Consider the following 141,303-nt stretch of genomic DNA (forward strand, 5'->3'; position numbering starts at 1 on the left):
GTGAGCAATTGTTAGGAGAAAACCATGCATATTGACATGTATATTCACTTCCACCCAAGTGAAACAATTCAGAGGGGAATATTTTTCTCATATCTGTAAATTTTGAAAAGGACAATGAAAAAACAAAATTAATTTATGAGGTCAGTGTACGTATTGGCCAGGTTTTAATAAACACCGACATAATATATATCCATAGTTTTGTATGTTAGAGAAAAAGACGAGGAAGAGCAAAAGAAGCAGAAGCAACTCTCAACAGGCCCCTGCTAAGGACCGAACAGAATAGCCAAAACTATTTTTGAAACATATCTCAATCTCAGTCATCTTGCTTTGGTGAGAGAAGGCTGCATACATATTGCATTTCAGCCAGCCAACTTATGGGTTAGCCAACTTCTCATCCTCCACGGGCTCGTGCGTCCCCACGCCCTTGCCCGCAGATCAAGCTATTTTCCATTTCCCATCAACAGAATTGACCGATTAGAGTCTTATTCCAAAGTCCAAACTCTAGTTCCTGCTATGAAAATGTTGTGTACCCTGAGATTATCAAAACAAGACATAAGTGGACCTATGAGCCTCATAACTAGACCTTTTCAATTTTCATGTCCAATTCTCTTCCGAAATTGAGAACTTCAAATGTTCCTTCATAAATAATTTGGATTGTGACCCAAAGGTATATCCAAGAATGATCCCTTAACAAAATATTTGGCTTTGAGAACACGAGAAACCGAAGCTTTAACGTTGGCTAACAACTTCTAACCTTGCTTCCACCATGGCTAAGTTATAGGCATCAAGGTGTCTGGATTCTGAATCTCATTGCCGCATTTTAAATTATGTAGATTTATCAAACATTAAATAGTTTTCAATTTTCATTCAAAAGTAAAACTTAATCTTTTTCCTTTTCAGCACAAGCAAAAGAAGTAGTTTATTTAGACAGTATATATCAAGGTCCTTGTTAGCATAAGGAGAGCCAAAAAAAGAAGTATGAACAACAACAACATCTGTGACCACCAAAATACTAGTTCTCCCCCACTGATATAGAGTTCCAGTAGCTACACTTGTTGCAAATATTATAAGGAGAGCAGCTTTTACTCCCCCACTGTTTTTTTTTTTTTTTTAAATCACACTCCTCCAGATTTATCAATCTAGATGAGATAAAAAAAACACATTTTTCTTGCATCTGAATGGGTTAATCCGAAAAAAACTGATACATCTTCGTGATCCAGATGGATAAATCCTGGCAGGATCAATTTTTAAGAATCGTGAAGGGATGAAAAACAAGCACTTTATTATGAGATATACCTGGGGTCATGGGTTACAATGCAGATATAATATGCTAGAGCATTATAACATAAAGAGCAAAGCATTCTTTCATAAAAAAACAGAGAAAAGCATTCTAGTCTACATGAATAGCCCCATGCATTCCCAGAAGCACCCTGCAAACAAAACAAAGACGAAGTTTTCCTACCGCTATATTCCAAGTTCAGTGATAATTATTTATGATTTGGAATCACAGTAGACCAAATACTTACAATATATTGGGGGACAGTTCATCAAAATTTCATTCAAAACATGGCAGAAATCACCACAAACAAATTAGGTAGCCAAAACAAAAACAAAATGTTAGACATCTTCACATTTTGTAGCTAAAAACATAAAAGATTCGTCAATTGGTCGCATATATATCTCTCAACATTCCTTCTTGATGAAAACACTAGTTAAAACCATCTTTGTCTGCAGAGAAGCCTTCAGCATCTTGATACCCTATTAGAAAGAAAAAAAAAAAGCATGTCAATCTAACAAATTAAATACATCCAATAATATTTATAAAATTAAAATGCAAAGCAGAATTTTGAAGAAAAACACTGAAATTCTTATTGTGGTATCTAGTATTTGTTCAAAAGGTTTTGTAATAAAATATTGACATGTTAGATGAAAAAATAGGTAGAAGTTTCAAGAGACCGGATTGGATTTTTTTGATTTGTTATTTAATATAGGGCTCACTTCATTAGATGACTCCTATTGTACTAGTTTGATTGATCCATTCTTAGTCTGATATATTTTATTTTATTTTAAACAGAGAAAAGAATATATTAACTGGACTTGCGACAGACGAATACAACCAGAACAGTTCCGTATATAAGCAGAAATTTGCAACCTACACCACCAGAGGCTAAGAACAATATCAATACCTAAAAGCTAAAACTCTACCAAATTCCAATGAGTGAAACAAAACAAACACAAAACAGCATAAAAAAACAAGAATCGGCCAACTACAGAACCCACGCCAGACTCTCTACGGCATAAAAACAAGGCATTGATAACTCCAAACTACACCAGGCAGCAGCTTGAAAGAACACCCCTGCAGAAACACACCAACCTGCCAACCCAACACCAGCCTCCCTTAAACACTCAAAAACCGCGACCCAAATAGTTGAATGCCAAATTAGTATAAAAAACCCTTCAAAGCTTCTTATTTCTACCTTCCCCATGCAACCAAACCAAATAAATTTACAAATTTGGTGGAGTCAATAAATTAAGCCCAGGCCAACGAAACACAACCAAACTCTTGAAGCAACCTCACAATGCAAGATACATGACACACAGTTTCCTCCCTATCTTCACAAAGAACACAAACTGTAGAACTTTCCGGATCTATTACTTTGCGCCAAGCTAAATTTCTTCCTGTTGGTATACGGTCTAGAAGTGGTTTCCAAGAGAAAGCAAGCGTCAGACTCTTCCACAAGAAACTAAACACTTGTTCTGCCACTATGTCCAAATTCTCTTCCAACACCACCAACCCCTCTAACAATCTATATTTTGATTTCACCGTAAACTCTCCACCATCTTCCGCCCTCCACCCCCAAGAATCCTCCTCTTCCAACCACCAACTCCATAAGATTTTTAAGAAGCTCCACCTCCCAATCAAACAACACTCACCACCAAGAGAACAACCAATTCACCTCTAGTCTAGACCTCCCACCCTCCTAATATCTGACACTTTTATATCTTTTGATCAGAAATGAAAGAAAAGATGAGGACATTAATCACAAAGTGGGGTCTTTCCAACCCAACAGTCCTTCCAAAATTTAATCCTCTGACTATTTCCAACCTTCCTAATCACCTCCCCTTTTAACTAATTTGAGCCCACCGCCACTTCCAACGAGTCTAAGTCCTTTCACCATGTCTAAGCGTAATTAGGCCAAGAGACACTACCCCAATCCACCAAGCTTCCAATATTCTCCCCATATTCCCCCTAATAGTCTAATTGACGAGGAGATTTATGTATCATATCCGATTAACAAATCTTTTTAAAAAGATTTAAGATTTTTGCATATACCAAGTTAAATGTTACTCCATTAAACTTTGAAAACAACATGTAATTATGAACACAAAATTTCTACAAAAATAACAACTAAAAAGGAACAGACGAACACAATTAGAATTCAACGGCATACAAGATATACTAAAAATTAGATATAAAACACATGAAAATACAAGTGGCAATACTTACCTCATCCAGCCCCAATTCAACCACCATTTCTTGCAAGACACCAATCTCGTTGATATTAAACTTGTTTCTAAGTAAAGAAACCATTGATATAGCTGAACTCAAGGGTTGAATAACTAAATCATCCATCACCAAGAAAGTTACATCATCTTTCACGAACCCATTCTTAATCAAGATGTTTTCTTCAACATCCTTTGTCTTAAGCTCAAAATGTGAACGGCGGTTCATAGCTATGTTGCACCGAGAACAAATAGTTTTTTCATCACATGTGACCTCTACACCACATCTATTTGGGCAGGCATAGTACAAAGTAGATCCTATGTATTCCTCCTCCTCTTCGTCCTCATAATCATCCTCGTCCTCATCATCTTCCTCATCCTTGTCCTCCTCCTCCTCTTCGTCCTCATCATCATCCTCGTCCTCATCATCTTCCTCATCCTCGTCCTTCTCCTCCTCCTCATAGTCCTCATCATCTTCATCATCCTCTTTGTCCAACTCGGCCACAAGAAGAAATTCAGATAAAGATGATATGGAAGATTCATCATTGCCATCGATTGTGGGCAAAAGATTACAGAATTCATTTGAAGAGATGGAAGCGGTTGGATTTAAGAGAAGATTCTTGGATTGTTCTTGATGCATGAATTTCTCATCAAGATCTTCAACACTTTGATAAATGTTTCCTATGCTACCAACCATGTCATTGTTGCCCAGGAGTTTAACTACAGTAGCAAGAGGCAAGCCTAGCATGTGGAGAAGAAAATCTACTACGGATTTTGATGCTTCAGCAAAAACAACTTTCTCATTCTCTGTGTCTATCAGAAGTTTCAGCGTGAATTTGGAGTTGGAAGCCATTTTGAAATATTAGGTCAAAAACAGAAGATTGAAGTTTCTTTGTGGCTATTCATTCATCTCAATGCAGTTATATACGCATATTTCAAAAACGTTGCATAGGAAAAGCTATACTGACCTTTTTTTTTTTTTTTTTTTTTGGAGATAGACGCAAAGCCATTATAAACTCACACACACAAGTGGAGGTACTGGGGTTCGAACCCCGGTCATGGCATCCAGCCTAACAATATCGGTTATACTCACCTTTTTAATCACTCTGTTATGTCATTTTACATTGATATTTTAATCACTCTATTCAAATCAATTTATTATTGTATTTAAATATAAAGATATATAATTTATTTCAAAATTTTAATTTATCTCTATTTTTTTGTGGACAAATTTATCTCTATTTTTCTATTATAATATTAATAAAAAATACACATTTTGATAAGCTTATGTTGCATTTTTTTTTTGAAAGATTATGTTGTATATACTTTTTTTTTAGGAAATGTTGTATATACTTGTCATACTATAATTGACAACCGTGTTCAAAATTAAACTTGAAATTTTGGACTAAATTATGTCATTTTACGTTAATATTTTAATCACTATTTTTAATTCAAAATTAAATTAAGATCCAAATTTGATTTGTTAAAACCGATTTAAGAATTAACTAGATTTGTACTAAAATTTAATTAGGATTAGATCAAATTTGTTATTGAAATTTGAAAGTATGATTGAATTCAATTATTTGATTAGGTACAACAACATAAACAACCAAACTTTATCTCACTATGTCAAACGACGTCACAATGCTCTATCAAAAACCATGTCTTTCTCCGGTATTTGTTGATCAGGTAAAGAATGATAAAATCCTAAATAGAAAAGTTTAAATGAAGAGTAAAATTGGAAAGAAAAAAAGTCTTGAAAACCAATATTTGGTTCCAATTAAATGATGTTACCAATAGCTTTCTACATAGAATGATAGAGTACTATAAGCTTAAGCATCACAAAGTCCATTAAATTTGCAATTAGTTAGAGACAAATGAAGAAATCTTATTATTGAATACAATAACTTATATTATAACATGATTACAGTCCATTCACCAGAGCACTAACATTAGACGGCCATGCTTAGTAGAGATATTTTCAACAACTGTCTAGAATTATTAGACAGCAGAAGCATTCTAAAGTCATTGCTCAAAGCATGAACCTGGACCATCAGGAGCAGTTCTAGCATAAAAATTTGTGACAGGAGCAGCTGGAACCCCTCTTCTATTCAACAGACATCTGAAGTATTGCAACCGTGATAATGCAGTTGAGTTACTATTCCTACCTGAAGTATATTGTCTCTCACTCCACAAACGTTCTGTTGGAAATAATTCATTGTTAATTTTTCATAAACAAATCAAACTAAGACAAGATTGACAGATATACATATATAACAAAAGAAAATGATAAAGTGAAGAGGCACCTCTACATAAGACAAGATTGACAGATATACAAGCATACACACACGTGTACTCTATTCTAAATCCACAAATATTGAACTATACATAGACAAACGAGCTATATAGCGCAGACACTTCAGATTTAAGTTGTGTCCAAGTGTCAGACTAACACAAGTTGGACTCCGACATCAACACAACACCGACACATGTGGGTTACGTATAATCACTTCCATTTTCTCAAGTTATTATTAGCGTCTATGTGTCGGTGTCGGTACCGTGTCTGGTGTTCATGTCTATGTCAGTGTTTCATGGCACAAGGTATGAGCCTTTCACGTGACCTTTGCTTTTATACTATTTAATTTAACTATAAAGGGAATGAGACTCAATTTTACAGGACTAATTGTAATTACATATAATGCCACAATGACGAACAACTTTGGATTAGTAAGATAACTAACCTGCTGCTGCTGCAGCGCGAGGCCATATTGTTTGCTGAACATCTGATGTATCAGCTCTCTCAGCCCACATGCAAACTTCTCCTCCAAGCACAAGTTTTTGTTCAGAAGCTTCATGTATTCCTTCTAGTGGCTCAGCATTATAGACAACATCCCAAGGTACATCCACATGGTCAAGATACCATACACCTTGGTTACTGAAAATACACCTCAAGCCTTTTGCAACAACCTTCGGGCAAACACCGGGGCCCAACCTACGGTAATTACATAAAATACTGAAGAATGAGAATGAGTCATTTGAGATTCGTGCCAAAATGAACTACATGGATGAGAATTCACCAGTTATGCACAACGGTCCGCGGATGGAGTTTTGTTGGAAACGTATTGAAGGTTTCTTCCCTGATAAGTTACATTAAAAAGTTGGATTTAAAAAATATGGCTATGATTTAAGAACATGAAATAGTATGCTGAAGTAGTAAAGACGATATATAATATTGACATCGATACAAATAAAGATCATACCAGTTCACAGGACTCCAGTTTTTCGAAATAGCCATGTTTTGGGCCTTCAGTACAAAGTATTGGTAAGCATCATTAGCAGCCATCTTGTGATTCTGAAGCCTGCATTGGAGATATAATCACGTCTAAATATTGTGCTTGATGTACGACAATAATCAAATTCATGGACTGTGATGGTTAATTTTCTGTAACTTTGACCACCGGATAGAGGCACAAAAAAAAACCACTTTCTATGTTGAGGTTTACATTTTCAATTTAATTTGAGTTTCCTTTGCTTGAGGGATTTAACGAATTTACAGTTCTAAGAAACAAAAATCATCATATAATGAAATGAACGAGTATCGAAGGTTAACATTTGTACCATTTGTTCACCTGAGTAGTATTGGTCCAGCAATCTGTCAAAATAAAAAGTGATCTCTTATAAATTAGCATCGATTTGACACAAAGTGGAGTATAGCTTGCACTAAACCAATTTCTATTTTTTTATTATGATTGTAATCATTTCGATTGTTATGAAGTGGCAGGCACTGTCACACATTTTAGCACTATAGACTATATTACCAACTTAAGTTGTACTAATAATAAAAATGATTCTTAGGACTTAGGTTGACGGCTTAAAGATTTCATGTCAAGTGGTTCTTTAGCAAGCTGCAAAAAGAAAGCAATGCATACTGACCTGTATTCACTTCATCACCACCCAAGTGAAATAGTTCAAAGGGGAATATTTTTCTAATATCTGTAAATTTAGAAACAGACAATGAGAAAGAAAAATAAATTAATGATAATTTTGTAAGTTACAGAAAAAGACAAGGAAGTGCAGAAGATGAAGCAAGGTAAGTATGCACATTAGTACAATGATGCATGTTTCATAGGAACTTAACCTGTCATAATGCCAGAAAGGACATCAAAGGTAAACTTCTTTGAAACATCTAGCGGGCTTTTACACGTGGGTGATGGCCAAAGATCAGGATATCCAACACCCCTAAACAGAAACAAAAAATAACAACCTTAAAATATTTCCGGTGTACAATACTAGCTGTCAGTAGAAATAATAAATTGGAAGACTCAACTTTTCTATGGTAAACTAAGCCTTTATTGAAAGAACTATTTACCCTCACAAAGAGGAGTGCTAAGAACACTCTTTTCAACGCTCTCTCTAACACCCACTCTCTTGTTGGATGAAATCAATGCGGGTCTTACCACTTTACGTGGGACCCATTTACAAAGTGTGGGACCTGCATAGATTTCACCCAACAAAGATCGGGTGTTAGAGAGAGTGTTCCTAGCCCTCCTCTTACAACAAATTGTAAAAGAAAAATAAATTTTGTTGTTTTCCAGGTATAACTATTTTCAATTTCAGCATTAGTATAAAATCGATAAGACTGTCATATAATCCTATCAGGTTAAGAGAAAGTTGACCATGATACAAGCTTTACCATGATTCTGCATGACCAGGGACATCCACTTCTGCCATCACATTTATGCCTGTGATAAACCACAACAATAGAAACTTTCATTATCTTGTATGATCAAAACTGCAAAATACTGTGAATAATATGAAATAGAAGCTTCAAAAGGATTTTAAAGATACCTCACCTCTCATTTTGGAAAAGCTTTATATCATGATAAAGTATAAAACATGAAAAGACAACAGTGTTAGGCAACCTTAGATTGATAAAGCCAACTCAAAGATGTAACACGGCGAATCTTACTTGACAATTTCATATGCATCCTCTATTGTGTAACGTTCCCACTTTGTATATGAACCTTTCCACAAATTTGGATATGTAGGTACTTCAAGTGGAAATGACTGTGTGTCTACCATGTGCCAATGTAAAACATTCTACCATGTAAAATATTGCGTATCAGAGCTGCATTAAAATAGCAGTGTGCAAGTTTTGGAGACAGTATAGTTTCAAATTGACACAAACAACCAAGAGAGACGTAAAAAGAAAGGCATGATGTTTATCTTACAAGTTTGGTGTAGGACATAGATTCAATTATCTGCTTAATTACATCAACTGGTAAATAGTGCCTAGATGTATCTGCAAAATAAAAGAAACCAAAGATATGTGTCAATAGCCTTTGATCACTGCATATGAACACTCACCAAATATAGAGTTGCCTCTTTTACAAAATATATTGGCTCACCCAACATAAGTCCACGAAATGGAAATCTCGGTTTATCTCGGATGGACCATGGTGCCTTGTATATTTGTACTGTTTTAGTTGAATAATCAAAAGAACACAATTGGCTGAACGTCTGGGAAATCATCATAAAAAAGGAGATGGAGGAAATAAGTCAAATATAACTCAAAAGGAATTACAAGTCTGTGAATACTCATTGAAAAACACAACAACAACAACAGTTCAGTTTTCATTTTCATGGAAAACAATTTTTTTTACAGACTCGAGCAAAACAGGTATATAATACAAATGACTTAAAGCAACTTATAGGTAATGAGGTATAAGAGAAAAAAAAACAAAACTTCAAACTGATGCAATCATAATCTTAATCGGTATACATGAACATAGCTGTGGATTTTGTCGACCATATGGACAAAATGCAAACTTTATATATGAAGATTGCACCCAAAAAAAAAAAGTTACTTATTTTGAAGAGTAAAATTGGAACATTGACCAGAAATATGTAGTAGTATCTAAACCCCATTTCGATTATTTATGAAATAATGTCATCAAAGCATCACGAGTACAACAACAACCACGTTTTATCCCACTAAATGAGGTCGGCTATATGCATCAAATGTCACCATAATATTCTATCATATATCATATTTCTATCAAACTCGTTAATTTCTAGATCTTAGTTTCTCTTATAGTTTTTCTCTGTCTTCATATGCCTCTAGTGATTTGACTACCCTCCATCTAGTCTACTCTTGTTACTACAAAATTTACAAATTTTCTATCTACATGTCCAAACCACCTAAGCCGGGTTTCCACCATTTTTCTATGCTAGGTGCTACCACTACTCTCTCTCTCTCTCTCTCTCTCTAATGTTCTCCTTGTTAACCTTATCACATATAGTCTAGTTACCACACATCCAATGCAACATCTTGTCATCTTCATCTCTATTACGCTTAATTTATTCTCGTGTTGGTTCTTTCCCGCCCAACACAACACTATGTCCCATACAACATCAAGTTTGCTATAAACAAGAAAATAGGAAGAAAAAAAAAAATTAGATGAATCACATCTCATTTTTAGAATATAAGAAAAAAAATGAGATGAATTTGAGTTGCAAATTTTACACATACCTCTAATCCCCGCAACGCACCAAAAACAGTATTTGCCTGCGTTAAAAAATTCACAAAATTACTAACGATCATGCCATATTATTTGTTTCAGTCATTCCAAAAAAAAAAAAAAAAGAATATAAAACAAAAAAAAAATCCAATTTATTTGTTTCGGTCATTCCAATTTCCACCAATAAGAAATGAAACACAACGCAAAAGAAAACAAGTCAATTTCAAGAAATTTGGTTGACCCCAAAACAGAACACATCAATCAACAATTTCTTGATTGACTTGTTCTTGATACTTACACATCAAAAGTATGCTATTGAATAAAACATAAATAATTATAAAAAAGAAATTACAACAACAAAAGGGGACCGTAAACACTTGAAATTCACACAACAACATATAAAAACATCATCGGATATTAGAATTCAACAACAAATGATTGTCACAAAAACAAAACAAAACCAAACCTCAATTGTGACTTTCCCAGAACCTGTAGCTTTTGAAATAAACAAATTATAGCTTTCATCCACTCCAAGTTGAAGCTGCAACACAAACCAATTTCCTAATCTCAAAATCAAAACTTTCTAAAAAAACACAATATAAAAAACAAAACAAAAAGTAACCCACCTCTTCATTTTTGGAATGAACAACAATATTCAATTTTGTAACATCATAAGCAACTTTTCCTGTTCTAAGAAAACCAAAGCTGTAACTGTTCTTGAACACTATCCCTCTATATCTATCAAAAGCAGCTCGAACAATTGATGAAGAAGCACCATTGCCGGTGAGGGAAAGTGATGGATCAATGGAAAGAGAATCATTGCCGAATGTGAATTTTGCAGGAAGAGGCCAAATGAATGGAAGAGAATGATGTGGTTGTGAGATTTTGACTGCAAAAGATTGAGAAATGAAGAATGTGAAAACAATGATGAATAATGTGGGTTTGTAACAGTAGCACAAAGCCATGGTTTTTAGAGAGAGAGAGAGAGAGAGTAATGGGTTTGGTTGAAGTTGAACTAACGTTGAAGTGAGTGAAGAAGTTACAACACAACACACGTGAATATTGGAATTGTTTTTTTGTGGAATCAGAAACTGTAAGAAACGTTAATTTTAAATTAATATACAGCAAAGCATTTTCTTATTTTAAATTTTTCTTTTTTTTTTTTATATTTATTTTTGTGTGTTTTTTATTTAACGGACTTTTAAGTCTTCGTAATCTTAACTTAGTTGTACATAATATATGCAAGATTTCGGTTTGAACTTCGACCACCACAAAAAAAAAAATAATAAAATTTTAAATAATGCGGAAATTGTCATGCAAAAAAAATAAGGAAATGGTTTGAAATAGGGAATTTTTTTTATAAATATCTATCAATCTACTTACTATTGTTCCTTTTTTACCTGATTATTTTTGTTATTAATATTATTGGATTTTTTTGACAAATTATGACTTATTATTAATGGACTTTAAAACATTTGTGAACATTCTTTTTGATGTATGCTAATTTTAAAACGTTTTTTAAGAAGTAAAATTAAAATCATTCAAGAAAAATGATACGGAAACGACTGACTTTCAAGCACAGGAAAGAATAAGACGTGCTTAAAATTGTAAAAAAAAAAACAATGTAATAGTTCATATTCATAAACAAAAGTAAACATTTCAAACAATGGAATAACAAGGATTTAAAACAAAGAACCTAATTTCAGCAATTTATCTAACAAATGTATATGAAACAATTCATTATCGCAAAAAATACCAGAATTATGTTCTTTCCTACGAACCCCAAAGCAAGCTAACCATATTATCATGAAAATAATGATGAATAATGTGAATACGAAGCTTGCAGATTTGTAGCGGTGCCACCAAGCCATGATGTTTTGATTGAAGAAGTTACAACATGTGTGTAGAATTGTGAAATGTTTTTTTTTAATATTATATCAAGGTTGTAAATTACAATGTTGAAATTTAACTTGTTTAAATAGAGATAAATCTAGTTTTAATGGGTTTGTTTAATGGGCCTCATATACAATACTAATATTTATAATTATAATACTCCCCCTAAAATTCGTGAATGTATTTCAAAAATTTCAAGCTTACAAGTAAATTGGTTGAAACGTTCCATTGATAAACTTTTTGTTAATACATATATCAAGTGATGCCTATATATATATATATATAACGAATGTAGGTTGTAGTTATAAATCCACTATCCGATTTCTTTTTTATGAAATGCCGATCAACTTCAATGATTTGTCATATCATAATTTTAAAAATATCATAATATTAACTTTAGATCAACGGGCACAGTTCTAAGATTTTCAGAAGCACAGTGTAGTGATGTGTTTTCTCGCTAACAACGTTAGCAATGTTAACTCTAGGGAGTGTTTTTTTGTCAAAAGGATGTTAACTTGAAGGGAGGTGAGTTATTTTATTAAACTAAAATGAATGTTTGTGTTGTATACTAAAACATTGCGGAAGGTTAATGTAATATTTCCATTAATTTAAGACTTTTTAAACCATTGTAAATTGACGATATAATTTGTTTTCCATTAAAAAAATTAATAAGTTTCTTATTTTAAGGAGAATATATAATTAATATATGGAAAATGTTTAGTGTCCCCGATGCACTACTTAAAAAGATTGGAAAACGTTAACTTGTACTCTTAAAACATACTTCCTCTATCCCATATTAACTGATATAGTTGATTTTGTCACACATGTCAATACATATTTTTTATCTTTAATTATCTATTAGAAAAAAATTATGAAAATTTAATATTTTAAAAACATTCATCGAGACGAATCCAACATCTTAATATTATTTATATTTATATATTAGTAAAAAAATATGATCAAAGTATGTCATGTCAACAATGCACATTGTCAACTATGTCATCTAACAAATTTATTTTTTTGTTGAAAGAAGGGTACTGCCAAAAATGTAAATGTTAAAATAATTATTAAATATGCAGCACGATAAGAAATAAGAATGGACAACCACGTCAATAGAATATATTTTTGGTACGACATCAACACAATTTTATATGACCCTCGTGTTGAAAATGTTTATTAGTTAGTCCAATATATACCACTTGTTCAAAGAAAAAGGAAGATAATAAATTTTGTAGACAAACCACATCCAAATATTAAAACATCACAAATGACTCACACAACACTTAAAAAAACCATTATTAAAAATAAGGTATATATTGGACTAAATAGACAATAAACAATGGATTCGCAAGTAGGTAATCTACACTCCAACCATTTATTAACAAGATTCAAGGATCTAATAATTTAGTGCTGTGTGATTCAAGTATATTTAACCCAAATTTTTCAATACGAGGGTCATGTTCATATAAAATGTTGTAGGGGTGGGAAAAAGTAAACATCCGATGCTAACCAACCGACCCTGCCCAAGTTTTTCACATTTGGGAGGGTTAGCAGGTTCATGGGTGGAAAATTATCGTTATAATCCTATATTATAAGAGTTAAATAAGATTCTTTAAAAAAACAGATGAAATAAGTTTTTCATCTCTAACTTTATAGTGATTTTTTTTGTCAAGTAGTTAGAGAAATTCACCTTAAAAATTAATAAGTGGGGTGTCCGGAATTCGAACCCCGATCCCTGCACATATTGTGCATTATCTCTTACCAAATGAGTTAAGCTCGTGGGAATTAATGAAATTTGATTTTATAGTCCATAAAACTAGAACAAGATATTTTTGTCCTTCCAAAAATATATCTCGGACAATTTGCTAAAAAAAATGTAACTCGAACAAAGCCGAAAAAAATACACTAATATGTATATACGCATATCTTTCTTTCTAAAGCTTGTCTGGTCAAGCAATCCCTAACCCCAATTCATAACCTAGCTTTTTCCCTCCCATTCCAACGCAATTAATTCACACCGTTGACTTCCTCATCCCTTTAACACGCAATAACTTCATTTCATTTCATGTTGTTTGTCATTCATTAAATTGTTTAAGGCAATTCATTTTAAATTTGAATGGTAGTTCAGCACCAACAAACAAAGTTAATACATACAAGCTTGATTTAGAAAGATTGAGTGCATTTCCTAATCAGCCTGAATTTCTTCTATTGCATTTAATTCACACATTTGACGTCCTCATCCTTTTAACACGCAATTGATTCACTCTTGCGCATGATTAAAGCTCCCGACGTAGATCAAAGCTTCAATGCCATTGATTCACTCCTACGCCATTAGTTATCAGAATCATTTGACTTTTTTCCAAACAAAATCCTCACAAAGCATAAAACTCTATCTCTTCTTACCATAAATATGCGATGTAGGCTTAAAATCATTTCAAATTCAATTGTTTGACCTTATCATTTGAATGTTCTTAAAGCATTTCAATTTATCAAATTTGAACTTCTCACTCATTTGCCATTCATTTCAAAATTGAAAATTCTCTCCTCATTTAAATGCAATTGTTTGACCTTCTCATTTAAGATCAATCTCTTAAATGCTCCTTTGTCAGACATGAAACGTTCATTCATTTCAAATTGTTTGACGGTATCATTTAAATGTCGTTAAAGCATTTCAAATTCTCACATTTGACATTCTCACTCCTTTGCCATTTATTATGCTCCTTTGCCATTCATTTCAAATTTGAAAATTTCATCCTCATTTAAATGCAATTGTTTGACCTTCTCATTTAAGATGAATCTCTTAAATGTTCCTTTGCCACACATTAAATGTTCATTTTCCATTCACACAGTATATGCTCCTTTCACTTATAAATGCAAATCTCTGATTGCTTGCCTTTCACCTTCACACGGTAGTCGCATACCTGTCATTTGATTCAACCATGTCCAAATATAATTTGAAGGTTTGTTAATTTGTAAACATTATATGAGTGTGTCATGCGTGTTAGCACTATATTGATTTAATGGTATGGATGCTAATTAGTTTTTTTTTTTTTTTTTTTGTATTTTGGAACGTCAACAATCAGAAATCCAATGAATATTTTGTTGCTGATTGTGATGTTGGTGATGTTGAGGCGATAGTTGATAATGCCACCGTGTAATAATTACCATATGTTACAATCTTTGATGCACAAAAAGAGGGATGTGGATCCCCTCCTGCATTATATATCCTGCCATCTCTCCAGCTTACAATCCAACGGCTGATAATTATAAAGAAAAAATTAATAAAAATAATGTTACTATTGAAGAGAGAGAAAACAAAACATGGGTAAAAATGAGGAAACTGATAGTAAACACCACCCGTTTGCAGCAACAATGAAACATTTTTTCATTGATTCAATTTGATATTATCAGTGGTTCAAATAAACTCATAAACCCCTTTTACAAATACAACCATTGACCCAATTTTACAATAATAATGTGAGTTGTGTTATATATGGTTCAGAACAAGTTCTAACAATCATTCCTTTATTACAATATTCACTTGAAAAGAACATCATCCTTCTTCAAGAACGAGTTCTGCAGGCTGCAGCATTCATTGCATTTGGAAGATCTTGTTTGTTAGCAAAAACTAGCAACACAACATCTCTAAATTATCATCTCCTTCTTCACGAATAACCTGAACAGCTTCGTGAACGTTAACCTTATCTACACCTAGACAAATTGCTCTTTTTTTATTCGATTTGAGAGAGAAAGAAATCCCTTCCCTCAGCCTCTTGCTGCCTCTTCGTGAACGTTAATCTTGTGTCAGCAACAAGTTTGAAGATGGTGTGTTATCTGCTTTCATTGGGTTGTTTATTTTGAATTTGATATTTGGGAGGCAGAGAAATGGCGGTGATGGTGGAGCGGTGTAAAGGCTTGCGAAGATGGTGCGTGACTGGCTGATCAATGAGTTGATCTGTCTTTTTTATTTATTTATTTATTAATATTTCACTTTTGGGATCTCAACGATTGATTGATCCAACAGCTGATATTAGCGCAGGACAAAGGCAGGAGAGATAAAACTGAAGAGGATCCGGATCCCAAAAAGAGTGATGGTATTTTGTCAAAAAAAAAAAAAAAGAGTGATGGTATTCTCGATCAATCACTAATTATATATTTGTCATCCATGGTTGCATGTGGCTGCAGAGTGCAGGGACTCATACAGCGACACAAACATGGTTGAAACTCCGGTTAGCAAATCTGCTTTGAAGAGATCATCTGGTAGTGTAGACTCTATTGGGGTTGGTGACGTGGAAACTGGACAAGCATCTGTTACGAAGCCACCAAAGATGGTTTGTGTGAAGATTAAACCAAAGGACAAGTAATCATTTGCGGCAAAGGAAAATGATTTCAGATGTCTTTTTGTTTCTTGGTCTGATGTTTGGGAATTGATTTGATGTCTACTTTTGCACTCTCTTGCTATTAATTTTTTTTTTTTTTCCTACTTTCAATAACAAATCGTTCACATTAACCTCTTATTATTCTGAATGCAATAAAAAACCAGTATTTATTGTTGTGTTGTTTTAACAGTCACAATTGTGTTGCGTCTTATAAGAAATATGAGAAAATAGTAAACATGTATGTCTTAACTTAAGGAAAATATATGTAATATCCATGGAACACTACCTTTTAATTCATCAAAAAAACGTCTTCATAAAAATTAGTTACTACTAAAAAACACTATTTTGCTCCTATTTATGGATTTATGCGAAATTCTAAAATAATGATGGAAGAGTATTTTAGAAGATGCTTGGAGATTTATATCAAATGCTAGTATTATAATGTGTTTGAAAGAATCCTAAAAAAGTTTGTTAAATTTCAAACTATTTATATAATGTTCTTGAAAAATAGCTGTCAAATTACCAAGTTAAATTTAATTTGATCAATAAGAAGTTTCTTCGTGATAGCTAATTCAATGATGAAGTCCCAGAAGTATCCATTCATTGCAAGCTTTACCACACAAAGTGTAATGAATGTAGTGACTAACTTCTTCACATTCACTATTTCTATTCTTAATGACTATTTTGGGTCTTGCAGATTTTTGAAGGGATAAATTGGTCTTCACGTTATATTTAAATGAGATAGTAAGATATGTATCTATAAGACGAAACAGGCAACTAGCCATGACAATCATACCACATAATTTACATATTTAACGCGGTTCAGGCCACAAATCCATAATGATTTAACAGAATCATAATATATTTAATACGCTCTTTATTCTTGTTTTAATAGTCACAATTGTTTTTATGATTAGGACCAAAAAGGAATGTAATAGACCATATATTAAATTATATGATCATCTAATAATAATATCTCAGACTAGAAATGAATGATTTTTGCTTTTATAATCTGAGTAATTGCGATGGATTTCCCCTATCACTCATTGGTGGACGCCTGTATTCCACATGATTTGACAATTTTTATATGAGTCGACTAATTTGTTAAATTGTCATAATGACATTTCCCCCTATCACTCCTTGGTTCACGCATGTCTTCCATATTCTTTGGGAATGTATTCTCATAAGGAACACGATTTGCCATAAACAACTTTGAAGCTATTGAGTTTTTTTCGTTGAATTGCTCAACTGTGTTTGTCTTCTACATATTTCGATCTAGGTTGCCTTTTTGAGAATGGATACATTGTCTGCTTTGAATGTTGTTTCATTTGCGTGCAAGTATTATATCTGTTATTATAGTACATGTTTAGTAATTTATGTGCTTCACTATTACAGATCAATCAGTCACTTTGGGAATACCATCCGGACGATCCAGATTATGTTGATCTGCTTAAGCTTAAATGGAGAACGTTTCATGTCGAGTTTCATCCAGAGGAGGTGCCTAAACAAATATCATTTGGCTTATGTTGAATTTGTTTTTTACAAGTTCTTTGCCAAAGTGTGGAATTAGGTTGATGAGTCAATAATTAGTAGTTTTAATATAATATTTAAGTTCTTTTTAATTAGATTTAAGTTTATTTTATTTTAATATTATTTTCTTTTAGAGTTATTTTACTTCAGTTGCATATTATTATATATTTCATGAATGAATATTTGATGGATTGAGTATTGGAGCAAAAGAAAGGGGTTTGGAGCTGATTCCGAACGAAAATACGAAGATTTGGAGACAAAAATATGTCTCCCCCAAGTCAGAAGTTTGGCACGGCCCGTGCTCCCACTGGCACGGCCGTGCCACCTCCCAGAACTTCCTTTTGTTGCTTTTGCTTAGATTTTAAGCTACTCTATTTTGTTTTGACCGAAAAGCTTGCAGTTTCGTGTGGAACATTCCAGTGATGTATTGCTTAGGTTTTAAGTCGAATGTAAACTATAAATAGAGTAGATACAAATCATCTTTTGTTCTATTTCTTCTTCTCCATGTCTACGATGAACATGATTGAGTAAACTCTTCTTGTCTTGGGATTGTTGCATAAGTCTAATGACATAATCCTAATCAAACCAAACCATAAACCCTAGTTTTATATAAATCTACTTTCTAATCTAATTTCACCGTTTTTATAATAAATTAGCAATTATTAAGCTAAGAAGCGAACGCGGAGGGTTTTTCGAAGGCACTGTACACAGAGATTGCTGGTGTTCATCGATAACAGTGGACATGCTTGGACTATGACAGCTCACATTGAAGCTGACCGTGAACATATTAGATTTGGCGGACGTTGGAAAAGTTTTCGTAATGCACGAAATTTGTATGTTGGGCAGGCCATTACGTTTGGTACAAGTGTGTTGGGTCGTAGCAGAAATCTTTATGCTAAAATGTCGCAGTGAATGTGTATTACACTTGAAGTTAAGCTCTTTTTCTATTTTCAATGTTTTCCTACAAGTGTTTAAGTGTTGCCATTTTATACTATTTGTACATACCCATTCAATGATGTACTATTCGTAATGTTTTTGCATCAAACCAGCCAATTCCTTTCCCTCTGGCATTTTAATATACATGTGTGATATATGTTTACAAATGTACGAAATCCACCGATAAAAATACCTCTTACAATTAAGATTAGGGTCATCTGAATTAAAATCCTTCCCATGGTATGATTTACGTAGTGAAGACTTATTTCATTGCCATCTTATAAAAGCTTTTAAATTGTTCTTAGTGTTTACTTGCAATATGACCCGTGCGTCATCACGGGTCGGCGTTCTAGTTCAATATATAATTATGGGTTTGATTCCCTTTTTATGTATTGTTCCTAATCTAATGGATTGGCAAATCCAATGGCTGCTGACATTGCCAGTGTCTTAAATCCAAATCCGACTAAATTGGATCCAAAATAAATATTCACTCTTAATTTTGTATATTCTGATGATTCATCAAACGCTCAATTGAGACTATAAGATATGATACATTTATTAAATTGATTGCCTTCTCTATTTGTAGTAACCATATATTCACATTGCTCTTTTGAAGCGAAAACTTCTCTATACCGTGTTAGTCAAGGACCAAAATTTCCCTTTTTAGCATCTCCTTGACTTGGTGTATCACTGTCTATTTCTCACCAAAACAAACCCTATTATTCACACTTCTTTGTTCTAGGGCAAGAATGAACTTGTTTGTTCTAGCACTTTTGATGATCTCAATCACCAATTTTCCATCATGTCTCTGTGAGAATGATGATATCCAACACACGAACTGCAACGACGCTTTTATCTGCGAAAGTAGCAACATCACAAATCTCAAGTATCCGTTCAGGGGAGGAAATAGAGGAAAGTATTGCGGTGTGAATGATGATCCTAATATGGAACTCACATGTGAGGACAGTGTCCCCAAGTTAACAACGGATGATTCTTTCTTGAAATACAGTATTCTTGAATGGGACAATTCAACACAGAAGCTCAGAGTTACTAGGGAAGATTACTCGAGAGATGATGTTTGTGTTCCTGTCGACAACATCACATTCAATAGCACTTTGTTTAAACTTTATGATGATGTCGCTAACGTGACTTTGTTTTACTATTGCCTTCTTACAACTGAAACTCTACCGAATACGTTTCACAGTGTTGAATGTAGTGATAATTCATCAGTTTTATACACCCTTGTTGATCCTTCTACAGCTACTTACTCGGACCTCTGTGATCCGATGGTTATTACTATCATGATTCCGATTTTGGAAACCCGAGCTGCACAACTTGGATCTGGCAATGGGACAATCAGTGATGTAATAAAAGATGGTTTTGATTTGAAATGGACAGGAGATTATGGAGAGTGTCAAAGGTGTGTTGTTTCTGGTGGTGCATGTGGGAATGATGGAGGAAGTGAATTCCAATGTTTCTGTAAGGATGGACCTCATACAACATCATGCATATCAGAAATTTCTCCAGCCTCAGAAAATTCTCCAGCCTCGGAAAATTATCCAGCCTCAGAAAATTCTCCAGCCTCAAGTATGTAAATAATATCACTTACTCAAACCCGATTTATGCTTGTTTCTAAATCTAGGTTTTAACTAGAAGTAGAAAGTGACCGGTGTGTTGCGCGGTTGCAATGAGATTTTTGTTTATTAGTTTTTTAAGGTATAATAAGTGTTGTAAATAATATGGTATCAGAACTTCTTAAGTACATAATTTAAGGACAACATATAATTTAGTTGATCCAATTTAAATTTCAAAAGGAATGAGTGTAAGCAAAAGTAGCACTACTACTCTAGACAATTATACTATTGAAAGAGCTATGCTAAATGTTACGATGGAGTTTGCATACGAAACGCAAGAATAGGACCACGTCAGCTTTCCGTAAATCCTTGAAACAGTTCAGTATGTGTGTGACGGAAATCATGGATGCAGTTAATCAAAGCTTGCCAAGATTCATTCTTGGCTTCATTATTCGTAATGTTAAGCATTTCCCCTATTAAAAAGGGAAATTATGGTTTATTTTTATCTTAAAGGAAACATTTAATGAAAACATGGAGTGGTAGCACACCCCACAAGTGGAAAATTAAAATGAGTGTAGTAAAAATGGGTGTTTCTCTGTGACTATCATGTTACTTTAGAGACATTGTCCATTCTAACTAATTACAATATACAATCACATGAAATATGGTAAGATAAAGGGAGATTTCTAATGTAGAAGCTTCACAGGTCAATGAGATATCTAGATGTTAGAAAATATTAAGAGAGCATGAAAAAGTAGAAAGGAAAAAACATCCCAGAGGAACAAAAAAAAAATCAATTATTGTGATGAATAGCTCAAATTTAGCTAAAAATGAGAAAACACTAAGAAAGATGAGAAATATAAACAAATCATATACCTTAGGCTAAGTAACTGTAGAGCCAAGATGAGAAGACAATGTGATCCTTCAAGCTTCAACTCATTGGCATGCTCCTTCAAGGCATAAAACACATAGGTGAATTACCATGTCTTGCAGGAAAGCTAACCTCCCAAAATTAGAAGAATAAAAGAAAGAAACCATAGAAGGTGAAGGTGAAGGTGATATCTTTCATGAGAGCTTAATCGAGACTAGTGAATTATCGTGTCTGCAAAACTATTAGTTAAGGTGAAGGTGAAGGATTACAGAGGATGTCATTTTCTTGATATGTCTCGTTTGTAGAGAGACGCACATTAGTTAGCCCTATTTTGTTGCTGATTAAATGCATAAGGGTCAGATTAGGACAAGTAGTGCATAGGTGTGCCAGTGTTGTACTTGTTTTAGTTTCTCAATTTTTGTTTCAGTGGAGGACCAATTGTCATTTTTTTTATAATAGTTTATATCTTTTCCTAATTTTGAAATTCATCCAAAAAACTCTTACATGAGTATCAGCTTGAACAATATCAGTGAAACGATTCATCGTATTTGAGAAACTGCACAACTCTCTTAGTTTTATTAGATAAAGAAGTAGATTTGAACTGAAGAGGAAATAGTTAGATATGATTACCACAAGTTATGAAGTTGATGTTAAATATAGGAAACACATTCGCATAGTCAGACACGACATTGACTGTCTAACACATCGGCACCAACAAGTATTTGAAAAAATGAATTAATCAAATGTAATGTGTCGGCGTCGCACACATGTAGAATACACCTTTTATCAGAAACAGAAATGTAGGAGTTACACTGAAGTATGGTGTATTGAGAGACAGCTAGATCTATAGTTGCTCTAAATCTAATGGCGACTGCAATGTCTCCATACACAATAGATTTAGTATAACCATAGCTGCTATAGGTTGTGGATTGTTCAAAGTCTGCAGCCACTCTTCTCTGTTTTCTCCATCAAAACCAACATGAATGCGTTGCTCAACATTGCATAGTCATTTTGGTATTAGGAGAAAATAGATTGCAACATAAAGCTTCTTGCTCACATTTGACATTTCAATACTAGCATAAGAGTTCCACAATTTATCATTGAAAGTGAATGAATATATATATTTTTTTAAATATATAGATCAATGTTTCTTCTTCATTGCATACTAAATGTGCTTAAAGGTGTCTTGAAAAATATAAGTCTCCAAGTCAAATAGATCAATACTTTGAAAACATATTGGCCTTAATTAAGATCGTGAAACTTCAATGCATCTGATTTCAACAATTTGTGCCACGGTCAATGTCACTCCAATAGCTAGTTCTGCTAAACCTGATTCAACAATATGCCAATATTTCTAAATTATATCAGGAAATTTTCTATCAACATGCTCCAATGATCTATAGTGACCATCAAAGTGTGCAATATATAGCCGCACATATTTCTCTGACATCATTTCACTTTCATAACTTCTGCAAAATACTAAGTAATGAGAAAATAAATGTCCATTAATTTCTCTTCAAGAGACAATGCATAAGTTCTATCTAATTTGAATTTTTGAATTGTAGGTTCAAAACGGAAGAGGAAGCTTATTGTGATAGGTAAGAATAACTAACAATATCACTTTTTATGATATTAGTGTTTCTCATCCCACTTTATGATGGCATTATTTATTTTAAACAATAAATGGATGAAAATCACTTTTCTTTTCTTTACATAAATTCAGGTGTTTCAGGATCTGGAGCAACAGTATTCTTCATTATTCTTATTATTATGGTTATTTGTCACCTTAAAAGGAGTACATCTGGACAACAAAGTATTTTCAGAAAGAAACGAAAACTTGTTGACCACAATGTCGAGGTTTTCATGCAAAGTTATGAATCATCTATGCCAAGAAGATATAGTTATAGAGAAATAAAAAGGATCACAAAATCTTTCCGAGATAAATTAGGCCAAGGAGGATATGGTGTTGTATACAAAGCAAGTTTACCTGATGGTCGTCAAGTGGCTGTTAAAGTAATAAACGAGTTAAAGGGGGATGGAGAAGAATTCATAAATGAAGTTGCTAGCATTAGTAGAACATCACACGTGAACATTGTGTCACTTTTAGGCTATTGTTATGAGGTGAACAAAAGAGCACTAATATATGAATTCATGCGCCAAGGATCATTGGATCAGTTCATCTATAAAAGTGGATTTTCTGAAGCTGTTTGTGATTTTAATTGGAACACTTTGTTCCAAATTGCAATTGGCATTGCTAAAGGACTAGAGTACTTGCATCAAGGATGTAGTTCAAGGATTTTGCATCTTGATATCAAACCTCAAAACATTATTTTGGATGAAGACTTTTGCCCAAAAATATCTGATTTCGGACTAGCAAAAATATGCCAAAGGAAGGATAGTGTTGTGTCAATACTTGGCACAAGAGGAACTATAGGATATATGGCGCCAGAAGTATATAGTAGAGCATTTGGTGGTGTTTCTTACAAATCTGATATATACAGTTATGGCATGTTGATTCTTGAAATGATTGGAGGAAGAAAGAACTATGACACTGGAGGGTCATGTACTTCAGAAATGTACTTTCCAGACTGGATTTATAAGGATCTTGAGCAAGGAAATACTCTTTCAAATTGTTTGACAATCTCAGAGGAAGAAAATGATATGGTTATAAAGATTACTTTGGTGAGTCTATGGTGCATTCAAACGAAACCATCGGATAGACCACAGATGAATAAAGTAATAGAAATGTTGGAAGGGCCACTTTCATCAGTGCCATATCCTCCAAAGCCCGTCTTATGTTATCCTGAAACGCCACCACTAGAAATGTCAGACATGTCTTCATCCAATTTGGATGAGACGAATTCCATTACAATGTCAAAATAATCGTTCTTTCTATAAAATGTTAATGCCCTCAAGGTGGCGGAGGTGGTTGATTCTGTCAAGAACCTATCTTGGAAATTGTTTTTAAGAAAAACAGTGGGTCTACCTTGTCTTTTCTATGAAAAGTTTTATCACCCTCTAGATTGTATGTTAAGATAGATTCGTTGATTTGTTGGTTTCAGTCGAATTCTTTAATCTTTATTCTTGGGGAGGGTTGAGTAGTACTTGTATTTTATCTCATTCAGTGGGTTTAGTTGCACCTCTATTTATTTCTGACTTTTTCATATCGATCTTATTATTTCTGTTGTGAATTCAATTCAGGCACCATACTAGTTTAAATACAATTTAGAAGAAAATACCTACATGTTTCATGACCACTGAAACTTGCACTTAAGATGCTTTTTCCAAGCTTCTAATTTATTTCACACAGAAGGAATCAATTGAAAGTAAATCATTCTGACTAACATTTTAATGCAACTAATACTCAGTCTCTACTGTAGGTTTCTTGATTAATTCCTTTTCACATTTCATTATCATTGATTATGAGATATACATGTTTAGGACATAATTCCACAGTTTTAAGAATGTCAAGTTGCTATCGTAGAGGTAATGAGGTATAAGAGAAGAAAACAAATACTAGTACTGTTAGTAATCATAGTTTTATTAGTACTCTAACTAACTTAATATTTTTAATAAGTACATTATTTCAAACTGCTGAAATCATAATCATAACCAGAACTGATTATGGTTTTGCCAATCATAGGAGAAAATAGAAACTTAAAATACTAGAAATGAGACTGCGCCCCGAAACAAGTAATAATGGCATCAAAGCTTCACAAGTTTGCTATAATCAAGAAAAATTATTCTCTATTCAACAAATAACCATCTCTTGTGCTTGTGCCACTCCCCCTCCCCTTCAAAGTCCCTAATTAATTATGTAAAAAAGTATGTGGCTGCAAGATAGGGGAGTGTCGTGTGCGGACAGCTGTCCCAATTGCGAGACTAATTATGAAAATGATTGGCACGTGTTTATTGGTTGCGAGGCTGCAATACAAGTTTGGCAAGCAGCTGGGCTATGGGATATAATAATGGATGCTGCTGCTGCTGTATCTAACTTTGCTGAATGCATTTTTTAGTTATTATGCAGGTGTTCTAAACAAATGTGCCAGGACATTGTAATAATGTTATGGTGCTTGTGGCGTCGACAAAACGATAAGGTGTGGGAGGGAGACATGAAAGATGTGCGGCTGGCTGTGCATTTAGCGCGCGAGGTTCTGAAACAATGGCAGACTGTTCGGGAGAAAACGGTTCAGCAGCAACAGGCTATGACAGATGCGGAAATACATTGGCAGCCACCAGAGGAAGATTGCGTCAAATGCAATATTGATGCAGCAATTTTCGGTGAACAACGGTGTTTTGGTTTTGGTATGTGTATTAGGAATTCTCAAGGTCATTTTATAAAAGTGTTAACTAAGTGGTATGAAGGCACTCCTCCACCATATTTGAAGCAAAGGTGTTGGGTTTATGAGATGCTATTTTACGGCTTGGTTAAATAGGTCTATCAAAAGTGCATATTGAGTTAGATTGCAAGTTAGTGGTTGACAGCATTGTTGAGAGTTCTATTAACCGGTCCGAGTTTGGCAATATTATGGCTACTTGCAGAGCTTTGTCATATCATTTTCCAAACTTTAAGGTAAGTTTTGTAAAGAGTCAAGCAAATTGTGTCACCCATAGTTTAAGAAGAGCGACAAAGTTGTATGCTCGTCACCGGATTTTTGATTTGAATTTATCTTATATTGTATTGAGACTATTGTGATGCAGCAATAATATAAGTTACTTTGGGTAAAAAAAAAAAAAAAAAAAACTACATTCAATTTGGTAACATCTCATAAGCATATTGTGTTACTATTTTTGTTGGAACAAACACTGTGGTACTAATATCAATTTTGTTTTATTGTTGTAAAGTACAAAATCCGTTTTGTTTTTCACTTAAAAAAAAAAAATCCATGTTTTATTCCTTGCAATTGAAAAAATCCATTTTTTTTCATTTATAAAATTTATAATATTATAAGAATTTCTCTCAAAAAAATTATAATTTTTAACAAAACATGAATTAAATATAATTTTTGACATTAAAAAATTCATATTTAATTTTTTAAACTATGATGAATTATATCGTCTCTAACTTCTCTTTGGCAGATGAAAATTATTGCAAATATAGAACGGAGGGAAATTACTGGTACAGATGCTGATCTACGTAGATTAAGCATGGAGGATTTACGACAGGTTTGTTGTATTTTAGTGGTCTGGTTTGAACTGTATGTGTTTAGCTATTAACTATCTATGTGTTCAACTTTTATCCTAGGAGTTGTTATTTAAGTGGTGTATTAGATTGAAATTTTAAATGATTTTAAAAGACTTTTGTAGAATTAGAATAAAAAAGTTTGGAGCTATTCAACCAAGACTTTTATAAAATGTTAATAAATCTTAATCTTGTGGTATTCAACTAAGTCAATTATGACGACTTTTTTGTTGGGGCAACAAAATCTGTTGATATTCAAATGACTTGAATTGTCTATTGGTATTTAAAAATCTATAGATTTTGATAAATTTTTGGATGGAGTGCATTTTATGAGACTTTTTAATGAAAAATATAAATACTACTCTCATCCAACAATCTCACACAAACATATGAGATTTTGTTATTTTCTCTCAAACCCTTGTCTGTTTTAATTGTTTTAATTTTAATTTTTTTTCTTTCCAATTTTTTGGTTTTTTGTTTGGATCAATTATTTTTTTTTAAGGAAAGAATCCATTGTTCTTTTTTTTTCCTCCGTACGATTTGTTAGTTTTTTATTTTTAAACACTTTACGATCTTTTGTTATTTTTTCATTTATTTTATTTGCTTATATTGGTTAATTTTACTCCCTCCGTCCCAAATTGTATGTCATTTTGAAGAAAAAAATTGTCTCAAATTGTATGTCTCTTTACAATACCAATGAATCATTAATATTACTTTTCCTATTATATCATTCACTATTTATTTCATTTTCTACTTCCAAGTCATTTATTTATCTTTCTCATATCATTTATTAAGAACAATTTTGCAAAACGACTCATAATATCTCTTTCCCACACAAAATTAATTACATTTCTTAATACGTTTAAAATGTCCAAAACGTCATACAATTTGGGACGGAGAAAGTATTTGCTTATATTGGTTAATTAGGGAAAATAATAAAGGAAGGGGAAAAACAAAGATAGTTATGTAGTTTGAACCATTGAAGAAATTATTTGAGTTGTTACACCTCTTGGTTGAGCTATAAATAATGGGGTTAAAGGGTTTACACGATGCCAATGAGTCATTTAATCCTAAAAGTTTGAGTTATAAATCCAATAAAATTCATTGAAATCTTAAATGTCTATTTTATAAATCCAATGAAATTCTCTAGTATAACAAGTCTTTTAAAATACTATTAATGAAAAAAAAACTTTAAGATTTTATAAGATTTTGCAAGATTCTACTCCTAGACGTTTTCTTGCATGCTACCCATGACCCACCAACGAACTCACTTCCTCCTTTTACGTTACCTGTAATTCCTCACTAACCCATGACATCGACCACAGATTCACAACAACAAAGAGTTGATTATGGTAGTCACATACTAGATGCCAGTTGCAGCATATAGAAGTAGTGAGATGTTGGTGGCGACAGCAACCAAAACCCACAATGCTTGATGGGAGGTTTCCATTATTTTATCTTATTTTGAAGAAGAAGAACTAAGAGGTATCCATTATTAAAGAGATGTTGCAGGCCGTGATATCCATTCCAGACTTTCTCTTCCTTTTATTTTGTTTTTTATTTTGTTTTTTTTATTAACTTAACAATTAGAAAATAAAGTGCTCTAAAGAATACAACTGGAAAATGAAGTTGTATAGCACTGCTCATCGTACAGAGAAAATAAAAAGACCAATGGATTCTTTCATTAAAAAAATGCTTAAATGCTTTTTTGATCTTTTAACTATTTAATTTGTATCGTTTTGGTCCTATAACTAAAAAAAAGATTGTTTGAGGATTTTAAGTTTTTTTTTAATCTCGTTTTGGTCCCTTCTGTTAGGTTTCCGTTAAGGTTTTAAAAAAAAAAGTTAACTCCTGCACACGTGTCACCTTGTCATTGGCTCTGAGTTTTTTTTTTACAAAAAAAAATATTATTTTTTTTAAATATATTTTTTTTTTAAAAAAAAATCCCAAAGTCAATGACAAAGTGACACATGTCCCAGAGTTAACACGTGTCACCTTGTCATTGGTTCTGGGAATTTTTTACAAATAAATAAAATATATATATTTAAAAAAAATTCATTTTTTTTGTAAAAAAAAAATCTCAGAGCCAATGACAAGGTGACACGTGTCAACACTTAAAGTTTTTTATTAAAACTAACGGAAACCTAACAGAAGGGACCAAAACGAGACTAAAAAAAAACTTAAAATCCTCATACAATCTTTTTTTAGTTAAAGGACCAAAGCGATACCAATTAAATAGTTAAGGGACCAAAAAAGCATTTAAACCTTAAAAAAAATAAAGAATTGTAAAAATTAAACCAAACCGACAAAAGAAAAGGAAGCTGATCCAAACAAAAAATTGGAAAGAAAAAAAAAATCAATTAAAGCTGGCAAGGGTTTGAGAGAAAATGACAAAATCTCAAGGGTTTGTGTGAAATTGTTGGATGAGAGTGGTATTTATATTTTTCACTATAAAGTCTCACAAAATTTGCCATGACAAAAAATTATGATTGTCTTAATTGAATACCACAAGATTTATTTATATTTTATAAAAGTCTTTATTGAATACCTCTAGACTTTTTTATTCTAAAAAGCTATTTTAAAATCCTTTGAAATCTCGATCCAATACATCCCTCCTAAGTGTGCCTACTATTTGGCTATAACGCTTGACTTTTTTTGGCAAACATGATGCAACAAATACTTTGTTTCATTAGTTCTTCTCTGACACTCCTTGTATTTGAGAGACTAAACGTTTGCTTATTTAATCCATTTTAAATTCTTAATAAAAATAAAAAATAAAAACTATAACTATCTATGAGCCATCCTCTTCCTCTATACATACATCTTAACATAATCAAAATGACTCATCCACATGGCAATCTAAAATTTTCTAACAAATCTCAGGTGTCCTATTATTATCAACCCACTCAAACGCTAAATTTTTGTTGGATGAAACCGTTCAAATTAATTTTTTAATTATAGTAAGCCATTTTATATATAGCTAATAAATTCACATTAATATATAATGAATTTTTTTAGTAAGATGAAACCGTTCAGATGAAGTTTTTCGTATAGTAAGCCATTCAAATAGGGCAAATTTTATGGTACATCTAATATATTTGAGTGTACCGGTACACCCACTATTTAAATTAATAGTTAAATAAGTTGTTTTTTGAAGAAAAATATTATTTTTTATCATTTATAATTATAATAACTAAATCTTATTCATCAAAAATGTCAACAAAATAATTTTTTTTTTTTTAATTTTTATCACTCATAATCGACAAAATTCATTATTTTTTATGATAATATGTAAAAAAAATTACTATAATTCTTATAAACAATGAAATGATGTTTTTTCTTATGAGATGATGTTCTATAAAATATAAATTTTGACAAATAGCTATTTATTACATAAAAAATTATCGTTAATTTATAAAATTATGAAGCAGGAGTACCGGTACACCTCACTTTGTGAGTATACCATAGAAGTTCTCTTCAAATAGAGTTGACTACAATTTATCAATTCACGTTAAAATTGTTTTGATATTGGCATTTAGAAGACAATAAAATAAAATAACATTTGCCTACCCGTGATCTTATGAATAGGTTTTTCATTCTCTACCATTTTGTACCACTCACTAAATCATTCTTATCTAATTTCATTTTTGAAAAATGGCTACCAACTATGATTCCCTGGTTGAAATTAACGACAACAAAAACCAATGGCGTTTTTTTTGTTGAAATTGTCAGGCTATGGGAACAACTGATTTGAAAAACTTTGAGAAATCATTGACCATCCATTTGATTTTAATGGATAATTATGTGAGCTTTTTAGATTTTATATAATGATACTATTAAATTGTCGTAATTTATAAAAGTTTGGTATGTTATATGAATATTTTGTAATTATACGACGATTGTTTTGATTATTTTTAATTAAAAATGCATTCTATTACACCGTTGAGGAATGTTCAAAAGAGAGTGTTGCTAGCGTTACTCTCACATGAAATCCCAAAAAACACAACCGTCATATAATTAAAAAAATATTTAATTATATGTTGTGAGTTCACGGTATGTCATGTGTGCTTTTTAAATCCAACCGTTGATCACCAATCTTAAATGACATGTGACAAAGAGTTAACAGATTTTGCAAAATATTAACGGAGATGACCAAAATAGTAAACAACATAAGATTTATGAGACTAAATTGAGACACTTTATAGTTAGAGGACCAAATTGAAAATAAAAAATAAGTTAAAGGACCAAATTATCTATTAAGCCTTTGAAAATTATTGTTTCTAATATTCTTATTTTTTTAATTTGCCTATAATTTTTTTTACGGAGTCTGTAATATTTGTTTAGTTGATATTATATTGACAAAATTACTTCTTACATTATGAAAAAACTATTTGAATTTTAAAATATATATATTTTAGTCTTTGTGTTGTAAAAGTTTAGTTTAGGGGACAATGAAATAACAAAATTAATATGATTACATGATTGGGTCTTGTTATGTCTCTATTTTTTTTGCCTTAATTAGGAGTCAAGTTATCTACACGATGTTGCCTTACTTATTTATTGATAGATTGCTGCTAGCAATGAAGGTAGCCAAATATAAATTAAAGAAATAAGATAAAAAAAATATAGAGAGTACGGTCTTGATAATTTTTAGTGTTTGTTAAGTTCTCTTTGTAGTTATTTAAGAGATTAAATAAACTTATCAGTGGTAGCTAAATATATATTATTGAGGTAACTAATTATTAAATATATTAACATAGTCAAATAAAAATAATATTTTTGAGTAGCTTCACACAACTTTGCCCCTTATTGTGCCGCCTTATCATGACTCTTGCAGTTTTTACTACCACGAAGTCTGAGATATCTTTTCCAACAATGGAAATTATGAAGACTAGGTTGAGAAACACGATGAAAGTTGAATTTCTGACAAATATCATGATAATTAATATTGAAAGAAAAGTCAATACAAATAAAATATTAATTATGAGTATGTTATTGATTGCATCAAATCACTCGATGATTATAGTAGAGTTTATATTGAAAGAAAAATTAATACAAGTAAAGAATTTTGTTCTAATTTTGTGTCCTAATTTCCAAGTCCAACACATGATTTGGTGGAAATTCCCCAACCCTTTCACTGGAAGCACTGTTTCACAAATCGAGTGTTAACTCGCCGAGTTTATCGAGTTTACGTTTTTAGGTACTGAAATCGTGTCAATTCGGAGGTAAATTCGATTTCTGGTAAAATCGAAATGTTTGACGAGTTCGACTCGAGTTAACTAGGGTAAACTCGAGTAAAATAGGAATGTAAGTCTAATTCTTTTTGATAGTTTTATTAACAACTTTAGGAACTTGTGAAGCTTACTTTTTTGGATGGTTAAGACCGAAGAGACTTATGATTTTGCAAGTTTATTTTGTATTTTGATGTTTAATTGAATATAATGTTTTATTATGATGGTTGAAAACCTTTATAATTTAATCATATTTGCACTATTAGACTATTTACAATATTATATTAGTTTACATATGTCATGTAAATAATAAATTTTATTTAATTTTAATTTTAAATAAACTCGTACAAGTTCTCGAATCGAGTTTACCTGGACAAAACGAGTTGAGATAAACTCTCGAGTCGTAAAATCTTGATTGGAAGGCACATAAAATGTTCCTGCTATTATATTGTGTTTGGACCACTTTTATAAGTTGTACGGATTGGAGTTAAAAACAAAAGCCGTTCGAAGGGGGGTGTGAAAAAGTAGTAGAATTTGTTTGTGGCCACTTCTATAAGATGAACGGTCATTTACAATCTTCTCTAGATCTAATCCTTTTCCAGCCAATCAAATACCATTTATCACCCACGTGGAACACTGGGCCCCACCCAACCACACCCCATCACACTTTATAACATTCTTCTCAGTTTTCTTTCTACATATAGCATTTGCGCTAGTTAGTTAGTTAGTTCTATCAAATATATTTATCAAGAACTAAGAATATATATTGTTACATTTAGTTGCAGACTACGTGCAATACCAAGACTCCAAGAGCTAGTTTAGGTCATGGGGGACTCGTCTTCTTCGGCTTCATACATTCACTTGGTATAGTTTCACACTATATATATTATATATATCTACTGTTATCATGTTATCTTCCATGCATTTTGACAAAAATTATTAATTTCTGCAACAAATTGCAAATATATAATTAGGTGCAGCACCTGATCGAAAAGTGTTTGATCTTTCACATGACTAAGGAAGAATGCATGGAAGCGCTCTCTAAACATGCAAATATAAATCCAATTATAACATCCACTGGTATCATTTTTAATTACTCTTCTTTCCATAACATTATTAACAACAAATACGTAATTATGGAAGCTTCTAGAAAACATGCACACATGCAATATCACATATACCCTCCGGTCACTAATATAAGCAAAAAAATTACATTTTAGGTTCATTCATTTAATGATGTATGTGGTCTATAATAAAGATCATCACTACTAAAAAAACAAAAATTAGTGAGGGAAATTTTGTGAGGGAAAACGTGAAATCCCTCTCTAATTCCGTCACTAAATTTTGCGACCATGAAATTTGTGAGGAATTTTATTTTTTCCGTCATTAATTTCCCTCGTTAATTTTGCTTTTTCTAGTAGTGCATGTGCATCATTAAATGAATGAACCTAAAATATAGTTTTTTGCTTATATTAGTGACCAGAGGGTGTATACAGCACTTCTCGTGGCTTGAAAAACTCAAGTGATATTACAAATTATACACATGCAATACATAGGCATATATATCTAGCTTTTGATTGATGTACACAATATTTACAAAGCTCTAAAATCTACTATTTTACTAAAAATGGATCTTCAGACTTTTTCTGAATGTACATCTTAGAAGAATGTCACTTGATTGTTAACTATTACCAATTGGTGTCATGGCATGCATGCTTAAGAAGGTAGAAGAGCCAGTGATTTTCTTATATAGACAGTGTTTGTGATTACTTATACTAGTTTGTTAGATTGCGCGATCTAGGTTTTATAAGGTTGAAATTTGGTCTGGTAAAAAAACTCAAATCTTAGGTCTTACCTGTTGTCTGCAATAGATTTATTTTTAGGTTTGAGTCTAATATTTTTTATATTCTGGTACTTAAATGTCTTCATAACGTCTTTAAATAAATAATTTAACATATCATTAAATACACTAACGAGTTAATAGCTTTATTATGATACTTAACCTCATATATTTTTACAAATGATCTATAACATTATGTTTTATAGTGAGTTTATGTGATATTGAATTTTTAATTTTAGTTTATAATGATATGTAGTTTACATATTGAAGAAAAAAATGTAAGGTAATAAAAAAATTAGCAAATTTATAATTCAATACAAAGTGTGAAATTTAATATAATAATAACAGTAATAAAAAAATTATTTGTATTTTACTTAATTAAGTAGGTCCGTCTAATATGTCTAAAAGATTTTTTTTATGATTTGTAATCTTTTTTTAGTTAAATAGACTTCTAAAAATAAAAGCTTTTACGTACCCTCCATTGTTTTCTTAGAAACCACACCTTTTCATATGGACAAATCCGAAAAATTTGTGTTTTTCAGTGTCTAGATGGATAAATCTAGGCGGTAGCAGTTTTTTAAAATCATTCATTACTTATAACAATTTTCTATTGAAATGAAAGTATGATTTTCATCTAATGTAAACTAGGTCATAGGCCTCTGTCGATCAATTTCTCTCTGTTTTATTTTTATTTTTAAAAGAATTGGTCGGTTTCTCTACTCTCATAGGTCTAATGTAGACTGGTTGTTTGATAAGACAAACAACCAAACACTAGCATGCGTGTGTGTGTGTTTTGAAATGAAATTACGTTGGAATATGAATATATCTATGAAACATGACGATCAATTAATGGAATAATGGATGAATGCAGTGTGGAATGAGCTAGAGAAGGTGAACAAGGAATTTTTTGAGCCATATAACATGAAGCCAAAGAATAGTAAAGAGATGATGATGATGATGTCCCAGGAAGAGACAACTCAGATGTTACAGAAGATGATCTCAGCTTCGGATTCCTCTAAAGGTGTCCCATAATCAATCAACTCTTGAAAATTATATTATATATGACCAATTTAGGAACTTCCCATGCAACCAGCCAAAAAATTCAGAGAAAGGATCGTCCCTACTTTATTATTATCAAAACCTAGTGCTAGTAGTCTATGCGCAATTATCGTATGTGTTGTCATGTTGCTTCTCTACATTATTATGGTATTGTAGTTATCATGAATATAACAGAATGCCTTGCCAACCTTTGTAGTATAAATATTAAATAATATTCATGTCATGTCTATGTCTATATGATTTTTCGGAACAAATCAAATCATGCTATGCTCCTTCTATCTTTAGTGTGTGTGACTTAGAATTAGATTCATCTTTAATCCAAATTCTCAAGTGAGATTTTTAACACGTGTTTCGTCAAAGAAGAAGATATTAAGTGTATTAAACATTGTTTGGTATAATCCAGGAGTGATAAGGTGACTCGGTTGTTTGAGAGGAAATACAAAAGTTAGAATAATAATGTCATAAATTCAATTTCCCTCACTAATACTAATAGCAACGTGTCTTGAATTTATTATAAGTAGATCGGTAAATGTATATGTTTTTAGAAAATTAAATTAATTATACGTAAATGAATATTTTTATAATTTTATTCTAAATTAATATGGTATCGTTTACTTTTTCATGTATATAATCTTGAATAAATTGTAAACAATTGGGTAACTTAAGTCTTGAAAGTTTCAGCAAAAAAGAAATTAACTCTTAGAAAGTCGATAGTTGCAATATGGGAGATGTATTCGACACAGAAGAAACTTAAATGTGTTTGTTTCAAGTTATATTTGTTGATTTCTTATAATAAAATGATAGAAATATATATGTCTATATTTGTTACAAGTTTACTAAATTTTATTCCCGACGATAAAATGTTTCTGGGAATAGAAAGGGTGGGAATTAAGTTCACATTGAGATGTGAATAAATTTCTACATAGTTACCTATTATAATTTCTATTTTTATGGTTTCTAAGAATATTACATTGGAATAAAATTCTCATCTTTATATTCCAAGGAATGTTATTCCTTAAAATAAATTTGGTAAACTTAAAACAAATACACCATTAGGATATATATCGATTTTTAGGGTGCATTTATTAGGTTTTTATTATATTGTGGTGGATAGTATGAATTGGTTAGATTGTTATACTAGCTTTAAATCATCCTTATAAAACCGGTTTATAAGTTGAGGGGTGTCATTCATTATCATTTTTAATCACACATTTATGTAACAACAATGAAACACAAAACAATCTATGTGAAACTTGGTTTTTTCAATAGCATTTGATACACACAGCAAAGAAACACAAACCAATCAAAACATTAAAGAACAAACCTGCAAGTTAGTAGGGAACTTTTTAAGTCACAAAACAACATTCTAGAAATTAATTTTCAAAAAGGATGATTTTTGGGGATTTTTTTTTTTTTTTTTAAAAAGGACAGGGATGCATATAAAAATAGAGTGCAAATAGCAATCACACGGTAATAGCAAATGAAAGCTAGCTGGACGGTTAACCAGCCTGCTAAGGTGGAGTTTGTTTCCAAAATCCAAACCCAGCTGCAAGTTCATACAAAAGAGAATTGCTCTTCTCCCATCCAGTTTTGCTCATTCCCACTGATAAATACACCTGCGTGAGTTAACTCACGCTCGGCTATTTTGATGGAAGTGAGCAAAAACAGATAGGAAAAGAGCGGTATTCCATACAAAACAGAAACAGTAGTTGTTAGCTCTTGGCCACATGGGGAAAAACAGATGAATAAGTAGCTGGCTCAACTGGGAACAAATGAATATAATGCATAGGGTTATTATTATTTATTAGCCTATTGCATAGTTCAAACGCTCTGCTTTCTTCCAGCTCTAGTTACTTCAATAGCATAATTGACATGGTTCTAACTTCTGAGGTTAGTTTCTTGAAAAATGAGGGCTTTATGATTCGTCAAAACTCCAATCTTTGAAAGGGTTCCCATGTGATATTTTTTTTTAATAAACAAAGTGGAATGCACCGTCTGAAACTCAAAACACACAACTGTAAGATCCCAGGTTCGAACCCGGGTGAACGGTCCAACAACATCGGCATTGTCGTAGGTCTTACAGACTCCCACATGAATTTAACTACAGCCATAATGTTGTCCCAAACATAAGAAACTTAAAATCTTATATTATCTTGCACGATCAGTTCTCTACGTTACCATTGAGTAGCTTGAACAAGACGAAACAACTCAGTAGTCTAAAGTTTGTGGCGATTAGGAAGTCATTCAGAAAAATCAAATTTTATACATGTCGTTTCTGACTGGCGAAAGATGCCTGCCATTACACCCTGGTGTTTTGGAACGGTCTCAACGCTCAAAATTTCACAGTTTAAAGCTTAAATCGACATTTCAACCAGCCAATGGATTAATAAAACACACTTCCCAATTCCCATCAACAAAACACACATAAACAAACTACTTATTTATTATAGAGGAGATCAACACACTGCAAATTTCAATCCTTCAAAAGATAAGTTACAACATCCTATTCTTATTTCTTAATAATAATGCTCGATCACAGTGCATGTCCGGTGTTCACTAAACTCGTAACTTCGAGCTACTTCATGCATTGACCTTTGGTGCCCATCCAGCAATGATATACTCCTCTGCAGCCTTGGTTTTCTCAAATGATTCACGAGAGAAGAGCAACTGCAGTATAACATAATTATCCATTAAGCAACTGAATCATATACAAAATACTATTCAAACAAGCAATTACATCCATTTGTTTAGCAAATGCAAAAGGTTTTAGTTGTAGGTATTGTAAATTAAAGCACTAAAACTATGGACTTGGACTTTAAATACATCAATACTCCTATAAACAGGTGATGAAAGGTCTAACTCAACATATAGCGCATTAACATTTGAATTTTGATAAATAATATATTAAAGGGACTCAATGTGGTAAAGAGCGTCAAGAACTATTACACCGAAAGTTATATAACCTCTTAACTAATAATGTAATGATCAAGCTAACAATTTGTTGCAGAGAAAGTCATAGCTCAATCGAACATTGAAATTTAAAGGAGGGGAAGAAGACACTGCAGTGGAAATAGTATGAAAACATCTTAGACTTAAAGTTGATGGCCTTGTGCGTGCAGGTGTACACAATAATGACAGCTCAGAGCAGCAGAAGACGGTAATCATAAATCAAAGAAACAACAGGAAAAACATGCATAAAATTTATCCATGACTAATCGATGCTAATTAAAAAGAATGAACGTGACATACTACCCTAATTGTCAACTTCCTACAATTATGCAACGATGTTTGTTGTTAAGATGAGAAATAAAAAGTTCTATGAAGCATCAGGAAGGGTTTAAGTATCAATACTTCCATTTACATGGCAAGTAGGATAATTAAGAGTGAAACCTGGCAAATAAGAAAAGCATACTTTTCATTTTTTTTGGATAAAGTGGATGTTTTTTTAGAGAAAAGGAGAGGGTGAGTTAAGAAATAGAGAAGGAAAGCTATCAAAACCATAAAACACGTAGACATCCAGAGATAAATTTAATCACTTGAATATGCTAAAAGAAATGTTCCATGGCGGTCTAAGTCTAATAGGGATTACAGAATGTTTGAAAGAGAAACTTCCCTAAAATATCCATGCGCAATTGACACCTAAAAGAAGTCTCTATCCAATATGTAAGATTTTAAACCCAGCTTTATGTTCAGACTTTAAAAATTCAAGCTAAAAAGATTTATGTTATCTTTAAAGCATGTACTTCAATCATTTTGATATGGATGGAAGATGTATGGGGAATTAATATTTGACCACCAATTTTTTCATGACACCAGCAAGCATAGAAAACCCATAATTTGATATTGGAAACACTTTTGTGAACATCAATTTGGTTCTGGAAAGATTTGTGACAAATAAGTCCAGCTTTGCTTTAAAACAAAGAAAAGTCTTTTCAATTATGTTTGCTTCTTGAGTTGTAGTGTTTTTCCTTTCACACACTTTATGTTGACTACAAATTTTTTTAAGTAGCAGATAAATAAACAATTTGTCTGCTATTAGGAAGAAATTTCAAGCGTGGTATAGAAAGTACAACAAAGAAACAGTTGGCATGACAAATTAGACAACCAAAAGTTCTCATTACCAAGCACCAATCAATGCCATCATGCAGTTTTCACAGCTGTTCAATTCAATGGCAACGACATGACTAAAACGGAACCATAAGATTACATCCATTACAGAAAACAACTTTGTACCTTGATGTAGTTGTGGACCTTTGCCAAACTCTCAGGAATAGTCCAACTCTTGAAGTGGCGAAGTGCTACCACTAGATGGTACAATTTTGGTGCCAAACTCAAATCAACAGCTGTGACCTTCTCCCCAGCAACAAATGGACCCTGTTAATACCTCCAGCATATTAGTGTGGTTAATTAGCTATCAATTACAGGTTAAAAATTTAACAAAAATAAGGTTGTCGACAATAAATTCACATATATACATTGGCCTTAAGATGTTCATCCAAAGCATTGAGTTCTGCTAATAAAGCTTGTTCTGTTCCATCATTTGAATCTTTGCTCTTCAGAAAGCTCGAGAAAGAAGCAAATATGTTTGACCCCCTGAAATTGTGAACATCGTGAACAACAAAATTCAGAAGCAATGAAGAAAAACAACTTATAGCAATTCAAATATTATATTAATAATCAAACACGGCTTAAGTAGAGTACCCTTTTTCCACAATAATATAGCTTTGTTTGGATAAACAACTTATTTAATAACTTAAAGCACATGTGTTTATCATATAAGTGTTTATGTATAAGTTTTTTCTATAAAAATATAACTTTTTTCATATACACTAAGTTGTTTTCACTTTTCATAAGCTATCATGGAGAGCTTACGAAAATAAGCTGAAAACGGCTTGTGGACTTGTCATAAGATATTTCTATAAGCTCACTCAAACAGTTTCAACAGTGTTTAAGCAGGTAGATATGTTCAAATAAGCCAATCCAAACAAGCATGTATACTAATTTAATAGTTCACATAAAAAACATAAACATCAATATAGATAGTAACATTTTGTTAATCTTGAATACCATCTTGCAAATGGAAATAGTCATAACTTACACACTGACACAACCCATGTGCTTGCTTACATTCAATTATTCCAATTTTTCATCTTAAAAATACAAAAAAAGATCATGACCAACATCAACTTAAACATCAATACAGAAAGTAACATTCTGTTGATCTTGTGTACTAGTAGTACCATCTTACACATGGGAATGTCATAACCTAATCAATCTATTTAGCACCGACAGACACTTTAGATTGAAGATGTGTCCTATGCAACAAATGTTTTTACATTTAAATTATCCAATTATTCTGTTTTCTCAAATTATTATTGGTGTCCAGTGTTCCTGCATGTTTCAATGCTTCATAGGAGAGAAGTATTTGAAGGATCCAATTGCCTCCCACAACAGTGACAGTTTGAAATTAAAGAAATAAAAACATAGTAAGAAAATAAACTTTGAAAGTATAAAAATAGAGGGTCAAGTCATACATACACTGAGGAAAATTGAGCAGGAGAAACAAGAGAGGGTTCAGGGTATTTGTCTTCAAGAATTCCAACAATAACATCTGAATCAGGAACCCATTTACCATCAAACTTGACCACTGGAACCTTCCCTTCAGGATTCACTTCCAAAAACCTACAAATAAATAAATAAATAAATAACCCACAAAATTCAAAGAAATCAAAACACATCAGAGAGAAAGAAAGTAAAAATAGAGTACCATTGGGGTTTGTCAGTGAGATTAATCAAATGGATGTTGTGTGGGATCTTCTTCTCTTCCAAAGTTAAGAGAACCCTCTGGGAAAATGGACCTGAAAATGAAAACAAATCAAAATCATGAAAAATGTAAAACTAGTAACTGAAATCTAAGAGAGAGAGAGAGAGAGAAGCGTACAGTCTCCGAGAATAGTTGGAGCACCAACAGCAGCCTTGACAGCAACCTCAAGAGCCATTTGCGATGAAATCAATGTAAGCAACGTGAAATGAAATGGCGAATGTTTGTGTTTTATAATCTTTGTTCCAACCTTGTACGGTAAATGTGGGTCATTTTCTCATCCTAAAATCTGGACCACCATTCTAATTTCTATGCGGTAATTTTTATTTTATTTTTAACACATTCAAACAATTTAAATAATTGCCATCACTCGATTACAATCAAACAATCTAGATTTTAAGTTTAATATTTTTGCATTAAAAAAAAAATTATATTGAAATATCAATCATCAAAAACTCAGTTAGACGATCATGATTGTGTTAAATGCTTTAATCTTCCAAAAAATGATGAGTTTGAACTAATAACCTCTTTATTGTGTTGATATCGTCCATGATCAAACTCTATGATTCCACAAATTTGTTACGTTAATCCAAGCCATCAAAGATTTACTTCATCAATATTGACATGTCTACATCGCTTCCATTACTAAAAACTTATGTGTCATGTTGTATGGAGTGTGTATATCCTGATGCTAATTTGTTTATAAAAAGAAAAGTAAAATTACACAATTTATTCTTTAACTTAATTTCAAGTAATATTTTTATCCTTTATTTTGTTATTTTTTTTATTTCATCATTTATGTTATAATCAGATAACATTTTAATCTCTTATCTTTTTCTTTTTTCAATTTAGTGACACGTTTTTTGTCATGCCATATTAACAGAACTGGTCGTTATCAATGACAAAAATGTGTTGGGTACTATTTTGATATTTTTATTCATGAGAAGAAAAAAGTATTAAATAATGATCCCGTGTTCCACGCCATGCCAGTAAAATTAAAATGTATTGAGCACTATATATTGTCCAAGTTCCACCACACATTTACATGTAATTTCCTTCGCATAGGAAGAGGGGGGGAGGGTACCAGTGTGAGTGACCACATTTAAATGTAATTTCTTTCGGTTGGAGTTGGACCCATCGATGACACAAACTCGCATTACATTTGCGTCAACATCAGATTAATAAAGCTACCGACATGTATAACACAAATTGCTTTAGATGACTAAATTAAGACATTTCTTAATAATTGCAGTTGGATCTAACATAATATTGTGAATAAGATTTATCCCCGCTTATAAATATTGTTTGATTATCTTTTAATTTATATGAGACTTTTTAACATATACTTTCATCGTTTCACATCCAACATTGTTGAGTTTGATGCGTGTAATGAATGATAGATGGTCAGATAGCGGAGATAACTCAACAAATCTTAGATGAAATTTTAATATCATTTTAAGAATTACGATTGAGTCTAAACACTTAACATGCCATCTCTTATAAACATTTATCAATTATCTCTCAACCAATGCGAGACTCTTTCACAATATCATACTACCACCCCCAATACTTTGATTCTATCATAAATGGCAGACCTTAAATTTAAATGTTCGAAGTTTGAGTTCTTTTAGTCTTAAAGACAGATTGAAATATAAATATATTTTTATAAATAAAAAATAGCATAGTACCTACCCTACATAAAAACTCCGACGCTGTATGGATCGAGAGAACTATAAACTTTGTGAGAAAACTTTTACAAAGGTTTAAACTTGTCTTCGAAAAATCATTAAGAAAGAATGAAAACCGAATAAGGTTCCTTTCATTTTTTTCACAACCTAATTTAGTCTTTAACAAAATCAATATCAAACCAGACCTTGCTATTTTTAAATTGAGGATGATTAATGGATTATTTAGTTTTTCATATATATTACTTTTTGTAAAGGATTAAATTGAGTCCCTGAAAAATTATATAGGATCAAATTGGACCTTTACTCTTAAAAAAATATTTTGACTTAATATGAAAGCCTGAGATTTCTTGGAACATGATTTTGTAAATATTAAAAACTACGATTTTGATGTTCACCTATGTAAAATAATAAGCATTGCATTATATACACAAAATGATAGGTTCATATCAGGTACATTTGAAACTCCACATGTATTATGTCATATATTTTTAGTAATGATTTTTGTTTTAGGCAAAATGGATTACACGTTCCATCAATTTACATTCAAATAACGATTTAGTCTTTTATTTAAATTCAAACCCCAATTTCTGAACTCTACTGACTTGAGCGTCAGAGTGTCTGCAAGTACACACCTCATTCGGTCCAACGCTCACCGGAAGTACAAACTACCACCGTGAACCACCGCATTCAATCAAGCACCGATAGCCACCTTCAGATCAGGTACGATCAGTTTGAGTAGTTCAATTGGTTTGATCTTAATGACTAAAATAATTGTTGAGTTAAAGATCTAAGAGTTATAGAAGACGATGAGTTAATGGTGATCACTATTAAAATAAAATAATTTTGTTTCACCTATAAAACTATAACTTTTTTTAGGGCGTAAAAAATAACTTTTGAGGTGTATTACATTGCATAAGTTAATATAAGAAAAAATGCTCTTGTCCCTTTCAAAATTGTTCATTCCCTTACTTATGTCCAACATGAGTTAATTCACACTCAACTGTTTCCATGTGAGTTATCTCGCGCTGGACATTTTTTCAACGTAAGTTAACTTGCGTAAGCATGTGAATAAGAAAAAACAAAAGGGAGAAGAGCAATTTCCTAATACAAGTCAAGTTGGGCTTATCCCACTAGATTGGATGAAAATTGCTTTTCCTACTTCAATGTTTGCCTAGAAACACTATGAATTGACAAATCTAACCTCATCGTTAGTTAGTTGCCATCGGTTAATATACAACGGCAATTAGATACTTGACGACAGCTAACTGCCGTTGGGGTTATATTCATAATTTTATGGTGTTTCTCAGCAAACTTTGAAGTGGGAAAAGAAATTTAATATTGCTGGACCTAACAGTTTAGAAGTCCAATTTGGAAAGCTAAAATCCAATCCAATAAATAATAATAAATTAAAAAAAAAAAATTAAACCTAGTGGCTATTGAATGCAGTTTTGGACCTAACAGCTTTGAACGCTAGCTAAACCTTGTTTACTTGCGACATTTCCCATGGCGTTTTGTTTCACTGAACTTGCTTCAAGCTTATTCGGCGCAGCTTATCGCAAACCCAAACCCTTCACTACTCTTCTTTCCACCAACACAAAAATCAAAAGAACTATTCATTTTCAACCGTTAAACTCATCTCCAATTTCTACAATCTTCCTTAACAACAACCATCACAAACTCACTCGCCTCTCATCATCCACCTCATCTCCGCCTCAAACCACCGATGACTCCGACGACGTCTCCACCGTTATTCCACCTGATAACCGCATTCCTGCCACCATCATCACCGGTTTTCTTGGTTCCGGCAAGGTATCATCATCATTTCTCTTATCCATTTCAATTCAATCATTTCACCGCTTAATCAATTTTGACTTTTGATTTCTACAGACAACACTGCTAAATCATATTCTCACAGCGGAGCATGGAAAACGAATTGCGGTTATTGAAAATGAGGTATGTTGAATTTGAATATCTATATGATTGTGATTGTGATTATTTCAGTGTTAATGTTTTGGTTTTATGTATATGATTGTAGTTTGGTGAAATTGATATTGATGGTTCTTTAGTTGCTGCGAAAACGGCCGGTGCTGAAGATATTATGTTGTTGAACAATGGCTGTCTTTGCTGTACTGTGAGGGGTGATCTTGTTAGAATGATTTCTGAATTAGTCACTTCCAAGAAAGGAAAATTTGACCATATTGTTATTGAGACTACTGGTATGTAACTAAGCAACTTCAAAATTCTTCATTGTGAAATGGAACTGCTTCTTAGGGTTTTAGTATCTAATATGATTTGACTGTTTGCATTAATACAGGTTTGGCGAATCCAGCGCCGATAATCCAGACCTTTTATGCTGAGGATACTATTTTTAATGAAGTCAAGTTGGATGGTGTTGTCACTTTGGTTGATGCGAAACATGCTGGTTTGCATCTTGACGAGGTTAAGCCAAAAGGTGTGGTCAATGAGGCAGTAGAACAGATTGCATATGCTGATCGAATAATCGTAAATAAGGTATTTATGACTAATTTATACTTATTTACAGGGTGGTTTTTAGTTTTTCGTTGATGAAAATTATGGATTGTCGAGAAAATGGGACATTGATTTAGATTTAGTAAATCGCTAACTAAATAATGTACAGTATGGTTATGGTTATATATCCTTCCATATAGCGAATTTTGAATTATTCTAAAAATTCTACATCAAGTTATGGAATGAAATAAATACTTTCTTTGTGCCGTTTGGATTAACTTCTCGCAAATCACTTCGGTGTTGTTAAATAGAGGCTATAGCACCGACACTATAGTACAAACAAAATGTTGGGAGATAGCAGCTATAGCGGCGCTATAGCACTGTCGTGTAGTAGAATTTTAACAAACCGTTATTTTCCGCTATTCGCAATTGACAACACTGAAAACGGAAAAAGAAATATTAAAAGAATCTTAAGAAATATGACTTTTTTAAAGACATCTTTTCAAATAAGATATTAACTAACTTATTTTTATTTAAGAATGGCTTTTAGTCTGGGGTATAAAACATGGATTATTAAGAAAATAGTCTATTATTCTTAGACAGCGGAGCATAGGGATAGTAACCGACCCCAAAATTCCATAACGGGATAGCAGGATGGCCATTATTTGAAACTTTCTTACATTCAATATTTCTACATGCATAAAAACTCAAACAATTACCTGTGACTGACAAGAAGAGGGGGAAAGTGACAGTATTGTTTTGGAATTTACAATGGAAAAGTTTTAAAATAGCCAACCACAAAGCCCAACATTTAAATCTTAAGTTTTTTTTTGGAATTTCCCATCTAATTATGAGCTGCAGTACCATCTCACCGCATCACCAAACTGCTCTACTGCTATTGACTACACTATATTGCAGTATGGCCCCGGCTTGGTCTTTCTATGCATCTAATTCAAAATTATTCTTGAACTGAACTACGTAGTGTGCTGTGGAATGAAATGAATATTCTTTGTGCAAGATATAGATTCTATGGAACCGTCTGGTTAAAATTCTCAAAGAAATATTTATGGAAAAAGAAATGTTAAAAGAATATTACAATAAAAATGATTTTTTTTTTTTAAAAATAAACGTCTCATATGAAGTGGAATCAGTTTCTGCATCTGAAAAATATCTTATTTTACTTCTCCATGAACATCTATAAACTTTTAAGGATTTTCCTGCAAGTAATAGCCATAAACTTATTTTAACTGAGAATCTTCTCTAAGCTAGTCGTTAAATACGCAACCTCAAAGCCCCAACATTTAAATCTTCACTGTTTTTGTACTTTTCAATTGTAATTTTTTTAAATACACAACCTTAAAGCCCCAACATTTAAATCTTAAGGGAATTTTTTGGAATTTTCAATTTCATTAGGAGGTGCAGCACCATCTCGCCGCGACAACTATTGTTTCGACTACTATAGCTTCCGTTGCGGCCACTACACCAAAATGCTCTGCTGCTATATGGTGCTATTGAATACTCTATATTGCAGTGTAGTTGACCTAGTCCTTCTACGCATTTAATTCAAAGTTATTATTGAACTGAACTATGTAGCGGGCTATGGAATGAAATGAATTCTTTGTTCTTTGTGCAAGATATATATTTTATGAAACTGTCTGGGTAGAATTCTCAAGAAACACTTGTGGTAAAAGAAATGTTAAATGAATCTTACAGTAATTATGAGCTTTTTAAAAACAGCTTCTCATATTAGTTGAAATCAGTTTATGCATCCAAAATATATCTTATTTTACTTCTCCATTAACATCTATAAGCTTTTAAGGATTTTCATGCAAGTAATAGCCATAAACCTATTTTAACTGGGAATCTTCTCAAAGTTAGACGTTAATACAAAGTGGTTCTTATAGTACTCTTCTCTATCTTGCACCAGACTGATCTTGTTGGCGAATCAGACATCACTTCTTTGGTCCAGCGGATTAGGGTTAGTGTCTTTCTCTATCTACTGTATCTAAGCGTTTAGTTATTTTTCTTAATTTTAATTCATTATTTTGAAAACGTTTGACTGATTTTATTGTGTTATATATTCCAGAAAATAAACAGCCTGGCCAATTTAAAGAGGACGGAGTATGGAAAGGTGAACTTGGATTATGTTCTTGGCATCGGAGGCTTTGATTTGGAGAGGTACCTTTTTTTTCTTTTTCTTTCTTGTTTCCTTCTTTTTCAATTGTTTAAGAAAAAGGAATTTTTTAATGTAAGTTTACTTCTTCTCGGCACAACGAGTTTAGTTTTAATCATGCCATCCTGCTAGCCTGTACATATACTCGAGTTATTTTCATTGTTTAGTTGACCATATGCTAAAATCATTCTCATTTCTCTTCCTAATGTATCTAATTGTTGAGTTATTTTTTAAAATTTTATAACTCATTCTTCTATCTAAGTTTTAGTTTTTATTTAATGTTCTAAGTAGCACTCACATTTTTCTACCCTTGTCAACTGCCTTGCTTTGTTGTCATGTTTAGTCATAACCTCATGGGTATTTAGATATTTCTTCGGTTAATATCTTGTTATTATGTTTTTACCGTCCAAGCCTGAATATATGATGTGCATGTCTTCTTGATCTTTTTAAGGATTGAGAGCGCTGTTAATGATGAAGGATCAAAAGATGAAGATCACGCCCATAGCCATGACCATGACCATGAACACCATCATCATGATCATCACCACCATCACCATGAAGATTCACATGACCACAAGCATGGTACCTAAATTTGTCTTTTGTGTTGACTGTATTTGTGACATGTTATTCTTGTTTGTAACACTGTTCAGATTGCAATCCTTTTATAAGATTTGTCAATTAAAGTTAATCCTATTATATATATATATATATATATATATATATATATATATATATATATATATATATATATATATATATATATATATATCATTGCTTCATCTAATTTTATTATTTGAATGGTGGCCAACAGTTTTTACCTATTTGCTTCCCAATTCAATCCTTTCTCGTTTCATAAGGACAAATTATAAGGACATAGCTAATAGAATAGTATTAACTTTACTGCGTAGTTTTGCTATGAAGTGAGGGCAACTTTTTTGTTTTTATATGCAGATCATCACGCTCATGATCATAGTCACGATCCTGGCGTTTCATCAGTGAGCATAGTTTGCGAAGGAAACTTAGACCTTGAGAAGGTTAGTACATGCTATTTGTCTGCTTAAAACTAAGCTCATTAATTTGTCTTATTAATTTGGATGCTTGTGGGAATGCCTTTATTTTAGATGTTAATGCTGAAGCAAAAAGTCTTCGTTGGCATTTATGTGCTGGAAGCGTAACTAACATACCTTTTCTATAGGCTAACATGTGGCTTGGTACCTTATTGATGGAACGTAGTGACGACATTTATAGGATGAAAGGTCTTCTATCTGTTCAAGGAATGAATGAAAGATTTGTCTTTCAGGTAATTTTAAAATTACTTCTATCCTATTTATTGTTGTTGTTTTCAATTAAGCGACATGAGTCAGGCACCGAGACACATATAACATGAGCGGTGTCTGTGCTTCATAGGACTTACTTTCGCTGTTATCATATACTATGTTCAGTTTCGCCAATAAAGCATGGCTTTTTTCTGTAACAGGGAGTTCATGACATATTTCAAGGTTCACCAGAAAGGTTGTGGCAGCCAGATGAGCCAAGGACAAACAAAATTGTTTTCATAGGGAAGAACTTGAATGCTGAGGAATTGGAAAAGGGGTTCAAGACCTGTTTGCTGTGATACTAAGAAGTTTAGTACAATGTCCTTAATCCTTTATTCTTTTTGATGGTGCATGTCGTATATGAGTCTGTCTATATACGATACAGAATGATGAACCCACTTACTATATGAATAGTGAAAAATGTTTTCCATTTCTAGAATACCTTCATCTTTCAATGAAGGTTCAGTTTCATTCCTAAAATCGTGACTGCATAAATATAAAATATTTTATGTTGTATGCCATCATGAACTGAAATGCCAAAAATCCAATGGATTTCACACGCGTTTCTTTTTGTGAAATGAATTTACAATGCGAAAAAGAATATAATTATGTAAATAGCATGAAAAATCATGGATATTTTGGATCTACACTGATCCAAGTACATCATCATTGTGAAAAGTGGACATCAAAAGAAAACCAAAATTCTAAAAACGTGTTGCATGAAAAAGGGTGTGGAAATATAACTCATTTTTATCTATCTTAACCAGTGGGCATGCAGAATTCAAAACATCAAATGCAAAATGGCATGAAAGCCAATGAGAATGAAAGTAGATATTCATATTAGTGAGTAAGGTAGATATCGAAATGGATGATGGTGTCGACTCCATCCGTGGTGTGCTGATCCTCTTTCAGCAGTGTCTCAAGAGCTGCATATCCCCTTGCATTCTCGTACTTACCACTCCCACCAATCACTGCAACTTCAGATTTCAGCGATGCTGTCCTGTGAACTCCAAACAAGCTTATACTGTCATCCACGCCATCATGATCATTACCTCCATGCAGAAACACCGTCATCACAACACTTTGACTAGTACCATCCAATGAGCTAGCCGTGTAGAACCCTTGTGCTCTTCCAACCACGCCCGAATCCAGCTCGTGCCCTTCAGTCAACTGATCATCGATCACTGTCACAGACCCAAACATCAACTTCTGAACTGTTAATCCTCCTGGAAGGTTCCCTGCTGAAACAAACGGCTGATTGTTGCCGCCTGTAACAACGTTGTTGGTTCCCCGGTTTTGGAACACAGTGGAGGAGGACTGGCCGTTACCTAGTCCTACGAGGAGTGGTAAGTTGTTGTTTGTGATGATGCCATTGAGCTTGGGGATGACTAAGGGTATTCCTCCTGTGATTGGGAAGATGTTGTTGTTGTTTTTGGAGAAGGGTAAGCCTGTTACATCACTGTTTGCTACTATTCCGGTTACTACTCTTGCTGATGGGTGTGACCCACCTAGTATATCATGCATGAAGAATGATAGCGATGGTTCCTTTACCACCGGCTGTGGCTGCTGTTGATCCTCATTTGTGGGACTTGCCACTGGTGAGATTGAGACATTATCTCCTGCAGGGGCTTCCACTTCTGGTATTGGTGGGTCAGCATTTGCTTCTTCATTACTGGTGCCAGGGCCTGTCTGTGGTGTGGTAATGGGAATTGTAGTTGTGAGTGAAGGGTTGGATACTAATGGGAGTGGCAGATTGTTAATGACTTGTTGTGGTTCTTGTGGATCCACTTCATCTAAGATCCTTGCAGAGTTGGAAATCAAGAAATTGGTGGTTAGGATTAGGAAGAAAAGGCTGATGGTGGCTTTCATAGTGCTGTGATTGAATATGAATGCACGGGCCATTGGCGTTGCGGCGATCTTGATTGTTTTAGAAGGAAGATTTAGTTTACTGTTGATTTAGCTGATTTCTAATTGTGTCTATATATACTCACAAATATTGTTGAGTGTGGTAGTGGTGAGGATGGGGTCTCTTGACTCTAGACTCTAATCTTCAATTCAACAAGTGGAGCTGATACTATATATGGAGTGGTTGGTGTTCTTTCCATTAGTTGTATTGTGTTTTGGATAAAACAACTCTCAAATTAGGGTTGACATTTTTCGAATTCAAATGTCAGTTTAATTATGTGGAAGTAATAGGTGACTTTGCATTTACTTTTCCTGGATGATCAAAAGGAATTTCAGTTACCACATAGACAGACAATAATTTAGTTTCTAATGCTGGCTTCTTATAGTCATATTTTCTTTCTTCATATGAAGATCAAATCAATTGTTATTTTAGTTGTTCCCAATCTCTCGGTTCAATGTCTTTAAGTTTTGGGTGGAGATGTAGTGTCAAGGTCTCATGACAGTCTAGGACTTTAGTATGTTATTGCTCCCAGTGTTTTGCGGGCCTGGTGTTCCGCGGACTCCCCAACATGGTGGTTTTGGCTAAAGAGAGGAAAGGTTTGTTTGGGTGGTATTGGTGCGAGAGTTGTGGAGTGTAGTAATATAGTTTGATCTCCATCTCTAACATAGGACTCGTTTTAATGGATTGATAGGTAATTTAAAGGCTTAATTGCACTTTTGGCCCCTATCTTTTCAAAAGTTGCGATTTTGGCCCCCTAACTAATTAAAATACAAAACAACCCCCTATGTATTGGATCTTTGGCAGTTTTGGTCCCAAGACCACTTTTGACTTAGTCTTCGCTGACGTGGCACCCACAATGGTCGACACGTGGCACCTCCTTTAAGGGATGTGGGTGCCACGTCAGCGAAGACTAAGTCAAAAGTGGTCTTGAGGGTCAAAACTGTCAAAGATCCAATACATAGGGGGCTGTTTTGTATTTTAATTAGTTATGTGGTCAAAAGTGCAGTTAAGCCTAATTTAAATCGTTAATTGAATCACCATTTCTTATGAGACCAGCTTTTCCATGCTGCAGAGCCGATATTTTCTTTTTGCTCTTCAGTACCGACTGCATTTTACGTGTTATAAGCTTAAACCAATAAGCAATATATAGAAGAACATGTAATTTGATGAGCATACTTCAGTAAAATGAAAACCATAGCAATTATGAAACATCACCCTGTCATTTTAGGCAAATATTTTGTGCTGTCTAAATTCTTCAAATTTTAACGAATCTAATACACCCTGTCATTTTAGCACGCATTGTTCAAGTCTTGCAGTGACAAAAATTGATTTTGAATAAATTGATTTTGTAAACTTAAAGCTGCCTGTAAAGTTGATTATGTTTGGATATATTTAGATAAATGTGAGTTAAACAATAAATATCTGTGTTATCTCATTTTAGCTCAAAAACTACAAATACTATTTCAAGTTAAAATTGATTCTAAACACAAAACCAATTTTACGAGAGCAACCACTATTGCTAAAATCAATTTTACATCTTCAGAATCAATTTTAATTGCTTTAAAGAGGAACCAAACAGCGCCAAAGTCATGCTTAGAAATTCATCTTTAAGGTGAATAAGTGAGGTATTCGGGATTCGAACCCCGACCCCAGTATATATTATGCATTATCTCTACCAACTGAGCTAAGTTCATCGGAACATCTACCGATTCTTACATATGAATTTAAATTCCTCTGTTCCATATTTTCAAATTTTATTTTGTGAACCCTACACAAAATTTCAATACTACTGAGAATATCAGAAACACACTCAAATCCATATTAAGTAAAATTTCAACACTATAGAGAAAAACAGAAAGCACAATCTGGACTGATTTTTAAAGATATACTACTAAGCACTAACTAAAATACACGTCATACAGAAGGAACTTAGAACTTGTAACTTTTCCTTCTACTGTACTAGACCCTACTTTATCCACAACCTTAACAACAGCATAGCCATTAGCACCATAGTACTTTCCAATGCCACCAATAACTGCAACATGTGACTCAAAGACATCACTCCTATGAACTCCAAAAAGTCTCAACCCGTCTTCATACTCACCTTTCAGAAAACTCACTGTCATAGCAACCATATGGCTACTTGCATCCTCTTCACTAGCTACATATACCCCTTGTGCTTTTCCAAGTTTCTTTAGTTCATCTTCATGATCACCTTCAACTAGTAGTTCCTCGTCGATCGATGTTACAGATCCAAATTCCAGCTCTTGAAATGCTGCTCTTGTAGGAAAAGAGAAACCAATGGTGGAAAGATCAAGTGTTTGTGTTTGAGTTGATTGTGGAATTGGAATCCCTCCATTTGGAGGAAAAAATCCTAGAGGTTTTGGAAAAGGTAATTGATTTGTTACCTTAGTAGTGGAAGGTTTCTCTGTATTAATATTAGGATGTGTATCATTGAGCATATGCTTCATTAAAAATGTTATTCTATGATGGCCATGGTAGCGATTAGGGGTTGGATTACTAAGAGTTCTAGCTGAGCAAAATTTGTTTATGGTAGTCATTAGCAAAAGTAACCTAACAATTCCTAGAAGAGAAGGGAGATTGGCCATTGTTGCATTGGTTCTCTTTGGCATTAGTTTGCTTGATTGTTTTTATATAATATTATTAGGATTCAACTATAAGTGTAGTGGTTAGACTTACCTATGATCAAATATTAAATGGCAATAAATACTATGATTACATTAGTCTTTTGATTAGGTTGTGATGAATGGAACAAACTCAACCAATACATGATTCAAAAGTTTTTCATTATGCTTTTGATGGTGTGAATGGTGCCAAGAAAATTTTATTTATTAGATATAAATTGTTGGCTTGCATTACAAAGGGTAAACCGCAAAAAGGTTATAAAATTAGAATCCAATTGTTGACTTTTTAATCAACAGAACAATTTTCCAAAAGCAACACTTGCAGTTAGTACTAACATAATGTAAAATGTAACTTTTTTATTTTTTATTTTTTTTTATATAAAGTATAATAAGTAACACTTATATTCCCTATCATATTAAGGTACAATCTGAACAGAACAGAACCGCATTGTTATGTTTCTGTTCACCGTAATTTAGAGAAGTATTTGTTACATCTTCACATTCAAATTTGCTGTCCATTCTTTGTTTGAGAGATCATTTGATAAAATCTTTTTGCATTGTTATGTTTTCATTCACTGTAATTTATAGACTAAGTTGCTATAGCAGAACGTACTAATGCGATGTGCATTCTCTAATTTAGAAATCGTAGGATTCATTGACCGATGATGATTTGCTTAAGACAAAATGCATGACAATTGAAGATTTGATTGAGGCGAATGATGAAAGTATCACTTTATGATCTAATTAAGTCACTCCTCTAATTGTTTGTATCATAGTTATAACGCAATCATTTTGATTTGCAGGCGTGTCTTGGATCTGTGCTCGCCACAATTTGCGAGATAGAGACTGGTGTGGAATGGTTTTTCAGGTCATGCACACAATGCGCGTCATTAGTGACTGTGGTTTATGGAAAGCTTTGTTGCAAAAAATGCACCCAATGCAAGAGTATCGTGCTAAGATAATTAACAATACTATTTTAATAAATGTTTGACAGTAGTCTTATGAAGAAAAAAAACTGATATTTGAAATTGCATTGTAGGTTTAAACTACATGTTATCGTCATGGACGACACTGAATCAACCACATTTGTGTTGTTCGACCGAATTGTTTCTAATTTTATCAGACGTTCTGTCGAAGAACTGCTCGAGGTATATGGCGTGCAAAATTGTCGATGATATTATATTTAACCTTTTTCAAAATGACATGGGTTCGACGTTAATTAAACTATATTTTTTGCACGATTGCAGACACATAGTCAAGGAGATTATCCAGCTGAATTTGACATGGTTTTGGACAAACAGATGTTGTTCAAGGTGGAGTTTAGCAGAGGGAATGTGAATTTTAAGTGGAGGTACTATACAGTCAAGAAAGCTACAGCTGAGGATGACATAATTGAGCAGTTTATAAGAAAGCATAACCTTAAGGTTTACCGACGCATACCTATTTTTGTTCGTTTGAACTCCCGCATTTCTTTTTTGATATGTTTTAATGTGTTTTCATATGTTGACAGGTTTCAAGTGAATCTGATGTTCTTGGTGATATCAATGATCTGACTGACAAAGTTGTTGAAAATCAGGTATTGTGCCCACCTATAATATAATGAATGGGTATAAGGATTATGCTTATGCATCTTGGTACCCCTGAGTGTTTTTGTATCGTCTTCTATGTTGTTAGGAAGGATTGGAGTGCGTCGACCAACATTAAATATTGAGTCATCCACCATTGATAATTTATATTGACTGTCTCATAGTAGTTAATATAGTCATGTTTACAAAAGCTTTGATGAAATTATGCTGATGGACTTTAGGGACAATTATTATGTAGATATAAATAATAATGTTAAATGAGTTGGTATATTTAGCTATTGTATGTCTGTCGATGCACCTTCCATAAAATGGGAATAATTTTACAACATTAAACTTTTTCCTCTTTGTGCTTATCAATATAATTGTCATTTTTTGTTTTGTTTTTGCATGGATAGTTTCATTAGGCATTGTCATTAGTTTGTGAGTAGAATTGCATGGATTCTAGAAAACATTTTTTTAGTTTTTTCATTAAAAAATGATTGATATCTCTTTGTATATAAGAATGAATGAAACATTTTTAGTTTCATTAAACACTTTTTATGATTTTGCATTTTTCATATATATTAACTACTAACTTTTGGTTTTGAATAGTCACATTTTTCAGGGCTATGAACGTAGAAATCGTAACGAAGAATCATGGTTGTATTGCTCTGTTGCAGAATTAATTTCTCTGTTATCTTGCAAGGGTAACTATAAAGTTCACATTTACAGGACCCAAAAAAAATTGTTTTGATCTGCTTGAAGAATATATTTTACAACTCACTTGATTGATACTATAATTCTCTTTTATGTAATATTTTAACGTGGGTCCTTATTCATTCGACATTTTTTCAAAATATGTCTCATTAAACAGTTCTAGGAAAGTAAATTTGTTGCATTCGTAGAACAATTCTCCCGTTTGTATCATAACTTCTAATGTAAACAACAAGTACATATATTTGATTTTCTCTGTTGTGCTTTTGGATCATTCTTTCTCCCTTCCAATTTATATGCATTAGGTATTTTCAACTTTGAACACCAATATCTATAGAACACAATTATTATTATCGATTACTCTTCTTTTGCTACGAGTTTTTAAATTTATTTTAGATACATCATGGAGCTTAAAAATTATCTTATTTTGATGTGATGTGTTTGATATTTCAAGTTTACAATATACTTACCAATCTTTTCTTAAATTTTCTTGTGCACCCCGTCTAACATCGTGTATGAAGAAGTATTTCGATATATATAATAATAATAATAATAATAATAAGTTTTGGTTTTACTAATTTTAATTTGTAAAGAAAGCAAGTGATTTATCTCTTAATCTAAGTCTAAGAGATATCGACTATAACTTGCAAATAACATACAAATATGATCACGCTAATACAGTGGTTTAGAACATAAATATCACTTCCATTTGTGTTATTATGTTCTTCTAAGCCATAGATCTCAAAATGAATACAATAATGCATCATCTTTTAAATCAATATGAACTTTCTTCCTCACCATACCTCATACATAAAACTTTATACCAAAAACTCTCCCTTTCTTCCAACACCTTCCAAACTCATTTACCAAGTAAAAATAAATTAAATTTCTTCAACCTCCTAAACCCCAAACCACCTTTCTCCTTTGCAAGCATAAAGTATCACATTTAAACCAACACATTTTCCTAATATCCTCGCCCCACCCCAAAAAAAGCACTAAAAATAGACTCAGGAGAAGAAATGATACATGATGGAGGTTTGAAGAAGGAAAGAAAATAAATTGGTATGGAGGACAGAACAAACTTAAGGAGAATCAGCTGACCCCCCTAAAGATAAATTCCTACTCTTCCACTCCGACGATCTTCCTCTAACCCGCTCAATCAAAGGATACCAAAAAAGAATCTTTCTAGAATCTCCACCAATGGGCAACCCCATATACGAAAAAGGGAGGCGACCATGTTTACAATTTACCAAAGTCGCTTCATGCAACCACGACTAAGCAACATTGACGCCAAATAACATGCTTTTATGAAAATTAATTTTTAAACCAGAAATCTTCTCAAAACATACAAAACATTCTCTACCAAGGCATTCATCAAAATATATTTAATCCTTCAACAACTAAAAAAGAAACAGAAAAGGAGAAAGAGGGTCGACTTGAAGAAGCCCTCTTTCAAGCTTAAATTCATCAGTTGGGCTTTCATTCACTAACATTGATGTCGTTGATGTAGTAATACATACATTATGAAATCCATTTTCGCCAAAGTGGTGGAAAATTCATTTTAATCATCACATCATCTAAGTACTTCTAATTCACCGAATCGTATGCCTTTTCAAAGTCAACCTTAAATAACAACAAATTTTTCTTCATGTTACACGCATCATCCACTAGTTCATTAGCAATAAGAATGTCATCTATAAGTTGCCTACCTTTAACAAAAGTTGTCCAAGTTTCTGAAACCACCTTACAACTTGTCTCAACCTATTAGCCAACACTTTTGACAGAATTTTGTACAAACACCCCACCAAGAATAAGTCGAAAATCAACCAATCTCGGAGGATTGCCAACTTTAGAAATTAATGCTACAAAAGTATTATTAATTCATTTAGTTAACTTATCATTCCTCTGGAAATCATCAAAAGAGTGCATCAGCTCCACATTTAAAATATCACAAAAATCCTTTATAAAACCAAGATTAATGTCATCCGACCCTGGACTCCTAAAATTGTCATGGTTCCAGACCGTCTCTTTAATTTCTTCCAACGAAAAAGATTTAATAAGATCCAACTCATCCTACCCACTGATAAATTTAAAAGAAAGATACACCATCTCTGATAGATTAATGCCAGTGTTCTTTATATGAGGGAGGAACAATACTCTTTTTATGAGAAAAATATGAACAATATTTGACATTATCAAAAGATTTTTTTTAATTAATTCGCTAAAAATATATAATCATAATAATAATATGTATAATTAAGTACAATAGTTTTTTTTATACTGTCTAATACTCCTATATCTATTTCCTTCACACAAAAAAAAAAAAAAAACTTTAGATATATTGTAGTGAAATAATTTAAATGAATGGTACAAAAATAAAAGAAAAAAGGCACACCAAAATTATGTATCTTTTTATAAAAGTTTTAATTGAATAACACAAATAATTTTTTTGTCATTTATTCTTTTTAAATTTCTTTGAAATCCCAATTAAAAATGGAGTGATAAGCAAATAAGAAAAGGATACAAAATTTTCTGATTTTTTTTATAGGCAGAAAGTGATGGTAATAAGCAAGCAAAATAAAATAGGGTTTACTCCTCATTGTTCCCGCTCCACTTACACAGTGAAGAACAAAGAATGTTAAATTGAATCCAAAACCCTAAACCCTAATCCCAATTTCCCAATTTATCGTTTTCCTTCACCTAATTCAGTACCCATAAAACCATGTATCTTTACAATCTCACTCTTCAACGACCCACCGGAATCATCTGTGCCATCAACGGCAACTTCTCCGGCGGTAAGGGTCAAGAAATCGTCGTCGCCAGAGGCAAAACCCTAGATCTCCTCCGCCCCGACGACAACGGACGAATTCAAACAATCCTCTCTGTTGAAGTCTTCGGCTCAATTAGATCCCTAGCTCAGTTTCGTCTCACTGGTGCTCAGAAGGATTTCATCGTTGTCGGTTCCGATTCCGGTAGGATTGTTATTCTTGATTACAATAAAGAGAAAAATGTTTTTGATAAAATTCATCAAGAGACTTTTGGGAAATCTGGTTGCCGGAGAATTGTTCCTGGTGAGTATATTGCTGTAGATCCCAAAGGTAGAGCTGTTATGATTGGTGCTTGTGAAAAACAGAAGCTTGTTTATGTGTTGAATAGAGATACTGCTGCTAGGTTAACCATTTCGTCTCCGTTAGAAGCTCATAAATCGCATACTCTTGTGTTTTCAATTTGTGGCGTTGATTGTGGTTTTGAGAATCCTATTTTTGCTGCTATTGAGTTGGATTACTCTGAGGCTGATAATGATTCGTCGGGTATGGCTGCTGCTGAAGCTCAGAAGAATTTGACATTCTATGAGCTTGATTTGGGTCTTAACCATGTTTCTAGAAAGTGGTCTGATCAGGTTGATAATGGGGCAAATTTGCTTGTTACTGTTCCTGGTGGTGCTGATGGACCAAGTGGAGTTCTTGTTTGTGCGGAAAATTTTGTTATTTATAAGAATCAGGGGCATCCTGATGTTAGGGCTGTGATTCCGAGACGTGCTGATTTGCCTGCTGAGCGTGGCGTTCTTATTGTTTCTGCTGCTATGCATAAATTGAAGGGTGGATTCTTTTTTCTTCTGCAGACTGAGTACGGTGATATCTTTAAGGCTACGTTGGAACATGAGGGTGATCGGATTTCTGAATTGAAGATTAAGTATTTTGATACCATTCCTGTTACTTCTTCAATGTGTGTGCTCAAGTCGGGGTTCTTGTTTGCGGCGTCTGAGTTTGGAAACCATGGTCTGTATCAGTTTAAGGGAATAGGGGACGATGATGATGTCGAGGCTTCGTCTGCGAGCCTGATGGAAACTGAAGAGGGTTTTCAGCCTGTGTTTTTCCAGCCCAGGAAACTGAAAAACCTTGTTAGGATTGACCAGGTTGAGAGTTTGATGCCAATTACAGATATGAAGGTCAGCAATCTGTTTGAAGAGGAGACTCCTCAAATTTTTACTCTTTGTGGGCGTGGACCTCGATCTTCTCTGAGGATATTGAGAACAGGTTTGGCTGTTAGTGAGATGGCAGTTTCCAAGCTTCCCGGTGTACCTAGTGCTGTTTGGACTGTGAAGAAGAATGTTATTGATGAGTTTGATGCTTATATTGTTGTTTCGTTCACCAATGCCACACTCGTGCTTTCCATTGGTGAGACAGTCGAAGAAGTCAGTGACAGCGGATTTTTGGACACTACTCCATCCCTTTCGGTTTCTTTGATAGGTGATGATTCTCTCATGCAAGTTCATCCAAATGGTATTAGGCATATCAGGGAGGATGGCCGTATAAATGAGTGGAGAACTCCTGGAAAGAGGACAATTGCAAAAGTTGGGTCGAATAGACTTCAGGTGGTTATTGCTCTAAATGGAGGGGAGCTTATATATTTTGAAGTGGATGTAACTGGTCAGTTGATGGAGGTGGAGAAGCATGAAATGTCTGGCGATGTTGCTTGTTTGGACATTGCTCCAGTGCCCGAAGGAAGACAAAGATCCCGTTTTCTTGCAGTTGGATCATATGACAAGACAATCCGAATCTTATCACTGGATCCTGATGATTGTATGCAGACTCTAGGTATACAGAGTCTTTCTTCAGCTCCAGAATCGCTTCTTTTCCTTGAAGTTCAAGCATCTGTTGGCGGTGAGGATGGGGCAGATCACCCCGCTAGCCTTTTCCTGAACGCTGGTTTGCAGAATGGTGTACTATCTAGAACTGTGGTGGATATGGTCACAGGTCTGCTTTCTGATTCTCGATCCCGATTCTTAGGATTGAGACCCCCAAAGCTGTTTCCCATTATTGTAAGAGGGAAGCGTGCTATGCTCTGCCTGTCAAGTCGCCCTTGGCTTGGTTACATTCACCAAGGACACTTCCTTTTAACACCCCTTTCGTATGAAACCCTTGAATTTGCTGCCTCATTTTCATCTGACCAATGTGTGGAAGGTGTAGTTGCTGTTGCTGGTGAGGCGTTGAGAATTTTTACCATTGAAAGATTAGGAGAAACATTTAATGAGACAGTTATTCCACTTAGATACACGCCTAGGAAATTTGTGCTGCAACCCAAACGGAAACTTTTGGTGGTGATTGAGAGTGATCAAGGAGCATTTACTGCAGAAGAGCGTGAAGCTGCAAAGAAAGAGTGTTTTGAGGCTGCTCAAGCTGGGGAAAATGGGACAGAAAGTGCAGACCAAATGGAGAATGGCGGGGAGGATGAGGATAAAGATGACCCCCTCTCTGATGAGCATTATGGTTATCCAAAAGCTGAATCAGATAAGTGGGCATCCTGCATCAGAATTCTTGATCCAAAAACAGGAAATACAACCTGTCTTTTGGAGCTTCAGGATAATGAGGCTGCATTCAGCGTATGCACAGTAAATTTTCATGATAAAGAATACGGAACTCTTTTAGCCGTTGGCACAGCAAAGGGACTGCAATTTACGCCCAGAAGGAGTTTAACTGCTGGATTTATTCATATATATAGGTTTCTAGAGGATGGAAGATCTCTTGAACTACTTCACAAAACTCAGGTTGAAGGTGTTCCTCTTGCTCTTAGTCAGTTTCAGGGAAGATTACTTGCAGGAATAGGACCTGTTCTCAGGTTATATGATTTGGGAAAAAGACGGTTATTAAGGAAGTGTGAGAATAAGCTATTCCCCAACACAATTGTCTCTATTCAAACCTACCGTGATCGAATTTATGTTGGGGACATTCAAGAGGTATGTTTCTACTCAATGTTTGTCTATGTTTTTTTAATATTTGAGTTAGGCATTCTAACTGTGACTTTCCGTTGTGATTTCTGGTATTTTCTCTTCGCATCTGATATTGCATTAGCTTCTGACATTATAACTCGTCTTTGGCCAGAGTGTTAATATTTGAATTTTAACTAAACTTGTTTTTATTAGAGCTCCAGAAGGGATTGTTCTATATTTCAAAACATGACTAAGGCTCTGAAACAAAACTTTCTTAATTTTAGACAGCATGCTTATTCGCATATTCATTGTACTGCTGCTCTCTGATTTCTGTTTAACTGATAAGATCTTCATCTGATTGTGTTTTCTGTATTCTCTCCAGTCTTTCCATTACTGCAAGTATAGACGGGATGAAAATCAACTCTACATATTTGCTGATGATTGTGTTCCAAGATGGCTTACTGCATCATACCACATAGATTTCGATACCATGGCAGGTGCAGACAAGTTTGGAAATATCTATTTTGTGCGGTTGCCGCAGGACGTGTCTGATGAGATAGAAGAAGATCCTACTGGTGGGAGGATCAAGTGGGAGCAGGGGAAGCTGAATGGAGCTCCCAATAAGGTAGAAGAAATTGTGCAATTTCATGTTGGTGATGTGATCTCATGCCTGCAAAAGGCCTCTCTTATACCAGGTGGTGGAGAGTGCATTTTATATGGAACAGTTATGGGAAGTATTGGAGCATTACATGCTTTTACTTCACGAGATGATGTTGATTTCTTCTCTCATTTGGAGATGCATATGAGGCAGGATAATCCACCTTTGTGTGGAAGAGATCATATGGCTTATAGATCCGCCTATTTTCCTGTTAAGGTATACCTAATCTATATTATGCCATTGATTCTTTCTGTTATTATTACTATGTACTGTTTGACATCCATACTGGATAGAAGCTTTCTCCCTGTTATATTTTCCTGGTTGGGTCTGCTTATAACTTTTTAAACCATGCCTCTGGTGAAAATGCCGACATGTCCATACATTTCATGTTGTTCATTTGGTGTTATTTTAACCATAGTATTAATTTTTTGATAAACTGAGTTCTATATATTTTTGTAGGATGTTATTGATGGGGACCTATGTGAGCAATTCCCAACATTGCCAATGGATTTGCAGAGAAAAATTGCTGATGAATTGGACAGGACCCCTGGAGAAATACTGAAGAAACTTGAGGAAGTACGAAATAAGATTATTTAAGAAATTATCATTAGAGGTATGATCTCCTATTTCTGTTGGGTTACTGTCTATACTCTATAGTACTATTATGATTGCTAGGACAGTAAGCAGTCAATACTTATAGATGTAATTTTATATCTGTTACAGAACTTCAACAATGACCAACAGATCATTTTTGAACAAGGGGAAAATTCTGCGCTAGTCAAATGTTGATATGGTTTGATATTCATAAGAGAGCAAGAAACCGAGAATTTTGATTTGACGAATGCTTTACACTGTGTGATTTTGTATTTTGTGCAGGTGTTGGTGAAAGGAATCGTGTTATTTGAGTAAGCCGTTTGCCCTTGGTCCCTAACAAAGTGAAGAAAGCATGGGTTTAGTGAAGAAAGCACGGGTTTCTTATTCATACGGGAAGGCGGAAGCTGTGATTTATTGTCCCGTTTATGACTGTTTTATTTTTAGAGACAAATGTTATTGGCGTATGTTAGTTTTCTGAGATTGAACTTTGGACCTCTAGTAACTTAGTACTTCTTTAGTGTCCCTCTGTTCGCCAATCAGGCTGCCTATTTGGGATTTATTTATGACTTTGTGCGGTATCTGTAGTTTGTATCAGTTAAAGTTAAAGTTACTGATAATTTTATGTTGTAATTACTGATAATTAACTGTTAGTTTCATGCTTTGTGGATGTCATAACAGAACCCATCTCTCTCTCAATCTAATACGAGTAAGAAGTTTTAACTTGAGACTGGCATTTAAATGCCTTGTGGATGTGATAACGCCCCATCGTTAGTCCTTTTTAATTGTGTAGCAAACAACGGTCGATTCTTTTATTAGTACTGGTTATAATGCATCAGTTTTTTCATACTTGCATGCAATATTTACTCGAAATAAGAAGTTGAAAACTTAACTAATTGCTTTAAGTCATCAATGAAATTAATGTTTGTGGATGGTTTTCACAATTATAATTAATGTTTTCGCAATGTATTCTCCATCCTTATTCTCCTCTAGACAAATTCATGATTAGCAACAAAAAGATTTACTTTGGGACAAAAAAAGTTTGGAATTATCAAATTTAAGGTGAGGATATAGTTCGGAAAATTAAGATTGTTAGACGTAGCAGACATGCACTAAATCTCTAGTTATTGAGTATTTATGTTACTTAACAAACTTGACCTCAAATACTTTAAAACAAACTAGTAACAAGGGTAGCAATAAATGTCTACTCCTTCTGATGTACTCTACTTGAGAATCACTTTAACAACTGCATCATGAGTTCCAACCACATTTGCAGTCCCCTCACGATGATTGCAAAATCCAAACAAAAAAGCAGTTTCAGAATCAACACATTGCATTAATGGTAGTTCTCGCCATTATAAATAAAAGGCTTAAATGCAATTTTACCTCCTATTTTGATTGACTTTGAATTTTACCTCCCCTATTTTAAAACTTGGAATTTTACCCCCTCTATTTTGATTGAATTGGGATTTTGCCCCCCTTATTTTAAAACTTGGAATTTTACCCCTCTATTTTATATTTTTCAGAATTTTACCCCTATTTTAAAATAAAGAACCAAAAAAAAAAACTAGAAAAATAAAGAAACAATTAGAAAATATTAATTTGGTAAAAAAATATAAGGAAAACAAGAAAACACAAAAAAAAAAAACTAAAAAATAGAAAAACAATGAAATTACAAGAAAAAATTCAATTAAGAATATATGAAAAAACTAGTTTGCACCTCTAAATATTTGCTATTTTCATCTATTTTCATACTAGTTTTTTATTTTATTTTTAGAGATCATACTAGTTTTATGCTTTTTTTTTCTAGTATTTTTTATTCATTTTTTATAGTATTTTTTTGGTTTTATTTTTATTTTTTCATTAAAAAATATTTAATACAAATAATTAAATATGTGGATAAAATAGGGGGAGGGGGCAAAATCCTGAAAAACATAAAATAGAGGGGGTAAAATTCCGAGTTTTAAAATAGGGGAGGAAAAATCCAGAATCAATAAAAATAGAGGGGGTAAAATTCCGAGTTTTAAAATAGGGGGGGTAAAATTGCATTTAAGCCTAAATAAAATAACTAAAAAGATAGTAAATGAATTATACAATGTTTATCGCAATAAATTATTTGATAATAACAGTATAATAAATAAAATAACATTGGGGTGTGACTGTGAGCCCTCTTTTATTACCAAAAAAAATAAATAACACTACAAAATTATAAGTTGGGATTGTTCATCTACTTCATCTTTAAGCACCTCATGAATAAGGTTACGATCATAGCAACAATATTTTGAGGTTTTAGTCAATCTTTTGGCACCTATATAGAATTTGTCACAAGAACTAAAAGTAATTTGCTTGAGCGAATTCACATTCCTCAGTAGATGACGGGCTAACTCAATCACATCCATGGTGCAAACACAACCACGTAACTCGACATATTTCAAATAATTATGAAAAAACTTTCCATGTTCTCTTCTTTGCCTATGAGATCCATCCACATGTGAATTTCTAATCTGAAAATTGAAAATACAGATATCATGAATTTACATATATAAATTTTTTAAAATTCCATCAGACATATACCAACTTTTAGAAATCGTGGATGGATCTAACACAACCCCACAAAACTGGATTGTGCGGTGAAGATTCCCCCGACTTATAAACACATGTCCAGATCATCGTTTACTCGAAGTGGAACTCTTTAAAGTAAATAAGTTTTAATTTGTAAATTTCTTGATATATGTAAACAACACATTGTGAACATTAAATAAGGTAAACAAAATTTATAATTTCATAATATTTAGATTTAACTATTGAAAAAACTAATATCCATAAAAAAATAGGTTATAACTTTTTATAAAATGAAAATCCTAAAAAATAAAAGGTTGAATAGTTTGCTGTCAAAGAAAGTTTTCTGAGATACTGAGAAGCCATTGTAATATCTAAAATTCAAAAGTAGTCTATATTAGGATCACATGCTCCCTCGATTAATAACTCCAATTATTGAAAGTTTTGAAATTGAACCAAAACTTTCGTTAAGTTCGCTATCTGTTTACACCAGTAATATTTAAAGTAAATTAAAAAAAAAAAACTAACGACACGATTAATTAAAAGAAACCAAGGCAACCAATAGCAGAAGAAGAAAAAAAAAAAAAAAAAAAAAAAAAGCTTGTGCCGAAAGATGCAACATGACTTCTGAGTGTGTTGAATGCAATGCAATGAAAACAAGAGAAAACTAAAAACACGAATAAAAGAGCATTAGAGAATTAGAAGAAACATAAAAACAAAAACACATCATTCTCTTAAATCCTACTAGTGGGAGTAGGGGAAGCTGAATGGAGCTCCCAATAAGGTGGAAGAATTTGTGGAGAGTGCGCATTGTAGTATATGGAACATTTATGGCAAGTACTGGGGAATTACATGCTTTACTGTCTATATATACAGTACTATTACGATTAATATGACGGTAAGCAATACTTATAGGATAAAATCAGAGATTGGTCTAAAATAAAACCAATGAAAATAGCTCCTTTATAAAATTAATATTGTAAATAAAAAACTAATGTAAAATTTACACGGGCATCAATGAAACAAACACAAGATAATAAATTCAAAATTACAAAGATGCAAGAGAAGTCTCTGATTCTGATTACTTAGAGGCTTTTGAAGACTCTTCATTTTGTTGTTTTTGTTCTCTCTCTAATCTTGAATTACCATATTGACATCTTTCCTCTATCCAATTAAAAATGTCTTTGAATACAATCTCCAAATTTTCAGGTGGCTCACCATACAATAAACCATGCCACATTCCAGGGTACAATTTCAGTGTCTTATCTTTGCTTGATGCCACTTCATGTAATTGTTTGCTCACTGATGGATCAGTCACTCTATCTTCCTCACCATGTAAAATCAAAAAAGGAAGTGAAACTTCATCTAGTGTTTCCTCAATTTTTGTAGCAACCCTGCTAAGTTCATAACCTGTTCTCAAACGAGGTTTACCTTTGAAGCAGTATTGATTTGCTCTAATCTGCAATTCATAAATAAAAACTTTCAATATATAAATCTATAACATGTGTGAATATATTGATAAACTGGTTACGTAACATGAAAATAAGTTGTAAACAACTTTTCGACATGTCATAAGTTCTTAGACGTTTATCCTAGTCGATAAACTCAAATAAGTAAATTCAAGCATGTCTTCGATATGAGAATAAGTTGTTAACAACTTAACTTTAAATTAACAACTACTATACTATATATATATATATATACCTGTTGTCTGACTTCGGGTACTTTGAATGCAACGTCAATGATATCTTGGGTTGGGACTATTTGCCATGTGGGAGCAACTTTGCTTAGTGCACTCAATATACGCAAAACAAATGCATTTGGTTTTATGTCATCTGCAATCTGCACATTTTATTTCATTAATGTTAACACAACTACTTGTAATCGCTTTCACGTGACAAGTAAATGCAAAAATATGCTTAATCATGATACACTAACAAAACTTTTTAATATAAAAACTATATAGTAAGCAACCATGCATAAATTATTCATTAAACTCAGTCGTAAAAAGATGCCATACACTGAACCAAACAGTTGTATGCGTAATTCAACATAAACAAATTCATTTAGCAAGCACACAACAATGAAGTGAAGGTGTATTTTGAGAGTAAAATGAGTTACGTAGTACTTATAATAATAATCACTTGTACAAATAGACTTTCATAGATCTAATTGTTATTTATATATGAAATAAAATCAGAATTAATTTTTTTTTTTATGATTATTGTTTGAATCAATTGATTATCAACCGTGTGACTTTATTCAAATTGCGTGACTTTTACTAAAAATTAATAAGTCACTATCTGAAGGCAAAGTCTTCTAGATGTGACGTGATATTAAGATAACTATAGCTTATAATAAAATTGTTATTGATTAGCTAGCTAAACGAAGGAGCACTCTATGCCAAAAAGTCAAAGGCCTTCTCATTATCATAGAAGAAGATTAGTATTTTATGGGTCCATTGTATGATTATATTCGAATAGGTCACCATTGAATTATATTGCTTTAACGAATCAACTAAAATTAATATTAATATATTCTTGACATTCATAGTTAAATTTTGACGTAAGGTTATTTATAAAGAAAAAACAATTTCTAATATTTTTTATTTTATTTACATAGCTTATTAACTATTGTTAGTTTAAAATTAGAGATTAAATTCTGTGCACTTTATACGATGAGATTTGATTGGATGTATATGAAGAGAAAAAAAATCATTAAATTGGAAATCAATTAGACTAGTTTTTATAGGTTAGTTCCTAAAATTATATATATATATATATATATATATATGGCACTTAAAAAATAACCTTGATATACTAGTTTTTATATATTTTTAGTTTATCACTACCACATACGCCTCACTTTGTATTTATTCCTTTTCTGGATAAAAATAATTATCACTTTCTTCCTAATGTTAACGTATATCTCTCACATCTTAGTGGAGTGCATGATCATATCCTCATATTTTGTGAGAATGAAAAATATGTACCCTTAAACCCACGTCTCTCCTTTTTTTTTTTTTAGCTCAAAGTCTCCCTTTGAAGTTTGACCTATAAAATCAAGAGCTGAGATTTGGAGTCTCATGTGATACAAAAGAATCTTTTCCTCATAAATTGTATTTTATAGTGGTCGATGTTGAAGATTAGAGACTAAGAAGCAAGAATATATTAATCTCAACCGTGACAAGATCATGTAAATGATGAAATATGTATAGCATGTTTGGAACAACTTTCGCATCCAAATTCTCGCGTCTCAACTCTCAAAGCATGTGCAACGTGAAATTCGAGAAGCTATGAAATGTAAGAGTGGCCTAAACGTGACTTTACTTTGATTTTAAAGTGAAAACAAACGGCCACGTAGAAAATACACCCCTCCATATTCAAGTATATAACGAGAAAAATGTGAAATAAATTATGAGATACTTTTCAAAGATACTATATCTTTATGTTTAATTTTGATGGACATTTTTACTTGAATGAAATTAATTTATATGTATTGATAATAGTGTGAAAAAAGTAAGTATACACTTCATCAATCATAATCGTTATATCAATCAAAATATTTGATTTTAACTATATTTGCTTTATTTTAAAATTATATAAATGAGATGAGATTATGATCTAATGTCTATGGAGCATGAAGTCATGCTCTAGAGAGATTATTAGATAATGATGTTTGGGTCCATATTTCATGTGCGCTGTACTACTGTATACGTGATGGAACAACAAACATGTGTGGACAAATAAACAAAAGAAAGAAACGTGCAAACACGGTTTTAAAATTCTGTTTTTTCTAATAATGAAGTATGTGTATGGTGAACATTATAGTATATGATGTGGCAAAATGATAAACATAATTTTGCATAGAATAAGAACAAAAAAGAAAGAAAGAAAAAAAAAAAAAGAAAAAAAAAAACAAGCTAACCTTGCACATTGGTGCAGCCAAAATAGCACCATCCCAATATTCTGGCTTTTTCCGGTGCAAAAGCAGAGCCACAGCTCCTCCCATTGATTCCCCTAACAAATACCTCATCTTCTTCTTATTCTCTGGCTTTTCTGTTTTTTTAATTTTTTTTTATTTTTTAATTTCATTAAAAAAAAAAGATTGGTTAAATTATATCATTATTAATTAATTATGAGTCACCATTAATATTTTATTTAGCAAAGGACAAATAAGCTACTATGTCATAGGGTTTGAATAATAAAAAGTTGAATTTAATGGCAGACATTGAATTTGAAAAGAGAAAGAGAAGATGCATACCACATATGCTGCTAAAATGGCGTAAACAATCATCAATGATTGTATCAAAATTCTTAACAAGACCAGGTAACCCATATGATTTTCCATGTCCTTCATAATCTATACCATATACTGCATATCCACCATTTGCAAGTCTTCTTGCAGTGCCTATATATTCATTCATTCAATTCAAGTATAATATAATTATGATATCATATAATAAAAGAAAAAAGGAAAAATTTAATTACTTACTGTCCATGGTGATGCTGCATTCCATGGCATATCCATGACACATGAATATTAATGCTTTTGGATTTTCGTTTGCAGGAATCCAACTTGTTGCCAATAGCTTCATTCCTCGTGAATTCAATACGAAACCCTGAATAAAATAAAAACAGAACGTTTCTTTTGATTAAGATAAAGTCCTATAATAAACATGTAAAATTTTATACAAAAAGATGTTGGTGTAAGTGTTAATCATACCTCTTCATATTTGATGTCAGTTTCACTCGCCTGCATAACAAACATTAAGAAAACTAATTACAGATAATAAGATAATCAATTAAACAGAAAGAGCGAGAGAGATATACCATGGATGTTGATGTTGAGGTACAAATCTAATATTTCCTGTTTGAATTGAGGATAATTGATAACAAGAAAGAGAGGAGGAATAGAGAAAAGATGGGTTGTTTGGATTGAAGAGAGTCTTTATGTGAGTAAGTGAAGTGAGGGAGAGATTATTGCATGAAAATTAGGGATAACATTAACATGGAGTATATGTGTGTGTGCTTTTGTGTTGGATAAGAATAATAATATGAATTATACAATGCTTTTGGCTTCTCTATTTATAGGAAAAATAGGGGAAAATAAATTTAGCGTGTGAAGGATTTATTTTGAGTTGAAAATAAACGTGTGGGATTTGATTCCAGATTCGATCATATCAAAAAATGTACATGTACTTTTTTTGGTTGGCCCTATCCTTTTATTTATATTTTTATTTACACATTAAACTTGCCGAGTAAATTGTACTTCTATACAGTTTTTCCGGTCAAAATAAGTTGCGTCGTCATAACAGAATTTTAACCAAGTCAACTGTTACATAAAAATTCTCTTTTTTTGAAAAAATTAAAAATTCTCATTAAAAATCACCATATTAAAATTCCTTCTCTTTGAAGGAAATCAATAAAATTCCTTTTTTAGGGAGTCTATCTATAAAATTCCTGGCTATTAAAAATACTATTTCGCATCGTTTTGTTTTAAGTTTAGCGAACGAATGCTGGAGATGGATTACATGGTTTGTGGTGTGTATCAAATGCTCATGGGGGCAGGAGATGCATTTTCACGATGACTTCTCGGACGCGGTGTGGCATAAAAGTGTTTCTTTGAACGTCTCTATTTGTGTGTGGCGCTATTACGCAATAGGTGGCCAACAAATGACAACTTAAGGCGTCGTGAAATTATTTCATTGGACTGTCAATTGTGTGTTTCAGGGTGTGGTCAAATTGAATCAGCAGATCATTTAATTATTCATTGTCCTATTTTTTGTTCTCTTTCTCAACACGTGAAATATTGGCATGGTGTGTATTCTGTGGATCCCCAAAATGTTATGGATCATTGTCAGCAATTCAGGTTCTCCATCGATGGTTAATTGAATGTTTAATTGAATATATATCTCATTTTGGCTTGTCAAAAAAAAAGTTTAATTTTTTTTTGAAAGAAAAAAGAAGTTTAATTGAATGTTTAATATATAAGTAAACATTTTTTTAAAAGAAAAATATAAGCAAGCATGTTACTACTATTATTCTCCCTTAAAAACAAATGTTACTATTATTCTATCGAAAATAAGGTTATGCGTTATTTTTAAATCATATTTTATATAGTATTTTAATTCATATTCATTGTTGAGGGACCGGTTATTTCAACCGATTTGAGATAAAAGTAAAATAGTTCGAGGTCTTAAGTTAAAATCGGATAATAAGTAAATATTTAACATAACAACTAACTAATATATGTGGTTCAAAAAATCAATTGTTAGTATAAATAAATAGTTTATGCAAGTTTTTATTTATTTTATAGAGGATGTTTATGCGGTTGAGAGCGAGAGATATTCAATTTATATAGTATATTTTAAATTTTCAATTAAACATAATTATTAAATTACTAAAAACATTTAATTTTAATTATAAAAGTTTTTAAAGTTGTTTCTTTTCTTTTTTATTACTCAAACAATAAATCAAACATCAATGAAGATTGGTTCAGTTGTTACAAAATTAACTCAATTATAGATTTAATTTTCACTATCAATGATAATCACTTTTGAGTTTGTCGAAATTTTCACGGGCCAACTCATATAAACCTTTTTATAAAAGGAAAAAAAAAAAACTGAGACACTAGGTTTCTGCGTGTGTAAGCTTCTTTTGACTAGACTTCGAGGACAGTGTGGTCCATCTTCCCTCTATTTTCTGGGTTGGGCAATTAGCACTTACTAGGAATGAATGAATTGTTAATTACAAATAACTTGAATTTTAGCACTTGCTAGAATTTCTAATGATATGATATGATATGTCTTATAGTTGAATTTTGTACAATGAATTTAATAAGAATGGAGAAAAAGTAACATATGACGACAAGAAAAATAAACACACATTCTCGGGTGGAGAAGAGGGAAAAGTAAACACCCAAATTTACGATTTTCGAAAATCAAAATCCTAGGCCTTAAGGTCATTTGGATATATTAGAAACAAGGAAAAAGCGAACATGGGTCACAATTCACAAGCAACAGCAGATAGATTGCCAAATTGATCTCTAGACTATAACTTTTTTTCATCAATTTATTTTCAAACTGTAGAAATATACTCTATTCTTTTCAAAATATAAGCAAATTTTACTTTTTAAGTTCATTCAAATAATTATGTATGTGGTTCATATTATGAACCGTTCATATTATGAACCACATACATCATTAATTACATGAACCTAAAAAGTAAAATTTGCTTATATTTTAAAATGGAGGGAGTATTAAGTACTTCTTAAATTATTATCAATCAATCCAATCAATTGCTTTTAAATAGAAGAGAGAATATAATTCATAGAAGGTTTAGATAGACTAAAAATAGTTTATAGATAAAAGATATTAGTTAAGGAATCGATTAAATATAATTTTATTTTGGAAATACAAGACGATTTCTTTTTTCAATAATAATTTCACCATTTTTTTTATGCAAAGTTACTTTTTTTTTTCCCTTTAATCAATGTTATAGCACAAACAGAAATAGGTGCTAAGCAAAACAATAACATGATCGAGTAATGTGAGAAAATTTCTTATAAAGACATACGTATGCACTTCAATGATGTTGATCAAAAGGAACCTGGTGGTAGGGTTGGGAATAGGCCAGGCCAGGCCAGGCTTTGATAGGCCTGAGCCTGGCCTACGAAAAATTTTGCAGGCCTAAGCCTGGCCTATGGCCTTTCATAGGCCTATTTTTTTGGCCTGGCCTGGCCTATTTAAAAGCCTGGCCTGGCCTGAAAGCCTATTTACAGGCCTACTTACTATTAAAGTCACTAAACATTCCATTTTAGCTACTTTTAAATAGGCTTAATAGGCCTCCAAGCCTATTTCAGTGTAGGACTTGTCTATCACTACTATAAGGCCTTAAAAGCCTATTTCACTATAAAGCTTTAAAGCCTATTAAAAAAGTCCACTATGAAGCCTAACATGCATAAACAGGCCGGCCTATTAGGCTTCATAGGCTTTTTTGATAGCCTAAGCCTGGCCTATTTACTTAAATAGGCTTTTTAAAAAGCCTAAGCCTAGCCTTTTTAATAAACAGGCCAGGCCAGGCCAGGCTTAAACAGGCCAGGCCATAGGCCCCTGTAGGCCGGCCTGGCCTATTCCCAACCCTACCTGGTGGTGATTGTTTGTGTTGAGAATTGGAGGTCACACCTAGGCGACATTGTGTCAAATCCTAAATATGCTTTATGGACACAAGTTAAAAAAATTAAATATAAAAGTATTTTCTTGAAAACCGTGAATTCAATTATCTTAAAAATTTTAAAAATTTCTTTTCAATATAAAGTTCGTCTTTTATTCATTTTAATTTCTTATGACATAAGTTAACATCACCCTATAGTATCTATGGGGTGGAAAAGTGAATGAGAATAAGGTTAGATGGTCGCCCTTATATGTAGGTGAATTTTAGGGTGTTTTAGGAGGCGAAGAAGTAACATGTTCCGAATATTTTATAGGCTTACTTGCTCGTAAAGTTTAAGTTGCTTGTTCCTATTGCCTCGCTCAAGGTTGGTTTTTCCTTGGCATCCAAGCCTATAGATTATCGGGCTTGGATGATGTGTTTTCGGTATCAATGCCAAAACAATGGTCCTCACCTCTTTTTGAAACACCACATTATTGTGAAATTATGTTATAAGTCTCATGGCGTCTTCTTTGGTAAAACTCCAATATCTTTAATAAGGTTTAAATTAAATCTAACTCATTCAACTCTACTTTGCTACAAAAGAGATAATTAAATCCAAACAAATACTTCCTTAATTGAGCATCTTAAGTTTTCCTTCAAGAATTACAACTATTCCTTTTAACACATATGTCGAATTTCCTTCCACTTTAAAAGACTTCAAGTTTCAACATTGTTCTACAAGAGACAAAAAGTCTTTGTGTTCTATTCAACATTTACGAAAATGAAATGGTTTAAAGACCCAAATTCTCATTAGAACATTTCAAACAGTCAGAATATTGTTCGAAAATATTTCTATCACCTTATCCACTCAATCGCAACCCTCCATAAGAGTTTATTTAACCTGCTCATAACACGGTCACATCAGGACGAAATCAGCTATACTTTTTCCCACAAAAGAGATATAAAAAGAATTGATGAATCTCTTGTTAATAGTTAATGCTATATGAGAAAAGTTATCGTAATATTTAATTCAATATAATTATCAAATCATATATGTTTAAATTCTAGTATAAAAAAAAATCACGTTGTTAAATAAAGTTATTTGATACAATTAGAGATTCTAGAAGAAAAAAAGACATGCATAATTTGAAAGTGCTCGACATGTTCGATTCACACTAAAAATATGACGGTGCACACGACATTTCAAAAGGCACATAACTAGCAGCATTCATATATAGTTTTGTTCATATTATGCACAATTCACGTGGCCATTTTATTTGAAATTGGATGGATTGGATTTGGGGTAGACTAGACCTAAATCAAGTACGGATACTTTTGAAATTTATTGTACCGACTTTATTGTTAGAAGTGCTATTGTAAGTTTCACCTCATATGTGCGAGTAGTAAATATGCTACAAAGGAGTAGATAGCTGACACCACATCAAATTTCAACATGCTTAGTATATTATCACGATTCATGAGTTAAGATTATCTGCATTGTCTCCATTATCGATCACATTGCAGGGTTAAAGTTTAAACATTAAATTCACCATTAGGTTATTTGACAAAAAGAAATCTCCATTTATTTATTCAATCACTAAAGTTTTAAAATATTATGGGATCTATAAAAAAAGATTTAGACTTATATTTAACATATACATACTTTGAAACTATGGTAATTCAGCAAATGAAGTGAATAGAGAAAATTGAAAGGATTCTAACCCGTCATTATTCTTTAAAGATACAACATCTTGCAGCTGCCGTCCACTTCCATAAAATCATTTCCCTTTTTCCAAATGTCAGTTAGTTAAACCAAACGCTTAAGTAACAACATTAAGATAAATGAAAAGTAACAACTAACAAGTTTCTATGAGGACAAAATTCACAAAGAGGAATTAGGAAATGCCAAATATAAAATCCACCAAAATAAAATCTATGTATCTTAATATAAATATATAGTGTCAGTCAACATCTCTAAGACAAGTCAAAAGATCATTGCATTTGGTTGACTAAAGCCTGCTTCATCATGAATCATAAATAAATTATATTTGAAATTTCTTGTCAAAACTTAATTAAATTTACTTTTTCAGTAACCTTAAGTCTTACTATAATTAACTATTCAAATTTTTATGTTATAAACTTAAACTTAATGAATTAAAAAGTGATGTATGTTTGGAAGGATATAATGAATCGATGAATAAAACAGAAATACATGAAGATTAAACAGGAGGACATTTAGAACATACTGGTTAATACTAGCTGTATTTGTATTTGATGCTTACAATGTAAACTGCGGAAGCTGGATCCATTTAATAAAAGATCAGAGCCGGTTACTTGCTTCATTATCTTATTATAAAAATGTTGTTGTATTTTTTGTCAGCCAAACAATTATTATATTATATATTCAGAACTACTATTGAATTTTACTTGTTTGATGATGCTAACAATTCCCTTACTCTTACTCGATACAAGGTACTGTATAAATACATGAACTTTTTTTTTTTTTTTTTCCGTTTCTCTTCCAACCCTACGAGGTTCTCACACGTTTTATGTAGTTCAGATTTTAGAATCCAAACTGCTTAAAAATCTCATACAATATCCAAAAACATGTTGAAATATTTCGAATTTTAAAATTCGAATAGGGTGTATGAGAAAGTCATAAGGTTGAAAAAATAATGATTTTTTTCTTGTGTTAGAGGTGGGTTTAGATGTTGAAGCCCAAATTGGAAGCACCAAGCCCAATAAGGAATGCAGATTGGCCCAACCTCGCTATAAAGATCACAATATATTCGCACCGCTAAAACGTATGGGTTTTAACTAGAAGCATATATGTACTAATGTTATTATGTTTTTAATGGATTGACCGCCTCAACTATAAACTGGTCAATCTAGTTGTTGGTTCAATGACAATGATTCTCAATCTTTTAAGATCAGATGAATAGGATTAAACCAACCAAGTTGCTCAATCATAGTTAAAATGAATAAACAACTACTATTTAAAAGGTCTTGTTGATAGGGTTGTAAGAAACAAAATCAAAGATTCGACATATTTGAAGGTCAAATATAAACTAATTAAACTTGTTTTCTATGTTTAGGTTCAACACGATCAAACCCGATCTCTATTAGTTCATGTATCACATTCACCTCATTCAAAATTGATCAATTGAGACAATTACCAACCAATTACATATTTTGTTTATTTGACACAATATTACTACTATTTTCTTTAAAAATAATATTTTATTCATGAATTTTTTAATTTTAACATTTATTTTTCTCATTGTAGGATATATAAGTACTTCTTTTAATAGAACAATAAAAACCATAGTGTTTACCCTTAAACTTTTAAAATCAAACCATAATAAGTTTGCTAATCAAATTGGTTTGATTCAAAAGGAAAACGAGTTTCAACCAGTAGTAATTTTGTTAGTAAAGCCCATAATAAGGCCCATTTGAAAACAAACCCAAAAGTTTCGATATTTATCATCCATCTCCTCTCATTTTGTAGCAAGGTAGGGTTTACACGCAGTCGCAGAAGAATTCAACAATGGGTAAATTTCTTAAAACACTAATTTCTCAAATCAAAACTATTTCTCATAATCAATTTCACTAATTTGTTTTGATTTGCAGTCAAGGTTCATGAGTTGAGGCAGAAAAACAAAACTGATCTGTTGGCTCAGCTCAAAGATCTCAAAGCTGAACTTTCTTTGCTCCGAGTTGCTAAGGTCACTGGTGGTGCACCCAACAAGCTCTCCAAAATGTAAAAATCCAATCTTTATTGTTCTGTTTGAATTGCTGCTATGATGAGATTATAATGGTTTGTTTTTGTTTTTGTTTTGTGACTGTAAGGTGTTTGTGTTAATGATTGATGTGTTGTTTTTGAATATTTTATTTGGGTTTTTCAGTAAGGTGGTGAGGTTGTCGATTGCTCAGGTGTTGACAGTGATTTCTCAGAAGCAGAAGGCTGCTTTGAGGGAAGTATACAAGAACAAGAAGTATTTGCCACTTGATCTTCGCCCAAAGAAGACCAGGGCCATTCGCAGAAGGCTCACCAAGCACCAGGTATTAAACCCTTTTATTCATACTTGCTTTTGACTGCATCAATGGATTTCTTTTTTTTTCCTTCATGTTTTATTGTGACCATCAATTGGTGTTATATTAGTTTTAATGAGATCTCTAATACGATGCTTTAGAGTAATTTGATTTTGTCCTGTCTGAAATACATTCAATTACAGTGTTTGTAAAATACAGTGTTAAATAGTTGTCTTAAATAGGTGTATAAAACATACTTATCAACTGTATGACTGAATTGTGGCTAATTACCTCTGTTGATTTAGTTGTTACTAAGAAATTACTGGCCCCCAGATGAAATTCCAAGCTACTGCTTTCATTTCTGGATTCTTGGCTATTTTAATGATATTTTATGATTTGTTATCATTGTTTGGTACATAATAATCGAAGAGAGACTACTATTTAGGAGTATGAATGAATGAAATCTTAAATAACGAGGTGCTTCTTGTTCCTTATTCCAAATGATATAGATCCTGCAGGTGTAGGGAGAAGGATTATTGAATTTGACAGTGCTTAGTTTTCTTTCTAAAATCAAAGGATTTCAAGTCAACCTACACCATTAAATGTTATCTTTGAATGTCAAAATCCAGTAATAATCAGTAGTACCTTAAAGCATAAAATTAAACGTCAAAATCCATTTTTACATGAAATTCACTACACGACCAGGTTGCTGTACAATTTTCTGTTTTTTTAGGAGATAATAAATAGAGAGGAATAATGGAAAATACAGCAGATTGGTTTATTGTTAGATGCCGTTATAGCCTTTTACACCATTGGTTGTTTTCAACCTGATTTGTCTTAGGATATTCAATCTTACATGAGTTTAGTCTTTCCTTGTAACCTTTTTCTCTGCGGTTGGAAAACTAACTCTGCATATGTGCAATTTATATCTGTTAGTTTAGTTCTTTGCTTGTTTGTCAATCTCTTCCTATATATACAAACTGAAATTTTCTTGTGTAATGATTACATATTCAAGCAGAACAGTATGTTTGGATTGTTACTTATGATATGTTTTACTTGTTCATGCAGTCTTCGTTGAAGACCGAGAGGGAGAAGAAAAAGGAGACATATTTCCCAATGAGGAAATATGCTATCAAGGCATAATTGTTGACAAGTTTTGAATTTCTACCCCTGTATTTTCTTTATTCTGTTTTTCTTTATCAGACTCGTGGTTTCCTTCCTGAAGCTACTAGGGTTTTTGCATTTTGTTAGTTTGTCCTTAAGGAACCATACTCATTGCGGATTGTTAGTCTCTTCAATGTTTAAACTTGGATTAATACTCTAAGCTTTCCATTTATTTATCATTATTTTCTAATTTGCTTGGGGTATAATATGGTCGATCTCACTTAAAGGGAAGTGCAGAACTTTTTTAAAAAGCATTTAAAACCGCTAACAAAGGAACCAAGACTAGGTATTTATGAAGAATCTAGTTTTTATTTTCTGAAGTATATGTTATTGCATGAAGAATGTAGTTTTTATTTCCTGCAGTATATGTTATTGCACAAATTTGGGGATTAGTCTCAAACAGTATTGTTTGCAAGAAAATGTTTGAATTGATTATCGATGCTGTCTTGGTAAACCACTTATCAAGGTTCTAGGTCTGTTTTTCATGTCGATTTTGCAACCAGCTTCAGTTGCTTCAAGTGATTTAAATTTCTAGCTTTCTGCATTGTATGCCAATGTTATAATTCCAAACTAAATTGTTTATAATTCTATCGAGACTTCCTATTGAAATAGAGTAACCAATTTGCATAATTAAGAAACTGTCTAATTAAGCATATAATGGTGTTGTCTTAGGTGAACCAGCTACTAAGTGGTTCACGGCGAACAATGAGTTAGAACCGTTAGAATCATTAGTTCTACTTAGAATTTAAAAAAGTACTTCATCTTTGTAGGTTGATAAACTTGTTTTGAATTAATTAATGTTGCGTCTTTGGTCTCTACCTAATGTCGTACATTGATTCTTCTTGATATTGTTATGCGTAATGAACGAAAAGGGAACCTAAACCTGAGTCGATGGAAGGCGAAATCTAAGTCAGAACTGCTGACTAAGAGAGGTGTTCATCTTCTTTTTGTATTGAACTACAACATTGACCATTATGATTAGGTTGTTTGAAGTTACTCTGATCTTAGAATTTCCTTAGGCTTATGGTAGCGGCAAACGAAAAGTATACTTTGTGCGAGGTGGCTGCCATTGTTGTATTGGGAGAGAAATGAGAGTTGAGAGAATGTAAATTTTTGAGAGAAAGAGAGTGGGTGAACGTGCAATCTGATGTGGTACTGCCTATTGAAATCATATTTACTTAGTCTAACGACTCAGTTGTTAATCATGATCCATTGGTGAGGGACTTGTCGAAGCCCTCACCCTAGAAGCCATGTTATTTTGCTTAAAAGATTGTTTTGAAGTTTTTTCTTCCAATGTACTTTTTTTTATTGAAAAAAAACCGTGTGATGCATGACACGTCATTGAAAATCAGCAGAAGCAATTTCCTTAAGACTTACTCACAAACAGGTTTATTTCGTTGTATTATCATTTATTCCACTTTGGTTGAATGTGGTACATTTTAGTGCTAGAGATAATTTTCTATGGGGAAATTAAAGGAATGGATAGATTTTAATGAATAGAAACGTTGGCTGGAATCTTAAGTGATTAGGAAAGATGAATGGGCAGTGGCTTGTCATTATTTGTTGCATTGGCTAAATAAACAGACTCATGTAGATGATTTTACTCGTCCAGTTTTTCCAGTGCAGCAAGTGTGTTTGCGATTATCATGCTAAAAAGCGTATAGCAGGATTGTTTCCACTCCTCAAGAAATAGTGTTAATTGGTTGGAAAACTTTGGCGGAGGGATGGGTTCAGTTGTACATTGATGGCTCTTGAAGACAGAACGGATGAGCAAGATGTGGTGGTATTATTAAGGGTAGTGATCGTGAATGGTTTGGTGGTTTCTCTAAAGTTGATTTTTTTTATAAGGTTTGAAGTATGTTAGAACGTTCGGATTTCAGGCGGTTGATCTAAAAATAGACTAATAATGATTTCTAATTTTCTTATTAAAAATGGAAGTGGTAATCCTACTGGTAGGTCATTAGTTGAGAAGATTTGTCGCATGATTGATTTGGAGTGGGAGGTTGTTGTTAAACACTCTTTGTGTGAAGCTAACCAGTGTGTTGATGTGTTAGCAAACTATGGTTGTTCCTTGAATGGTGAAAGTAGATTTTGAGTCTTATCCGACTCACTTCGCTCATTTGTTGTGAGCTGATGTAATGAAATATCTATCACCTGTCTAATTTCAGTGTAGTATGTCTTTCTCCGGGTTGTTTAACCCTCTTTGTAATAAAATAAAAAAGTAACACAATAAATTGAGTAAAAAGATAAGAGGGAAAAAACCTATATTCTAGCAATACTTTTTTTTAATGCAAATGAAAATACGAATAGAGGCCTATAAAAATGAACAAGAAAAATCCTCAAAAGATATTCAGGGACAAAGGTCGTAATATCTTGATAAATAATAATACAACATTATGATGAAATTTAAACAGTATAAAATAATCATGTTAGATACAGTATCTTCCAAAAATAAAACCTCTTACACTCGACTTCATACATTATGGTCTATTGGCCATCTGGCCTACAAATAGACTGCCAACCTGTACAAAACTGGGCAACCTCTCTAAGAGAATGTGTAGCTGCTTCCATTGTCCAAGTTGGGTAATATTCACTAGGATGGAACATGGATTCTCCTTTAGATTCTATTGGCAAGCATAATGGTTGAGCACCATTCAGAAACATATCTCCTTCAGATGTTATGAAGCCGGACTTCTGCTCTTCTTTGTCTGCCGCCTAAACAACCAATTTTGTCACACCAATTAGTAACCATAAGGGGTATCAACAGTTGTTGGTTGCAGTCAAATATGACTGGACTATAGAGTATAAACTAACTATTTATATGGACAAATTTTAGGAGCCCTTCATATCATTCACAATATTTGCAAAATACTAACACAAAATTGATCATTTCAAGTAATATCTATAAATTCTTCACATATCTTGACATCAGAATATATAAATAAGAAAAATATTCGTGACACAGATTGAGATGCTAAATGGGAAGTAAAAGAAAGATCAATGTTCCAACACCCTTTGCAGGGTAAGTATTTATGTTTAGAGTTGGCCCAAGAGCGAGTGAGGCTAAAACAAGTTATTGCGGGTCTTTTTTTGAAAGCATGTGTGTTATTTTTGCTTTATAAATACCAGAGTGTACTTTAGCTTGGGTCTTTTCCAACAGGCGTGGCATTTTTGCTTTAAGAAAACTAACAAGTAATTGCCTCGCCCTTAAGCCAGCCTTGGGTTTAAATGCGAAAATAGGCTAAAATGGAGTGAATTTGAGAATATGACAGAACCCTGACTAACAACGATAAAACAGCAAACATGGAAAAAGGCAAATGTATTTTACCTTCTCCGTATAAAATTCAAAAGTCTTTTTCTTATCTCCTGCCTCATATATGTTGCATTGGGAGTATATCTGTAAAATCATTTTAGAGATATCAGTTATCTACACAATTGCTGCATATAAATTAGAATGCAAGGGACGATAGCAGCACAATCACCTGGGACTCAACACTAGCACAAACTGCATATATTCCCCAGTTTCTGGTGTAATTGTTGTACAGATGAACTTTTCCAAATCTAACACGAGGGTGTCTTTGCCGTGTTCCATCAAAAAAACAATGGTGAATCGTCACCCGGATGCATCTATCACCAACATGTGTTGGGTCAGCTCCAATTAGCATGGTCTTGTCATGTTGTGCAAAATAACATCTGGTGTAAAAACAAATAATCTCATTAATAAAAAAACACATTTCATTAAATCATTAATGTAGTTCAATTTTTAAAACGGAGAAAACGAAGCAACCTAGATATAGTGATATCTGTGCTTTGTCTTGTGATGTCTATAAGGCCGTCATCATAATCTCGGAGGCTGCAACGGTCAATCCAAATATTCCTAGAATTAGGTTTGATTTGAATCCCATCAACATCATGACCTCTGCCCCCCTCAAACTCAAGGTTGCATACAATTATGTTATCACATTCTTTCAGCCTTAAGCCTTTCCCAGTCAATTTAATCCTCTGACCTCTTCCATCTATTGTCTTATGAGAGGACACACTCAGGTATGATGAAAGATTAATTGTACCGGAAACTTCAAAAACAATCCATAGCGGCTCCTTTCTACGACATCCTTCGCGAAGAGAACCAGGACCATCATCTGAATGCCAATGCCAAACACACGAAACTCATTGAAAATTCTACATCCTAACGTAACGCTTTTCATTATTAATTCCATAAAAAGCATCTAACTAGCTAGCATTTCATCATTTAAAATGAAAACAAAAAATGTCTCCTATAAAGAGGATCGAATGAAACCTGAAAGGGAGGTAACGAAATAGAGACCACCGTGGAGACCACCGATGGCGAGGCGACCGAAACCCTCAGCACGACCGGCAATGGACCTCAAATTGGAATCTGCATCTCCGTATGGCTGCATCATCAATCAATCTTCTTCAATACAAGGGATTCTTCTTTTTCACCGATTCAATAATTGATTATTTATTTTATAGGTTAAATTAATTAAGGAGATACTAACTATTTATGTACTAAATTGATTGCTTAAATTACACTTTAACACTTCCCTTTCTCTTCTGTAAAACACGTTTACATTTTGAGTTTATTTTTGAAACCGCTTATGTTTTTAAGTTATTTACCTATAATAAGTTAGTCCTAAGTATTTTAGGTAAGAGTAGTGTTATTTGAACAACCATATGAGATAATTTTTGTGTTAACTTCTTTTTCTCTCTCTTTTTATTAATCAAAAATAATAGAGAGAGAATAAGAGGATAATGTAAGTATGATAGAGAAAATTGTCAAAAAATTGTGAGAAAATGGTTGTACAAATATCATTTCTCTTTATGTTTAAGTTATTTAAGATTTAACATCATTCAAATTGCTTCGATTAAATAGTTTAAAGGCCAATTTGTTTCTATTGATTAACTTAAATGACTTAATTGGTATGAAAAAACATAAAGCTAATGTGTTAATATTAAGGCTTAATTGCACTTTTGGACCCCTATCTTTCCAAAAGTTGCGGTTATGGCCCCCTAACTAATTTAAATACAAAACAACCCCTATATTTTGATTTTTTGGCAGTTTTGGACTCCCAGTCCATTAGTGAGGTGCCACGTGGCCCCCTAAATAATACACGTGGCACCTCACTAATGGACTGGGGGTCCAAAACTGCCAAATAATCAAAACATAGGAGGGTTGTTTTGTATTTAAATTAGTTAGGGGACCATAACCGCAACTTTTGAAAATATAGGGATCCAAAAATGCAATTAAGCCTAATATTAAATAGGCTTAATTACACTTTTCGTCCTCGGGTTTTAACCAACTTACGAAATTGGTGCTACCCTTTTCAAGTCGAACAAAGCAGTCCCTATACTATCATGTTTTTTGCAATTTTGGTCATAACCCCCATTTTATCTTCCAAAACGCTTGATCATAACCCCCATTTTATCTTCCAAAACGCTGATGTGTCCATTTTTTTTAATGATGTGGTCAAAATTGCTCATATGTGGCAATTTCCACATGGAAAATGTCATTAACATTTTCATCAAATCAATTTTTCTAATTGGGAAAATGAATGAATAATTATTTTACATTATAATTTAACTATAAAATAAATAAAACTTAAATTACAATAATTAAAAAATAGTAATAAATATCCAAAATCAGTTTTACAAATGTTCTCATAATCATCACTAGCAACTCTATCTTCTTCATCTCTATCTTTAACCTCAATAAATTAAGCCAAATTTTATCACCGAAAAAGTATCATTCTGATAAAGAAACTTCATCTTCCTCCTCCTCACCAACAACAACGCTAAAGTGGAAATAAAGAAGAGAAATTCTGAAAATTTCAATAGCATATTATTGATTCATGAACAATTGTTACAGAATCCCCATCTCACAAAAGAAAAATTCAGATCTGACATACGAAGAAAGTGAGTGACAAAAAAAAATAAAAAAATGATGCATTCCCTCTAATATCCTTCACTTTCCAGAACCCTGTTTTCTATGTCCACCGGAATGAAAACTCATTTATTTCTTTTCGATTGAACATATTGAGCTCCTGAAATACAGCCATCGATCTCCATCATCTTTCATTTCTCATAGATTTTAAAAGAAGATTTTAACCCATGTGAACCCAAACATTTAACTTCAGATCTAAAAAAACAAAAAAACTTAGAAGATGAATCCCATGAACTTTCAATAGATCTCGTGCTTGTGGCTTTAGCTGAAACAAAAGAAGAAATTACCATTCATATTCAAAGCTTTCTCAATTTCTTCGATACAGAAGAAATAAATGAAGGAGCAAATTCTAATTTTTTTAAGCCTTCTCAATTTCTTCAATCCCTAATGAAATATCTCATGTGTTTGAAGCCTTTTTAATTTCTTCAATAACGAGGATGAAAGAAGGAAAATATGGAAGAAATTGAAGAGGATTTGAGTGCATCCTAAATTTGGGAATTAGGATTCTAACGTTCTTATAGAGATTTCAATTTTCTTTTTTTTGTTCTAATTTCTGAATTTTTTTAATGGTTTATGATTTAAAATTTTTTATTTGTTGACATGTTAATGTCATTTTCTAAGTTGGCACTGCCACATAAGTGTTCCTTTGCCATATCAACGTTTTTGGAGGGTAAAATGAGGGTTAGGACCAAAATTGCAAGAAACATGATAGTATAGGGACTGCTTCGTTCGATTTGAAAAGGGCAGGATCAGTTTCGTGAGTTGGTTAAAATCTGAGGATCAAAAGTGTAATTAAGCCTATTAAATAACTTAAACGACTTTCTGTATAATTTAGCATATATTAAGCACTTGTTTAGATGTGTATTTTGTTGGGATAAAACCGCAAGTGCACGATTCTACCGAAGTAGTAAAAAGATGAGTATCGTTCCGACAGGGAGTTATGAATTCAATTAACTTTCAACAATGATTAGATGAGAGTTCGAGATTAAAGTTTGGATTTTTAATTAAAAGAAAATAAATAAAAATAAAAGTCTTGGGATTATTGGTTCATCATGGTGACAAATCTTTCACAAACCAAACTATTAAACCTAGAACCTTATGTTAGACCTAACTTCTAAAGACAGTTTCTCTTTTGTTCCTCTAGCAATCAAACCTATTTCGCTGACTTGATCACTATTAGATTTTGGTCTATTTAGCAACCAAACCTATTTCGCTGACTTATACGTCTCAAAGATTGTAAAGACTATTTCGCTGCCTTTACAATCTGTCTAAATTCACTTGTTCGAATATCAAAGCTCCACTTTCGTTTCCACAACTTGATAATGGTTAATTCATGTTAAAACGGTGAATTTAGATTAGAGATTAGGGTTACATAAGACTTATCCAACAATCCCAAGACAAAAGAAGTCTACTCACTTATGTTCATCGTAGACATTGAGAAGAAGAGGAAAAGCATAAAAGTAAATAACAATAAAATAAAGATGTACTTTTATTCCAAGAACAAAAGATGAATTGTTATGATAGCTAGCTACTCTATTTATAGTCTATAACGACTTAAAACCTAAGCTAATACATCACTAGAATGTTCCACAAGAAACCAAGAGCTTTTAGATCAGAAATAAACTAATAGGTAGTTTGTCTGGAAAGCAAAAGCAGCAAAAGGACTAAAGTTGGGCGCGCCTCTTGTATATATTTGTACAAGATCTTCAAATTCTTTGCACATGATATTTTTGTATGAGATATTCATATTTTTGTCTTCAATCCTTGCACCAAATATTTTTGTATAAGATCTTTTATATTTTTGGCACGAATCAGCTCCAATTCTCCTTTCTTTTGCTCCAAGACTGAATCTTTAGAATATTTGTTCCTGAAATATAATAATATGCAATTGTAGTAAAAGAGTTCTAAAAAAGGAAATAAACTTAAATAAAATAAACTCAAATATAAATAAAACGGACTTAAATATTATATTAAAATAACTAATTATTGACTCATCATATTTCGACTCTAAATATCACGTCCCGAGGCTTTTCTGCCGTGAATTTCATGAAGCTATAAATTGTAGCATTGAGTTAAATGTGCGGTTGATCTGTTTTCCCGACAAACAAACTCACGCTAAAACAAACAATCATGTATCTCTCTCTGAAACTCTAATCACTATAAATCGGAGTCATGTAAAGTGTAATTGATATCACTCACATCACTCATATCCCTCACATCTATCACATTGAAAGATAAAGAGTTTTATCATTGCTATGCAATTTCTTCTCTAAAGTGTAACTGTGTGGAGATCATTTTAATCTTAGTACAGAACATTCTGAAGCGTCCAGAACATTATAATCTTCCTCTCGTTTATGTATGTGCATATTCTATCATATGTGACATCTGAGTTGGTAATCTACATGAGCATTTTATGTCACGCGCCAGCGTTTAACATCACACGTCATTCCCATTAAATGTAAGACTTAATGGAGGAATGAAATTGATCAACATTTATAAATTCAAAGTCGTCTTAGCTATTTTAAAAAATTTAAGGATGAAATTGATCGTAAATTCAAGCATATTAGTTTATGCCCCATGCCCAAGCTTTATATTTTTGTTTTCTAAAAAAAAGTTTAATAGCAAAACTTGCGAAGAAAAGTCCAAACACAAGCCGTAAAGCAAAGTCTCGTCACATCCGCCGTCGACCTGCCACCCCTCCATGGTGCCGGCGCTCGCCACGGGCACCGACCATCCACCTATTGCTAACATATAGTTTGATTCTTTCTTTTTCTTCTATTACCAGATTAAAAAACACATAATCCCTCCCAACAGTAACTGTAAACAACCAGCTAGAACTATTCCTTCAAAAAAAAAAAAGAAGCTAGAACTATCTTAGCAATGTGTGTCTCGTAAACTATCTTAGCAGCATATAAAATCTCATAACATTTTGTTTGCAGTGTGTGTCTCTTCTTACGCCATGTTTTACATTTGTTTTGCATCTTTACTCTTTCCCTACACTTTTTTTTTGTCTTCAAAGTTTTGAATTACAACATTTTGGTAAGGATATGATTGGAATGTTAAATCAAATTTGGATGCTCCATGTTAAATAAAATTTGGTGTTTTTTTAGGGGTTTGTGGTTCAAGTGTTGAAGGAGAATATTTTTGAGTAATATCATGTTTTACATTTGTAAAAAAAACACATTTTATATAATAATAGTAATTTTTAAAGAAGGGAAAATATGAAATAAAAAAACTTATAATAAGTTCCGTTGGGTCAATTTTTAAAACAATGGAATGAAAGTATTACTTTATCACATTAAAAAATATCCAAACAATAATGAAATAAAACATTCGCTTCATTCCATTTATTCCATTTCAGCTCAGCTCCATACTCTTCCATCAATCCAAACACAAAAGTGATGCTTAAACATAGCCAATTGGTTCATGTTAAAGTGTATCCAAACCTAAAAACATATCATGATCGGCTGCAGTCAATAAGATGAAGCATTCACGCAATTATGCTTCAATGACCGTTCGATAAAAATTAGTCGGTTCTCATTAAAAGCTCAATATTTTAGGAATTACAAAATAATAACTACATATTTTTTTTTTTCTAGATCGTCCAATCTTGATAAGACGGTCACTAATGCCTTGACCACTTGAATGCAGTGAATCTGATTTCATCATCAAAACCTTATGTCTCAGCACAAGAGTGTTCAAAATGCGTCAAAAATTATTTGGCCTTCCTATAACAATCTACACCAGCTGGACAAAGAAGAAAAGTTGTTTGAAAATAATTAGAGAAAAAGAAAGAAGTCACAATTTAAGTCTTTCTCTAGTAAATGTCATAAAAACTTCGTCAGGTCTCTATGCTTGCAAATTATGACGTGATGATAATTACATGCATGCATAGTTTCACCCCAAACACATAACATTGCAAGTCCAATAACTATACGTCAGTATAGAATGAACTCCCACGATATAGTATATGTTGGAAGTCACCATATCACCTACCACCTTATAATCCATCCAGATTATTAGTTTCAACTTTCAACATTATTTTTTTTAGGGAAATAGTTTCAACAGTTTGTTAACAGTTTAAAGAAATAAAAACGAAATACCCACCACTACTGAAGTATCGTGTCAAACTTTGATTATATATACAATAGTTCAAAGAAAAAAAAATTATGCTTTCTCAAAAAAATAATATCATTTATGATTGATAAGATGGTAATATGCAGTATGCACACAAAATAAAAGTGATTAACCGTTTGTTATTAATTATATAAAAATATATTATGATATTCAATAACTTAGATTATTTACATGACACTTTTTAAGAAGAAAAACAAATTATTTTGTCTCTGTTTATAAATTATTTTTGGATTATTTGCTTAAAAAAATTTGTATTGAACGACATTTTTGGATTATTTGCTTAAAAATAAATCTGTATTGAATTGATGAAAATTTTAGGAAATTAATTGTTAAAAAAATTAAAAATAGCTGAACACGTCGATATTGATGAAGTTTGGTTGGATCCAATTATGAAATATTATGTCATATTTTTGTAAATAAATTTTGAAAGAATTAATTTTACTTAGAGGATTAGCAGTATTCATCAAAACTAAAATACATATCAAGAATTCTCCTATGTAACAAACGGATCCATACACAAAGAAGATACGTAGAAAATTAATCATGTAATTAAACCTAAATGGCAAATGAGTTTGATAAAACTTTACTTAAAAAATTGACTATATTTCTGTTAAAATCAATTAGAGAATAACGTGTAGAAGCAACAAACACACATGCACAAAACTAATGAAACGAATAGTCTTGCACCTACAGACACGGGGTTAAGTAAAAGCATTAATTTCTTAGATATATGATTGATGTTCGTATTTTAATTTTAAATCAAATTCAAGAACCGAAAATAACACTTCATCTAAATACAAGGGGTTGTGGATCCTCTGGAAAATTCATGGAGAAAAGACACCGACCATCTCCATCTAATCTAATTATGGATCCATCACAATTCATAAATTTAATACTCCAAGAGTAGGTGTAATAGTTTGAACGATGATGAAATTAAATCGAAATAGAAGAATATTCGTACTGTTCAAATTGGACCGAATATATTTTGCAAATTGCAAGTCTATTATTTGCAACTTGCATTGCACATGAACAATCACAAAAAGAATCATTCAAATGATACTTTAAATGCAAAGTATGTGTGTTCACATCTAAACTCTAAATTTCTTTACAAAATTAAAAATCACACAAAACTTTTTATAGGAAAAAGGTTTCTAAATGATTTTTTATAGGATTTTTCAATAAATTTATGTAAAATGTGTTCATATCAAATTTTGACACAGATGAGTTTGAAGTGCAAAACATCAAACCAAACTTGATTGAATAAGATTGAATTTTTTAAAGGAATAAAATATCAAAGTGAATGAAATTACATTTTCAGATGGCTTTACCGTTACCTTAAATGCAATATCTAACCAAAACACAATATCATGTAAAGATAGTACTAGAGAATAAAGGTGGGGAATGGGGGGTAGTGTTGTGGAAATATTTTATTTCTAATTAAAAAGATTGGGTTTAGGATATGACGCCCAAGATTAGGTTAAGTTTAATTGAGTTCAACTAAACTTGATTCACAATTAATGAAGAGTGAAGACGGATTGGGGAACAGGTGGGTCCATTTCAAAACCACCTGCGTGTCATATAAAAGAAACAAATATTATTTGTTCATTCCTTCAAAAACAAAAATACATAAGAAGGAAAAAAAATACACTCAGTTCAGCCCTTTATACTTTTCTTTGTCACCTGTTTGTTCAATAATGAACGACAAATTCTTAAATGCATATAAATCTATAACCAGGGTTGTTCCTGTAAAATAGAAGACTGGACTCTCCTTTTTAAAATAGGTCATAGTAAAATAAAATGTAACTTTTTTCTGTAGCTAAACTTCATTAAAAAAAATCAGAATCAGAAGAACTTCTAAATATGAAAGGAATTAAAAAAAATTAAGTGAAAGAGGTGAAATTTATCTAACAGTGTCGTTTGAATTTGTCGCTCCTCTGTTGTGGAAAAGGGCAAAATGAATGATTTATGCGAAGAAAAAAATGATTGTTGTGATTCTTTCAAGATATCAATTAGGTGTTTGGGTATCTATTAAACATATTTCATTTTCGTAATGCCGGCCCAACACATTTTGAGGCCTAAAGCGCAATATAATAAGAGGCTTTTTTAATTAGTAATTAATATAAATTCATAGGTTTTATAAATAAAATTACGATTAAAAAGAAAAATAAAGTATTGCATAATATAAATGGAAGTGCTAAACAATGTGCATTAATTGTAAAGCTGTATCAGGAAGTGTTGAACCCATGTTGTAAGCATCATAAAGTCTCGCGTCTACCATCTTTGCTTCATGATAAAGTTGCATAATTTATTTATTGTATGTCCTTTATTTATTTGTATGTATATACATATTTTTTGTCTATCGTGAAGCCTTTAATCTAAGTCCAAAATTCGGAGGCCTAAAGTGAGGGCTTGGTTTGGCTTACCCTTAGGCCACCCCTGCATTTTCGGTAAGCACTTCCCTCCACTTCTTTGAGATTTCGTCTGTTTTATGTTAAAATTAAGTGAAAGTCAACACCTATTTTTTTTTATAGACATGATTTTTGTATGTCAATTACTTCAGCAGTTTCTCAACTGTTTTGAGATTTTTTAACTGCATTCACTAATCTACTCAATAGACATTCAAACCCTATCAAATTCACCTATTAAAATATATGGGACCACTGACCAGTGCTAAAAGAGTCATTGATTAACATTTTCTTCATGTTGCCCATGCAGAATTAATTAGGTCATTGAAAAATATTTGGTGGCCAGTGATAAAAAAAAATTAGATTTCAAAGGGTTGCTAAATGTAGGTCTGGTTCACTAATAATTTAAGATGATGACAACAGAAAGTTTATATTTATAGGCCTCTACGTGTTTTTTAGGGCAAATGACAATTCTTATCGTAATTAAAAATGATGTGAATGAACATTATAACAAGCTTTTCCTTTTTGTGGTTACAGTTTCCAATGCATTACATCTTTAAAAAAAAAATATATTCCAATGCTGAATCTTAATTTGGTGCTAATTTTTGAATTTGTCTTCTGGTTAATGACCGGTTGATATGGACTCAGTTGAATTTTCTCAACAACGATAGAGACTAATCTCATTTCAAACATTAAACCTGTAGTATATGGAATGAAATATGGTTCGTCGGAAGAAGTTCTAGAAATTTATGAAATATTTGCCAACGCAAAAATTGATATGGAATGAAACTCTACTAGTACATTTTAGTGTGTTTATGAAAGGTGATTGTCGCTGCGGAAAATTGTAAAACTAACGGCGACACAAAATTTTGAAGAAAGATATGTTCCATCTTCCTTATAGCATAATTAAGGTTGGATCAGTTGAAAATGGTTGTTTAATCTGCAATGTCTTAGGGTTCGATTTTCACTATCTGCGTAAGACTCTTTTAAAGTATGCTTTTAACTCTGTTAAGTTATCGCAACTCAACTCATCTAATTTTTTCGGCACAAAAAAAATACTTGCTTATAGCCTATAGAACGTTAAGCATCACAAACATTACAATCCTGTCAAAGGTTGAATTTATGAAGTGTGAAAAGAAAGAAAAAAAACTACAAATTGTTTTAGAAGAAAAAAAAAATTACTAGAATAAACAGATACCGTACAGAAAAACGGATACCGTACAATTTATGTTTTTAAAAGGATAAAAAAGTATTAGAATAAAATAAAAACAATGCCTCTTCTCTAAGTATTAAGATTTCCTGGACCAAAATTATTTGGTTATTGATTATAAGAGCAGAACATTAACCGTGTAAACCGGTCCCAATTATTTCATGTCGTGTAACAATAACACCCTATTCATGGATTCAGATCGTACCCTTACAAATGCATTCAATCTTCTTTCTTCCCAGCCATCTCCTCCTATCCTGTGAGCTTAGCCGTACCATATTGTTATTTTTGGTAAGTGATTTAATTATTGTTTTAGATTTAGTGCTTAGCATTTATCTATATGAAATGATAGGATAAGTGTAATCTTAAAATAAAGGTCTATAAAATCGGTCAGGTGAAGTTTTGTAAATATAACTCAAATAATAAATGATTATAAAGATATTTGATATGTTGGAGTTCCAATTTAAAGTTGCAATTGTCCACTTACTCTTTTGGGATAAAACCCTTTGAAAAAAAATTGACATCTTAAGAGAATGATTTATATTAAAAGGTATTTTTTTTTTCATAAGACACAGAAATACTAAAAAGTTAGGATTTTGGGACCTGAACCCATGTACACAAGAGTATGACACCAAAGCCAAACTAAGGCAAAACAAACAGAAGCATATTAGAATTCTAGTCTATAACAGAAACTTTTATAAGTTTTGGATGTACTTCTACAAATATTTTGGATTGCTTTTGATCACACCCTTCTTGGAACGAGTTTGTATATATGTGCTCACTACTTGTACTTTGAACCATTGTATCATTTAGCCTATTGACATGTTTCTTCTTATTAGACTTCTGCCTTTTCGACATAAAAGGAGTAAATAAACTCCCATCCTCAATATCCCCTTCAATCTCAGGATATTCAAGGTATGTAGAACAAATGGTGGGAGGTTTGTGGTTTACATCCCTTGTAAAAAATAAATACCTCTGAAGAATTCGTCTGTTTGTTCAAGTGGATGTGGCTCACAAGAGGATCTTGATCATCTGTTTTTGACTTGCGACTTTTTTGGTCAAATTTGGTATGAAATTTACAATTGGCTTAGATTGGTTTCAGTAAAGCCAGTTCATGTCAAGAATAACATTCCTCAATTCTGATCACCGGGTGGCTTCTCAGAGAACATGCTTTTTATTTGATTTAGCTTTCTTGTGTTTGAACTATTTGGCGCGACATGAATGCTAGAGTTTTCCAACAAAAGGGGCTTTCTATTAATCAGCTTGTGGACAAAATTAAGCTCCAATCCTTCTGGTGGCTGAAGGCAAATCATCCTAATTTTACATTTAATTACCACACATGGTAACTTAATTCCCTTTTATGTCTGGGAGTTCATAATTAGTTTCACTCTCTTTTTTGTGTGTTTTAGCGTGCTCCTTTGTGGCTATAATGTTTAATTTCTTGTTGGTAAGCTGATGTAACATATACTTTTCTTAGCTCTTCTCTGACACCTCTTGTATTTGAGAGACTAAGTTTCGTTAATATATTTCATTTTAACTTCTTGAAAAAAATACCTCTGAAGAAATCCGAGTTCCTTCTTTGTTAGTATATGAAATTTGTTTTAATTTAATTTATTTTGTGTTTCTAGTTTTAGTTTTTGCAGTAGTGGTATATATTGGGGAATCCGTACATGAGCTAGCTAGCTATAGTTTCAAATGACCATAGAGAGTCATTAAAGTTGCTCAGTCCAATAGAGACGTTGGTTGAATTATGAATCAAAAAGTAAATGACTAAAAGATGAAAATTGAGTGTATTGTTTCTCTGCTTGTGGTTGGTCCACCAAGAATTAATAACTATGACCTACTCCAACGATAATCCTGTTCATACAGCATAAATCATAACTGAACAAAAATATGTCTCATTTTCGCAAAGACGTTCGATAATGAAAATGTTTATTAGACACCTGAATATAGGAATAGAGTAAATTTGATAAATGTTTTAGGTTGAAAATGTGATAGGAAGAAAGATAGAGATAAAATAATGTTTTGAATGAGTGTAGAAAATATTAAGGTGTTTAAATATGTTTAACCTATATGAATGAATAAATAGGAAATAAACATATGATCTGTTTTCACACTGTACTCATTGTTTTCGGTAAAGTTTTCACATTGTATTCATATGATCAAATTTTATACTCTTATATTTGCACGTAAAATTTTATCTGGTAAAAACTACTACTAAAAGAAATTTTTGGAAAAGTTTCCACATTGTATTTATAAAATCAAATTTTATACTTTTATATTTGCACGTAAAATTTTATCTGATAAAAATTTCTACTAAAAGAAAATTAAGATTAGATACAAGATGTACAAAGATTAAGTACTAGGAACAAATTTCTCAAGAGTCATATACCACCTAAAAATATACTACCGTCTCAAAAAATGTATTCTATAAATGTTTTTATACATTGGTTTGATATCGAAAACTTTCTCTTTGTGTGAGAAACATTGACAATAACTCTACATAAGTTTTATCCATAAACATACTGATAAAAGTAAGGAACATTTTGTGTTTTTATTTTATATTATATCATAATTGTATTTTAGAATGATAGAGTAATTATGAGAAGTCAATATAGTAGTATGGTATGGTGTAGTGGTTCGGGTTGTCTGTAGGGAATACCTTGCAACTTGTAAAACCTATCCATTTGCAACTTGGACACACAAAAGATATGAGTGTGTGTGTGTGTGTGTGTGACCATGCATATATATAAAGAGACATTTGCACTTGAAAGTTGAAACAAATCACAACAAATATTCTGATCCCCTCCTAAATAATAATATTTCCTTAATATTCCAAGTCATGGAATATTTCTTAAAGATCTTCTGTCTCTTTTCTTTATTCTATTCCATTTTAAAACTTTTCAACTTGATTCTTAAACGTAGAAGCCAATCATGTTACATGTTAGCCTATGAGTGTTTCAGACCAAAAGAAGACACAAAACTCAACACAGATTCAGCTGCTAAAATAGTCATGAGAAACAAAAACCTAGGTCTAGAGGAATTTAGATTCCTCCTTAAAACCATGGTTAGTTCAGGAATCGGTGAGAACACATACTGTCCAAGAAACGTTCTTGAAGGAAGAGAAACATGTCCAACTCTCAAAGACACATATGAAGAGATAGATGAAATCATGTTTGATACACTTGACAACCTCTTCAAAAAAACATGTTTCTCTCCTTCAGAAATAGACATTCTTGTTGTCAATGTTTCTTTGTTCTCACCAGCACCTTCACTCACAGCAAGAATAATAAACAGATACAAAATGAGAGAAGATGTAAAAGTCTTCAATCTTGCAGGAATGGGGTGTAGTGCAAGTGTTGTTGCTATTGATCTTGTTCAACAGCTTTTCAAAACATATGAAAATTCCCTTGGAATTGTTGTGAGCACAGAAGATCTTGGTTCTCATTGGTACTGTGGAAAAGACAAAAAAATGATGCTTTCTAACTGTCTTTTTCGAGCAGGTGGTTGTTCCATGCTTTTCACAAACAAAACAGAACTGAAAGATAGAGCCATCTTGAAACTGAAACACATGGAAAGAACACAGTATGGTTCTGATGATGAAGCTTACAATTGTTGCATACAAATGGAAGATGAAGAAGGGTTTGCAGGTTTTAGACTAACAAAAAGTCTTGTTAAATCTGCTGCAAAAGCTTTGACAGTAAATTTACAGTCTATGGTCCCAAAGATTCTACCACTTTGGGAACTGGTCAGGTTTTTCATAATTTCACTACGCAATAGTATGAAAAAAGTTGAATTTGGAAATATTTTTATTTTGTTTTTTAACCTTGGTAAAATGGTTATAAAACCGAAATTTAATATGTTGGGAGGGGGTTTGAATTTGAAAAGTGGAATTGAACATTTTTGTGTTCATCCTGGTGGTAGGGCAGTTATTGATGGGGTTGGTAAGGGTTTAAAATTGAATGAATATGATCTTGAGCCAGCTAGGATGGCACTTCATCGTTGGGGTAATACTTCTGCTGGTGGATTATGGTATGTTTTAGGTTATATGGAAGCAAAAAAGAGGCTTAAGAAAGGTGATAGAATTTTGATGATTAGTCTTGGAGCAGGGTTTAAGTGTAATAATTGTGTTTGGGAGGTTATGAAGGATTTGTCTGATACTAATGTTTGGAAAGATTGTATTCAGAGTTATCCTCCAGATACACTCAATAATCCTTTTAAGGAAAAGTATAATTGGATTAATGATGAATATCTTAGCTTTGTGAGGTTGGATTTTAGTACTATGGTGTTTAACTAATTAGGAGAGATGCATGGGATTCATTATCATCATACACACAGATATAGCTAGCTAGCTTGGTTAATTTATTAATTACAAATTGTGTAGGGGGAAAAAAGAATTGATTGATAAACTCAAACTACATATACAATTAGTTTTACGAAGTTGAGTTATGTTTACAACTTTTCAGAATATTTGTTCTTGTCCATGTTTAAACATATAGTCTTGTATTATTATTTTGATTAGAGGAGGAGAAAAGCAAGTGTAACTTCAAAACCCTATGTATTGTGCTATTATTTGATGAAATAAATTAGTTCATGTCATTAATATGTACATATACCATTTAGGTGTATATATTGGTTAAATATAATTTTTTGTATAGCTGTCTTACTGTCACATGTTGTTTTACTTAGCTGGTGTTTTTTTCTTTAATTTCCTGTGTTAAAAATACTATTGCCATGTAAATGGTTTCCCTTTTGCTTTTTTGATATATAGAAAACAAATTCGATACTTTGAGATTTACAACACTCACAAACACACTAATGGTAACAAAAAAAACATGCAAATGGTTTTTATTTGAAATTTTAGAATGAGAACTAATAATATAATTTAGATGCAATATATGTTTGAGAAAGTAGAAAGGAGAAAGAAATTACCAAACACATGCTTTAATTCGCACAAAATCCCTCTTAATAGAGGAAAAAGAGGAAAAAAAAACTTCCAATAATAGAAAAAAGAGGAGAAACTATGTATTTGTATCACTACTAGGAGTGGGCAAAAAAACCAAAAAATCGAACTGAACGGCTGAACAGAACCAAACCAAACAAAAAAAAACTGAACTATTATTAACAATTTTGAAACTCAGTTAAAAACCGTTCATATCGATTCAAAACAGTTGGCAACTAAAATTTGATTTCGTTTGTTTTTTTTTTTTTTTCAATGGGACCAATAATAACAGTTTGGTTCAGTTCGAAACAATTCAATTCGGTTTGAAACAGTTTGGTTCAGATCAAAATGCAAACAATTCAATTATTTTAAATTTAACAAACAGTTCAGTTCGGTTCACTTTTCATCATGAACCGAACCATGCCCATTCCTAATCACTACATATCTACATCGAAAAACCATTCCTATGAGTGTATTTTTTTTTATTTTTACAATCCCATATATTTTTTAACTCAGATAATTATAGAAATATCTTAAAAATGTGACGTACGATCATTATATGACTACATGTTCTAATTATAGAAATTATTAACCAATTTTTTCTACTTGTTCCTGAAGTAAAAAGAGTTAAGTTCTTGACTCTACTATCTGAGTTATGTTCACATGAACTATGATTTTTCATTTCTATCTATCCTAATTAAATTATTTATCATCAATTATATATTTTTTCAAATAAAAAATAATTCTATTTAGATATTTTTAAATGATCATATGCATTTGGCTTCAACGGTCATGAAATTTAACTAGAATATTTTTGTATGACCTTAAAATTAGTTTATGAACTGTTTGAAACATGAAAAACACCAAGATGAGTTTCATGCAGAATGGCTTTCATTGATGGTACATGAGGAGTGAGGTGGTGTGTGCACTAAAATAACGTCATTACTGGCTTGACGAAAAGAGGGTAGAAGCATTCAATGATTCCATTGTCTTTAGTAATAATGACCATAGAGAAAAATAATAGAAATTGTTATTTGTATGAATGGCCCCATAAATAAGGTTGTCTGGCCCTCTCTGGCATATTTACTGCATTGGCCGGATCTTTTATTTTTCCTATTGAATTTTGTATACCATCATTAATGATAAAATGGCTAGCTTTTCTCTCTAGGTCAATATATATTGTGACATGTATTCTCAGGACGTGACCATTTAAGCATACTAATATATATGGAGTAGTATGTGTTACGAACTTCACATGTCATGACTTATTATAACGGGACACTTTGTGTACTACACTACTTTGCCCAGTGAAATCAAAATTGCCGTATACTTATGTACTTTTGTTCACAAGGGTAAAAGAGGGGTGTGTTGAAATTTTGACTCAATTTGATACTGATGCTGCATCAAAAATCTTGTTGCGGTTGGGATCATGGAATTATATGAGAGAACTTTTAGGGAGGAAGAGTTGAAGATATTTGGGTAAGGGATTTTTGAGTTGGAAACAATTGGGTGAGTATTGAGTTTCTTGTTGATGGAAAGAGATTTGGAAATTAGTATAAATTATGTTTCTTCAAAGTTATTGAATCTAATTTTTTATAATCATTTTTGTATCTCTTGTAATTAATACATTGATAGTGAAGTGGAGAGTTTTCTCTTCTCCATACGTAGGTCTCTTTAGGGTTGAACTGCATGAACAAATTTAGTATGTTTTTTTTTGTTACTCTTATTATTTTTTGTTCTTGTTTAACTTGTGGTTTTGTTTTACACTTGGATCAATATATGTTGTTGTTGTTGTTTGAGAGTTGAGACTACTTTGAATTTAATTGCTACTTAATTTTATGTACCTTGGGTTGCCTATTAGTGGTCATGCGCGCAGATGGAATTTTTGGGAACCTCTTATTAAGTGCATTAATTCTAGACTGTCAGGGTGGAGTTCGAGATATTTGTCGTTGGGTGGGCGGCTGGTTCTGTTGAAGTCTGTCCTGTCATCGTTGCCTGTTTATGCTCTTTTTTTTTCAAAGCTCCGTCAAGTATCGTTTCCTCTATTGAATCTATTTTTAATAAAAAATAAAAAAAATAAAAAAATAAACTGGGAGGGGGGGAGTGTAGACCACAGGACAATTTCTTGGATTGATTGACAAACTATTTGCCGGAGTCAGGAGGTTGGAGGATTGGGGGTAAGGAGAATTAGAGATTTTAATTTAGCACTTAGTAAGTGGTGTTGGAGATTGTTGTTGGATAAAGATTGTTTGTGGTTTAGGGTGTTGTCTGCTAGATACGGAGTGGAGAAGGGTCGAGTGAAGGAGGGTGGCCGTGAGGCATCTGTTTGGTGGAGGGACATTTCGGCCTTGCGTTTCGAGGAGTGGTTTCATGGTAACGTTAGTCAGTTTATAGGAGATGGTAATAATACTCTCTTTTGGACGGATGTTCGGGTGGGAGGAATGTCTCTTAGAGATCGCTTTACTAGATTATGAGTTGTCAGTGCTGAAGAGCGAATCTGTTTTTAGTATGAACTTGTTAGGGTGGGGGACTGGTGGGGGCTTGGAGTTGGAGGCGTAGATTGTTCGCGTTGGAAGAGGAAATGCTAGGGGAACTAAGGATTTTACTTCTTACGGTTGTTTTGCAGAATGACAGGGTTGACAGGAGGGTGTGGTGGTTGGATTCTTCCCCTGCGTACACTGTTCGAAGTGCTTACAATTATTTCAATGCTAATGTTCATGTTGATCATGTGGTGCCTGTCTCTTCTCTGTGGCATAGAGATGTTCCATTGAAGGTGATTTTATTTAATTGGCGCTTGTTTCGTGACAGGCTCCCTACAAAAGACAACCTCTACCGTCGTCATGTAATTGACGTTGATGCTCAGTTGTGTGTTGGAGGATGTGGGAAGGTGGAAACATCTTCACACTTATTATTTCATTGTACTATTTTTGGCTCTGTTTGGTATAATATCCTTAGGTGGCTTGGTTTGGTTGCAGTTTTGTGTAATACCCAAGGCTGACGAGGGCGGGGAGCGGTCGCCGGTGCACAAGGCACGACAATGAGCGGCTCCCGACAGCTTCTAGAGGAACCGAATCACACCGGAATGAGAGGGATCATGAGGCCTTGTAGGTATGGGACAACATGGTTGAAGGAAGGCTTATAAGAATTGTTGCGTACTACCTATATCAACAAGATGCATCTTCTTTTCGGTAGCTCATTCCATAAGAACTCCACAGTTAAGCGTGCTTCACTTGGAGCAATTTTGGGATGGGTGACCTACCGGGAAGTTTCCCGGTAAGTGTGCGAGTGAGGGCAAAACACGCTAAAAAGACTCGTGTTGGTTTGTGGGGTCAGTCGACAATGCTGAAAGCAGTCTGGGATGTTACAAATGGTATCAGAGCAGACCTCTCACAGTACGGTGTGGTTCAGGGACGAACCAAGCGGAAGCTGGTGGGCATGTAACACCTAAGGCTGACGAGGGCGGGGAACGGTCGCCGGTGCACAAGGCACGACAATGAGCGGCTCCCGACAGCTTCTAGAGGAACCGAATCACACCGGAAAGAGAGGGATCATGAGGCCTTGTAGGTATGGGACTACATGGTCGAAGGAAGGCTTATAAGAATTGTTGGGTACTACCTATATCAACAAGATGCATCTTCTTTTCGGTAGCTCATTCCATAAGAACTCCACAGTTAAGCGTGCTTGACTTGAAGCAATTTTGGAATGGGTGACCTACCGGGAAGTTTCCCGGTAAGTGTGCGAGTGAGGACAAAACACGCTGAAAAGACTCGTGTTGGTTTGTGGGGTCAGTCGACAATGCTGAAAGCAGTCTGGGATGTTACATTTTGCCTGGTGATGCTACTAGTCACTTTTATCAGTTTGGTTTTATGGGTGGTGTGGCCAAGATAAGGCGGTCTATGTTACAGGTTATTTGGTTTGCAATAGTCTGGAAAATTTGAAAAGAAAGAAACAATAGGATCTTCAAGATGCATCTTCTTTTCGGTAGCTCATTCCATAAGAACTCCACAGTTAAGCGTGCTTGACTTGAAGCAATTTTGGGATGGGTGACCTACCGGGAAGTTTCCCGGTAAGTGTGCGAGTGAAGACAAAACACGCTGAAAAGACTCGTGTTGGTTTGTGGGGTCAGTCGACAATGCTGAAAGCAGTCTGGGATGTTACATTTTGCCTGGTGATGCTACTAGTCACTTTTATCAGTTTGGTTTTATGGGTGGTGTGGCCAAGATAAGGCGGTCTATGTTACAGGTTATTTGGTTTGCAACAGTCTGGAAAATTTGAAAAGAAAGAAACAATAGGATCTTCAACGGCAAAAATTGTTCTATTGCGCAGGTGGTGGACAAAATCAAGTCACTGACTTTTACATGGTTGAAGGGGAAACATGACAGTCTTCCCCTCAACTATCATGGTTGGTGGCTTAGTCCGTTCTCTATTCTAGGCATTGGTTAATTATTTTTTCCTTTTCTGTTGGTATTTGGTGGTTTGGCAGTAACCGTGTAAATATTATTTAGACTCTTGTTTGTACTCAGGTGTTTCTTCCTTAGCACTCCTTGTGCTAGGAAGGCCGTTTTGTTGTGGGAATATATTTCATTTTAGCCTCTTCAAAAAATTAAAAATTGCTACTTACTTTTGCTCTCCATACATCTAAGTTTATTGGTTTGATTTTAGATATGAAATTAACAACAACATGAAATTTCATCATCTTTTAAACGAAATTGTATTTATTTACATCAAATTTTTATGTCAATTTTTCGTGTCGTTTTTTTTTATCGTCCAATATAAAATTTCATCTATTAGATATTTATTTATAAATTTTCTAAGCACGACTAAGTTGGTACTGCAAGGACAATATTAAAACATTTAAAATGAACTTCTTTTTAATTGCTTTTAACTTTTTTAAATTTTTAACAAAGTCTTTGAAATACTTGATAGTATAAGCGATTTTAATTTACCTAGTGTGTCCAATCAATCATGTTCATCATTGTTCACAAGAAATTAGATAAAACGGTTTTATTATGTTTTCCATAACATCGTTTATCTTTTCTAGGTCAAATACAATTGTAAATAAAATATTATATTTTTATAAAGAAATATCAAAAGTGAATCTTATAATAATGGTGCCGGTAGTAGTTTTTTTATTTTTTTTTATTTTTTATAATAATGGTGCATGTAGTAGTTTTTTTAGTCAATTAGTAACAAATTCTCGTAAATTTAGCTCAATTAATATAAATAATATATAATATATGTGAAGTTTGAGATTCAAACTCCAGCCACCATAAAAAAAAATTCAATTGATAATAAAAGATGCAAATCAGCTATTCAAACTTGAGTGTCTTTAAATATACACAATTTGGTAGGTGACATTTTTTCTGAAGGTTAATTTTTTACTGTTTATGGGTAGGTGACATTATTCTTCAATAAAATGCCAGTTTTGGCAAATACTAATAATTTATTTTATTGAACATACACGTAAATGAATATCAATGGATATAGACAATTTGATCTTTATGAAATTTCTATTCTATTTATATCCGTGCATATCTATTTAGCGGATAATCTATGGATTTTTTAAGTATTTACTGGTTTATACATATATCAATGGATAATATTTTAAAAAAAATTGTTAACTTTTTTTAGCTAAAATTTAAAAACAAAATTTCATCATATGCCATTTTTTTTAGCAAAAATAACATTCTACGTTACAATAACAACAAAGATCTTTGACTCAATAAAAACATAAATAAAGTTCGTCGCATCTAATTTAATAAAAATAAAGTTCGTGTAATTACTAATAACACTCATAGTATCAAGGTTTTTGGCTTAGGAAGTTAAAAAGTATGACGGTTGTTTTTGTAATTTACTCAGTTTAATAACAGATGTGAATACCATGATATCTGCATTCGTATTTATTAATTAGCATATAGTTGAAATATCTATTTATTTTATCTATGAATATTTATTAAGGTATCCGTTCTGTGTCCGTGACAGATTTTATCCATGGATATCCACGGGTGCAGATTTTTGTCATCCCTACATACACATATTGGAGGCTCTTTCGTTGCACTTTTGTTCTGTCTTTATTTTCTCCTTTTAGTTTCAAAAGAAACATACACACTAAGTGATATTTCTTTTGAAGGAAACATAAGGGTGTTTTTGTTTAAAGGTGTGAATTTTATTTTAATGTATTTAGAAAAAGGATTTTTTGTTAATATTATTATATTATTCTCAAGAATCTTAAAAATAGAGATTATAATAGATAGTTAAACATAAACTTATTCTCAACTTCATAGAAACTTTATAATAGGTAATTACACATAAATTTATTCTATTTTTTTACATGCATAACATAACATAAAGCTCTATGGAAACTTGGTTCACAAGAGTTGTTGATCCATTACTTCATTCAATTGGCGTCTTGGACTTTCTCTCTGTAGACTCTATGAAAACTTGATTTCCTAGGTCTCAGTTCGTTTTTTTTTTCCTTGTTGTTTTGTTTTTAGATTTGTAACAAAAAGAAAAACAGTATTACCTCCGTTTCTAAATATAAGCAAATTTTACTTTTTATATTCATTCAATTAATGATGTATGTGATTTATAATATGGACTACATGCATCATTAATTGAATGAATTTAAAAAATAAAATTTACTTATATTTAAAAACGGAGGGAGTAGAACCTAAGACTACAAAACATTAATTTTATACTTTATACTTGTTTCTTCTTGTTGGACATTTGAACTTTAAACCCGTGCCTACGTCGGTTCAACGTTCGTTTCAATTCTGATTGCCTTATTAACCCTAAGCTAAATAGGTACATTTATTACGGATATAAATTTTCGGGGCTTATAGAGAATGATGAATGGTGTTTATGGACATGGGAGAGGAGGGAGCTCTCTCTTCACTTTTTTGGGGACTACATATAGAAATCATTTAAAAATATATGAATGTTAATAAAAATATAATGAAATAGAGTTATTGGTAGGACCCATTTTATATATTTATTTTTGTGTGCTTGATGTAGAAATTTGATGCTTATTAGGTATTGTCATTTAAAAAATATAAAATAACTTATGTGTATATTTTCCTTAAAAAAAACACATGTATATATTTGGAGCCTACTTAGACATCCAAATGTTGAAGTTGTGAATGCTCTATGCCTCCCCAAAAAATAAAGGCTAAAATATGGTTTTAATCCCTGCAAATATGCCTCGTTTTGGTTTTAGTCCTTGTAAAAAAAAATTGTTTTTGGTCCCTGCAAATTTTTTTATTTTTTAAAATAGTCCCTGACCCCATTTTTATTATGATTTGCATACGTGGCACATGATGACTGAACCGATTTTGTAGTTTTTGGTCCCTGCAAAATATTTTGTTTTTTAAAAAGGTCCTTGCAGGGACCAAAAACATTTTTTTTTTACAGGGACTAAAATCAAAACGAGGCATATTTGCAGGGACTAAAACCATATTTTAGCCAAAAATAAATGGCTTAATTGCACTTTTGATCCCCTATCTTTCTAAAAATTGCGATTTTGGCCCTCTAACTAATTAAAATACAAAACAGCCCCCTATGTATTGGATCTTTGACACTTTTAGCCCCCAAGACCACTTTTGACTTAGTCTTCGCTGACGTGACATCGACAATGGTCGACACGTGGCACCTCACTTAAGGGATATGGGCGCCACGTCAGCGAAGACTAGGTCAAAAGTGGCCTTGTGGCCAAAACTGCCAAAGATCCAATACATAGGCGGTTGTTTTGTATTTTAATTAGTTAAGGACCAAAAATGCAATTGAGCCAAAATAAATAAAATTCATTTATAACAATGTATGATGTCTATTAATTTTAAAATTAAAATTAATAAAATCTTATCAACATGGTATTGAAAGAGTTAACAATACGACTCTTTTCAAGAAAAAGAATGATGGTTTGATTCTTGGAGCCTTATGTTATTGTTAATCCTTCACCGGTGTCTTTTTTTTTTTTTTTTGAACAAACAAAAATGAAATATAGTAACATCAAATCGTAATTGCTGCAGCACAAGATGTGTCATAACAATCACGAAGAGAAATACAAACTAGTCAATGATACAAGACAGTTAGTCGATACCCATACAAATGAGCGAGTTCACCAATTATAAATACCAAAACTAAAAACAATTATGATCTACATTTTATATCACCGGTGTCTTACCCTAGACCAACCTTCATTTTATATGATCTACATTCTATATATAACTTTTCCCATGCTATATTTTATGACTCTCCTCAAGAAAAACAATTATGGTTTGATTATTGTGATCTTATGTCTATTGTTAATCCCTCACGGATGTCTTACCCTGGATCATCCTTCATCTTATGATATACATTCTATATATAACTTTTCCTATGCTATAGTTTAAAGAATTTGAGAATGACCAACTCATAAACCAAATTGATACTTGAACGGTTCCCCTTCATTGACCCAATTCTTATGTCTTCGACTAACCACAAAAAGATAAAAATAACGAAGACATGTCACCAAAGCAACACTTTAATGATTAATTACGGGTCATGATGATCTAATATCTCCACCACTGGCTTGACAAGAGGCATCAAGGATTTGCCACAATCTCCATGCCATCCGAAGAAGCATCCGTTCCTTCCATCGTTTGATATTCTCTCGAGACTTAAGCTCATGGGTTATCTCTATAACAGGCTTAAAATGCCTAAATTATGGAGATGCCTTAAAGCGTTTATTAAGGTCAAAAGATTATAATTATCGTAAGTTAGCAAAAAAATAATAAACCTTTGCATAAAAAAACCCGAAATTAATATTATATCAATGAAGATTAAATCAATTGACTTTATTTTTTTTTCTTCATAAAAATCGATTGACTTTATCATCAACTCAAAAAATAAATATTAAGCAAAATCGATTACATAATTCAATGAATGATTTGTATTTTAAAACATCGAAAAAATCAAATAAAAAGTTATTATTATGAACTTTTAGAAAGACTTTATCTTCATAAATTATAAAAAAAAAATCTTCATGTGAAAATTCATATTAAACTCAATGTATATTGAATCCCTTTTAACTAAAGAAACAAAGTTAAAAAATTTAGGTTAATTTCCGTAGGAATTTACGGAGTTGAACCTATATTCTTACGAGATGAGTTCCAATTGGACCAAACTTAGAGTTCATATTGAAGTCGTTTGTCTTTTGAGTACTTTTCTCGTCCATAGTGGATATGATGTTATAATGATCTCAGACACCGACTCCGTCAAACATGCCACCACGGCCGTTGGAGAAAAAACCTCCGCCGCATATTCCGATAAAGATCAACCCTCACCGCCGTCAGCTCCAATTATTGTGATGCCTTCTAGAGATCACGATTCTCTCTTCAGTGGTGGCGGCATCAGGTACTTACTTTTGTTCATCTATTTTTATTTTAAATATTATGAATGAATTTAGTTTTATATAAGTATTTGAAGTGTGATTTAAGGTTCTAAGCTATGCTTCTGAATTTAAATTTACACAAGTGATTTAAGGTTTTCTTTGTCTTATTACTGCTATCTTATATGAATATCCATGAATTTATATGCTACATATGAGTTTTCTGAATTTTGTGTAAAATCTTGATTTTAAACTACCTTGATCGAATATTCAATGATAATTCTAAGACTTCCCTTATGAGTAACACTGGTTTCTACACTCCACCAACTTTTTTAGCCACTTGATGCTTGGACTTTGTAACTATTAATTCACAGGTCAGTCAAAAAACTACAGAATTGATACTTTGAATATAAAGCCAATATCTGTGAAACTATATGTTCACAATCACAATAGGAGTGTATTAGGAAAATGTCTTCTAATCTACGACGTTCAAACCAAAAGGTAAAGGATAATAAATAAGTGAACAAAGTGAATTTTTACTTTCTTTGCTTGCAAAATGACACGTTTAGCTTGGAGCCCGGAATAGGGAAGTGAGATGTAAAAAATACGAAAAGAGACGATTTAGTGAGTTCTCAAGTTATCAAGATCTAGATTTAAATAATAAAGTCTTGCGATTTTGTAATCCTACTAACCCCTTCTGATCTGAATAGTGTGCAAGATCGATGCTAGATCATAGCAAAATTATTTATGGATCGTGAAATCACACGATTGTGTGCTATCCTAAGTGTTTATGGACTCGAATTTACCCGAGTCATGTGTGGTCTGTTCTAGACTTTTTAAGTATTTTAATCTTATCAACTTATGCAAGATATGCGTGTGTGTGTGTGGTAGACGCACACACACAAGTAATTACGTTTTGCGATCTTTCTATTTCCCTCTCGATTCTACTTAATTAGGTTATTTCGATCCTAGCTGTGATTTTGTGTGTTGCAATCTTGCTACGCCCTCCTAATCTTGGTCAGAAACTCGATCATGACAATCTTGAATGACATAATCATCTGTTCTATTAAATTCCATTAAAAGAAAAATTTGGGACCTGTGAAATTGCCGTGTTGGATCAAGTGCCTATCTCCAGGCCAAAATCTATAGCTGACGGCAATAATGCAAATGTGCAATGTTATTTCCTTAAGGATTCTCAGAGCCGCGCCTAGCTTTAGCGTTTGCAGTGATGGTTAAACCTGCTGAAACCCAGGCATGAAAGCCAGCAAAACCCTCGAATGTCACCCCATCATTTTATGTTTTTATACAGGCCTTCAACTCTCAAATCTTTGAAATTTTGAAAATGATTAAATTGTACTTTTTTTTTACTTCTAGCTTACTATCTGGAAGTCGAAATGGAAGGATCAGCTATGGATATTCCAGTTTCAAGGGTAAAAGATCTTCAATGGAGGATTTCTTTGAGACCAAAGTATCAGAGGTTGATGGTCAGATGGTTGGCTTTTTTGGTGTTTTTGATGGTATGTCCTAGGGTTTTTGTATTAATGCTTTAACTATTTTTCCCTCTTGGTTTCCCCAATTTTTGATGGTTTATTCTATTCGTCATAGGACGATCTGCCAGGATAAGACTCCTATAGAGTAAGATTGTCTCTTAGCCGAACAAGTAAAGGTGTACTCAGTATTCACTGTTGGTATAATTTTTAGTATACCATGATCTTATTACGCACTGCTATTTGATGTTTGATATACCCTTGATAACTTAATAGATGAACTCACTTTAGTTTAGTTTAGCTTTTTCCAATATACCTGGGTTCAATTACTAGGTTAGACTATTTTAGATGATAGAGTAGAGCATCAGAAATGAGCTTGGTAGACGATATTCACCATTCAGAATTATTAGGCAGCAGCAGGCTTACGAGTTGTAGGATGATTTTGGTTAAGGTTTTATGGAGCAGAAGAATTCTATGTAATGGGGAAGACAAGGCTCATGGTTCTCAACTCAACAAGGATTCCTATAAAAATGGGAGGGCGTAAATCAAATTACTCAAAATAAGTATATGCAAATCTTTTGACGGACTATCGTTATAACATGAAGAAATTCACAATGCGTTGTACAGCAAAGAGGGAGTGTGCAAATCAGGGATACCCAACCCTTTAAGATTTGATTAGATCATGGCTTTCAATTCCATTCTAAAATTGAAAAGAATGTAGATTATTTCATATTGACACGTCCTTTTCATGCATCTTTTTGAATTAAATTTTTTTAATCTTTTTAGGCCATGGAGGTTCACGAACTGCAGAATATCTGAAAAATAATTTATTCAAGAATTTGTGTAGCCACCCCGACTTTATCACAGATACTAAGACAGCCATTGGTATGTACTTCATTTACGTTAAATTATAGGACATGGTGAAATTATCTTATCACATTATAGTTGTGTGGTTTGGTCTGCTACCTGGATGTTCTAAATATGAACTTTTGTTAATGTTTAATTATTTGTTTTATGGCAGTTGAAGCATTTAAACAAACAGACGTTGATTACCTCAAAGAGGAAATGGGACACGCTGGGTCCACTGCATCAACAGCCGTGTTGTTGGGCGACCGAATTCTTGTTGCAAATGTTGGTGATTCCCGAGTAGTTGCATCGAGAGCTGGTTTAGGTTAGTTCCATGTCAATTACGTGTGGGAAGAATTAGATTGGACATGATGTGTATTTTTTTAATACAATGGTCAATAAAGGGACATGCAACATATATCCCTTTAGTTTACTTCAGTTTTGGTTACTTCAGTTTTGCAGTTATGATACAAATTGCTTATATTAGTCTGATATACAAAACAACTGAAGAAGCATAATAGTTTCCTATTTTCATCGTTGTGTTTTTCTTCTTTTCAATGATATGAATGAATGTGTTATGCAGCTGTTCCTTTATCTGTTGATCACAAACCTAATAGGTCTGATGAGCGCCAAAGGATTGAACAGGCTGGGGGATTCGTAATATGGGCAGGTAAGTTTCATCCTATATGGATGTTGCCATTTGTTTTTATGGTTCATAATAAATTAATGATAACAATGAATAATTTGCTGGTTTACAGGAACATGGAGGGTTGGCGGTATTCTTGCTGTTTCCCGTGCATTTGGAGACAAGCTTCTTAGACCATATGTTGTTGCTGACCCAGAAATTCAGGTTGGCTAAAATCTTAAGATTGATCACCTACCCATTTTGTGTATGTTTTTATACATCTTATAAGTTATATCTACTAATTTATTCTCTCTTTGGATACTCTTTTGGCTTAGGAGGAAGAAATTGAAGGCGTGGATTTTATAATAATAGCTAGTGATGGTCTTTGGGATGTTATATCAAACGAGGTGAGACTAGTTATATCTTGGTCTAACAAATGAATTTCACCCAATAATTATATATGTTCAAAAGAGTGTTTAGCTAAGATTTTGGTGAAATTTTATTTTGTATTTTTTAGCTCTATGAATTCTAAAATTTTATGCTTCCTGCAGCACGATGTTGTTACATTTTCGGTAAGTAAAAGTATTTGATGAAACCCGAGCATCTAATAATGCACTCTATACCTTTTCAGGAGGCAGTGTCTTTGGTACAAAATTTCACTGATGCAGAAGTGGCCTCCAGAGAACTTATTAAAGAAGCTTATACCCGAGGAAGCTCGGACAACATCACTTGTGTTGTTGTTCGATTTGATCCACATCCTATTGCGACTTCTGGCAACTGAAATAGAAATTACAAACGTGTGTGAAGTCTTACCTTATTTTCATATGAATTACTTCTATTAATTTATTTTAGTTCTGATATTATAGTTTTATAAGTTGTTTTAGTCTTCTTGATTACTCCTATCTGGAAAAAGGAATACTTGTAGATATCATCTGCATTTGGTTTTACACATGAAGGCTCCATATCTCGGATCCAGCTATTTATTGTGATCCTCTGAACAGATAAATTACAGGATTTTTTTTCTTTGATGTCCGTGATCTTTTTTTGTTTCGTTGTTGTTACAGTTTCAATCTTCCTTAGTGGGCACTACTAGGTAAAGTCACAACATATAATTGTTGCTTGGTTTTCTCCAAGGAAGTAATGAATTTTACTATTTTTTTTCTTTGTTCAAATAAGATAAAATTGAAGAGATCAACAATAAAAACGTAACTCGGATATTCAAAATACGAAGTTTACTCTAAATTCGTCCTTTCAGTAAATTGTTGAATTATTTAATTCTCCTTTTAATTAAAAATCATCAACATCTCTGGTGAGTGCTCTTCGATCATTTGGAAAGAATAAATAATCACTTAAAAATAAATAAAACCTTTCACAATGTTTTAGTTCAAATTTGTTAAAACTTATTCATAATCGTCAATCATACGAATGAATGAGTGATTGTCCTTCTTTCCTGTCAAAAAAAAGTAATTGTTTTTGGCAATTATATGGTACACTCAAAGAATTGAATGTATTGGTACACCAAATCAATAAATTAATAGTTAAATGTGTTATCTTTTGAAGATAAAAATTGTTTTCTATCACCTATAATTATAATAATTAAATCTTATTTACCAAAAACGTCGACGAAATAAAATTTAATTTTTATGAATTTTTAGTACTCATAATAGAGAATTTTGATTATTTTTTACAATAAAATGTAAAAAAAATTCGTATGATTTTTATAAACAATGAAATGATGTTTTTTTCTTATGAAATGACATTTTCTAAAATATAAATATCAACAAATAACTCTTTAATCTATTAAAATAATAGTTAATTTAAAGATTTTTGAAGCATGAGTACCAGTATACCGTAGAAGTTCTCATCGTTATTTTATTTGACGTTGATTTGCCTTTCTTCTCCTTATATTGTTTGATGGTTGGACGGAACAATGGTCAACTCTTCAATTAAAACATGTGTCAAAATTCAAACCAATGTTTTGTTTTTGCCATTAAAAAAATGAGAAATGATATTTGAACAACTATTTTATGATAACTTTCGTAATAATTTTATCTCTTATACTCACATTATGATATCATATTCTCTCTCTATTGTTTTGATTTTTGTATCAAAACTTACATTTCTTTATAAATTTTGATTGTCCCATAAGTTGTCACTTCAAATAACATTCCTATGAAAAAATGTTGTTTTTGCAAAAAAAATAAAATACAGTTTCATTGTGACGGCTGCAGCATGTACTCGGGTAAATTTCTATCTTGATAAACAATTTAATTTGATATTTGTACAATTGTATCAACTTTTTGGACAATTTTTTTTTTTGACAAAATAATTGAGATAGTAAAAATACAACGAGTGCATAAAAAGATGGTTGTTTTAAAGTTTTAATTGCTTATCATATAAGCGCTTGAAAATAAACTACTATAACACGATAAGCAATCATAGAGAAAATAAGTCGAAAGTATTTAACATGTCATAAATTCTTTTAAACAACCTTATAAATGTTGTATCAATGGACAAACTCACGTAAACAAATTCAAACAAGCCATAAATGAGTTAGCCACAGGTTAAAGAAAATCTAATAAAACGGATAATTTAAGTAATTTTTACTATTTTTTTATATTAACTTAAAAATATTTAATTTCTTATACCAAAAACATATCTAGTTTCATTTTCATCATTATTTAATTTTAATTAGATGTTATATAAGTAATTATAATTTTTTTTTTGTGTACAATAAATAATTATGATTTAACGACTTGATAAAGAAAAATCATGCTTTGTAGTTTACTAAAAAGAAATGCTTTATTTTTTTTTTTTGTGGTGGTCGGAGTTTGAACCTCGAACTTTGCATATTTTATGCATTGTTCATACCAACTGAGTTAAGCTCATAACAAAGAAATGCTTTATTTATAGTATTGTAAAGATAAAATTAAAAACTGAATTCTCACATTAACTCCGCGTATGAATCTTAGATTTTTGATATATTATCAGTTAGATTCTTCACTAAGCACAATTTATTAAGAAAAATTAAAAAAAAAAGAGTTGAATGATAAAAATGATTTATTATACTAATTTTTGGTATATTCTTTTCTCCAACTAACATTCTATTACTAGTTGTAAATTTAATTAAAGAAAAGAGATTAATACAAATTTTTAAAGGATTATTTAAATAAAAATATTAAAAGTTATTATTTTTTCTATAAAAGAAAAAAGGAAAAATCCAAAATGTAATTTGTCCATGTTCAATACCCTCCCTCCTTCTCATGACTTTCCTATTTCCTCTCTCTTTCCTTTCCTTCCACTCATCATCTTTCTCTTTATCATCAAAAAACTCCAATCAAAGCCAACACTTATGACTCATGCTACTTCCTTCACTTTCATCCTTCCTTCCTTAATTATTATTATGATTCTTTAGACTTTTAGAAGAGTTAGATACATATCACTAATTACTGCCCCCTCTACTCTTTTATTCTATTCTATTCTTATCATGAACTCCACTTTCAACCTTCCAGGTTTGTTCTTCTTCTATCCACACCCCCATCTTTTTTACTTCACTGTAAACTGTAAATTTTACAATTTTTTTTTACAACTTTTGTTTCAGGTGGAGCTCAAAATCAAAGAGATTCAGATAAAGGAACGATGATGACACCAACCCAGAACCCACTTTCCGAAATATCACCGTCGCCATCTCCGTCGTCAGCGACGGCGCCAGCTCTGGTCCTTTCAAACTCAGGAAAACGGATCGATCAAGCAGGGAAGAAGAAGTACGTAAAGCAAGTAACGGGTCGTCACAACGATACTGAGCTTCATCTAGCAGCTCAAAGAGGTGATGTTGGTGCTGTGAGACAGATCCTTCTTGATATTGATTCTCAAATAATGGGTACTTTGAGTGGTGATGATGATGTTGATCTTAACGCTGAGATTGCTGAAGTTCGTGCTCTTGTTGTGAATGAAGAGAATGAACTTGGTGAAACTGCTTTGTTTACTGCTGCTGAAAAGGGTCATCTTGATGTTGTTAAGGAGTTGTTGAAACATTCAACTCTTCAAACTGTTTCTAAAAAGAATCGATCTGGTTTTGATCCTTTGCATATTGCTGCTAGTCAAGGACATCATGGTATGACTTGTATTCAATGTCTTGTCGCTTTTGTTTTACTTTATGTTAGCTAGGATGTTCTGCTTTTATTACCTTTTTCCTTTGTTTTGATGTTGAGATTTTGGAAATTTGATTATGGTACTTTTTGTAAAAATGGGTAGTCTTTATGTATGTTTGGTTTTGCAGTGAGAAAAATTTATGTTTGGATACATTAATGTAAAACTGAGTTAAACAATAAATTTGAGTGTAAAAATCAATAATGAATCTAGCTTCAAATAGAATCAATTATGACTACTTCAAAAGTGGAACCAAACATACACTAAAGTAGTATGTTTGGATGGGCTGTGAGTTTGGCACTATGATTTTGTTGAAGCTCTGAAGTACAGTGTTTGCCAAATCGTGGTGGCTCATTGTGATTCTGCCAATCTCACTACCAGTCCAAACATACACTTGGGATGTTTGAGTGAGTTTTGTATTTTTTTGGAACATGTTCTTGGTTTCAACTTAAGTAGAAGAACACCAGAAGTATATGTAGTTAAATTTGTAATTTATTAAGTTACGAGTTGACTATTGAGTATTTATCTTGCTTAAGGTATCCAATAAAGAAACTCAATTATGATGCTATTAATGGGATTTTTTTTTTTTTTTTGAAGAAGCTATTAATGGAAATTTTAAGAGGAATGTTATGAAGTAAGACTTTATTATACGAGTTTACTGTTATTAATCCGTAGTAGAGTTAATGCTATGTAGACATGTCTGCCAAACATCAAAGTTGTTTTATTTGGATTCTAATTGTTAGACCTTGAGTAGCTTCAATTTGTTGGTTACGGTGTTCTTGTGTCTTGATGTAATTGAAAATGCGAGTACTTTGTCTTCTGTTCTTTGTAGTAATCTGTTGTGAATTTTCATTTGCAGCCATTGTTCAGGTTTTACTAGATTATGACCCAAGCTTAAGCAAAACTATTGGTCCATCCAATGCCACTCCACTTATAACAGCTGCGACGAGAGGGCATGTCGAAGTGGTGAATGAACTTCTATCAAAGGATGGCAGCTTGTTGGAAATAGCAAGATCCAATGGAAAAAATGCTTTGCATTTAGCTGCTCGTCCAGGCCATACAGAAATCGTGAAAGCCTTGCTCAGCAAAGACCCTCAATTGGCTCGGAGGACTGACAAGAAAGGGCAAACTGCATTGCATATGGCTGTAAAAGGGCAGAGCTGTGACGTGGTGAAATTGCTTCTTGATGCAGATGCTGCTATTGTTATGCTTCCTGACAAATTTGGCAACACAGCATTGCATGTGGCAACCAGGAAAAAGCGAGTAGAGGTATGTCAACATTAGCACAGCATTACAAGCACCATACAGTACTTATAGTGATGAAGTAAAACAAATTTATTTACTTGAACAAATTGGGCTCACTTCACATAGCTAAATATGCCATATTTGTATTAGTAGTAGTAGTTGTAATAGTTTTTTGTCATTTTATAATATCAATACAATATTTATTACTTTTTTCAAAAGTTACCTTTATTTATTTAAGTAGTTGCAAGTATATGGTGGACAAATAATAATAAATCAGGTACAATGATATTTTAGTCTCAACATGTTATTTTGCTTAGAAAATTGGTGTAAGTAATCATTTTTTTTGTAAGTAGTGTGCACATTACAAATGAGACATGTTGTACGAGACAAGGGGTGTAACTTCAATTTTGTCTAGAAGTTTTGGGCCTCTTGTTTTCTTGTAATTTTTATACATGAAAAACACTTGTTCCCCTAGTTACTTTTGAGCATGTCATTGTTCCTTGAATGAAAAATCTAATATTGTTGTTTCTCAATTTCTTGGACAGATAGTGAATGAGTTGTTACTCCTGCCAGACACAAACGTAAATGCATTAACACGAGACCACAAAACAGCCCTGGACATTGCCGAAAACCTTCCTCTCTCTGAAGAGTCATCAGATATAAAGGACATCCTCTCTCGGTATGGGGCACTTAGAGCTAACGAGCTCAACCAACCCAGGGATGAACTGCGGAAAACCGTTACACAAATTAAGAAAGATGTTCACACCCAGCTGGAACAAACCAAGAGAACCAACAAAAATGTCCACAATATATCCAAAGAGCTGAGGAAACTCCACAGGGAAGGAATTAACAATGCCACAAACTCGGTGACAGTGGTGGCTGTGTTGTTTGCTACAGTTGCTTTTGCTGCTATATTCACCGTACCTGGTGGGGATAAAGATGATGGATCAGGAGTGGTAGCAAGTTATTCTGCTTTTAAAATTTTCTTCATATTCAATGCTATTGCGCTTTTTACATCTTTGGCTGTTGTGGTTGTTCAAATTACCCTTGTTAGAGGTGAAACTAAAGCAGAGAAAAGGGTAGTTGAGGTGATTAACAAGCTCATGTGGTTGGCTTCTGTCTGTACCTCAGTGGCATTTATTGCCTCTTCATACATAGTCGTTGGTCGGAGGAACGAGTGGGCTGCAATTCTGGTTACAGTTGTTGGAGGAGTGATAATATCCGGAGTTATTGGCACTATGACTTACTATGTAGTGAGGTCTAAGAGAACAAGATCCATGAGGAAGAAAGAGAAGCAGCTAGCCAGGAGAAGTGGATCCAACTCATGGCATCATTCAGAGTTCTCCAATTCCGAGGTTGATCGAATTTATGCACTCTGAGTTTGAAGACCAAATTATGTTGGAAAGGATAATAGTTGTTTAGAGTTTTTTTCTCTTTAAATTACCACTTCAAGAGTTTACATAGAAGCTGTAATGCAAGTGTACACTGCACATAGTACAGACAGTTCTTCTGTAAGCTGCTGCTGTTGTTAGAGGATCATAACAAATTGAAATGAAAGCTTGATCACTATTGTAAGTCTTGAGTTTTGTGCACTTCAGCATGGCTTAAGTATGCATTTGTATAAATCACAGGTTATGATTTGCGGGAAGAATAACGGAAGTTGCTTTGATTCTCAAACTCGTGTGTTGTAACACAAATATTCCTGGTCTATATGTTATCCTAGTCTGTTACTGAGATTTTTGCTACAAGAAATGTCTTGGAGGGTGCCGAATCAACACCACTGACCTAGTAATGATAGTGTTAATAATAAGAGAAGAGTAATGCTATATCGCACGACAGTTTAGCCACACGACATGCACGACAACACAATTTTTCATTACTCATGGTCAGAGACTTTATGGATTTTTAACAAATAAATAATATAAATTTTGATACAAGAGCCTCTCTTTGTCTATCACCCACTCACATTTTTATCCTCATCTCTCTTTATCGGATTGTTGTGATAGCTTTCTTCATGAATCATGATTTATGGTTTTTTTCTTTCAAAAATATGATTGGCTTGTTTCAAGGATTTATAGTCTCGTCGTTGTTACCCACTCATTCGTGTCTCGTGAATGCCAGTTCCGTCGTCTATGTCTTCATTGTCGCCGCACGACTACGATTTGCTGCTGCGACACCTCTTCCACCGACATCAGAGGATGGGGTAAAACCGGAGAAATTGGTGACTGTCTACGGGGGTACGATGCAGGTGACTGTACAGTGGAGTCGCATGGGAGGAATAAAAGGAGTTTGATGGTTGTGTTTTTCGTTGAGAACAGATCTTTGTTTTCCACCATCAAACAATTTTAGAGCTTTGGTAGTTAACAGTAAGCCCTTTGTTAAAGGTAATAAAATGATTTTAGAATTTAATATAGTTGACTTGTCAAATGCAAAATCAATCGTGGGATATGCACGAAAAAATGTGTCGTGCTTTTAATCATTTTATTTGAACATCCAATGACAATTTTTGTGACAACTTTCTCTCTCATACTCACATTATTTTTATTTTATCTCTCTATTTTTTTGGTTTCTGTGCAAATACCTATTTTTTATTTATAAATTATGGTTGGCACAAAAGCTGTCAATCAAATTGGTTGTTCAAATAACACTCCTCTAATAATAACAATGAATAATTAATAGTTAGTGGCATATGTATAGAAAGATACAAGAGTTACAATAGGTGTGGAACAAAAAGGTGAGGTACTTTAGAGGGCATAAGTCGAATTCAAAAAACCAATAAAAGTAAAATAAAAAAAATGAAATAGATTATCGAAGAGAAATGCTAACAAGTGCTCACTTGTTTAGATGTTTAGGGATCATTTTGATGACCATAATAGAGGTATAAGATAGATATGTTTATCATATTCTACTTAAATTTCATGTTCGATGTACCAAAGAGATATGATAAAATAAATCATTTTCCTATCCTAACTTGTCTGTGTAATTTTTATCCTCCATATACGTTGAGTTAGAAACTATCTTGATGTCCTCGTGAGCTTAACTCAGTTGGTAAGGACAATGCATAAAATATGCAAGGTCTGGGATTCAAATCCCGACCACAAAAAAAAAAAAAAAAACTATCTTGATAAGATCATAAATTCACTTTTAAACTGTTGTCATTTTTAAAATAATGATATTATGTATTTGTTATTAATTAATTACATGCCGTTTTTAAAATATTTAATTAATTACTAGAGTAATTTTCTTATTTAATTATATAATAAAATAAAGGAAATATTAACGAGTGCTCTGAGGTATTCTTTAAGCACCTAAAGTAGGTTATCGAGTGCTCTGGAGTTCAAACCTCCGCCACTACAGAAAAAAAAAAAATCTAAAGTAGTAATATTTTATGAAAGTTTGTGCATTTATGTATTAGAAATTGAAGTTTTTACTTTTTTAAAAGAATAATTTTTTTATTAGGAATACTTTAAGAGTGTCGGGGGGTCGTTAGCAAGACCCATACAATAATTATATCCTGTTTGTTATCATGTGCGCATCAAACACATGATAGGATTAAGGCTTAATTACACTTTTGGTCCTCGTATTTTGGCCTGCTCACGAAATTGGTCCTGCCCTTTTAAAACAGAACAAAACTGTCATTCAGTTATCATTTTTGTTGCACTTTTCGTCCTACCCCCCATTTTTTCCTCCAAAAACGGACATGTGTCAGATTTTAAACTGATGTGGCAAATAAAACACTTATGTGGCACTGCATATGTGGATAATATCATTTATAAAATTGAAGAAATTAATTATATTATTATGGAAACATTTTAACATTTTCATAAATAAGAACAAATTAAAAATTAAAGATATATAAGGGGGGAAACTTAATAGAAACCCTGGTTTCTCAAAATCCCCAATTCATCTTCTTCTTCCTTGCCTCCATCAGCTCGATTCGACCATGGCATATAAGGGTAAAGCAAAAGTTGGAGATGAACCATCATGGTGGGATCCAGAAACGCACATCTCTCCTACGTGAAGCACAACTGTTACTAGACACAGTATATTGTGACATTTTTTATTTCAAGAACAGGGCAAAAGCTTGCGAAAATTGAAGAACAAAACGAGGAGGAAGAACAGGTAAAGTTGCGAAAACGATGAGGATGAATGAAGAAGAAAACGACGAGGAAGAAGGAGAAAACGATGAAGGAGAAGATTGAATTGAAACCCAATTTGGGAATTAGGGTTTCTGAATTTGATGAAGGAGATGATTTCCTCTTTCTTTTAATTTTTGTTTTTTTTTAAAATATTTAAAATGATATAATTGTTTTTTGAAATTAAATAGGATTTTTGTTTTTTAAAAATCCCTGTTTTTAATGACATGTAAATAGCATTTTCGAGAGTGGTAATGCCACATAGGCCTTCATTTGCCATCTGTGCATTTTTGGAGGAAAAAATGTCGTAGGACGAAAAGTGCAACAAAAATGATAACTGAATGACATTTTTGTTCTGTTTTAAAAGGGCAGAACCGATTTCATGAGTAAGTCAAAACACGAGGACCAAAAGTGTAATTAAGTCTAGGATTAATGTTTATCATGTTCATATCATATATTATCTTTATCCTATAATACCTTCGAACAAGACCCTTCAATAAACGCAGAAGTCCAATAAAGTGAATTTTATTCTTGAAAATTGTGTATTTAAGACATTAAAACAACAAAAAGTAACTTTCTCTATCTAAAACTTATCAACTATTTATATTTTTGAATCCTTAACATAAGACACTTGTTAGCATAACCCTTCAGTAAATGCCAGAAGTCCCCCTTCGTCTTTGTTGGAAATTAAATTAAGAAATCATTCGTTTATAACTTGTCTTATGTTAGATTTAAGAAAGTATAACATAATCCTGTGATGAATCAGTGGAAGTTTATTTTAATCTCTGCAATTCGATCGTTCAAATAGTAGGGTTCCCTTAAGATGAGCTATAGCCCTATATTCATACTTAGATTCAATTATATTAAAAACTAGGGAAAATTATATTGACCTCCCTTAAGGTTTGTTGAAATGTAACAAGCACCCCCCTCTATTTCTTAAAAAGGCATTAATCTCCCCTCAACACCAATTCCTGTATAACACCGTTAATGATGAAATCAAAAAAAAGGAAAGGGAAATCAAAAGTCTAGCCAACACCTGCATATTTTGCTTTGCTCGTATTGAAACCTTGTCTCCTTTCTTCCCTAAAAGGTTAGATCCCACAATACAAAACATGAAGGAAATTGCAAGAATTTTTTCATCACAGGAAGCATAACGGCCAAATACCAATAGGAAGTAGTCCACTACACCACTACTTGGTTCATCATCATGAATCTAAAATTATTATTTAAATTTGTGTAATTGAATACCAAGCAGAGTAAGATACTTTGAGTTTGAGAAATATGACCATTTGGGGAAAATGGCTAAAGAGGTTTAAGTTCCTGCTCAGTGCTCACAAAGGCGTTATGTGATTTGCAACATAGCAGATATACTAGAATTCTCATACCATGGCCACGTGGTGTTTTTGCATAATGTTCAGGATGGATTATGGGTTCCAATGGCTCCTATGGTTTTGCTCTTGATTTAAGTTTTTGTATTTTTAGTTGTTTAGTTTCATGTTAACGGTGTTATAACATAATTGGTGTTGAGGGGAGGTTAGTGCCCTTTTAACAAATAGAGGGGGTGTGTGTTACATTTCAAGTTTTCAACAAACCTTAAGGGAGGTTAATATAATTTTTCCCAAAAACTAAGCAATTCACTACTGCCTTTTTCGAATGGAGGCGAGGGTTGTCAATCCTAATATTGTTCCATCTAGGATTTTGATAAAAACATACATATACGAATTAAATCAGACTTTAGATTAAAAATTGAATAAAAACTTTATTAAAAGAATCCAAAAAATAAGAAGGGGGTTCATCGTGGAACCCTAATCAAATAAGTTTAGTTTCTCATGGCAACCGACATCATTACAAAACAATAGAAAAACATCATCTAGAGAGAACAAGAGGAGGATGAAGATCCTTTGCCGTGAAGCTCCTGATGCTTGGCCCTTGCCTTGTACCGCTAGCTTTCTGAATGAATAAAAGATTGTGTAACAGTGAAGAGTCTCTATTTATATTGCATGATTACTTAGGGGTTAAGAGAGTGAAAATAGAGCTTTTCCACCAAAAACAACTTGAAAAACAAGAAAAAAAACACTCTTGGCCATGTCCATGCGCCCCGCGCATGGTTTGGTGTGCAGAGGCGCATAGGGCAGTAGCTATTAGCGCTCATGCGCAGGGGCGCATAAGGCAACCCCTCTTGCACGAATTCAACAGTTTTTGACCCTTTTCGCCCGTTCTTCCGTCTTGCAATTCCTTGGAATTTGAAATGAATTTTCTTCACTTTGTATTGTCTTCAAATACCTTCTAAGTACCATTGAACTTCAATCTTCATATCCTCGATCCTTCACGTGGCGTTTTGTTTTGCCGATTTACATAATTTCTCACTAAAAAGACTCAAAACATCTATGGAGTTGCATAATTTAGGAATAAAGTGAATGACAACGACTTAAATGAAAAAAGTACACAAATTTCCTCAAACCAATGACAACTCCTCTATTGAATCCTATTTTGCCTTTAAATGCAAAGAATTACACTAAAAACATAGTTAAAAACATCATATGTTATTCCATCATCATCATGGCTCTGCTACTAGAGATAGTCCAACCTAAACACACCTCTTCACCATTGCTATTGGCTCCAACATAAAACTGATGTCATTTCTCACTCATGATAGGTACAAGAAGTACCAGGTTTTTTTTATAACCAAGGAACCATTTCCAATATGAAAACTTCCCCCCTTCCATTAACTCCTTAAAGAGGTAGTTTTGCCGGAAAAACTAAGATCATTTTGGGACTTCCAGAGTCCAGACGATTCCCACAACAGTTTGCCAAACTAAAGCCAAGGCTAACTTATACTAACGCCTTGAACTCAACCCTTAAAAAGTAGCCAACAAATTTACCAGATAACCAGGAGCAACAAAAGCCCAATCTTACCACTTAAAAATGTTATACCACACGGGGAGGACTGAGCTACAGGAAACAAATAGATGATTTATTAATTCCTCTCAGTCATGCCACACAAAGCACATGATGTCGTCAAATCAGCAATTACCCTTCTTTTAAAGAGGTTCTCTCAGGTAGGAATCCTATCTAGAAGGAGTTTCTAGGAAATGTTAATAACCTTTCGGGCAGCCCAAGATGTAACACCCTAAACCACGTATATCATTTTCTAATAAAAATATAATAATTATTAAAGCACGCAAGGGTGTCACACATCTTCATCAATTCAGAAGTGCTTTATGTAGATAAAAAAAACGTCGTCGTGGAATAGTTTTCAAAAAAACTTTAAAGTATACATCTCATCACATTTTCAACAAAAACTTATTTCAGTAGAATTCTAAAACATAGTCTAAAATAAAATAAATCCTCAATCCCTAGTGTCACAGATCAGAGCATCTACTCGATAAAAACTCCCAAAAGCGATAAACGAAAGGAGAAGGCTCCAACGCCATCTCCGAGTCTCACTGCTACTAATGTCTTCTTCCTGCAAATCCACACCACAAGGGTGCAGGCGCCCAACCCGCCACTAGAGGGTGAGAATATATTCAACATAAGAAATGCATAAACACATGTATAGATCCAGGACAAAGAATACATCATTTACATTTAGGCATGTATACATCATAGATAGATAATATTCACATTTGAATATAAACCTTCATTTAATAAAAATCAATAGGCATCAATCAACATCTTATATAACATACAAGTATCAACAACATTTAAGAATATCAAGTAGGCATTAGTAAAATACAAATCATTCACACATAATCATATAGAAGCACCTCATTGAATATCGCATCTTTAAATATTTACACATCTTAAAATATCACATCTTTTAATTACACATCTTCAAATAGAACTGCAGTTGTGTATGCAATGTCTCTAACTCGACTCTATATGCATGTGGTATCGGTTTTGGATATCATAGTTATGTTACTGATTTATCCCACATCTTTAAACACATCTTTAAATCGGACTGACCATGAATGCATGAACACTAAATAATGACTCAACAAATGCACATCTTTAAATGACTCAACAACTACACATCTTTAGATAGCACATCTTTATATAGCACATCGTTGTATAACACATCTTTATATCACACATCTTCAAACATCACATCTTTATATGACACATCTTTAAATCACACATCTTTATATAACACATCTTTAAATAGCATCATCGTCAAATAAAACATCATTAAATAGCACTTCAACTACACATAGTTAATTCACATATCAATTTCACATTATCAAATAATTCACAAATTACACTTAGTCAAATAATTCATCAATTACATTTTATCCCAATTTAACATAATAAAAACTAAGTTTCTTAAGGATACCTAGTTCACCTACTTCCTCTCATTTTAGCTATTCTTTACTTGGTGTCAGAGACCACCTAAGAGAATTAAACAATCAAAATTTCACTACTGAAATATTCCCAATAAGATATTATATCCGATGGCAAGGCTTAACCTTATCAACATACTACGTTCGGCAACAAAGGGTCTAATTAAACATGCTACGTTTAAAGGGAGAATAATTTCACATGTAGCTATTTGGCTTAACTAAATTATTTTCTACGGTGGTCACTTCCACACGCTATTTCTTATGGGATACCATACCAATTAAATCACATTAGGTCATATAATGGAATATGTTAGAATATAAGAGATTGAAAGCCATTTTATAAATTCGAGACTTCTTTTTACGGGGTTCCTAGGTATAATGGAATAAAGATGAATCAAAATCAAATTAAACTAATATTTTCATGGTAGTTGCCGATCCAAAAGAAATAAATTAATGATAATTTTCAATGAAATAATATTATATAATTTTTCAAAACACAATTTGAATTAGGGAACTTCTATGGTACACTCACAATTTTGAGTGTACCGTTACTTTTGTTTCACAAAATATATAAATTAAATATCACTTTAATGAAACAAAAAGGTATTTATCAATATGTATATTTTAGAAAACATCATTTCATAAGAAAAATCATCATTTCATTGTTTATAAGGATCATATTACAAAATTTACATTTTATCATAAAAAATAATCAATATTCATTGTTATGAGTAATAAAAATTCTTAAAAATTAAATTTTATTTCGTCGAAGCTTTTGATATATAAAATTTAATTATCTTAGTTGTCAATGATAGAAAATAATTATGTTTCTTCAAAAAAACAACTCATTTATTATTAATTTTACGACTTGGTGTACCGATACATCCAAATTTATTGGATGTACCATAGAATGCCTTTGAATTATCCTTGATTATCATTATAAAATACTCCGTAATAATTATAGACTCCTGGTTATATCACACAAAAACATGCAAGGCATACATCTCTCGCAAAACCAATCGTGTAATTGTTAAAATCAAAATATTTATGAATCAAATACAGGTAGTATATCAGGTCATATGTAGACTCACAAATCATATTCATGTCAACGTATAAACATCCAGCCGGTTCGAATTTAATGAGTTAATCAAAAAGAAAATCAAATATATAATTACATCAACATAAAAGAACACATATTTAACAAGGAATCATCATAGAAAGTTAAGAGAATTTGATGAATTTTTACGGTGAAATCTCTCTCAAGTTCTTCTTTCTATGCCATCTTGCTTTTTCTCTCCACAAATAGTTTTTCTTTTGCCACCTTGTTTTCCTTTTCTCGGTAACCACTCTAGGTTTGTTACTAATCTTTTTAGATTACTATCTGCACCTCCGTATTTTGTTACTATTATTTCTGTAACTACACCATTTTGTTATTCACACTCCCCTCTACTTAAATCATTAAAGCACTACTCATCTCACCAACTACACCTATTTTCTACCCAATTTTACTAATCCCTCCGTTCACAATCTAATTTCTTAATCTCTCAAACAAGACTCTATTTTCTTTCTAAATATTATTTTCTCTCGCTCCTTAATCCACTAACCAACTCATCTACTTTCTCCTTACTTTTTTTTTTTACAAGTATTTTCTCCTTACCTATTCTTCCAATAAATACGAATAATTAAATTAATAATACCAAACAAGTAAATACTATTAATAATATTAATATTAATATCATCTAATAATAATACTAATAAGGCTAAAGTGCACTTTTACCCCCCTAACTTTCAAAAACTTGCAATTTTGACCCCCTAAGTACAAAAACTACAATTTTGGGCCCCTAAGATTTAGCCTCATTGCAAATTTGATCCTTTTGGTCAATTTTGACATAGTCAACGCCTGCGTGGCATGCCAAGTGTGTAAATAATAAAGTACAAAAAAAATAAAATGTCATAAAATCATTTTATAAATTAAATAGATAAAAAAAGATATTAAATTATAAAAAAAAATCAGAAAAAAAATTAAAATTAAAAGGAAGGGAAATGAAAAAGGAAGCGAGGTGATGAACTCTCGCCGGATCTTATCTCCGGGAAGAGTCTCCCCCCTTGGAAGACGCCGCCGCCGTTCCCAATGACAACCCCTCCTGATACAACTTCGCCACCGTCAAGATCTCGTAGCTTCCGTGCACCTTCCTTGGACGACGGCCGCATTCTCGTCGATTATAACATCCAGAACGAATCCACTCTCCACCTTGCTCTTCGTCTTCGTGGTGGAGCTAAGAAGCGTAAGAAGACCTTCACCAAAATTTCTCACAATCGGGTCAACATGAATCTGGGTTGGGTCAGTTTCTGGAACTGAAGCTGAAACTTTTGCTGCTGAAGAAGTGGATGATGTTGATGGAGAAGATGAAGATGGTGTTGTTGAACGTTTAGAATTTGATGAACGTTTTGTAACTTTTCTTGTTCCAACACCAACTGGTATGTTCCTTAAAGCACCACCTTTTGCCCAATATCTTTTGCAATGTTCTTGTTCTGGAAAATTTGGTTTCATGGGTTGAAATGTTGTTGGGTCTTGCATTTTTATGTCACTAAAAGGTAACAACTTGAATAAAAATAAAACTAAAAGGTAACAACTTTGATTAGAAAATGAATACAATTTTGTGCCTTTTGAATTAATTTTTTTTTTGAAAATTGTTATGAAGACATAAAAATTGAAGATTGAAGGTTTTTTATTCTGGGTTTGGATTGGAAGAGATGACAAATGATGAATGTGTATTATTTTGGATTTTATTTTAAAATTTTTCTGATTTTTTTATATTATTTAATATCTTTTTATATTTATTTAATTTATAAAATGATTTTATTATTTTTAATTTTTTAATTCATTATTTACACGCGTGGCATGCCATGCAAGCGTTGACTAGGTCAAAATTGATCAAAAGGATCAAATTTGCAATGGGGCTAAATCTTAGGGGACTAAATTTATAGTTTTTGTACTTAGGGGGCCAAAATTACAAATTTTTGAAAGTTAGAAGGGGGAAAGTGCACTTTAACCTACTAATAAATTAATATTAAAAATTGGGGTGTTACACAATACTTCCATACCTTAGAGAGGATTGAGATCCTTTCAAATGTGTCTTCCTCCCTACCCACCCCTTCAAACGAAAGAAGATGATACACTAATTTAACAGAATAGCTACTAGAAGGATCACCCTTCCAGGACCATAAGTCATGGACAATAGTGAGATTCACCATATTGGTAATAAATAAAAGCTTAGCCACCAGACCTTCTTCTAACACCAATAGGTTTCTTCTCCACTTAAGATCTTACATCCACGCATACCTCGTTGTAGTTCCCATACTCCTAACCAAGCCCTCTCCCTGCTTAGCAAGAAAGTATAGACGTTGGAACTTGGTCTTAAGGTTAATAGAGCCCACCCAACTATCATTCTAAAAAGAGGCATCTCTGTCATTACAAATCATCTTTAGGACACCATCTTAAAACCAATAAATAGAAGAATTGATTGTGGTCCTAAGATGTTTGGTTAACGGTATAATATTCACGAGAACCTTAATAGTAAGGAGGTTAATAGGTAGTTACACAATTTATTCTTATCTTCATTGGAACTTTGCTCCCACCATTTTTTGAGAAGTTTATTTGTTTTTAGGAACATTTTATATCCGAATAAAATTTAGTAAACTTGTAACAAATATAGGCATGGATATTTCTAGCATTGTATTCCTATAACCTACGATTATTACTTGAAATAAATACGCATTTATAATTTTAAAAGTAAGTTAACTTGTTTATTATGATAAACAAAATCCACATGTGCACAACTTTTTACGGTGATTCAGAGTTGTTGGTTAAACATGACTAATTCAGGAATCCCACAAATACACGTTATAACGATCATTGGGTAAAAACTTTCTCTCTCTAAAATCCTTTTCTCTGACCACTCTCTAGTTTTAACCGTTGTTGCTTCCTTCCATCTTCTAAATCGGCCGCCAAGATGTAGTCATAGGCGACGGTGGTGCGACCAGACATAGTCTGCACGCCACCCCTTCTGCCTCGGGTTGTTCTCTGTCCGTTTTTCTTCTTTGAGTTTCCGACACAGTCTGTTTTGCTGAGTTCCGTTTCCAGATCTGTCCTTAAATTTGGGGGGTGCCGATCTGCTGTGACCGCCATTTGACCCTTCAACTTGTTGTCTTCTTTCCTCCATCTTGAGGTTTCCGATCTGGTGTTTGGTGTTCACCTGCAGCTCACTTCTGGTGGTCGGTTGTGTGTGTATGGGTGGTGCTGAGGTAGCGGTGTTAAGGGGTGGTGGTTATGTGGTGGTGATGGGGTTTTGTGAGGCTTGATGTGGCAGTGGATCTGTCACGGGACCCATTGGAGGTTTTTTGGGAAGTGGTGGTGGTTTACGTGGTGGAGGGTTAATGGCAGATTTGCAATGGCGGTGGTGGTGGGTGGTGTTAGGAGGAAGTTGTTAGGTGACGGTGCCTTGGTGGTGGCGACAAGAGTGGGATGTGCAGGGTTATGGAGGTCATTCGGTGGTGTTGGTGGGTGGTGCGTTGGAGTTTTCGACGGCTGCAGGTGTGGCGGCGGTTTGTGAATGAAGTTGGTGACGTGCACTGTGGTGGTGACTGACGTGTGGTGTGGAGAGGGTGGGCCCCAGATATGTGTGGTCTGATTTTGGTGGTGGCAGGTGTGGCGACATTTTTTTATCTACGATTAATCCTCCATCAACGAACTTCTGGATCGTATGTCGTCGTAAGGATCGTGGTGGTTGTGGTGTTCATGATGGTGGCAGTTTAGCTTGTTTTGGTGGCAGACCCCCTCTGGGGTCACTGGATGTCTGTTGGATGACTGGTCGTGGCTTTTTTGGGACTCGTTTTCTGTGTCAGAACAGTTTTGCGGACAGGAGCTAATTAAAGGGGTAGCTAGTGTTGTTTAGGTGAGGAGGCAGGTGTTTGTTGGGGTGATTTTCTTTGGAGGAAGCCTTTGTTTCACGGGTCCATGTTCGTCGTTACTAGCTCTTGTTGGCGTTTTTGGGTTGTTAAGGTGTTTATGGAGTGGAGGGTGTCCCGTTGAGATGAGCCTATTCATTTTGATTTGTTTGTTGTTTTCACCACCGCTTATCATGTCGTTTGTCTTGCTTATTGCGTGTTGGTTTTCGGTGGACCGATTACTTTTGCTTCGAGACCAGGAGCCGGTGTCTAGCTGCATGATCTTTCAGATAGGAGTTTTTCGGATGTGGCTCAACTTTGATGTTGAGGACTGGGAGTTTAATTTTGAGGGTGAGTAGTGATGACGGATGGTTGGATATCGCTTTTATGGTGGTCGTTTTCGTGTAGGCGTTGTTCGAGGTGGTGGCGTGTTTTGGTGGGTGTTGTCCTCGTGGTGTCTTTAAGGTGTTTATTTTCAGGTGTTCCGCCTATATATGGCGCCTTAGCTTGTATTCTCTGTTTCACAGTCTCTGTTCGTCTTGAGCAGGGATCTGGTTGTTATAACGATCTCTCCCTTTCTTTCTAGTTGTTGATGACCGTGGAGGATGCTCTATTTTAGATTCTTTTCTACGCTGATGTTTGGATGGAAATTATTTTAACCACTTCTGAATGATGTCCCTCTGTTTGTGTATTTTCCGATAACAAAACCAACGATCATCTCTATAACTCTTGAATTACCCACTTCGAAGTCTATCAATTAATCTTGAAGGTTTAAGACGGAGACTTGTCGAAGTGCATAATTATTGACCAAACAAAAATTCTGAAACATTCAATTTTATGTTGAGTCACCCAAACTTGTTGGTCAAATATAGCAAATTCATGGGAAGAGTCCCATAAATAGAGATGGGATGGTCTATGTTCCTTCTTGGTTTTGAAGTTGATGCTTCATTTTCTTCTTTACATTGGTACTTGAAATACGTGACCTAGCACCGGTGAGTTAATTTCTCACTCTCGGTGTTGGTTCTCATTCCCAATTCAAACTTGGTTTATTTCAATTCATTTGTTAGATAACTAATACTCCCTCTGGTCCTTATTATTAGAAGCAATTGATTTTTTTGGTTCATTGTGTAAGTGATGTATCAAGTCTATATTTACAATAAGATATATTAATTATTATATGAATCTAAAAAGTCAACTTTTTCTTATAATAAGGATCGGAGGGAGTACTATTATATTCTTGAGTAAATTGTGTGGGTCAAAAATTTTAATTTTTGTGTTCCACATTTATGTAATTCAATTATTTATTTTATGAGGAACACTTGTGTGATCATAAACCTTAATATAAGTCTTTACGAACTTAGCTCAGTTAGTATGGATAATACATAATATATGTAAGGTTGGGGTTCAAATCCAGGTCACTACCAAAAAAAAAAACCTAATATAAATTATTTTGACACGCTCATACAAATTGAAAAAGATAACATAAAAAAGAATTTAATAATGTATATTTTTTGAGATATTTAAATGATATATATTGTTATTTTTGTGTACCTGAATGAGTTTTATTTAGTGTAGTGGCCTTGCAAGTATTTCTCTTATTTTATACAATTTCAATTTTTTTTTTCTTGTATCAAAATTATGCAAGTATTTCTCTTATTTTATACAATTTCAAAATATTTGTTTTCTTGTATCAAAATTGTGTTCAATTTTTATTTATTAGTTCAATGAATATGGTGACTAAAATCCAAACCAAAAGTAGCTACTAAGAAAATTATTTTATAATTTCAGATTTTCAAAAAATATATTTCTGACGGAAAACAAAGGATGTACTAAAATAGGGGTTAAGATCCTCTCCATTTATAAATTTTTTCATTTGTTGCAATTTGGAGAGAGATAGACATAAAAAATAAGTGGTGGGTCCTATCACTAAGTGGATCCCACCATCATTAATTATTTTTTACTTTTTATGTGTCTTTATCTCTCTAAATGGAGAAATTTATAAATGGAGAGGATATTGACCCTTAAAATAGCTATCTATTTTGTAGTTCTAGGAATATACTTAAATAGTTTATTTTTAATTTATTATGAATATCATAACGAAAACATATAAATTATGTAGAAATTGTTATAATTGATTAAAATATCTTAATTTTTTTTTATTTAGCATATGAACAGTGCTAAATTAGTTTGTTTTCCTTCCATGTTTTAATCACGAAATATGTTTTTTCCTTCCTAATTCTTTAGAATTAGATACTAGTTTTAATCACGAAATATGTTTTTTTCTTCCTGATTCTTTAGAATTAGATACTAAGTTTTTTTTTTTGAAGGAGAATTAGATACTAAGTTAAATACATATCACTAACACATGTATGCTTATTGCTTAGTGCGTCCTCTACTCTTCAATAATATTCATGGTCTCTAGTTTCAACCTATCAGTTGTTTTTTACTACCCGCAGATTTAACAGGGTGATGACATAAAAAAATTATTAACCCAATCTATTCAAATTTTCTTAAAACTTTTCTATCTAATTTTTGTATAAATAGAACTCTCTATTTGTTTTTTTTAAAGGTTAAATCTTACTCTATTTATTAACAATATATAAAATCAACCTCATTTTATTTTTGTATTTGATGGTATAATACCAATATCTAATAGAAAAAATTATTAGAAGGACGAAATTTGAAACTTCTAACTTTTAGGTGTCATTTGAAATTCTTTAAATTTGATATGGATAAATTACTTCGTAAATTTCAGTCATTTTAAAAATTCTTAAAATTATCATCAGTACAATAAAATTTACTTAAAATAATTTAAATTCCCTCAAAACATTACTTTCCCTCAAAAGATTCCCCATCTAAATACATTCTTAGGACATTCTATTTGTTGTTTTATAAATATAACTAACAACATAACATGTTAACAACATCTAAAACCAATTATTTCTGGAAAAAAAAAAATCTAAAACCAATTCCTATAAAAAAATCTAAAACCAATTGTATTTTTCTTTTATGTTTTTATGAACTAATTTCAATTAATATTTTAATGTCGAGATAACATATTTTATCTATACGCGCATTTATTTAAAACACACACAAAAAAGTGATACATGTGTTCTTTCAAAAAAAAAAAGTGGTACATGTGTTCTTTGTCTTTCTAACTATACTTCATATTCATTTTCACATCATATGCATGACTCACCTTGTCATATTTAATACATGAAAAATGCAAGATAATGTATTCTTTGTATTTCTAACTATAGTTAGTTGTGAGTCGTTTAATTCATCTAAATGAAGGATGATCAATCGTGTGTGATTTATCTAATATCAAAAATTATTTTTTAATTTAAACTTAATAATATATTAATTGCGTTTTATCATTTTTAATTAATATTCGTAAAACTTAAAATAATAAATTAAACATAAAGCTTGTTCAAAAAAAAAAAATTAAACATAAAATTTTCAATTTGATATTAAGTACTCCTTTGTTTCTTTTTAAGTGTCGGTTGACTACAGATTTAGCGTTTCTATTTTGTCGTTTTGTAATTTTAAGGGTTTGATTTGTCACTTATATCCTTTCTCAACTACTCGGATCTTTTTCAATAAAACTAATTAATGTTATCTATTTAAAAAACTAAAGTTTGTTAATTTTAAACAAAGTTTTTTAAACTAAAGTTTGTACCAACATTTGGGTATTAAATAAAAAATTCAATGTTTTTTGAAGAAGTTTGATGTTTTTATTAGATTATTTTCTAACCAAGAGTGAAAATAATTTACTTAAAGATAATAGTTTTTATTATCAATTCGTCTCCACTAATTATAGCAAAAGAGTATTTGGTGAATTTCCATGAGGATGCTATGAATCTTTGACATGACTTGCATATTCACACCAAGCGCATCGATCAATGGTAGTTTACAGAATAAAGTTATGTCAATTTCTCTCTCATGCACTAGAGAAAAGAAAGAATGATTTAATATTATTTTCAATAGAATTTAAACTCATAAAAATGTGATGTTTTATCTCTTTTTCTGTCTCAAAGTGTCTCTATTTATAGATAAATTTATGTCATTTTCGTGAAGATTCCAAAATTTCTCTATAGATAAAAGGGAAAATTACACTAACCTCCCCTGAGGTTTGTTCAAACAACACAAACATCCTCTCTAGTTTTATAATAGACATTAACCTCCCTTAAAGTCTTTTAAAAACTTAACACAGTTTGTTTTTAGGTTAAAATTCAAAACATCTTTTTCAGCTAGAAGATTCTAGGACTGGCGACATTTCGATTGTCTGGCCACGTCCCTCCTCCTTCAAGTGAAGGTCTTTTAATTGCTTCACCTCTGGTACTGTTATCGGCATCGAAATAAAACCCACTCCAAGTAACTCATTGAGACTATTATTTCTCTTCTTTCATTAGTGCCGCTGTCGATTACTGGCATATATATATATATATATATATATATATATATATCAGTACTGTGTCGCATCAAATTTGGTCTCTCCAATCATTCAACGTCTTGTTCCCTCCCTCTACCTATCATGAGAAACATTTGTTTTTTATTTCTTTTCGGGGTTTTGTTTAATCTTCTTTTCTCTTTTTCTGGCAGAATAGGTAGAGTTAGGTAGTTTGAACTTTGAAGATGGATCTTCTTATATATTCAAAAGTCATATTATCTCTTTATTTTCCCTTATTGTATGTTGTGGTGTCTAAGTGAGTGTTGTTTTCTGGGCAATCATTTAATTAGATTAGATTGAGGTCGTGGGACAATGGATGAGTTTATTGGAGACGTAACGGAAGGTGGTGGATGGAGACTAAAAGTAGGGGGTGTTGTTGCTATTTGAGAAAATAGACGGGAGGTTGGATGTATTTACATAAACCTCAGGGGAGGTTTGTGTAATTTCCCCTAGATAAAATTATGTCTTTTTGGACGAAGAGAAACAACTTTTTTAAAAGAGTTTATTCATGACTACACTTAACTGTTCGATGCAAGGTCTCTACTTTTTGCAATTTTATATTTTAGAAATTCCAGTCACATTAACATTTTCACTTGGTTTAAGGCTTAATCACACCCAAAAGATAAATAAAATAAATAAAAAAAGAAGCTTCTGAAAAAGATGTTTTGTCCCTGAAGAATTTTCTTTTTAACATTTCAAGTGTTATAGTCTTAAAATACATCTTTAAACTTACTTTAATTAATTATTCATAAACTTTCCTCATTGGATTTTAAAGGCAAATGTTTTAAAAGTTACCGATAAATGAAACATGTGGGTTTCCACAATCATCATCACTGTTGCTCACTCTCGATATTTCTTCATAAACCAAGGGACCTAAGTACAAACTTTTTTTATTTTAAAAAAAAAAGACTTATTTATTCAAGAAAAATTGTAGTATATGACAATTACGTGTTCATTAAGAATGTGATTATGGCTCATAAAATTAAGAATTGTGTTATTTAAAAGATCATTTCAATGACAACTTATGAGACAACCATAATTACAAAGAAAATAATGTATTGATATAAAAACCAATGCAATATATAGAGAAAGTAAAAACATATAAATATAAGAGAGAAAATTGTCATAAATATTATCAAAAAATGGTTGTAGAAATATCATTTCTCTAAAATTAAATATGGTTGATACGATGATAATATTTGATATAGCAAACTCGATGAAAAGATCAGTGTAGTTCTTTATTTCTTGCTTGCCACCTTTGAACACAGGTGAATTTGGCATTCCTTGGTAGTGAGCCTTTTATTTTTTTGCACTAGTAGATAGTTTTATGGAAAATGGTCTTGTCCCTTATTTTAGCTAATTACATTATTTGTTCTTCAAATTGAATGTTGCCCTTTGAAAATATATTTTAATATGCCTGTTTTCCATTTAAAAGTTCTAGATACTATACTTTTTTCCATTTCAACAATTTGAGTTATGATTTCCACTCTACTTTTTCACTCATTGGGTTTGTACTATGCCTTCCCTCCTAATTATTTTTCATGATTGATAAATAATACCAAACATAATCAAATCATTGCTCAGTAATATCAAATGATTCAAGTTTTTATTGTACGGTCCCTTCCCTGTCATTGTTGACAACCCTTAGAAGATGTGATACACCAACACTAATATTGACACCTATAATAATTTTAAAAATCGAACTAATTGAATGAAATCATATGTATTAGTGTCGGACGGACACCAACACACGTCTGACACCAAAGACGTCTTCAATATAAAGTGTGGATACTACAATAATCAAATTTTTGCAAAAGTTATACATTAATGTATTATTCTCTCTCTATTTCTACAGCATTCCTTAGATTTTAAAATCTACAACTTTGAGTTAAGGATAAGAGGCAACAGCAAAATTGGGAAATGTATTTGAAATATACAAATGCATTCCTTAGTATTTAAGTTGAATGTTTTATGATTCACCACATTATATTATGGTTTCATAATTAGACCCATGTGACTAACCTCATCTACTAGAAAAGGGCTATGGTCTATGAAGCATGGATACGGTCATAGAAATCAGACACGACACGGACACTGACACAGCTAATAATTTAAAAAAAAAAATATAATTCAGTATAATTACAAGTGTCGGTGAATATCGGTGTCAGACACGACACATGTCCGACACCAAGACACGTCTAATCTCATAGGAGGGATGTCCGTGCTTCGTAGGCTATGGTTTTTGTTGGTGTGTCAAACATCTTGTAACATTTTCACTTAGTTTAAGGATTGGTCACACTTGCACCCGAAAGATAAATAAAAGAAATCAAAAAAAGAACCACCTGAAAAGCTGTTTCTTTTCTCGCTTTGTCTGCATTGAAGGATTTTTTTTTTATATTTCAACTGTGATTATTTTAAAATACATCTTTAAATTTACTTTAATTATTGACTTAAATGCTCTTTTGGTCTCCGAAACTTAATTTTAAGTATTGGTTTGGTCTCATAAGTAATAAAAAGTCCGTTTAGGTCCTTAACTTTATTTAAAGTATCAGTTTGATCCTTTCTGTTAATTTAATTCAAAAAATGTTAAATTTTGGTCCCTTAACTTATTTAATTAGTATTAGTTTGGTCTCTTAGCTTATTTAATTAGTATTAGTTTGTTCCCTAAACTTAACAATTTTTTAAATTAAATTAACAGAAATGACCAAACGGATACTTTAAATAAAGTTAAGGGACCTAAACAGACCTTTTATTACTTATAGGACCAAATTGATACTTAAAATCAAGTTAAGGGACCAAAAGAACATTTAAGCCTTAATTATTCATAAACTTTTCTCATTGGATTTGAAGGCAAATGTCTTATAAGTTGCCAAGAAATGAAGACATGTGGGTTTCCACAATCATCATCATTGTTACCCTAGATATTTGATAAAATCAGGGATCTAACAAACTTGTACTTTAAAGTATACTTATTTTATTCAAGAAAAATGGTATATGGCAATTACACATTCATTAGTGGAAAATTGGATGATCATACTTGACAGGTAAGCAATTATAATTCCATATCACATTACATGAAAAGACTGGTTCTCTTTTTCTTGTTTGCCACCATTTAAACACATAGCTGAATTTGCATTTAGTAGATTTATTTATGGAAACTTGTCTCCCTTATATTAGCTAATTTTTGTCATTTGTTCCAAATTGAAGTTTATCCTTTCAGAAGATATTGTAATATATAGTTTTTTTTTTCTTTGACAGAATTGCATTTAATAGTTCTAGATAGTATACTTTGTTCCACTACAACAATTTGAGTTATGATGTCCACATTAGTCTCTCACTCATTGTGTCTGTACTATGCCTTCCCTCGTAATTCCTTTTTCATGATTGATAAATAATATAATAACATACAAAATCACATTATTGCTCATTAATATCAGATTCAATCAATTTCTTACTGCATTGTTCCTTCCCTTGTTGACAACACTTAGAAGCAGTGAGATAATTTCTTCTCTTGATCACTTCATTATTTCTTTAATTTTAAAATCTATATAGAAATGATAGATGATAGATTAATATACACATGTACACAACAACCTTAGCCTTTTTCTACTAGGTGTGCTTAGTTACATGGGTCGTCTAATGAGACTATGATATAATGTGGTGAATTCTCTATGAATATCAAACATTCAACTTAAATATATTTCAATAGTTTAATGAAATCAAAAGCTGTAAGAAAATCTAATATATTTTTACCCTTCGCATTTACTTTTCCATGTACTGTATCCCCCATGCACACCCTTGTTAGTTACTAATTGATTCTCTTAATATTGGGTGGAAGGTTTTTGCTTGGAAAGTGGATAGATGCTACATAGTACAATGTTGAGCTTTAATTTTCAAAACAATCATACTTTCAATTCATCATAATGTGATTGAGGACCAAAAGCCAATTATTTGGTAGACAAAGTAACTATTTGGATAAACCACTTAATTTAGCGCTTATCATATAAGCGCTTATGAATAAGATATTTCTACAACAAAAGATAAAATAAAGTTAAACAATTTTCATATAAGCTATAAACTATTTTCATAAGTCATCTTGAAGAGTTTATGGAAATAAGCTAAAAATAGCTTATGGACATATCAGAAGATGTTTCCGTAAAGCTCTCTCAAACAGTCTCACATGTTATGGTAGATAAACTCAAATAAGTCAATTGCTCGAACTTTAATTAAATGTTGACAACCATGAATGTTTATGAAAATTTGTATTAGTGAACTGGATATATCTTTCATCACAAGGTTACTTTCTAATTGGAAAGACCATGCATGAAAAATACAAGACATGCAAAGCTACTTTTCAAGTTAACATTTGCTGAGACTTCTTGCAGTGTGCAATTGCTCCTTGGATTGAGTTTTCTATCTCTGAACTTGCACTGCTGCACCTTTTGAGAAGCTGGTGAGTTTGATGACATCCATATGATTTGTTTGAAAGTGAAAATGACGATGAACCAGATATCGAAGAATTTGATGATGACTTGTTTCCTGAAAGAAGTTTGATTCCAACAGAGAATGATCTTCTGTGATGATTACTTCCATCTTCACTGCTTTTTTCTTTGTATCCTCTCATGACAGAAATCGAAGACTGATAACTTTGCCTTTGAATTTGGCCATATGGATTTTTATTTGCTCCTTGAACATGCTTATTCAAAATTTCCCTAGCTTTTGAAACTGAACCTTCATCAGCAACTTTTGTTGATGAAGCATAGTTTTCATAGGAACAGCCAGATTTTCCAAACCAAGACTTAAGATAAGCTCTTGAAGCCTTTAACTTGGAACCTAGAGAAGACTGTTTCAGTTTCTTAGTCCATGACTTCTTCTGGTTTTCAACAACGAATCCACTTGTATCCGTTGTGTGGTAGTCGAGGTTATAATACTCTTCGGCATTTAGTTCTCGACTAACTTGACAAGAATCAGATGGTGAAATATTGCAGGACTCAAATGGTGTGCCGGTGATCGGCGTTGTAAAAGTAGTAGTGGCTAATGGAGTGCTATAGAACTCTTCAAAGATATCTTTTTCAACCTCAAAAGGTTTGTGAGGGTTTTGAAGGAGTTTTTCAACCATTTGTAACCGAGGTGGAAGGTGAAGGGGGAGGAGTTTTCCTTTGTAGAAAAGCTCATCAGCTGGTGAAGTTGTTGGTTCTTTCTCTTGAACAATGGAAGACATTTGGAACTCAAACTCTCTAGGATGTTGTGGATGAGAGTTTTCAGAATGATGATTGAATAATTTTGAGTATGAACTAACTTCCATGTCAATGTAATCATCATCTGAAGGGTCACATGCTAAGAGTGTTTTTGAAGTCATTTTAACCTTTCAGGTATTTTGAGAATTCTTCCTATGTTTGATAGAAACTAATGGTAGTTGCTGAGGTTTTATCATGAAAAAATGAAGAGTAGTGCTACTTTTTAAAGGGTAGTGTGTACTAATGTACTATATTTAAAAAGTAGTAAACTAGACTTAGTGGTATCATAATTATATTGCTTTTTAATTTCTTATCTTTTCATTATTGAAGGAGTTTGTCTGCACTGCAAGCATCACAATGTAAAATTAAAACCTGATTGATTTTCTTGTGGGGAGAAGCACTGACCCACAGGACATAAACTTTGTGGTTATTTGTTCTCATTGGCATTGCTAATTTTACAATACTTTTGTTAATGGTTCATTAGCAAAAGTTCCATCAATTAGTTTCATTAAGGAATTTCTGATGCAGAGATAATTTGTTATAGGTAAATTTTAATAAATAAGTAGGCATGTTATTTTTTTAGGGTTTGAACTTTGGATCTCTTGGTTAGTACTTCTTCAGCGTCTCTCAGCTCATCGACCGAGTTGGCTGCTTCGCACTCCTAGCCATTTATTTGATTTCTTTCTTACAAGATACTATAAGTGAATATATAGAACTCGATGGTTAACCTTGTAAGAAGGTAAATATTTTTAAAACAAAATTCATTTAACAGTGAACTACAATTATCTATTTTAGCAGAAGAGATTGGAAAGAAGACAGGAATCTGTGGGCAGTAAATAGAGTATTTGTCGAGCATAATATTGACCCACGACTTATGGTGCATTTTGTTAAAAGTTTGTCTATAAATTTAAGAGCCATTTTGGAATCTTATATATGTCTTATTTACAAATTCCCATGCAAGCAAATTTGGTTTGTGAATAAGATATTTTTTTTATAGCATGCAATTCCGCATTCATTAAAGTCGTTTGGTATAGTACCTGTTGGCTTGGCTGCATTTGATGATGATTAAATAATAACAGTAGAACTAATCAAATTCCAAGGATTACACAATTTCCACTTTTTACCGGATTCCTGGTTTTGTTTTTGTTTTAACACACTTTTAGTATAACTTGCACACGGTTAAGGTTAGGCCCTGCTTAAGCTTTTTGTGTAGACACATACAAAACATGGGATTCTTTTATAATTATTCTGTCTGTGTTTATTGCTGCTAACTTATCTGCTTTTCTGATTAATAATTCCATTTTCAATATTCAAGTACTATAGTAAGTGAATAAAGTATAGTAAATGCACACACTGAATAAAACTGACTTGAGAAATGTCCCGACAAATAATGGTGGGAGGAGTGGACTTAGGCCGGAATGCCTGCAAAGCTCGAGACTTTGGTTTATCATCATTTTTTAACAAATTCCTACCAACTTTGGTTTTTATCTCTTCTCTTCTTTTTTTCAAAGCAAAGCAACAAGGTCCTATCTATTCCTTCTTTTTCTCCCAATATGTATTGTTTGTTTAAGATGCGTTAGCTAACATTCATGAACAATGCTTAGTGCTTTCTGGTTCATTCTTCTCTTGCATAGACCCTAGTTATGCTACTCACAAGTTACTTGAGTTCAAAACTTTGTTTTAAAGTTATTAACACCTATATTTTGCTTGGAATTTGGTATTATTAAGCCTTCTGAAACTCCATCCCTCTCACAACCAATTTAAATTTCATTCCCTTTGCATTTAAGGAAAAGAGTATTGGTAAAATTTAAAATTATTTAAGGAAAAGAGTTTTAGTAAAATTTAAAATAAGTAATTAACTCATTTGGATTGGTCTAGTGGTGTTGACTTATGACCTTGGAGTGCGCTCCTCTTAAGTTCTCAAATTTGATTCTCCCTGGTGCCAAATTTGGTAGGCTAAGTCCATACAAAGCTAAATGGGTCCCCCCGCAAATGGACGGTGGAATTAGATCCATCGGATTAGTCGGTCCTAATGCTGAGTTTTACAAACAAAAAAGAAGTACTGGAAAGTATGGGCTATTTCATGTCCATACTAAATAAAGAGAAGTAAAATAGGGCACAATCATTTTTATCAAATAAGAGTGGGGAGAGTCTAGAACTTATCTAGAAGTCTGTTTTACGGTTCCAGGAGCGTATGGCATATTAGCTTGACAAAATCTCATGATAAATAACAACATTCATCTATGCACCAAACTTAAGCTTAGTTTAAAATTTACAGCCATGCTAATCATTACAAATCATTTGATGACTCCATCTACGTGTTACAAATTCAGTGCTTTACAGGGAAATTAATAAATTATGATCTTTAATCTTTACAGATGCAAAGGCCCGTCTGATCTTGCAAGCTTCATCAACAGCCAACCTATAGCTTACAGATTTATCCTAACACTTGCACTTGCTTCTTTATAAAATTACAACAGCAAGCATTAATGTCTAAGAACAGATTGATATTAAAAAAATAAAAAGGAACAGAGATTGAACTGATCACTTGTTGCTACCAGATACAAATTCTCTTTCAAGCTCATCAAATTCCCAATCATTAATTTCCTCTGTCGAGTAATCTTGAGTACTAACCTTTCCAAACTCAGATTCAAGCTTGGCTAATTCAGCTTCATGGTCCAATACCTGATCTGATTTGAGTGAAGGTGATTTTGGCTGTTCACTTGTCTCTGTCTTTGAAAACTCAGTACCTCCAACTGAAGCAGAAGGTGAAGGTGTGCCATCTGACTTTTTCTCGGAAGGTAATGTTTCAGTCTTCACAGGTGGGCTCTCTATTTCAAGAACTGGCCTCTCTATAGCCTCAAAATGAGTTTGTAACTTTTCAATGGCATCAAACAGCTCTTTAACTCTCTCTTCATCTTTCCTGGATTGTGAACCCGATAAGCTAAGTTAAATGGAAATATTGTAGATTAATAAGAGAGACGGCATTAATTTCTATACGTAGAATCATGACAATCTATGATAAGATGTTCTTAGCAGGGAAGAAAACAGAATGGTTTTAACAGGTATTATTAGGTACGACTCAGTGAGAAAAAGTTTGAGTTTGATTTAACACATCAGATTTATTTTATACTTATATTAAATATTAATCAGTTCATATAGCAAAGAAACCCAACATAGTTAGTAAGAAAGAAAATATAAAACCTGGAAATATTTCCCTGTTGAGCATAAAACTGCTGTTTCATGTTATCCACTACACTGAAAGTGGTAATAATCTGAAACAAGAAAACATGGAGAATCATGGACAATGAAGCATACAGCAAGCAACAGATATTGAGGGTCAGACATGTAAAGTAAACAACACAATTGAGCAGTCCAAAATATAGTACAAAAATACTGCCAACAGCTACAAAAGAGTCCGCAATATGATAGGACATTGTTTCTATGAATGGAAGCCACTGAATTGAAGAAAAAAAAGGAACAGATCCAGGATAAAAGTGCAATTTTTCCATATGGGGAGAAATAATTTGAAAAGGTGCAGATGAACATGCCAGCAATTCAAAATCACTCAAAGTCTCATATTACCTTGGCTTCATAGGTCAAATATTCTTCCTCAAGATTTCTCCTTGGACTTAATACTTGTGAATCCTCAGTATCTGCACTGGTCGTCATTTCTAACCTGTCTCCTCGAGAAAAATTAAGGAAATAGATAAATACATAATAATACACGTGTGCATACATTTTAAATGAATTCTAATATCTAAACACACACACACACACATATATATATACATACATATACATATACATATACATACACACACACACACACACACACACACACACACACAAACTTGTATCGAAATTGTGAGCAATTTGTACCATCAAAGAAATTGCCAGCTAAACAAGTGCCTGTGTAAGACAAGATTTAATAAAATGATATTACCTCTGAGTCAAATTCTTGAGGTTTACAACAAATGTTCCAATATGGTTAATACAAGGCTCCAACTCTTTCTGTAGACAAACAACGTAGGTCATGTTACACATAGGGGGAAAAACGGAGGGAAACAGAAATGATTCCTGCCATTTTTCACCCATTATCTGAATCAGTAAAGGAAATTAAATACCTGGTAAGTAGTAAGA

At 32.7% G+C, this 141,303-nt stretch overlaps 19 protein-coding genes and 1 long non-coding RNA gene across 27 annotated transcripts in view; 11 read left to right on the forward strand and 9 right to left on the reverse strand.

The window, feature by feature from the left end:
- Nucleotides 1–1,490: 1,490 nt before the first annotated feature.
- LOC120577914 (putative uncharacterized protein YGR160W) lies at nt 1,491–4,375 on the reverse strand. Its single transcript, XM_039829878.1, has 2 exons — nt 3,509–4,375; nt 1,491–1,758 (listed from the first exon to the last, which is right to left on the reverse strand). Exons 1-2 carry the CDS (start codon nt 4,355–4,357, stop codon nt 1,684–1,686), a joined length of 924 nt encoding a protein of 307 aa, XP_039685812.1. The 5' UTR covers nt 4,358–4,375; the 3' UTR covers nt 1,491–1,683.
- Nucleotides 4,376–5,336: 961 nt separating this feature from the next.
- On the reverse strand, nt 5,337–11,083 carry LOC25485726 (beta-hexosaminidase 1). The gene is made up of 15 exons (XM_013615003.3): nt 10,652–11,083; nt 10,492–10,566; nt 10,037–10,072; nt 8,913–9,024; nt 8,736–8,806; nt 8,474–8,604; nt 8,358–8,374; nt 8,198–8,246; nt 7,643–7,743; nt 7,438–7,497; nt 7,123–7,156; nt 6,765–6,863; nt 6,582–6,641; nt 6,246–6,496; nt 5,337–5,705 (listed from the first exon to the last, which is right to left on the reverse strand). Exons 1-15 carry the CDS (start codon nt 10,988–10,990, stop codon nt 5,530–5,532), a joined length of 1,611 nt encoding a protein of 536 aa, XP_013470457.1. The 5' UTR covers nt 10,991–11,083; the 3' UTR covers nt 5,337–5,529.
- Nucleotides 11,084–15,209: 4,126 nt separating this feature from the next.
- On the forward strand, nt 15,210–16,503 carry LOC112418727 (uncharacterized). Its single transcript, XR_005643922.1, has 2 exons — nt 15,210–15,844; nt 15,943–16,503. It is a non-coding gene; the product is annotated as an uncharacterized lncRNA (long non-coding RNA).
- A 3,009-nt stretch (nt 16,504–19,512) lies between these two features.
- Nucleotides 19,513–24,091, forward strand: LOC25485727 (LEAF RUST 10 DISEASE-RESISTANCE LOCUS RECEPTOR-LIKE PROTEIN KINASE-like 2.4). The gene is made up of 2 exons (XM_024775172.1): nt 19,513–20,350; nt 22,950–24,091. Exons 1-2 carry the CDS (start codon nt 19,513–19,515, stop codon nt 24,089–24,091), a joined length of 1,980 nt encoding a protein of 659 aa, XP_024630940.1.
- Nucleotides 24,092–32,337: 8,246 nt separating this feature from the next.
- On the forward strand, nt 32,338–34,753 carry LOC25485728 (uncharacterized). The gene is made up of 4 exons (XM_039829881.1): nt 32,338–32,485; nt 32,596–32,701; nt 34,333–34,510; nt 34,562–34,753. Exons 1-3 carry the CDS (start codon nt 32,447–32,449, stop codon nt 34,491–34,493), a joined length of 306 nt encoding a protein of 101 aa, XP_039685815.1. The 5' UTR covers nt 32,338–32,446; the 3' UTR covers nt 34,494–34,510; nt 34,562–34,753.
- Nucleotides 34,754–36,903: 2,150 nt separating this feature from the next.
- Nucleotides 36,904–40,637, reverse strand: LOC25485729 (glutathione S-transferase DHAR1, mitochondrial). Its single transcript, XM_013615006.3, has 6 exons — nt 40,462–40,637; nt 40,288–40,378; nt 40,059–40,202; nt 38,996–39,113; nt 38,754–38,894; nt 36,904–37,187 (listed from the first exon to the last, which is right to left on the reverse strand). The coding sequence occupies exons 1-6, from the start codon at nt 40,517–40,519 to the stop codon at nt 37,101–37,103; spliced, it is 639 nt and encodes a 212-aa protein (XP_013470460.1). The 5' UTR covers nt 40,520–40,637; the 3' UTR covers nt 36,904–37,100.
- A 2,833-nt stretch (nt 40,638–43,470) lies between these two features.
- LOC25485730 (COBW domain-containing protein 1) lies at nt 43,471–48,503 on the forward strand. The gene is made up of 10 exons (XM_013615007.3): nt 43,471–43,838; nt 43,917–43,982; nt 44,065–44,245; nt 44,344–44,540; nt 46,426–46,476; nt 46,585–46,676; nt 47,123–47,253; nt 47,623–47,705; nt 47,867–47,971; nt 48,149–48,503. Exons 1-10 carry the CDS (start codon nt 43,533–43,535, stop codon nt 48,284–48,286), a joined length of 1,350 nt encoding a protein of 449 aa, XP_013470461.1. The 5' UTR covers nt 43,471–43,532; the 3' UTR covers nt 48,287–48,503.
- Nucleotides 48,504–48,516: 13 nt separating this feature from the next.
- Nucleotides 48,517–49,909, reverse strand: LOC25485731 (dirigent protein 9). The gene has a single exon (XM_013615008.3). The coding sequence runs from the start codon at nt 49,887–49,889 to the stop codon at nt 48,828–48,830; it is 1,062 nt and encodes a 353-aa protein (XP_013470462.1). The 5' UTR covers nt 49,890–49,909; the 3' UTR covers nt 48,517–48,827.
- Nucleotides 49,910–51,714: 1,805 nt separating this feature from the next.
- On the reverse strand, nt 51,715–52,504 carry LOC25485732 (dirigent protein 25). The gene has a single exon (XM_013615009.3). The coding sequence runs from the start codon at nt 52,500–52,502 to the stop codon at nt 51,792–51,794; it is 711 nt and encodes a 236-aa protein (XP_013470463.3). The 5' UTR covers nt 52,503–52,504; the 3' UTR covers nt 51,715–51,791.
- Nucleotides 52,148–55,091, forward strand: LOC25485733 (uncharacterized). 3 transcript variants are annotated; one of them, XM_039830069.1, is made up of 7 exons: nt 52,148–52,285; nt 53,342–53,483; nt 53,578–53,686; nt 53,786–53,962; nt 54,049–54,073; nt 54,104–54,114; nt 54,716–55,091. In XM_039830069.1, the coding sequence occupies exons 2-7, from the start codon at nt 53,395–53,397 to the stop codon at nt 54,734–54,736; spliced, it is 432 nt and encodes a 143-aa protein (XP_039686003.1). In that variant the 5' UTR covers nt 52,148–52,285; nt 53,342–53,394; the 3' UTR covers nt 54,737–55,091. The 3 variants fall into 3 exon arrangements, with proteins under 3 accessions (XP_039686003.1, XP_024628659.1, XP_039686004.1); XM_024772891.1 differs by having other exon boundaries at nt 54,049–54,114; XM_039830070.1 differs by having other exon boundaries at nt 53,342–53,406; nt 54,049–54,114.
- A 2,271-nt stretch (nt 55,092–57,362) lies between these two features.
- LOC25485734 (spliceosome-associated protein 130 A) lies at nt 57,363–62,456 on the forward strand. Of its 3 annotated transcripts, none has more exons than XR_005643923.1 (5): nt 57,363–60,554; nt 60,910–61,401; nt 61,645–61,798; nt 61,909–61,978; nt 62,062–62,456. XR_005643923.1 is itself a non-coding variant. In XM_039830071.1 (4 exons), the coding sequence occupies exons 1-3, from the start codon at nt 57,540–57,542 to the stop codon at nt 61,780–61,782; spliced, it is 3,645 nt and encodes a 1,214-aa protein (XP_039686005.1). In that variant the 5' UTR covers nt 57,364–57,539; the 3' UTR covers nt 61,783–61,798; nt 62,060–62,456. The 3 variants fall into 3 exon arrangements, 1 of the variants encoding a protein (XP_039686005.1); XR_005643924.1 differs by having other exon boundaries at nt 61,909–61,969; XM_039830071.1 differs by lacking the exon at nt 61,909–61,978 and having other exon boundaries at nt 57,364–60,554; nt 62,060–62,456.
- Nucleotides 62,457–65,270: 2,814 nt separating this feature from the next.
- On the reverse strand, nt 65,271–69,399 carry LOC25485736 (caffeoylshikimate esterase). Of its 2 annotated transcripts, none has more exons than XM_024772903.2 (7): nt 69,168–69,399; nt 69,061–69,113; nt 68,830–68,956; nt 68,599–68,745; nt 68,263–68,393; nt 66,040–66,177; nt 65,271–65,794 (listed from the first exon to the last, which is right to left on the reverse strand). In XM_024772903.2, the coding sequence occupies exons 2-7, from the start codon at nt 69,103–69,105 to the stop codon at nt 65,417–65,419; spliced, it is 966 nt and encodes a 321-aa protein (XP_024628671.1). In that variant the 5' UTR covers nt 69,106–69,113; nt 69,168–69,399; the 3' UTR covers nt 65,271–65,416. The 2 variants fall into 2 exon arrangements, with proteins under 2 accessions (XP_024628671.1, XP_013470468.1); XM_013615014.2 differs by having other exon boundaries at nt 69,061–69,090; nt 69,168–69,369.
- A 6,490-nt stretch (nt 69,400–75,889) lies between these two features.
- LOC25485738 (60S ribosomal protein L35) lies at nt 75,890–77,866 on the forward strand. Its single transcript, XM_013615016.3, has 4 exons — nt 75,890–76,039; nt 76,119–76,248; nt 76,394–76,550; nt 77,589–77,866. Exons 1-4 carry the CDS (start codon nt 76,036–76,038, stop codon nt 77,661–77,663), a joined length of 366 nt encoding a protein of 121 aa, XP_013470470.1. The 5' UTR covers nt 75,890–76,035; the 3' UTR covers nt 77,664–77,866.
- A 2,141-nt stretch (nt 77,867–80,007) lies between these two features.
- LOC25485739 (putative pectate lyase 21) lies at nt 80,008–82,260 on the reverse strand. 2 transcript variants are annotated; one of them, XM_024772912.2, is made up of 5 exons: nt 81,982–82,260; nt 81,472–81,823; nt 81,161–81,377; nt 81,013–81,081; nt 80,008–80,399 (listed from the first exon to the last, which is right to left on the reverse strand). In XM_024772912.2, the coding sequence occupies exons 1-5, from the start codon at nt 82,103–82,105 to the stop codon at nt 80,172–80,174; spliced, it is 990 nt and encodes a 329-aa protein (XP_024628680.1). In that variant the 5' UTR covers nt 82,106–82,260; the 3' UTR covers nt 80,008–80,171. The 2 variants fall into 2 exon arrangements, with proteins under 2 accessions (XP_024628680.1, XP_013470471.1); XM_013615017.3 differs by having other exon boundaries at nt 80,032–80,399; nt 81,167–81,377; nt 81,982–82,258.
- Nucleotides 82,261–94,091: 11,831 nt separating this feature from the next.
- Nucleotides 94,092–96,001, forward strand: LOC25485741 (3-ketoacyl-CoA synthase 19). The gene has a single exon (XM_013615019.3). It carries the CDS (start codon nt 94,235–94,237, stop codon nt 95,687–95,689), a length of 1,455 nt encoding a protein of 484 aa, XP_013470473.1. The 5' UTR covers nt 94,092–94,234; the 3' UTR covers nt 95,690–96,001.
- A 9,457-nt stretch (nt 96,002–105,458) lies between these two features.
- Nucleotides 105,459–109,684, forward strand: LOC25485742 (probable protein phosphatase 2C 11). Its single transcript, XM_013615020.2, has 8 exons — nt 105,459–105,724; nt 107,073–107,215; nt 107,972–108,070; nt 108,207–108,356; nt 108,615–108,701; nt 108,790–108,881; nt 108,992–109,063; nt 109,288–109,684. The coding sequence occupies exons 1-8, from the start codon at nt 105,474–105,476 to the stop codon at nt 109,435–109,437; spliced, it is 1,044 nt and encodes a 347-aa protein (XP_013470474.1). The 5' UTR covers nt 105,459–105,473; the 3' UTR covers nt 109,438–109,684.
- A 2,212-nt stretch (nt 109,685–111,896) lies between these two features.
- Nucleotides 111,897–115,727, forward strand: LOC25485743 (ankyrin repeat-containing protein ITN1). The gene is made up of 4 exons (XM_013615021.3): nt 111,897–112,168; nt 112,258–112,770; nt 113,665–114,074; nt 114,596–115,727. The coding sequence occupies exons 1-4, from the start codon at nt 112,144–112,146 to the stop codon at nt 115,427–115,429; spliced, it is 1,782 nt and encodes a 593-aa protein (XP_013470475.1). The 5' UTR covers nt 111,897–112,143; the 3' UTR covers nt 115,430–115,727.
- Nucleotides 115,728–124,657: 8,930 nt separating this feature from the next.
- On the forward strand, nt 124,658–125,084 carry LOC112418693 (polyubiquitin). The gene is made up of 2 exons (XM_024775173.1): nt 124,658–124,811; nt 124,873–125,084. The coding sequence occupies exons 1-2, from the start codon at nt 124,658–124,660 to the stop codon at nt 125,082–125,084; spliced, it is 366 nt and encodes a 121-aa protein (XP_024630941.1).
- Nucleotides 125,085–136,170: 11,086 nt separating this feature from the next.
- Nucleotides 136,171–137,364, reverse strand: LOC25485746 (probable membrane-associated kinase regulator 4). The gene has a single exon (XM_013615024.3). It carries the CDS (start codon nt 137,280–137,282, stop codon nt 136,278–136,280), a length of 1,005 nt encoding a protein of 334 aa, XP_013470478.1. The 5' UTR covers nt 137,283–137,364; the 3' UTR covers nt 136,171–136,277.
- Nucleotides 137,365–139,381: 2,017 nt separating this feature from the next.
- Nucleotides 139,382–141,303, reverse strand: part of LOC25485747 (synaptonemal complex protein 1) — a 12,525-nt gene continuing 10,603 nt past the window's right edge. For both annotated transcript variants that reach the window (XM_024772939.2, XM_013615030.3), the window contains 5 exons: nt 141,288–141,303; nt 141,107–141,174; nt 140,746–140,839; nt 140,365–140,435; nt 139,382–140,083 (listed from right to left, as the gene is read on the reverse strand). The exon at nt 141,288–141,303 is cut by the window's right edge and continues 51 nt beyond it. In XM_024772939.2, coding sequence (XP_024628707.1) covers nt 139,705–140,083; nt 140,365–140,435; nt 140,746–140,839; nt 141,107–141,174; nt 141,288–141,303 — 628 coding nt within the window. In that variant the 3' untranslated portion in view covers nt 139,382–139,704. The remainder of the gene's footprint in view (nt 140,084–140,364; nt 140,436–140,745; nt 140,840–141,106; nt 141,175–141,287) is intronic.

Source organism: Medicago truncatula, chromosome 1 (genome assembly GCF_003473485.1).
Source record: "Medicago truncatula cultivar Jemalong A17 chromosome 1, MtrunA17r5.0-ANR, whole genome shotgun sequence".
Lineage (NCBI taxonomy): Eukaryota > Viridiplantae > Streptophyta > Magnoliopsida > Fabales > Fabaceae > Medicago > Medicago truncatula.

Bases quoted from the DNA above. Each gene is read 5' to 3' on its own strand.
- LOC120577914 (XM_039829878.1), bottom strand. From the start codon at position 4,357: ATGGCTTCCAACTCCAAATTCACGCTGAAACTTCTGATAGACACAGAG. The intron at 1,759-3,508 runs GTAAGTATTGCC...TCTTTCTAATAG, and splicing joins TTGAATTGGGGCTGGATGAG to GGTATCAAGATGCTGAAGGC.
- LOC25485726 (XM_013615003.3), bottom strand. From the start codon at position 10,990: ATGGCTTTGTGCTACTGTTACAAACCCACATTATTCATCATTGTTTTC. The intron at 9,025-10,036 runs GTATGTGTAAAA...ATGATTTCCCAG, and splicing joins GTGCGTTGCGGGGATTAGAG to ACGTTCAGCCAATTGTGTTC. The intron at 7,157-7,437 runs GTCAGTATGCAT...TTATTTTGACAG, and splicing joins TGGTGATGAAGTGAATACAG to ATTGCTGGACCAATACTACT.
- LOC25485727 (XM_024775172.1), top strand. From the start codon at position 19,513: ATGAACTTGTTTGTTCTAGCACTTTTGATGATCTCAATCACCAATTTT. The intron at 20,351-22,949 runs GTATGTAAATAA...CAGGATCTGGAG, and splicing joins AGAAAATTCTCCAGCCTCAA to CAACAGTATTCTTCATTATT.
- LOC25485728 (XM_039829881.1), top strand. From the start codon at position 32,447: ATGGGGGACTCGTCTTCTTCGGCTTCATACATTCACTTG. The intron at 32,486-32,595 runs GTATAGTTTCAC...ATATATAATTAG, and splicing joins CGGCTTCATACATTCACTTG to GTGCAGCACCTGATCGAAAA. The intron at 32,702-34,332 runs GTATCATTTTTA...GGATGAATGCAG, and splicing joins TCCAATTATAACATCCACTG to TGTGGAATGAGCTAGAGAAG.
- LOC25485729 (XM_013615006.3), bottom strand. From the start codon at position 40,519: ATGGCTCTTGAGGTTGCTGTCAAGGCTGCTGTTGGTGCTCCAACTATT. The intron at 40,203-40,287 runs GTACTCTATTTT...ATTTATTTGTAG, and splicing joins CTCACTGACAAACCCCAATG to GTTTTTGGAAGTGAATCCTG. The intron at 37,188-38,753 runs GTACAAAGTTGT...GTTATACTGCAG, and splicing joins AGGTCCACAACTACATCAAG to TTGCTCTTCTCTCGTGAATC.
- LOC25485730 (XM_013615007.3), top strand. From the start codon at position 43,533: ATGGCGTTTTGTTTCACTGAACTTGCTTCAAGCTTATTCGGCGCAGCT. The intron at 44,246-44,343 runs GTATGTAACTAA...GCATTAATACAG, and splicing joins TATTGTTATTGAGACTACTG to GTTTGGCGAATCCAGCGCCG. The intron at 47,706-47,866 runs GTTAGTACATGC...CCTTTTCTATAG, and splicing joins GAAACTTAGACCTTGAGAAG to GCTAACATGTGGCTTGGTAC.
- LOC25485731 (XM_013615008.3), bottom strand. From the start codon at position 49,889: ATGGCCCGTGCATTCATATTCAATCACAGCACTATGAAAGCCACCATC.
- LOC25485732 (XM_013615009.3), bottom strand. From the start codon at position 52,502: ATGGCCAATCTCCCTTCTCTTCTAGGAATTGTTAGGTTACTTTTGCTA.
- LOC25485733 (XM_024772891.1), top strand. From the start codon at position 53,395: ATGGTTTTTCAGGTCATGCACACAATGCGCGTCATTAGTGACTGTGGT. The intron at 53,484-53,577 runs GTATCGTGCTAA...ATTGCATTGTAG, and splicing joins AAAATGCACCCAATGCAAGA to GTTTAAACTACATGTTATCG. The intron at 54,115-54,715 runs GTATTGTGCCCA...GGTTTTGAATAG, and splicing joins ACAAAGTTGTTGAAAATCAG to TCACATTTTTCAGGGCTATG.
- LOC25485734 (XM_039830071.1), top strand. From the start codon at position 57,540: ATGTATCTTTACAATCTCACTCTTCAACGACCCACCGGAATCATCTGT. The intron at 60,555-60,909 runs GTATGTTTCTAC...TATTCTCTCCAG, and splicing joins ATGTTGGGGACATTCAAGAG to TCTTTCCATTACTGCAAGTA. The intron at 61,402-61,644 runs GTATACCTAATC...ATATTTTTGTAG, and splicing joins CCGCCTATTTTCCTGTTAAG to GATGTTATTGATGGGGACCT.
- LOC25485736 (XM_024772903.2), bottom strand. From the start codon at position 69,105: ATGTTTGTTATGCAGGCGAGTGAAACTGACATCAAATATGAAGAG. The intron at 68,957-69,060 runs GTATGATTAACA...TATTTTATTCAG, and splicing joins CTGACATCAAATATGAAGAG to GGTTTCGTATTGAATTCACG. The intron at 66,178-68,262 runs GTTAGCTTGTTT...TAAAATGTGCAG, and splicing joins TGGCTGCACCAATGTGCAAG to ATTGCAGATGACATAAAACC.
- LOC25485738 (XM_013615016.3), top strand. The intron at 76,249-76,393 runs GTAAAAATCCAA...TGGGTTTTTCAG, and splicing joins CCCAACAAGCTCTCCAAAAT to TAAGGTGGTGAGGTTGTCGA. The intron at 76,551-77,588 runs GTATTAAACCCT...TTGTTCATGCAG, and splicing joins GAAGGCTCACCAAGCACCAG to TCTTCGTTGAAGACCGAGAG.
- LOC25485739 (XM_024772912.2), bottom strand. From the start codon at position 82,105: ATGATGCAGCCATACGGAGATGCAGATTCCAATTTGAGGTCCATTGCC. The intron at 81,378-81,471 runs GTTGCTTCGTTT...TTTTTACACCAG, and splicing joins ACAGATATCACTATATCTAG to ATGTTATTTTGCACAACATG. The intron at 80,400-81,012 runs GTAAAATACATT...TTGGTTGTTTAG, and splicing joins TTGAATTTTATACGGAGAAG to GCGGCAGACAAAGAAGAGCA.
- LOC25485741 (XM_013615019.3), top strand. From the start codon at position 94,235: ATGGAATATTTCTTAAAGATCTTCTGTCTCTTTTCTTTATTCTATTCC.
- LOC25485742 (XM_013615020.2), top strand. From the start codon at position 105,474: ATGAGTTCCAATTGGACCAAACTTAGAGTTCATATTGAAGTCGTTTGT. The intron at 105,725-107,072 runs GTACTTACTTTT...TTTTACTTCTAG, and splicing joins TTCAGTGGTGGCGGCATCAG to CTTACTATCTGGAAGTCGAA. The intron at 108,357-108,614 runs GTTAGTTCCATG...TGTGTTATGCAG, and splicing joins TGCATCGAGAGCTGGTTTAG to CTGTTCCTTTATCTGTTGAT.
- LOC25485743 (XM_013615021.3), top strand. From the start codon at position 112,144: ATGAACTCCACTTTCAACCTTCCAG. The intron at 112,169-112,257 runs GTTTGTTCTTCT...CTTTTGTTTCAG, and splicing joins CTCCACTTTCAACCTTCCAG to GTGGAGCTCAAAATCAAAGA. The intron at 112,771-113,664 runs GTATGACTTGTA...TTTCATTTGCAG, and splicing joins TGCTAGTCAAGGACATCATG to CCATTGTTCAGGTTTTACTA.
- LOC112418693 (XM_024775173.1), top strand. From the start codon at position 124,658: ATGACAACCCCTCCTGATACAACTTCGCCACCGTCAAGATCTCGTAGC. The intron at 124,812-124,872 runs GTAAGAAGACCT...GGGTTGGGTCAG, and splicing joins TCGTGGTGGAGCTAAGAAGC to TTTCTGGAACTGAAGCTGAA.
- LOC25485746 (XM_013615024.3), bottom strand. From the start codon at position 137,282: ATGACTTCAAAAACACTCTTAGCATGTGACCCTTCAGATGATGATTAC.